The 141,556-nt window shown below is 37.4% G+C and overlaps 15 protein-coding genes, 2 long non-coding RNA genes, 4 other non-coding genes and 2 pseudogenes across 29 annotated transcripts in view; 14 read left to right on the top strand and 9 right to left on the bottom strand.

The window, feature by feature from the left end:
- Positions 1-2,675: 2,675 nt before the first annotated feature.
- LOC103933953 (protein JINGUBANG-like) lies at positions 2,676-4,311 on the bottom strand. The gene has a single exon (XM_009343653.3). It carries the CDS (start codon positions 4,280-4,282, stop codon positions 2,894-2,896), a length of 1,389 nt encoding a protein of 462 aa, XP_009341928.2. The 5' UTR covers positions 4,283-4,311; the 3' UTR covers positions 2,676-2,893.
- Positions 4,312-18,247: 13,936 nt separating this feature from the next.
- LOC103933936 lies at positions 18,248-20,229 on the bottom strand. Its single transcript, XM_009343637.3, has 5 exons — positions 20,069-20,229; positions 19,922-19,974; positions 18,949-19,137; positions 18,770-18,850; positions 18,248-18,675 (listed from the first exon to the last, which is right to left on the bottom strand). Exons 1-5 carry the CDS (start codon positions 20,123-20,125, stop codon positions 18,507-18,509), a joined length of 549 nt encoding a protein of 182 aa, XP_009341912.2. The 5' UTR covers positions 20,126-20,229; the 3' UTR covers positions 18,248-18,506.
- A 6,439-nt stretch (positions 20,230-26,668) lies between these two features.
- On the bottom strand, positions 26,669-34,461 carry LOC103965209 (methyl jasmonate esterase 1-like). The gene is made up of 3 exons (XM_009378228.2): positions 33,987-34,461; positions 33,731-33,859; positions 26,669-26,932 (listed from the first exon to the last, which is right to left on the bottom strand). Exons 1-3 carry the CDS (start codon positions 34,458-34,460, stop codon positions 26,669-26,671), a joined length of 867 nt encoding a protein of 288 aa, XP_009376503.2. The 5' UTR covers position 34,461.
- On the bottom strand, positions 27,918-31,449 carry LOC103961883. 3 transcript variants are annotated; one of them, XR_007260297.1, is made up of 7 exons: positions 31,286-31,449; positions 30,194-31,204; positions 29,959-30,096; positions 29,230-29,355; positions 28,929-29,120; positions 28,768-28,820; positions 27,918-28,398 (listed from the first exon to the last, which is right to left on the bottom strand). It is a non-coding gene; the product is annotated as an uncharacterized LOC103961883 (long non-coding RNA). The 3 variants fall into 3 exon arrangements; XR_007260296.1 differs by having other exon boundaries at positions 29,969-30,096; XR_007260298.1 differs by having other exon boundaries at positions 27,918-28,370; positions 29,969-30,096.
- A 3,521-nt stretch (positions 34,462-37,982) lies between the features above and the next one.
- Positions 37,983-54,292, bottom strand: LOC108866091 (annotated as a pseudogene).
- Positions 54,293-59,691: 5,399 nt separating this feature from the next.
- Positions 59,692-63,735, top strand: LOC103965179 (wall-associated receptor kinase-like 14). The gene is made up of 4 exons (XM_009378193.2): positions 59,692-59,988; positions 60,151-60,959; positions 61,970-62,044; positions 62,334-63,735. Exons 2-4 carry the CDS (start codon positions 60,200-60,202, stop codon positions 63,617-63,619), a joined length of 2,121 nt encoding a protein of 706 aa, XP_009376468.1. The 5' UTR covers positions 59,692-59,988; positions 60,151-60,199; the 3' UTR covers positions 63,620-63,735.
- A 1,758-nt stretch (positions 63,736-65,493) lies between these two features.
- On the bottom strand, positions 65,494-69,606 carry LOC103965180 (thioredoxin-like protein HCF164, chloroplastic). 4 transcript variants are annotated; one of them, XM_048589815.1, is made up of 6 exons: positions 69,397-69,606; positions 68,697-68,915; positions 68,177-68,280; positions 67,668-68,007; positions 67,194-67,280; positions 65,494-65,818 (listed from the first exon to the last, which is right to left on the bottom strand). In XM_048589815.1, exons 1-4 carry the CDS (start codon positions 69,565-69,567, stop codon positions 67,725-67,727), a joined length of 777 nt encoding a protein of 258 aa, XP_048445772.1. In that variant the 5' UTR covers positions 69,568-69,606; the 3' UTR covers positions 65,494-65,818; positions 67,194-67,280; positions 67,668-67,724. The 4 variants fall into 4 exon arrangements, with proteins under 4 accessions (XP_048445772.1, XP_009376471.1, XP_009376470.1 ...); XM_009378196.3 differs by having other exon boundaries at positions 67,194-67,246; XM_009378195.3 differs by lacking the exon at positions 65,494-65,818 and having other exon boundaries at positions 67,031-67,280.
- An 826-nt stretch (positions 69,607-70,432) lies between these two features.
- On the bottom strand, positions 70,433-71,237 carry LOC103933931. The gene has a single exon (XM_009343633.3). The coding sequence runs from the start codon at positions 71,174-71,176 to the stop codon at positions 70,682-70,684; it is 495 nt and encodes a 164-aa protein (XP_009341908.2). The 5' UTR covers positions 71,177-71,237; the 3' UTR covers positions 70,433-70,681.
- A 125-nt stretch (positions 71,238-71,362) lies between these two features.
- On the top strand, positions 71,363-74,859 carry LOC103965182 (protein HGV2). The gene is made up of 6 exons (XM_009378198.3): positions 71,363-71,715; positions 72,355-72,599; positions 73,394-73,597; positions 73,737-73,827; positions 73,975-74,248; positions 74,338-74,859. Exons 1-6 carry the CDS (start codon positions 71,429-71,431, stop codon positions 74,668-74,670), a joined length of 1,434 nt encoding a protein of 477 aa, XP_009376473.1. The 5' UTR covers positions 71,363-71,428; the 3' UTR covers positions 74,671-74,859.
- Positions 74,860-86,759: 11,900 nt separating this feature from the next.
- LOC103965178 (BTB/POZ domain-containing protein At5g66560) lies at positions 86,760-90,101 on the top strand. Of its 2 annotated transcripts, XM_009378192.3 has the most exons (4): positions 86,760-87,495; positions 87,618-87,687; positions 87,785-89,101; positions 89,231-90,101. In XM_009378192.3, exons 1-4 carry the CDS (start codon positions 87,431-87,433, stop codon positions 89,804-89,806), a joined length of 2,028 nt encoding a protein of 675 aa, XP_009376467.1. In that variant the 5' UTR covers positions 86,760-87,430; the 3' UTR covers positions 89,807-90,101. The 2 variants fall into 2 exon arrangements, with proteins under 2 accessions (XP_009376467.1, XP_048445753.1); XM_048589796.1 differs by lacking the exon at positions 87,618-87,687.
- Positions 90,102-93,539: 3,438 nt separating this feature from the next.
- Positions 93,540-96,583, top strand: LOC103933927 (cold-regulated 413 plasma membrane protein 2). The gene is made up of 4 exons (XM_009343631.3): positions 93,540-93,739; positions 95,447-95,554; positions 95,665-95,735; positions 96,176-96,583. The coding sequence occupies exons 1-4, from the start codon at positions 93,555-93,557 to the stop codon at positions 96,427-96,429; spliced, it is 618 nt and encodes a 205-aa protein (XP_009341906.2). The 5' UTR covers positions 93,540-93,554; the 3' UTR covers positions 96,430-96,583.
- A 977-nt stretch (positions 96,584-97,560) lies between these two features.
- Positions 97,561-97,646, top strand: LOC125480272. The gene has a single exon (XR_007260656.1). It is a non-coding gene; the product is annotated as a small nucleolar RNA SNOR75 (small nucleolar RNA).
- Positions 97,647-97,928: 282 nt separating this feature from the next.
- Positions 97,929-97,996, top strand: LOC125480221. Its single transcript, XR_007260610.1, has one exon. It is a non-coding gene; the product is annotated as a small nucleolar RNA Z105 (small nucleolar RNA).
- Positions 97,997-98,788: 792 nt separating this feature from the next.
- On the bottom strand, positions 98,789-98,862 carry TRNAV-AAC. Its single transcript has one exon. It is a non-coding gene; the product is annotated as a tRNA-Val (tRNA).
- A 97-nt stretch (positions 98,863-98,959) lies between these two features.
- On the top strand, positions 98,960-99,033 carry TRNAI-AAU. Its single transcript has one exon. It is a non-coding gene; the product is annotated as a tRNA-Ile (tRNA).
- An 857-nt stretch (positions 99,034-99,890) lies between these two features.
- On the top strand, positions 99,891-101,625 carry LOC103933926 (oxygen-evolving enhancer protein 1, chloroplastic). Its single transcript, XM_009343630.3, has 2 exons — positions 99,891-100,148; positions 100,682-101,625. Exons 1-2 carry the CDS (start codon positions 99,906-99,908, stop codon positions 101,435-101,437), a joined length of 999 nt encoding a protein of 332 aa, XP_009341905.2. The 5' UTR covers positions 99,891-99,905; the 3' UTR covers positions 101,438-101,625.
- Positions 101,626-108,588: 6,963 nt separating this feature from the next.
- LOC103965175 (CASP-like protein ARALYDRAFT_485429) lies at positions 108,589-110,207 on the top strand. The gene is made up of 3 exons (XM_009378189.3): positions 108,589-108,766; positions 109,601-109,733; positions 109,824-110,207. The coding sequence occupies exons 1-3, from the start codon at positions 108,636-108,638 to the stop codon at positions 110,016-110,018; spliced, it is 459 nt and encodes a 152-aa protein (XP_009376464.1). The 5' UTR covers positions 108,589-108,635; the 3' UTR covers positions 110,019-110,207.
- A 448-nt stretch (positions 110,208-110,655) lies between these two features.
- On the top strand, positions 110,656-117,598 carry LOC103965176 (annotated as a pseudogene).
- A 3,660-nt stretch (positions 117,599-121,258) lies between these two features.
- Positions 121,259-122,048, top strand: LOC103965172. The gene has a single exon (XM_009378187.3). The coding sequence runs from the start codon at positions 121,367-121,369 to the stop codon at positions 121,850-121,852; it is 486 nt and encodes a 161-aa protein (XP_009376462.1). The 5' UTR covers positions 121,259-121,366; the 3' UTR covers positions 121,853-122,048.
- Positions 122,049-124,936: 2,888 nt separating this feature from the next.
- On the top strand, positions 124,937-125,950 carry LOC125472434. The gene is made up of 2 exons (XR_007254398.1): positions 124,937-125,344; positions 125,525-125,950. It is a non-coding gene; the product is annotated as an uncharacterized LOC125472434 (long non-coding RNA).
- A 10,348-nt stretch (positions 125,951-136,298) lies between these two features.
- Positions 136,299-136,688, top strand: LOC103933956. The gene has a single exon (XM_009343656.2). It carries the CDS (start codon positions 136,299-136,301, stop codon positions 136,686-136,688), a length of 390 nt encoding a protein of 129 aa, XP_009341931.2.
- A 3,352-nt stretch (positions 136,689-140,040) lies between these two features.
- On the top strand, positions 140,041-140,922 carry LOC103965171 (STS14 protein). Its single transcript, XM_009378186.3, has one exon. It carries the CDS (start codon positions 140,116-140,118, stop codon positions 140,635-140,637), a length of 522 nt encoding a protein of 173 aa, XP_009376461.1. The 5' UTR covers positions 140,041-140,115; the 3' UTR covers positions 140,638-140,922.
- A 253-nt stretch (positions 140,923-141,175) lies between these two features.
- LOC103965170 overlaps positions 141,176-141,556 on the bottom strand; it is a 5,362-nt gene continuing 4,981 nt past the window's right edge. For 2 of the 3 annotated variants that reach the window (XM_048589751.1, XM_009378184.3), the window contains exon 12: positions 141,176-141,556. This exon is cut by the window's right edge and continues 205 nt beyond it. In XM_048589751.1, the coding sequence (XP_048445708.1) occupies positions 141,459-141,556 (98 nt within the window). In that variant the 3' untranslated portion in view covers positions 141,176-141,458. The other variant, XM_048589765.1, reaches the window with a different exon arrangement.

Below are 141,556 nucleotides of genomic sequence, written 5' to 3'. Positions count from 1 at the left end.
AACCTCACACTTATGCTCAGGCTGCCCTTCATTCCCATTGGCAAGCTGCCATGGACTCTGAACTGCGTGCTTTGGAAGCCACTAATACTTGGACACTCACTCCTCTCCCTGCCGGCAAGACTCCCATTGGTTGTCGTTGGGTGTATAAGATCAAACATCGTTCTGATGGTTCTATTGAACGTTATAAGGCTCGCCTCGTCGCCAAGGGTTACACTCAACTTGAAGGTGTTGATTATCACGATACCTTTTCCCCTACTGCTAAATGGTCACTGTTCGTTGTTTATTAGCCCTTGCTGCTGCCCGAGACTAGGTCCTCTCCACCAACTCGATGTCCATAACGCTTTTCTTCATGGTGATCTTCATGAAGAAATCTATATGACCCTTCCTCCTGGTCTTCGGCGACAGGGGGAGAATATCGTATGTCGCCTTAATAAATCCCTCTATGGCTTGAAGCAAGCTTCCCGGCAATGGTTTGCAAAGTTTTCAGAAGCAATCAAATCCGCTGGTTATATTCAATCAAAGGCAGATTATTCCTTATTTACGAGGCAGCAAGAGCAATCCTTTACAACCCTCCTGATCTATGTTGACGATATTTTGATCACTGGCAATGATCCTGAAGGAATTAATGCTCTTAAAAAATTTCTTCATGGTCACTTCAAAATCAAGGATCTTGGTAACTTGAAGTACTTTCTGGGAATAGAGGTTTCACAGTCAAAGAAAGGGATCTTTATTTCTCAGCGAAAATACGCTTTAGAAATTTTGAAAGATAGTGGTCTTTTGGGAGCTCGCCCAGTGGAGTTTCCTATGGAGCAGAATGTTAAACTTTCTAACACTGGTGTGTTGCTTAAAGATCAGGCAAAGTATAGAAGGTTGGTTGGTCGATTGATCTATTTAACTATTACAAGGCCGGACATCACTTATCCCGTGCATGTGTTAAGTCGATTCATGCATGAACCACGACAACCGCACATGGAAGCAGCCCTCCGAATTCTGAAATAATTGAAGAGTACGCCTGGACAAGGTTTGTTTTTCTCTTCTCAAAACAACTTAAACTTAAGCGCATATTGTGATTCAGACTGGGCGGGATGTCCTACGACACGAAGGTCAACTACAGGTTATTGCGTTTTTTTGGGCTATTCGTTGATCTCTTGGAGGTCAAAGAGACAAAAGACCGTTTCTTTATCATCAGCAGAGGCCGAATATAGAGCCATGACTAGAACTTGTTGTGAACTGTCATGGCTTCGATATCTTCTGAGGGATTTAGGTTTGCTTCACCCAAAACCGGCCTTGCTACATTGTGACAACAAAGCGGCGCTCCATATAGCTGCTAATCCAGTTTTTCATGAACGAACTAGACATATAGAGATTGATTGTCACTTTATTCGAGACAAGATACAAGATGGATCAGTTGTCACAAGATACATTCCCTCTTCAAACCAGCTTGCAGATGTATTCACAAAGGCATTAGGAAATGAGGCTTTCTCATCCATCATACGCAAGTTGGGAGTTCTCGACGTACACTCTCCAACTTGAGGGGAGTGTTGAGAAGTCAATGATATCAAGATGCCTGATATCTTGGCTTAGAATAGGAAACAAAGTCTGTAATTGATATGTACAAAATCTTCCTTTTTTGTATAGCTAGATTGTAGGCTAGGTTAATTCTCTTCCAAGAGAATGAGTCTGTATATAAAGCCTTTTGTATCTTTTTTTTGAATAATTCAAGATAGTCGAATATATTTTTACAGAAGTTGATTTATCAGAAGAGAGACCACAATGCTTGGTTTCTTGGGTTTTCTTTTTCCAAATTTAGGAGTTAATAGAGGAGTTAATGCAGTTAAAATGTGTAAGTGAGTGGACATATGTCGTGTTTTTAGAGACGCCACAACTATTTTTAGGTGCAAAAAAATGTGAACTCAGTTAGCATTCCCATATCAAAGAAGGTGTGAAGTCTCAATCATCATTATAAAGTAGACAGAAAATAATTAGGTTGGTTAAGTTTCTTCAAGCCATCGAAACTCTCTTTCTTGGTTCTTCCATGTTTTCCATTTATATAATATTTAACACAACAAAGGTATCTTCATAATTTGGTAAGATTTCACTTCCTAATTCGTTGACTTTAATAATTTTGTCGCGATTCTATTTTACAGGATGTATTAGCGTGTAAAACACGAAAGTTGAATCATATATGTGAAAGCACAAAAAATTTCAATAAGGATTAATGTAAAATAACTCCGCCTGTCAATTGAGTCAAGTAGAGTAAAAGAATGTTCAAGCTTGACTTGAATTTACTAAGCTCGAGCTATATTAGTTATGCTCAACCTTGTTGGCAAAAACTTGACGAGGCTTATATGTGTGGGACAAGTAAAATTCGAGCTTTAAACTCTTCTTGGTGTAATAATTTGTTGATTTGGATGGAGGAAAATTTGAGATTTATACTTGATAGAGCTTAATATTTCTTGCTACTTTTCATAAGTACGTTTATCCTCTTATGACAATAAATATGATAGAGATTAAAAAACTGTTTGTAATTCAGTTAGTTATCTAAAAGTATTCATGCAGATGCAGGTCCTAATAAGTTTGATTGATTTTCTCTTAATGTCGTTCGTAAAAATTAAAAGATGATAAAAGTTGAAGAACAAATACTGAACTATGCAAATAAACATTTCCCAAGCATATGTATGTAATTTGTGGTGAATATTTGGTATTCCACAATCCACATGTCCAAAACTTTAGCTTTACCAATGACATGATTCAAAATCCACTGGGTTCAATCTTATGCATGAACAATATTTGGATCAAGAAAAACTGATATAAACATGCATGCATGCATGCATAAATTCACAACTATTAATCACACAGCACAATCATATATTGATTATAATCATATCAAAACCTAGAATCTTCTTGAACCCTTTTTCCCTCCACGAGAAGCAAAGCTAGGCGCCGAGCTCAACATTGGCACACAATACCCATCGGAGGTGTAGTGCTGGTGCTTCTGGTTCGGCACCATAGGCTGCGCTTGCTCCGAAATCCTCCACATCTTCACCGACTTATCCAAACTCCCACTATAAACGATCCACCTCGTCTCTCCAGACGTCGACTGATCGTGATCTCTCTCCACAGCCAAGCACTTCACCGGCCCCGTGTGCCCTGTCAGCACCGACAAGCAAATGTGCTCCCCGTCAGGGCCTAATCTCCACACGCAAATCCCCATGTCGGCGGAGCCACTGAATACTAAGCACCCAGCCGTGGCCAAGCACAGAACCGCCAGCTTGTGGCCTCTCAAAACACCGCCGTGTTGGAGGTTCTTCTCCCGTTCCCAAAAGTTGACTAGTCCATCGGACGAGCCACAATAAATGATTGTGGCATCCGGGTTCACAGCTAAGGCTGTGACCGCGCATTCCTGCTTTAAAAGCGTTTGTGAGAAGAAGTGCTTAGTACCTTTTCCTTGTAACTCTTTCCGCCAAATTTTAACAGTTCCGTCGGCAGAACCGGTGAAGACCAACCCATCAAATCCAACAACCAACGCATTGACGGCGTCATCGTGAGCGCTAATCGACTCCAAGCACTTGAAATCGGAAACCCTCCAAACCTTAAACGTTTTGTCCCACGACGCGGAGTATAGTAACGTATGATCTTCGCTCAAGCTCAAGCATGAGATGGAATCAAAGTGTTTGATCCATAGGACTTTGCTCTTGCCTCTCACTTCAACGTAATTACTCGGCTTCATGGAACACTTTATGTAATTCTTCAACGTAGGTAAAGTTCCTATTCGCTTGTGAGTTGCGTTCTTGGTGGACACCTTCCACACCCTAATTTTCCCGTCTTGATGACCGGTGAAGATCTTCTCCTTCGCTATGATTATCGCTTTAACCAATCCGCTATTCGATTTGAACCCTGAATACTCGTTGTGCTTCTTCCAAATCCGAATGTTCTTGCTATCCGAACCCGTGTACAACAAGTCTCCAGAGGCGGCCAATGAGTATATGTGTCCTTCTTCACGAACCAACGCACCCATGAGAACGTTGGGGGAGAAGTTGTCGTTGGCTGTTTCTGAAGCATTATTATTATTGTCGTTGTTGTTCATATGGGCAGACCATGGAGACTTATTGAAAGGAGACAAAGCGGCGTCCTCCGCCACCATCGGGTCTGGCTCGTAGCTCTGGGGGGTCGTAAACCCCGATTCTTCGTGTTCCGGGGAGTTCTTTAACCTGTCAAACTTTTGGCCACGAGTGCTGTTCTCTTCGGAGAATATGCGGTTGCCTCTTGTCGAGCCTTTCATGGTTTACATATAATGGTGAACAAATAAATGGAATAAAAGAGGAAAAACCAGGTGTGAACGAAGCCGAAAGCTTTGAAAAGCAGTAACAGGCTGGGATTTTACCTTTTTTAACTTTTTAGTAAAAAATACAATAAAATTAGATTTTCTTTGGCAGCCATTGTGGATGATGGGCTGGCCAATCATGTGACGTCACGGTAGATTTACCCGCCAATATAAATGGATTTATTACGGGAAAGAGTGCGGTTACGATGAAAAAGGTGAAAGCTATAAGTTGGATTATGACTTAGTCAATTGGACCAAAATTGGTCCTTGGTGGTTGGATGATGATCGTGGTAAGGATGTGTGGATACAAATAGGAGAGCATATGTTGCAAGTAGGAAGTAAAACGATTTGTTTCAGAGGTAAATAAGTTGATTCAGACGTTAAATTTTAACTAAAAGTTTGAACTCATAAAAGGTAGGTTGTATTTCAATAGATCAAGTAGTGAACCTATGGATCGGATTCGTGCCATCACTATAACTTTATGGATTGGATTCATGACATCATTTTTTTTACACAATTTTGGCACACGTTTTTGTGCGGCTCACTTCATAATGTATTTTAACGATCTGAACAATCAATATTTTAGGTCTTTCCTAGAAGATCATGTCCACCAAAATTCAAATCAGAAATCATATGATCATTGGATTAATGGTTTAAGGTTTGTCTAATTTTTTTTGCAATGATGATATATAAATGATGTTCTAAATGATAGACGATTCAAATCATTAAAATACATCACAGAGTGAACTCCACAAAAATGTGCATTAAAAGTTGTGTTAAAAAATGATGTCATGCATCTGCCCCTATATATAGTAAAAACTTATTTTTAGGTTTTCCCTTGAAACTTTATTTTGATCTTATTTTGCTCACTGTAACTCAAAAATCAGCTTTTCACTTCTGAAACTCAAAATTTATTTCACTTTGACTAGTGGACTCTCTCTTCTCCCTAAAACTTATAGGTGGCCTCTAGAAACATATGTGAGACCCAACACCCAATAAGACTATGCCATATGTGCAATAAATTGATTATAAATTTTTATTATGCTTTAACGTTCAATAACAAGATAATATTAAGTTTAAAAGAATTTGAAGAGATTAAAAAATTAAAAAGAAATTGATTAGCTTGACGTACCCAAATCAAACTCACATAAGAAATTAACAGATCTAACTCAAAGAGTTAATTTTTATATATTGTTTAAAAAAAAAAATTGTATTACACTAGCTTCAAGATGTGTAGTACAGATGAATAGGAACATTTACATTATTCACTGAAACAATTGAATAACCAATAAGGAACTGTTTTAGCACTCTAAAAATCTCATTCTACACTTCTTATAAGTATATTTTTCTTTCTAATTATAAAAAGTTTGGAGTGAGAAATAAGATTTTTGGAGTCCCAATAACAATTCCCTAACCAATATTATCTTATGTTGTTACGTGGTATATGCTTTTGTTTGGACCAAAAATACTTGGTTTGAGTCGAATGTAACTATAGGCTTGACAAAGAGTGAAGATTTTCAGCCCATGTCTTATGTTTCTGAAACTTGAAGTCCAACCCAATATAGGATGGCTGAATCCTAATGGGTGAAGAACTCTCAGGGAGTCAAGTTGAAATGATTTGACTGAGTCATAATATGAGTAAAATTGTTAAAGGATCATAGTAAACATTGATATGATTCGTAATATTCCAGTATCAATGTTCATAACTGATCAAGACCAAAAGTGAATTGAATACATAAAAGGGATTGAGTTCAGAGTCCTAGATCCAGTAGTAGTGGCCTGGCTCTATGCGCAGATCAGGATGGCTTGATAAGAGTTTGGATCAGGGAATGCTGAGAAAAGTATAATCCAAGAGGGACTCTACTTCAGTATAAACTGATCAATACGAAAATCACTCTTATATATAGAAGAGATTCTGCAACATTCCAAGGACTTTCAACCCAACAAAGAAAATTACCTTGCGCAAATTCTCACTCTATGCGAAACCCTTTCAAACCTTTTGAGAAAAAACTAACCTTGTTAACTTTGGCAATGCATCTTCAAGTTGGATTAACAGCACTGTGTTGACAACCGGCGAGGTCTTCAATTTAGATTAACAACGCTAGATTCGTAAAATTAGGCAACCGATGAGCACTAAAGGTGGGCACGGGCCAGGCCTAAAATTGCAAGCACCGGACTCGAGCCGCTTGAAAATAACACAAGGCGGGTCGGATCAGGTAATAAAAATTTAAAGGTGGAACTAGACCTAACCCGACCCGTATGAAACGGGTCTATTCTTACGGGTCCACAAGTTCTTTTACAGAGAAATCCTCCTTATGTGCAGCAAACTCTTCTTCTACTGTGCCTGACTTCTGCAAAGTCTTGAGTTGTTATTTCAAGTCTCCAACCTTCTTCTCCTTGTTCCGAAACCACAAATCGTTCTACCATCGAAAAAATAAAAATAAAAACTAAGAATTTGAATCTCACCCTTCTACCATCAATAGGGTTCTTACACTGAAGAACCATATCGAGATCAACAAGATTTACAAAAACCACAAACCCTAAACCTCTGGGGCGGCCGAAGACCTTATCCCTCATGACCGCCTTCTGTAAAATGTTGTCATAGTTGTTGAAGTACTCATAAGCTTTTTCTCCGAGGTCTCCCATTAAATTCTACCAATAAAAAGCTTCCCAGATCTAAATCCATGTGGGTTTTCAATGTATTTCCTTCTTAGTGTCTGTGAGAGTGAAGGCTTCAACCTTTATTAAATTTTGAAAGTGGATTTTAGGGGTTTGGGCTTTGGGAGAGAAATGGTGGGTTTATGTTTATAATCGACAGGAGAGAGATAGATTTGGTTGGGTCAAGTATGATCCGAGAGATTTGCAGACTTGTTCCATCGCACGGTTTGAGCGGGGGGCCAGTTTCCTCAAACTTTTAGACTTGCCCTGCCCCGTTAATTTTGTGAACCCACCCTGTTTTGGCTTTAAAATTTTTGGACCTGCTCTTTACCCGTCCCGAACCAGCTGTACCCGTCCCGACCCATGGGACCAAGACCCGTTTACCCACCCCTAAGGAGCACTTCAGTTTGGAGTAATAGCACTGCTTCAAATTCGGTTGGTTATTTATCCAAGTCTCTATCAATAAGGTGTATTTCAATCAATGGAAGAGGTCATCTCATTAGCCTTTCAGTGAGTTGGGATGTCACCAGATTACAGTGTTCGATACGTTAAAAACCGAATCCATTTTATGATTGGATATTCTTAAGTGCATTTCAGAGTCCGCATTCTGATGGTCGAACATATCCATAATTTTAGTGTTCACAAGTATACAAATCGAATGATAGTATAACATTGAAGCACGGATATCGTCCCACAGAGATCGAATTGATTCTAAAAATTCTTAAAAACTAAATTGAAACAAATTGTAATGTGTAGCTTTAATGGAAAATACATGACATTTTGAATTAAACTGAAATAAAATAAAGCTTGAAAATAAAATGCATGTAAATTATAAATTGAAACATAAGAAAATAAGACCTAGGGCATTTGAATTCACCCTAACCAATTCTACTTAATTTCCTTAATATGTTATGCTCAAGTAGTTCTCTAATATTGATGATTGATTTTCCCTAAATTATTCAACGGCCATGGCATCTAGTTGCATCAAAAGTATCCTTACATGTTAATCCTCACATTTAGATGAATTTAAACAATTAAGCACCCATTAAGCTCTATGGAAACCATTGGAAAATCACATAAACCCTAATTGCATGGCATCTACAAATAGGTGTTTATGGTATCAAATGCAAGAAGCTAAACCCAAGTTAAGTATGGAATCTACTCTAACTTGTATCAAATCAACTCAATTAAAACCTAGATGGTGATCAAGCATCTAAATTAAAAATCAAGTGCATTACGAATAGCAAAAGATACTCAATATGGAATAAAAACTTGATACTAACAATACCACAAGGCAATTAAATATTCATGATCAGGCTACATCATAGCCCTAACAAAGAAAAACTCCAAAGTAGATCTTCCTCTTGTCCTTCCTTGCCGTAGCCTATGTGAATTTTGCATTGTGGTTTTTGGTGGCTTGCTCCTAATCAAATGGAGAATGAATCTCCTTAATATAACACTCAATAATCATAAATCCTGCAAAATTCTAATTAACAACCCACTAACATTCTAACTAATGGACTTTAAGTTCTTATTAAATAAAAGAAAAAATAACGGAAATAATAAAACTAGTAATTAAGTTCCCTCCTAAGGCCAGTGAATAGCATCCCCAAGTCTGTTTGATTTCTAAAACGGATGTCTCTTATTTTCATGTTGTAATGCATTTGTCTTGATACAGAAGTTGACTCTTGCTCCATTGGAATTACTCTAGACACCCAAAAACCTTGTTTTCCACTATTTTTTTGCATAACTCCGGTATTGATGCCTATAAAATAAAACAATAAAATTTAGTGCATTTAACCCATTCATATATATATACAAAATCCAAAGGAAATATATGATAATAATATATGAAAATATGACCACTTTAAAACCTTATCTCTCCCCTACCCAACTCATTGCACCAACAAGAGTCAATTTCTAGCGACTCTGAGAAACAATTATATTGTGTAACCAATGCAAATCTAAGATCACTATCACAGGGCTGAAGCTGAATCACTCGGTCAAAAACCCGACATTTGGCCGCGCCGCAAGAACCAATAAGGACAAGCTCGTTCTCTAGTCCACATTCAGCTAGCTAAGCCCCAGAACAAGGCTAGAATGAGTATTCGACAAATTGGGCTCTAAGTCAGCAGACCAACAGCTTCTAGTTTGAGGGCGGCTTAATTTCAATGAGCCGTTTTACAATGAGGAGTATTTTCCTCATAATTCTGGCAGTTTTAGTGCATCATCAACAACAAGGACTTGCCACCAAAGCCAAAGAATAGTCAATGACATGGATATAACTTGCCTATTGATCCTTCTATGGTTGAGTTAAAATCTCAAAAGCATAGGCGACAATGCAACGAATGTAACGTTCTGCATCGTGCTCAAGCTGCTAAAGCTCTTTAGAAAGTTTAAACTTGGCAGCCTAAAAAGTAGATATAAGAAAACTTGGTATAACAAGTCACTGTAATCCTGGTTGAGATCACCAAAGGGGAGAAACCGGAAGTGCCAACATCCAAAACTAAAATAGAAGAATCTGAAAAGAGGATCAAGTTGTTACTTCGGCTTGGAGAAATGAAGCCTCGAATAGAGCATTTTGCTAAAGAGGCCGAACAAGCTTTTCCTCCACTTACACTATAGGACCCATTAATCAAGGTTTGGCGTCACCAGTGTTCTAAAAAGCTGCATAGGCGGTCATCTACGCACTAGGCGTTGGGCTTCCAAGGCGATTTGGAACGAAATGTTAGGGAAAATCGGTGATGGCTTAGGTGAGCGCCTAGGCGGCCGTTAAGCGGTTTAGGCGCCTAGGTAGTGCTATGCGGCCCACTAAGCGGCTACCATACCTTCACTGGCATCAATGGTCCCGAAGAGGAAGGATATCCACCTCTTTTCTTTGAGCCCTAAACAAAAATTTAAGACAAAACCCTAACTTTATTAAAATAATTAAACAATCAACTGAGAAGGTAGTGGAATTTGGAGCTAACCTTGGCCCTTCTTTTGGCTTTCTTTGGGTTCTTGATGCATCTGACCATTTCTGATTCTTCGAGTTTTCCAGAAGCGGCGACTGATGAAGGAAAGAGGAGAAATGGAGAATGCAAAAGTAAATAAGGTTTTGGTGGGGCTAGGGAGCGTATTGGGCTCCAGTCGTTTGTGATTATAATAATAATATGCTGATTTTTTGGGCCTAAAATAATATATGATTATAGTTAATGTGTTTTTAAACTGTAAACTTGTTGGATACTTGTAATTTATATATTCTAATATATGTATTCTTTTACTTTTATTTTGTAATTTATTATTATTTTTTTTCTCAATACAAGTATATTTTTTTGAAGTGCAAATAGACACTTATTTATAAAATATATAATAAATTAACTTAAATTCGCCTAGACCACCTAAGCGCCCACCTAGCCCCCTCTAGTTGCCTAGGCGCTATGCTCCAACCCACTGCTCGACTATCCCTAAGCATTTTTAAGAACCTTGAGCGCAACAAGCATTCAAAATGATAAGATTGCTTTCCTGGGCCAAGCCTATAAAGAAGCTCATTCTGCAACGGTCAAACCTGTCCATAATTTGACAGGCAAACAGGTCATCCTTGATTCGCCCACCGATAATACAGGTGTTGAGCCTAAGGTTGATGCAACACTCAAAGATGATTCTCAGAGAGTTCGGCCATACCTAAAATCACAGATACTACGGCCATCTCTGTTGGCAATGGTGAATCCGATGAAGACAAAGGATCCGGTACTGAAGACGATTCATCGACGAAGAACGAAGTACCATGATGGGGCCCTTAGTCTTGGACAATATGGAGATTAATATGGTCTATGTCCGGTTGCAGAACTTGAGAAAATTAATCCAGAAGAGAAACTCAAAGATTCTCTATTTGAAATTTTGCCTCGAAGCTTGGCCACCAACTTGCACCATTTAAAGCCCCTATACGTCACCGCACATATTAAAGGTTTCCCAATTTCCAAGGAATATTATGCCAGTATCGGTTATGAAGGCCCTTACACACTTGAAAGGCGAACTCATACCATCCAGCATCACTATGAGCAATTTCATGGGATATAAGTCACAAACCAAAGGCATCTGCCTTTGGAAGTCATGATTACTAGTCGACCTCACATGACGGCATTCTTCATCGTCGATTCAAAGACTAAGTATATTGCCTTGCTCGGCCATGACTTTATTCATCAAACTATTTGCATCCCATCATCCCTCTATCAAGTTTTGATATTTTGGGACGACAAGTTGGTTGTAGTTCATTCAATCGATAACCAATCGTTCGAAACTAGCATGATTCAAGCCCATTATTATGATGAACACATCGGCTAGCAACCGAAAGCACGTCTAATGGAAAATCTAACATATTTTATTTTTTTTAAATTTAGGCCATGTTCATTGCTAGAAAATCTTATGATTGAGATTGTAACAGTTTTATGCGTGTGTTTAGGTTTACCTCAAAAACCTACCCCCAACAATTCCCTTATAAAGAAGATTATTGAATGGGTAAAGGGGTTTCTTGTGAGCATGGCATTGCTAAAAGTAGATCCTTCAGCAACATCTTGACCATTGAGGATTCGTTTGGATGTGCTTTTAAAATGACTGAAAGTGCTTTTGGAGAAAATGTTTTTGGGTTTCAAAAGCACTTGAAGTGTTTTTTACAAGAAGCACCAATTATGTGTTTCTTCCAGGAAGCACTTTATGTGCTTTTCCAAGATTTACTTGCATTTTTACTAAGGATTTTTTCCGAAAATATTTTTACCAAAAACGCTTTCAGTCATTTTAAAAACATATCCAAACTAACTCTGAGTCGTTTTTGAGGTGAAAATGTAAGTGGACCCCTTCCTCCACAACATTTATTTTTTGAATATGATTTTTGTAATTAGTCAGAAAATTAGTGCTTTTGATATTAAACGGACTAACTTTGTGCTCACACCTACCATAACACAAATGGCTCATAATCCTTCTTTCTTTTTTTTTTTTTTTTTTTTTTTTTTTTTTGTACTTTTTATCATTCCACAGGGATACTGAGATATGTAACTTCTTTAGTTCAAGTTAATCCATGTGGAACGATAGTATCTCGGCCTAAAACAAAAGATGTTCCGAATCTGTTGACGAAATTGCAGTTTTATTTCTTCCAGTGTTTTAAAAGACGAAGGCGTAGGCGAGGTGTTTTATGGATAAACCCGTCTAGGTGAAAGTTTTGAGGTGTGAGGCTAAGCCTCACGGGAAGGACCTGCTGGGGAAGAAGGGAAGAATTTGAATGGGAGAATCGGGTATTTGGATGGGGAAGAAGGGGGCTTGCTAGGTTTTTTTTTTAAATTAAAAAAAATTAGTTTTGGCCAAAACGACGTTATTTTGGGCCAAAATCTTTAAAACAAAATAAAACCCTAACTTTATTCTTACCGCAGCAAATACAGAGCCACCCAGCCTTTAACTTCGAGGGTTCTTGGAAATTTCAAGCAAGATTCGGATCGATAAAGGGTCCTGGGAACGCCCAGTCAAACACCTCAGGCACGGCTCGACCATGTGCCTTCTCCCACTAGGCAGAGACGTTTCCATCACCGCTTCGCCGCCAAAGCTGCCTAGGCGTGCCCGAGGCGCGTTTTTTAAAACACTTCCTGCCTTGACTTTTTTAGTCATGGAAGAAGCGTTAATAACCCGATATGAACTAAAATCTATTTTGCTCATTTGTGTTCTGCATGAATTTTCCCTTTGATGCCAATAGTTTTTTTGTAAGAGAAAATATGCATGCATTATTGTGATTACTGTCATGCAATACCTTCACCTTCTGCATTTCACCCGTCAACCATTACAAGTAACTAACGAGAAACTTTACAACAGGAATGGAGGCTCGGACCAACGGTGCTGATATTGTGTGAGCACGTGCTTGTGAGCTTCGCCATCCGGTTGCTGAGGAAGCAAGCAAGCAATTTCATCTCCAACTTCAAATGGAAATCCAAAGATGCCAATGCTACTGCAGTTGTCCTAGCAAGCCAACCGCCCAAGTTTGTCGCCGGCCTCAAATGGGGAGTGGGGAAGTTTGTTTTGTCAGGGATTGTAGCATATGTAGACGGTCGGTTTTGTCACTGTATTCCTAACCCTGTGGCTCGTCGCATCGTCACCGGCATTCTGTTGAATGAAATCTCCAATTTTTTTTTATTTGTTAGACTCTTTTAATTCCTTTGATTTTTGTGTATATCTTATTGAAGTTGATCTGAGTGAGCCTTTTAAATGCATAATAAAATGGGCCCTCGGACTATAATCCAAAACAACCGAAGTTGCCCATTGTTTTATTTGCCCACCATTTGAATTTAGAGGGATATGTTTGAGGAAGCTCCAAATCAACGTGCAAGTATTTGTATTGGGACTTGGATGAGAAATAATTTTTAAAGGATAATACAACAGTCGACTTAAAAGACCCAATCTTCACAATTACAACTTGTCAGATTCGGTACTCAACCTACTTACAAGGTTTGATGATCTATTATATCGTTGGCCACAAACGAAGGGAGATGATTTTCCCACATTTTTATATTCTATTCGGGTATATATTTTTGTTTATTTCTAATATTTTTGAACAAACAATATTATCTACACTAAGGAAGAGGGAGTGAGCTTAGTCTTGCAATGGATTAGCAATAATATGATTCAAACTCGCTTTTGACAAGAATCAAATCTAAAATCTCTCAGTTAAAACTTACAAGTGAAGATGAATATGATTATACCATAGTACTAAGTGACGTTTATTTATGAAATTTGATTGAAATAAATTAAACGGAAAATTAAGAGACAAGTGAATAAGGATAAGTATAATAATGTGGTGCCAACATGATTAGAATCAACAGTAACCTGATCTCAGGTAGCATTCAGATTCTCTGCCTTCTATTTCTCTGCTCTCCTATCCTCTTCTTTCTCACGGCCGCTCAAAGCGTTTCCAATCTGCAATTCACAACTTTTTGCAGCCTTAACCGGCATAATTAAACACTTGAGGGATTCAACCATGTTGACATGACATAATCTTGAGTGTTCAAATAGAAAAGTAAAGAAATATGAGGGGAGAGAATCTAAAATCGTGTATCAGTCCGTCGTTCTTCAGGTGGCTGATAAAATCAACCGCCATGACTCCCTTTGCAGAAACAACCCCATGTTATTTTTACAACAAGAAAATATCCCAAACAAAAAGGGGAGTTTTAAAATTTTTTTTTTTTGGTTTTTTTTGAAGCTCAAGGAGAATTTTAGTTTGGTGGTAAACCACAATTGGGTTTACGTATTTATCAACTTGTGACTCACGTAATGCCATCAATTTATGTATAAAATTTCATTTTTACTCATTTCCCTGACTTTAACTATTGACAGGATTGAGACTCGAAATTTAAAGTACAAGCTTCGAGTGTTGGTTTTAAAATCTAAACCCTAATAGACTAGGTTAATAAATATTGTTGAGTATTAGGTTTATTGTTTGGTTTTCCTTGCTAAAATTTGTAAATGTTACCACACTTGTTCATAATTTAGAGTTAGAGTACAATGCTAATCTAGTATTGAACTTGTCAAAACACTAGCCCTCTTCACTGCAAAAGGTTTGAACCATACATTTGCATATGCATATCAAGCTTTATTTTCCATATTCCTTTTGTTTAGTGTAGTTGTCTAGTTAGAAATTCCTTCTGTTGTCCAACTGTCTAGGCATGCAAATTAAGACAACCCACATGGGTCATCTGACACCCTTTCCCGTGTGTGGATTTCTCACCCTTGATCGGAAAAGGTTTCTTTGGCTTGTGACACATGTCCCCTAGTTCCTCTTGTCTGAAACATGCAACTCTTCCATTAAAGGAGGTTCCTAGGTTTCATTTGTAGTTGGCTAGGTTATTCACATTTCAAGAAAAAGAGTGCATTTAGCTTAGAGCTACCTCTTAAGCTTCCAAACCGAAACCTAGCCACAAAGCCATCTCATGCACAAACACGCAATCACTGCATATTAGGGTTGCATTATATTCATGGTTTTGTATTAAGTTATTGGTCTAAACCTAAGTTTCATATTCTTCATAGACCAATCTTTTGGATTCATGTTAGGTTCTTCTTCAACTATTTGACTAGAGAGAACCTGACTGGTCGTTTGAGTCCTTAATTCATAAGCATATTATAACATCATATATTTGATCGTGTTGATCTCGATGCCACAAGGTGAAAAGCTCAGGAGGACTTGCCATCTCGTGGACTGAAGGAGCTCATCTTGTGTAAAACAAGGTTATACAAAAGTATAGCTACTCCGCAGATAGGGATCTAGGAATTGAGCTAGTGTGGTATTTGTATGAACTTTGTTTACACTAGTGAATTGGACTCAGTGGAGAGTCCCTGGTTTTTTAACCAAGTGGTGGGTTTTTTCGGCCAAAAAGTTCCTTGTGTTCAATACTTTACAAAGCATCTTTTATGACCAAATAACCATTAGAGGTAAACATCGTAGGGTTTGCTAGTATTGACACTTTGTTAGCCAAGTAAACATAACTCAATAATTAAGTTTAAAACATAACTGAAGATCACACTGCATTGTTTTAGCATTATTAGTTTGCTTGGTTTATATACTTGTGAGCACCTAACAGTCTGTACTCACTTGACTAGTATGTCTAGCTAGTCAGTACAGTTGGTTTCAAAGTTTTTATTGTAAGGTAATCCACCTGGTACCAATTTCAAATACAACTAGAGTTAAAGTTAACAGAGTAAAAGTGAAGTTTTTTTAAGATGTCATGTCTTTCTACATGACGGAAAAAATGCTGTAATCTATTACTATTACAGATCAAACTTTAAAGTTAATAAAAGACCACATAAATGTCACTTAGTATTATAGTTTAGTGGTATTTCTCTTCACTTGTAAGTGAGAGATCTTAGGTTTGATTCTCGTTTTTCAAAAATAAAAAATAAAAAATAAAAAAACTAAAATACCACATAAATAAGGTTGTTGCTAAAGTGATACTCATTTCACTTTAAACAATAAACCATCACAAGGTGGCCCAATAGTTGGAGTCGAATTCGAAGCCCGAATTTCACACGGAGCTTTCTAAGTTCGATTCCTAACGCTGGTGAATCGCATGATGGTAGCCAGGAGGAGGCTGAAATGCTTATATGACTCTTCCTGGCCCCCAAAAAGATGGATTGCCCTAGAGATGCCATCAAGCATCAGCTAATTCCCTTTTGATAAAAAAAAAATATTGCTTTAAACAATAATAGTAAAGAGTATTTTCCCCAAACTTTTTTTTTTTTTTGGTCAAATGATAGATAGATTAGAAGTTAGATTATCCACTGACAGGATTTGAACTCACGTCCTTATGTAAGGGCTCAACACCTTTCCATCATTGTGGTAAAGGACTACTTGCATAAAAAAAAAAAAAAACTATACCTTCTTTAAATTATACTTCTAATAGTAAAGAGTATTTTCCCAAAACTAAATATTCTTTAAATTAGGGAAGTGTTATTGGCACTCAATAAGTTTCATTCTACACTTCTCACAAATGTATTTTTCTTTCATATTATAGAAAGTTTGGAGTCTAGAATAAGATTTTTGAAGTTCTAATAACAATTCCCTTAAATTATACTTCTTCTATTGTGGGGAGTAGAAGATCAATGCTGTATTCTCCACCTTTTGAAAACTAATACAAAAATGAAGAAAAAAAAGAAGAAAAATAAATCAAATGAAATTGCTGGCCGTTGGATCAAACGTACATGCTTTAAGAAAAACCGCAGGCCATAGCGAACCTTGAAACCCAAAACACCACTTACTAGCTAGAACAAAACAACAAAACTGCATTAATAAGTAACTCCAAAAGTCACCGATAACATTCTCCTATAAAACCAAGCCCCATAAGCCAGAAGCCAAAAGCCAAAAGCTCTGAATTCCTACATCTTTCACCAAACCCTTTTTACTCTCCCCCAAAGAAAATGGCTTTCAAAATTTCCAAAGCTCAACAGCATCAACCGTCATCTTTCTCAGAAGCTGCTTCTGGGAAGATCAAAGATGGCCATGAAGTTTCTCCCGAGTCACAGAGTTCCATCACAAGCCACGTGTACCTGAAATCACCCGCTGCAGCTTCCCTGGACAGAGATGTTGTTCTCAGACGCATTCGCCACCATAAGCACTTGAGCAAGGTCAAAAGTGCTTTTCAAGCTTTCATGGGAAGCAGCAGCAGCAGCTCTCCAGAACCAGCTACTAGCCCTAGGACTTCTACTTCTAACATCCATCATGAAACATGGCTGCACCAGGAGGACTCTTTCTCCTCCCCTTAGATGAGAAGCCTTCTGTATTAAGCAGCTTTTCTCATAATCTCGTGCTTGTACCATTTCATGCTTTCAACCCATCTCAAACTTTCAATTCTCTGATCAAAGCTTTACACATATTTTGATATGATGTTGAGGAAGCAAACAGATCACTGACTGACTCCATGGGACCTGAATGATGGTTTTACTTTGTGCATAAATCCAGGGCATAAAACAAAACGATCTAATCTGATGAAGGAAAAGTGGCGACAAAAGATTTTTCTTTTTGTTTTATTTTTGGTAAATGGGGCAACAGCTTTATGTTTTCACTTTGCAACCAGTTAATGGAAACAATACTACGATAAACGACATACGTGTTTAACGAAGTTGGCTGGACTAGTGGCTGGATTATATTTAAAACAAAAAGTATACATATCACTTAGTATTACGATCTAGTGGTATTCTTTTTCACTTGTAAGTGAGATGTCTTAGATTTGATTCTCGACAAAAGCGAATTTGAACCACATTATTACTAGCTCGTTATGAGGCCAACCCACCTACCTCTTTGGTAGTGTAGATAATATTGTTTATTCGAAAATAAAATAAAATAAATAAAAAGTACACTTATGAAGAGTGTGAATGCACAATGACTTTTTTAAATGAGAAATCCTAATAGGACTATCTTGAAGTGGAACTCACCATAGACTCTTTGGCACCTCAGAGTTTAACGTTAATCTTCATGTCAATATTGTAAAATATTGTGCCAAAAAACAATGAAGTGACAAACCGTCCATAAATAATCCCACTTTTAAGAAAGTCTTGTATCTCTTTTTAGAATGCTAAAACTTCTCCCAGTGCCAAAAGGAAAAACGAAAAAGCTTGTAGGATCATAATGTCAAAAAAATAGTGCTCAAACTACGTTTTTGTAAGAATGGTGATGTGATTCGAACTTCATACTTCTATCGATATTATGAAATTAAGGGACTAACTTTTCAAAAGATAAAAGAAGGACCAGGGCACAAGAGATCGAAAAACTCGTTCTTTTATCGATATAACAAAATTGTAAGAAAAATACTGTTAAATATGATGAAGAACAATGTGTGTTACAACACAACCGCAGAATCTATAAGTTCGACGGTCAAAAGCCACGGGACAGATCCCTCCCCATTTGTTCATCATTCGTAGGCAAGTCCTCCTCGGGGAGCCAAGTACGATGTATGGCAGCGTAGCATCATACAATATAATAGGATACATCAAGGGTGAAAATTGCTGACATTTTAGTTCGTCACTTTCTACTTAACAGGCCTGACGAAGAGAGGAGGCGTAATGTTTGGTTGGAGTTGTTCAACACTGCAGATGATCTAGGTACCTGCATTCTCCTTTTCTCCAAGAACACTAAGGAAATCTGTAAGCATTGAGGGGCAGGTGTCTCCTTCAATATAATAGCATCCACCCTGCAATTCACAATTTTCGCTTGTTAGAGATCACATTCATTCATAACGGATTGGCATTAAATGTATCTTTCGCTGTATAGAAGAGGTCACTCACCCTGAGCATTTTAGTTTTTTCTTTTTCTTAGTGGACTTTGAGTCGGTCTTCTCATCCTCAGAGTCGGAGAGGAACTTTTGCCTGCATATGGAATGTGGCCATTTGATTACAATCTCGTAACTAAAGATCAGCATCCACACACAAAGAGAACAGAGAAGAGAGAGAGAGAGGGTTCATACTTCTCACGAGATGCAAGCAGTTCAACAATGTTGCTTGGAAGCATCCCTCCATTACCCAAAGATTCTTGGTTTGCTTTAGGTTCAGAGGTATCTTGAACACTTTCAACTTCAGCAAATGGCCTTAGTGTTTTCTTGGGTGTTTTCTTTTGGGCCCATTGTCTGCGACGTTCTTTTGCTTCACGAACCACCCTATATAAAGTAATATCTTTTTCTTTTAAAATTTATTTCTTAGGCAAGTAAATGCAAAATGTAGATATCATAATCTACACCACCAAGTTTTTTCACAAATTGGTGCTTCACCCCAAAAAAAGAGAAGGAAGAAAATCCATAATCCAGTAATACTTCTTAAACGAACTTTTTAGGAACTCATATCAACAATATAAGGGCATAAAACTTGTCTACTCTGACATATATGTTAGAACATTTTCAGGCTGGCACCAATTCCGGAACAACGCAAACAGATTCCACAATGTTACTTCCAGTCAATCACAGCTGATCACATATAAACACAGTAATCATGTGATAATGCAACGAAGCAACCATTTTTGTTTTGGGTGCATAGTCATGTAATAGACCAGATAAGGCAAAGCATCAAACTTCTTATAGAAGAAAACTATCAGATACGGATTCAACCACACAACTTCAATGCGATCCCATGAATTCGTTTATTTATTCCCTTCACGAACAGGATTTCTGGCATAGAAAAAGAAACATAATTTCACATCGCAATCAACCAAAGCGAATAAAAAATCAAACAAAATTAGACGAACCGATTCTCCTATCCCCTCGCATATAAAGAATCCCAAACAGAATTTTCCGGAAATCAGCTCAAATCAGCATTTTCATAAGAACTCAGACCAGCCCATCTCAATCAACGAATTCAATTTCCAACATTTACAAAGCAACAAACCGAAACCTCAAAAAGTAAAACATTATTTAGCAAAAGAGAACAAGGTAAACAAGTAAAACCCACCTGGATTTATGCTCTTTCTGGAGCTTGCTAAGTTCTTGGTCTTGTTGAACTCCCTGCAACCATCAACAACGTACGAACAAAGTTCAGAACTTTACAGTCGGAAAAAAAAATATTGAACTTCGAATTCTCTTCAGAGACTTGGATTACCTGCTCGGCCGTGAGCTCCTCCGGCGCTTCCGAATCGTAATCTTCTCCGTTCAACATCGGATTCCAATCCGTTTTTGTGTTTGGACAGTTTCAGGCGCGCCTTGGGTTTATGGTTCAAGGCTTTAAACCTACTCCAAGAACGGGAGAGGACGATTTTAATTCTGAAATTGTCGGGTCATGGAAGACCTGTTGGTGATCCAAATAAAAGAAGGAATCCAATTTGAGTTAATATTGGGCCTTGAGCTTCGTTCTTATGGGCTAAGCGGTAACACTGCCCCATAAATCCATGGTGATGACAAAGGGGGTGCCCCATTATATTTATATCTCATTTTATTTTCAAGAGATATAACGGGAGAAATATGAGTTTGAGATATTTTTTAATTTTTAATCTTTGATTAGCTGGATCCACCGTCGACAGATGTAAGACATTTATAAATTTAGATTTTTATTTACATTTTCAAATCAAAATATTTTGCATCTCCCCATTGAAAAGTTTTCCAACCAACCAAAAATATAAAATACACATTTCAAGGCACTTTGCATCTCCCATTAAATATAGGAATTTTTTTTTTAAAATGTCATATGAACTTGTACACATTTTTCAATTTGTCATAACAACTTTTCAAAATCATCAACTTGTCATCTCACCCTAACTCCATTAAGTTTTACATCCAAAATAAGTCATGTGACTTGTGTTCAGGGTTATTTATGTCATTTTAAGATCTTTTTACAAGGTATTTACTTTTCTTTAGTAAAACCTTCAAATTTTGTGTTCAATGGTATTCAAGCGGATCGTTGTGCTCAAGCAATGGTATATGCATCTACAGCTCCATTTCTGGCACCAAACCTCAAGCCGTTTCTTATATTACAGAGCCCGTATAAAATTTGATTTCATGACATACTAACTAAACACACCCCCTTGTGTATCTTAGCATATTTTGAGCAACCATACGAGAATGCAATGCATGAAAATTTCATTGCTACCAAACCAAAAATATTGTTCCATTGCTTCATTATGTTCAAATCAAAAACACCAAATACTGAGGAAATATTGCTTAAAGCTCACAACATTGTCTTCATCCAAAAAAAAGGGTAAATTACACTTTCATATATCAGGTTTGGGATCTATTTCAATTCCTTACAACATCTTTAAAACATTTCACTTTCATACATTAAGTACTATTTTATTTCAAAATAATACATCCGTTACATTTTCCAATCATTGATAAGTTAAGTGCAGATGTGGCTGCCACATAGCTGCCACATAGCTGCCAAATGTATTACACATGGTAAAAAAAATATAAATTTTTTTTTTTTAAACCTTAATCTTCAAAAAAAAAAAAAAAATCAAAAGCTGCAACACATCCTTGCAACCCACCCCGCCCATTATTCCTTCCGCCCCCCCCCCCCCCTCCCGGGCGGGGGCGCGATAACGACCCATTCAAACCCACCTTCCTCCATGACCCACCTTACCCAGAAACCCACCCTCTTATACACATCCCACTCCTTAAATCCACACCTATTGGGAGGATTTGGGTGGCAGGAAAGGAGATGGCTTTTTTTTTTTTTTTTTTTTTTTTTTTCCTTTTCTTTTCTAGGTTGCAAGTAGTGGGTGCGGAAGAGGAGGTGGAGGATGGGTGCACAGTGGCTTTGGGGAAGATGGGAGGGAGAAGAGAGGGGTGGTTTTTTTTCTTTTTTTCTCTTCTTTTGGGTTGCGGGTTGGGCTCGGGTTGGGGGGATGGGAAGATGGGTGCGCGAAGGAGGATGTGGAGGATACCTGGGAGTGGTTTTGGATTTGGGTTGCAACGAGGGACAACGAATGGGGATGATGATGAAGGGGATAGGGTTTCGGCGGCGCCCCGGGGGGGGGCAAGGGGATTAATGGGTTTTGGTTTTGGGGGGGGGAAGGAATAATGGGCGGGGTGGGTCACAGGGATGTGTTGCAGCTTTTGATTTTTTTTTTTTTTTTTTTTTTTTTTTTTGAAGATTAAGGTTAAAAAATATTTTTAAAATATTTTTTTTGTGTTACATTTGGTAGCAACGTGGCAGTCACGTCAGCACTTAACGGATCAATGGATGAAAAATGTAATGAATGTATTATTTTGAAATAAAACAGTATTTAAGGTATGAAAGTGAAATGTTTTGAAGATGTTGTAAGGAATTAAAATAGACCACAAACCCCTAAGATATGAAAATGTAATTTACCCCAAAAAAAAAAAAACATTAACAAAAAGTCTAAATTTTCAAATGATTTCCTTCAAATTCTACGGTTTTCAGGTGGCTTTCTTGAATTGTGCACTGACTTGCCTCTTGCATTTTGTTTCACTCTAACCCTTTTAGAAACCTACAAACAATAGAGGAAAAAAAAAAAAAAAACCGAAAATTTAACAAATGGATTGGATAAAAGCACACACAAGAAAGGGACAATGACATAGGTCAAAACAACTTACATTGGATGTATTTCCTCCAGTGGCATGCTACAAAATGATCAATAAAAGAGTTACACATACATTTGCCTATGAATACAAGACTAAAAATTAAAATATCAAAGTTGTCAATGAGCACACCATTGCTTGTGTTTGCCCACTTTCAGTATTTGGTGAGTTATGGCCAATTTCATTTGTCAAACAAGTTTGTCCCCTCCCAGCTTCTTCATAGGCCTATGAAATTAAATTCCCCAATTTCATTTGTCAAACAAGTTTGGCAATGTGTAATAATACTTGGCAGTCTTAGTATACCCTAGCTTCTTTGCACAATCCTCTATCCCACCTGGACATTAGATCATGGTTCATATTGTCAAACCAAGCAACATGACCACCCACATAAGTCATTGTCCCATTACAGGCTCCTATAAAGTGACCACTATGGTGAATTTCCATTGTAAATAACTCAGATTTATCTGTACAAGATAAGTGGTCAAAGTTTAAGCAATGGGTAAAATGACAAATCAAATAAACATTCTCTACTTAGATACAAAGTAACCATCAATAAAAAAGCGCATGGACATGAAAATAGGTTTCGGTGCTTTAAATTTTGGGATGCAGAGTGCTCAAGTGTTACTTGCTGTGATAACCCGTCCCTAATTTTACAATTTTATTAATTTTAAAAGAGTGAATTGACGAAAATACCCCTAGTGGTGAGATTGTTGACTTTCGTTGACCTTCATTTCGTGACGTGTACGAGCTACTATTTTACCGTATTCTCAAAGTACTCGACAGTATGAACATGTAGTCCAAGCGGAATCAAATTCAGAACTACGATGAAGATTCTATGGAACTACAAATCCGAAAATACTTTTGTAAAATTACTCTTCTATATTTTATATATTTCTTTTAATTATTATATTAATATATTATTATTTTAATATTTTTTTTGTTGGGATATTTTAATTATTTTAACATTTTCTGACCCGTGGGGCCCACACCCACACCAAACTCTCCACTCATCTCTTGCCAAATGTCTCTTCTCCCACACACTCATCTCTCTCTCAGCACTTTCCCACTCAAACCCGCTTAGCCTTTCTCTACTTTTTCATCCCCTATCTATCCTCAGTGTGCACCAACACCATCGCACGCCGTTGAAGCTCCGACGAGCCTCACCACCCTCGCACCTCGCACTTCCCTTTTTCCTCCTGATCCTAAACTCTCGATGTTATTTCTCTCTCTGTGCTCGCTACACATGAATGCTGACGAGAATCCAATGAGTTCACGGCGTCTCCAACATTGGTAAGTTTTGAAAACCAACTAAATCTTCATGGATCGTGTTTTACTATACGTTTCTAGTGTCTTTTAAGGATTTTATGATGTTTGAACGTAGAACCACATCGGGGAAGTACTTCCCCTGTTTTCAGCAAGAAACCCGACAACTTTTGAGCCATTTTTCGACCAACTCCGGCCACGGCAGGACCTCGTACTAGTATATTTCTCTTCCTCTCTTAAGCTTCAATTTCATATATTGTATGCTAGTTTTAGTTGAGTTTTGAAGCTAAACGAAGTCAAGGAAGTTTCTCAGCCAAAATTCCCAGTTTCCGACTTTTTTCTTCATTTGGTCCAGACGACCTGCAAGCCCAACGGGTTAACCCGATCCAAGAAAAAATAGATAAATAAAACATCAGATCCACAACCCGAATCCGATTTCAAACCCGGGATCCAGCCCAGCCCAATTCCAATGCGGATCTAAAATATTCCTAGAATGTTCTCTGGAATATTCCTTGCTTCGACTTTTTTGAAATTTTCTCAGAAACTCTTTTAGGCTAATTTCGACATCTGGAGTCCATTTTTGACATCCATTTAGTGAAATTCCAAAGTTTAACATAGTTGGCAGCTTGGCGTCTCGGTTGACTTTTTAGGGTTGACCGTTGACTTTTTACGAAAATTACCTCGCTTAGGGTATTTCGATGCGCTGATTCTAAATCCGCCATCTGTTTCTCCAAATTCAAATGTTTTAATTAAGTTTTACTAATGGGTCTTTATTACGCTTAGGTACAATTAACATCGGCGATCCGTATTTACTCGTTGGAATGGCTGCGACCTCGCAAGCATATATGAGTGGGTCTCTTCTTTTATATAGTATATATATTTGTTAGTTTCCACATATATATTTATTAATCAATTTTATACGTGATTGCCATAATTAAATTAACAGTTATAAGGAAGTGTAATATTGTTGAAAAATTATGAACAATCCTATGGGATGCACAGGTAAAGGGCTTATGGGGGATACCTTAATTATATTTACGGCTAGGAATAGTATTATATTGATTAGAATTGTTGAATTATTGTGGCATGATCATATTTACATTATGTGCTCATCGTGTGCTACACTAGTGTTAGTACTCACCCGGGCTAGGGCCAATCTTCACGTGTATGTTCACATCGCACCGTACGCTCACTTTGGATCCATTGTATGTGCCAATCCTGTCCTAGATTGCTATAGGCAATTAGGACTCATATATGATGCGCATAGCACCAGTCTTCACATGATTGTAATGCTAGAGCGTAAATCATTATTACACTCAGTCCTATTCATGCTAGAATACCTCTGCATGAACTCATGTGTCAGCATATGTCGATGAGCACCCGTCTTGATATTCATTTATGTTAGTTATTGTGGTTGCCATACGCTATGGTTTATTTATAAATATTGTGAAGTTTTGCACTTTCAAGATGTTACTATTTACAGTAAGTATTATCATTCTATACGTAGTATGCTATGTTTTGTAAACTATACTTGTTTTACAACGAGGGGTTATTATGTTTTCAAAAAAGTTTTACAAAGATTTATTTTTAGGCTCACTCACCCTTGTTTTCCGCCTCTCCAGGTTTTAGTAGCTGAGCTTTCGTGTCAACGACGATTCTTGGCAAATCTTGGTATAGGCGACTACCTTCAATGGTATAATTCTCAATCTACTTCTACTGTACTTTACTTATGCTCTAACATCACGTGTGAATTGGGCTCAATCCCGCTCACATGGCACTCTTGCAATTAGGCACTTTTAGGTTTAAATTTACCCACATTTTCCACATCACTTCACTCTATGGTTTCGTCACCTTCCTGGTATCAAACAGTACAGCTCAATTCGGAATCCAAGTGGACATTCCGGGTCGGAATATGTTGGAGGTATGGGTGTGGTGGACGTTCGATACATAAAAAGTATTAAACAAAGCACATGAAGACATTAAAATGAAACAAGTAGTCGACATCAACACACAGACATTCAAGCTAAACAAAGAACCAAATTAAATAAAATTAAAAAAAACTATTCGAATCTCCTAGTAAAAGTCATTCCATCAAATAAGAAACCAAATAAACATACAAAACAGGACTACAAGTAGAAGAATCAAAATCTCTTATTGTCCCAGACAAAGCCATAATAAATAATTTCATCTAACTTTACCATAATTTATATGAAAATGAAAAATGTGTGCAAGTTCATAAGACATTTAAAAAATTTTCTCTTAAATATACTTTGAGATCAACACAATTGTCCAAATTCTCTAAATTCTCAGGTTTTAACCAAATAACTATTCATCTAGTTGTATTTTCTCTTTGAAGGAGGTTTCAAGTTAAATTCTCCTCTCCCAATTGAATTCTATTTCCTCTAGGGATTAGATAGGTTTACTTTCGTTACGAGTTTTGTATAGTTATATGTTACATAAATCATGTACATAAAAAAAGTCATTTACTTGTAGAAATATGTATCTGAAGAGATGAAAACAATCATCATCAACTACTATAAGTTTTGACCAACTTGTTATTCGCCTAGTGATATTCATTTTCAATAGTGTGGAAAGAGATCCTAAGTTTTTACCTTCAACTTTTGCACTTTTGTTAGTGCTATTGTGAAGGTAAATTACCCTTTACCCCCTCAAATTTGGGTAAAATGTTTTAAAGATGTTGTATGAGGTTGCAATTGCACCCAAACCTGATGGGTAAAATATAATTTACCCTATTGTGAATCATTCAGGACTTGGATAGATAGAAACTCCATGAAAGCTTATACAACATTATTTTTTCAATCAAACAAAAATACATAGTTGAGATTTATTAGTTTCATTTGTGCATTAGCATACACTTAAGCTCCTAGAGGTAGCTAGGGCATTATTTCTGAGCGATCTCTTGGAGGTGGAAGGCCAACTCCAGTGGTTTGGAAGACATGACCATATGATCAGAGCCATTTATCACTTTCACTTCATCTGGAGGATTTTTCGCGATCATCCACATCTGCTGATCCTCCTTTATTGTATTGTCTTGCCTGGACACGATAAATACTCTACGAACCGACCCATATTTCTCCTTTGTGAGCTTTATTTCCTCATTGATGATCGGAAAAAATCTCACCAAAGATATTGCTAGTGTTACATCCTGTGGATACACCCAACCAAATAAGAAATATAACAGATAAAAGAGTTCAAGTATTAGCTAATCAATTGAAAAATATAACCATGTGTGTACTTGAAATTGTGTATCACAATTATCTTTTATTCCTATTTTTTGGTATTTAAAAAAAAATCATGATAAGGGAACCGGAAAGCGGTAGGCATTGTTTAAAAATGAATGCATGGGATTATGGCTGGAATAATACTTGCGGGAAGGATGAGCTATTTCCCCATTTATGAATAACATATCTTGACCGTACAAATCTCATAATTAGAATCATTTGATTTTTTAATCTTAATCTTCATTTGAAGATCACCCGTCTAGATAATTATTTCGATCGGAGATCATTTAGTCATTCAAATGTATAAAATAAATTGATGGTGTAGGTATCAAGTAATATATTCATGATGAATCGTCTATTTATTTGTACGTTTGGATGATTAAATAATCTCCAATTCGAATGATTTTTTTATAAGATTGATCTTCAAATAAAGACTAATAGACACTACAAAAAAAATGAGCACTGCACACAAAAAATTATATGTGCCTTTTGAGGCCAAAAAGCACCAACATTTGTGCTCATAGACCAATAGCAACAGTGCAGCAACTAAGTTTGTATCTGTGCCCTCTATGGGCGTCACCATTACTTATAGCACACAATATGATGTTTTGTGCCCAAAGCTAAGCACAAATACAACCCTTATTGTGTCTTACCTCTAATAAAGGCTACTGAATGTATGGTGTAAGATGGGCACAATTGCTATTTTAAAGGCTTAGATTGCTGTATAAATGTTAAAGCAAGGGCACAACTTTAAAATTGTGCCACTATTATATTTTAATAAATACAATAAAACTCCAGCACAATTAAAAATTTGTGGCATAATTGGATATTTTTATTTAAACATGGAAATCATCAGGTTGCTCATAGAACCTAATTTCCACCTAAATTTAGAAACTTACAAATCATCCATTACAAACTAAACATAAATCAACATTAGCACTAAAATAGTGAAGTTAATATATTACATAACCCATGTTCTCGGCTAAGACCGATTCATGCAACCTAACAATACAACCCATCCAAATGTTAAACCAAAAAATACATGTTATCCTATGCTGGACATACCCAGGATTCTCTATATACAACAAAATATAACATATCCAAGCTTGTATCCCCAAGTCAAACGTACTAATGGTTAAACTAGCAATATATAAACAAAATACACATCTACAAGGGCTGCTTGATGACAACTAACCAGTATTCTCACTTTGGCAGTCCTCATGCATCATAGCACTAGAAATTGGAGGTCCACACTGCACATTCTTGTCATTTCCACCTTCGAAACGCGTTGAAATCTGAGCGTGTGAGCTTCCACACCCTTGCTGCTGATATATATATCTTAGAATGACATTCCACCCCCTCCTGCCAATATCCTTTTAGAATGACATTCCTACCCATTTGCAAAACAAATTACAAACAAATCATAAGAGTATCTTCATTCAGAAAACCTGACTTCTAAACATGTCAATGTCCAAAATTCTCCCATTTTCAACATGCATTTTTCAAGAAGAGACATACACTGGCACACATACAATGAAAATCATATGAAAAAAAGAGCCAAGAAATCACATAAAAGTATCAATCTTTGAAATTTTATTTTCCTTTCCCCCATCACAGCCAAAAAATAAAGGGTAAGTCTACAAATATCAATTTTCATGCCACAAATTTGTGATACATTACAATCTAAAATCACACACATACATCATGCATATACATACATCAGAGGAAAAAATTAGGATTAGAGTTTGATGGTTCTCACCCAAAATTGGTTGCTATCGAGCACACTCACACCAACGTCAATCAGACCATAGGCTGAAAATATCAACAACAAAAAAACTGAGCATTGTTATCCATCGTAACAAAATCAACTGTGGAGTATTAGACAGTGCAATTACAAAATCGGTATGTGTTCTCAACTACCTTCGTTGTCCTCAGGTCTAAAGACATGGTCAAACTTGAACAACTTTTTCGAGGAATCATAACAAATGACCTGCAGCTCGTTATCTAGGGAGGATTCGAATTCAAAAACGAAACCAGATCCGCTTGAAATTTCAGTTTGATTTAAAGGTATACATCTGCAGAAAACTCGGATGTTGCCCTTAAGCTCAATCACTTCATTGTAAAGTCAAAAAAGGAGAAGAAAAGCGTGAGAGAGAGAGAAAGCAGACCAGCGGACTGAGGAGGGAGGGATAGAGAGGGGGGCTAAACCACATTTAAATACCTGATTCTCTTTACTTAGGAATATGGCATTTTCCATGATCTTCAAACATTTCAAAAGCAGAACCAGGCTCCGCACCATGCCGTTTTCATTTTCCCAAATAGAATGTGAGCTATCTTTTAGCCAACCCTGCATATTAATTTATGGTGCTTAGTAAGCCAATTTCCCCAATAACAATTGAGTACCATATAGACCCCAGGATTCAAATGAAAAAGGTAAGTATATAAATGAAAAAGTTATATTATGTCTAAGAAATTTTGGTTATCATCACTCAATGCGTGTGATATGCACATAATAAGTAAAGAAAACAAATCAATGTGATATTGTTAGCATGCAAAACCACTCATGTTACTCCAAGAAGAAAATCAGGAACTACAACGAACAATAAGGAAGATGACGCTATCCAAAGGCAAATAGATAACTGCCCATTTGTTACCATAAAACAACCAAAGTGTAGTCAGTGTTGCTCATAAACTGAAGAAATATATAGGTTACAGAACAGAAGAACCTTGTGAATCTAGATACAACTAAGGCTGCACACCATCATTTTGGTTCTTTACCATCACATGCATTATTTTTTCACAGAAATTTATTATTTACAGAGTGAACCAAGAAATTATTGTTGAAGTAGCATAGTGAAGTAAATATCTTTCATAACTATTTAAAGCATTACGGTCCCTTGGTATTCTTTTAACATTTAATGAAACACAAAGTGAGATCAAACAAACATACAGGTTCACACCTCCATATTGGAATGGCAATCCATGGTCACCTCAAATACAGCATCAAGACCTCCAAGCTCCCGTAATTTTTCCTTAAAGTTGCCCCCCCCCCCCCCCCCCCCGACTTCCTTTACTGCACCAGTGGTTTCTGAAAGTACAGGCCAAAAGCTTGACATCCTGACTAAATAATGCATAAAAATATGTATCATGACCAGAAAATCATAAGCTTCAACACAGACTCAGACCTTCAAGAGAGATAGTAGATAAGCAAGCTTTCTCCGTAGTCAGCAAAGCTATCCATTTTGGGCATAACTCCGGATTCTCCATTTCTCCTTTATCTGCACAACTCAGTTCAGTAGCAACAATTCCTAAATTTATTACAAAAAGAATTGCAGAAATTACCCACCTTTGTCGCTCACATCACTGTCCACCTTGCTTGCAATCGTCTCTAGGGTTTTAACCGAAGAAAAAGAGGGATCAAATCAAATCAGAAAATCTCCAAATTCTACATTTTCTTGGACTGGAAAATAAAATTAAAACTATAAGAAGCAGTAATCTTCGAATCCGAACCTCAAATTCAAACTTTTCTTGTAATTCAAAAATTAAAAAAAAAGGGAAATGAAATTGTTTACCTTGAGCATAGAGGGCTTCCTACAACCAATTGTCAAGACTTGTGTTTGATCTACATACATGTCAAGAATAAAGTTTAAAACTTTATCACAGAAATACATAAGCAACCAAGAATTGCAAAAAAAAAATCCATCAACAGAGGAGCAAAACAATAAGTAAAACAACCTTCTAACTTCCTTATCACACAAATACAGAAGCAACAAAGCCATACAAAAAACCCCAAAAAAAAAAAAAAAAAAAAATTACGGACCTTAAGACTGAGAACAAACACGCAGACAGAGAGATCAATGTGCAAAATGAGAGAAAACAAAACTAATAAGGCAAATAAATATCTCTGATGATTCCCCCAAAATCTGACCTAACACACTAAAAAATTCGAAAATAATCCACAACAAAAAGGCAGATCTAAGCTGATAGAAAAAAAAAAAATTTTAAAAGCACTTAGCTTTCGAAATCCAGGCATGCAGCGGTAGATCCGGATAATCCGTATCCCCACTTCTGAAATCCATGACTGATAGCTTTCCCCTTCGCTCTCTTTCCATTGTCATCTCTCTCTCTCTCTTTCTTCCGCTCTCTGTCAGAGTCTCCATCCCCCCGAAACCCTCATTGAAGGACAGCAAATGACACTGCACACAACAACCCTCGAAATCAGTCAAAACCGAGAAGAGAAAATCGACTTTCCCACTTATGAAATCCATTAGCCATACCTCTCCCCTGCGCTGTCTTCCCCTTGGCATCTCTATCTCTCTCTGTGTCTCTCTCTCTCTCTTTCTCTCTCTGTCTGTCTCTCTCTCTTTCTCTCTTTGTCTGTCTCTCTGTCTCTCTGTCTCTCCGTTTCTTCCGCTCTCTGTGAGAGCTTCATTTCCCCGAAACTATGAGGGAAGGACACGACAACCCCTTAATTCACTCAAAACCGAGAGGACAAAATTGCCCTTCCAACCTAGTCCACAAATAATAGGTTTCTTGTAAATAAGGTGAAATGAAGGGGTAATTCGTCCAAAACCGTCCGGACAAAATCACCCTTATCAGTTCAAATAATATCCTTCAAACCCAGCCCAATTCTCATGGTTTTTTTGTAAATAAGATGAAATCGAAGGGCAAACAATTGACTGTAGCCCAATGAACAGTCAATTCCTCCTTAGTTTTAGAATAGATAATGTCTCATAACCTTTGTGTTGCCACGCTGTGAATTCACTGAATTCTGCGGTATGAAGCGGACGAGAAACATAATTATAACCTAAAAAAATATATACTAGGAGTAAATCTACAAGGGCTAATTAGAAAGAAAACATTATTATATTGGAATACGACATAAGTTGATAAAAGGACCCAAGAGGAGTCCAGCATAGCATAAGATAGTTATATTTTCATAGTACACCAGTGAAATATAACATAATACAAAATATATTAATTGTCCTCGTCATTGCTGCTTAAAATCTCAACGGTAACATTCTGCATATTTCGTGAGCTCAACTGTGGGACAGACAGACCTCTAGGACGAATTTGTGCTTGATAAGTGCGTGGTTCTTCAATAATAACGACAGAATTGGTAGACTGTTCAGTTGTTGTTTCAGCAGAAACCAAATTGACAGGATATTCTTCTGTCCTACCTGGGTTTGCTCATGCTGGCAATACACGTCCTTGAGGTGCGCGTACGCATTCGTTATTAAAGGGTAATGCGTAGCCAAGGCGACCATCAACAAAAGTAGTAAGAATGTACTGATTATTAAAAGGACGAGGCATGCGCCCGGCATTAACAGGTTGTCGTGGACGTTGAACTGGAGGATTCATTGTGGAATTTTCTGTTGTAATGTTGGAAGCAATATACGAATGTGATGCTGGAGATTCAGTTCCAATTCTAACTCCACGACGTCGCCTGTCCGCCATTGTCAATGATGTAGAACTTGCTCAAATTCAAAAGAAACATATGTGTATGAAGCAACCTTCTTAATTTCCATATACAAATTAGTAAGGGAGTGTGTGGACGTTTTATAGTAGAATAAAGGCACAAATCCATAATTGTGCCAACATATTCTTTTGCTATAGAGTATTTATTATTTATTAATATTTACTGGACACAATTTCTAACATTTGTGTCAGAAAAGAGGAATTTATAATTATTAAAATATATTCTCTATTTGAAGACCCAATGAGAAGTAGAGTGATTTATTATTTATTAATATTTAGTGGACACAATTTCTATCATTAGTGTCATAAAAAGGAATCTACAATTATTAACTCATTTGTCTATCTGAAGACCAACTAACTTTTGCACAGAGACCAACCCTAAGGGCACAATTGTTGGTTATGTGTCACTGCAGGTAGGACTTTAAAACCAAAAACCATATCACCAAGTATAAAAAACAAACCTGCAAGAAGATAACAATCCAAAAAGCAATTCAAAAAGATACGAATCTAACAAACATTCATTGCACCTGGAAATGATCCTTTGTAAATCTAAAACATGCCACTTAGTACTATGGTGTAGTGGTATTCTTCTTTACTTGTAAGTGAGAGATCTGAGGTTCAGCTTTCGGGAAAAACAAATTTGAACAACATTATTGCTAACTTATTTTGAGGCTAAAATATTGCACGATAATAAACAGCTTCATACCATTATTTACCACAATTTTATAAATTTTAATTATTGGTGTGCTAGTGGAGGTAAAGACAAACGAGAGAGAACATATAGTGCCTTTGACAAATAATTTTTATAGACACAAAATATTTTTTGTGCCCATTTTCAGTAAAAAAGTTGTCATGTGATCCCACTCGACACGATTTCCGTGCCCATTACTGTTTTGTGTCTGCTTTTTTTAACATTGGGCACAATAGATGGTGCCCTCTATGGAATGGGAATTGTTTAAGCTTTTTGGTGGTCAAACTGACACAAAATTCTCAATTGTGCCCTTTATTTTGTACCCAAAGCTCATTTTTCTTGTAGTGAGATTAAATGATTCTAATTGTTAATTTTGTTTGATCAAGATGAGTTATTCAAAAATGGGAAAATACGTGCATTCCCACATGGGGAGCCAAGTATTATCCTCATGGCCATAGAACATATATATTTGAAATAATTTCTCACCTGTGTATCATAATAGAAAATACAAAATTTATCCCGATGCCCAAACCCTCCACTAACTAAGACTTACTTCTGGTGGCGAGAGTTGGTAGAACATCGATGATACAAACTTAGGCCCAAAAAGTACCGAGGTTTGAGGATGTCCGGTCTCATTGTCTTGTCTAAATATAGAATCCAAAAAGTTCAATTTACCCGCAACCTATATGTTGTTATTTTCAAAGGTATAATTAGTGAATTCTGACAACAGAAATAAGAGATATGATTAGTGAATATTAACAAGCGTTCAATCTTATCGAACATGACTTCTGAAAAAACAAATTATATACCTCATTAAGTACTGTCGAATAATTGAGATCAGGACCAGGCATCAAAGCGGTGACAAATACAGCGACATAAATTTTCTGAGGGAACCTCTCCATGGCAATAGATATGGAAGCCCCGCCAAAGCTATGGCCGACCAGAATAACCCTCTCCTTCGGTGGGAGAGACTCCATGAATTCAATCAAGGGCTCAACGTAGTCTGAGAAGGAATTGACTTGTTGTACCTGCTTAGGATTTATCCCAGATGCTGCCATGTCTAGAGTTGTAACATTGTGCCCTGTAGAGTTCAGTAGTGTTGCCAATTTATACCAACACCATGCTCCAACACCAGCTCCGTGAACTAGCACAAAGTGCCTTTTGCAATCTGACCTTTGGCTCGGTTGGTTTTGGTTGGGTGGAATTCGAGTTGGGGTGCAGATTGTTGCTAAGCAAAGAAATAAAAGGAAAGGAACCAAATCCTTCACTCTAATACATTTCATCTTTCAATTCGTAGGCCTCACCTGGTTACCGCTTTTTGACAAAAATAGAAGATGAAATAAAACTAGTTAGCGATGAATCATTTCAACTTTATAACATGTGTATTTTTTTGTATAAGGTTCAAAAACTAGTCAAAAAGAAAACTTAATGCATATGCACTCTAGTACAAGTTCGATCTTTTTCGATCTATTTTTCTTAACAATTAATAATTTAATCAACTAATTAATACTTAACATTAATCAACGCAGTCTCTTTCTTGTTTTCCAGTATAACTCCCATCTTGCAATAAAATACAGAGCAAATTAAAAAATTAAAGCGTTTGTTTTGTTATTTTATAGTTTTACAAGTTTGACGGGAAATATAGGATCACCTTTTGTCGTCGGTGCATATTTGTCAACGTGTGAGGAGAGCAAGGGTATATATCTTTATAGACTCCAATAGCGTGCAATGAAATTTAAAAAAAAAAAATGAAATAAATAAAATAAATTTAATTGGACCCCAGTATTTACTTTTTTTTTTTTCGGTTGGAAACTTATAAGATCAAAATTAAGTTAAAATAAAGGAAAACTAATATCATGAAAAAAGCATAAATCTATTATAAACAAAGGCCATCTAACGTCCATATCCTTCTTAATTAATCAAGAATGTAATTTTGTAACTTAAAGCAAGATCTTAAGAGAATTTGGAGATCAAATTATCAAAGGCTTTTTTTTTTGGTACATCGATATTTTTACAATAGGAGAGGCGGAGTTTGCCAAAGTCACACAATGGGCGTAATTTGGTGTCGAATTCGCCATCCACTAGATGAACATAAGACTAGAAGATGAACATACAATTCTTATACATCTGAACCTTTCTCTCCCTATCTCTGTCGTCTCTTCTCTCTCTCTCTCTCTCTCACCCACTTTATAATTTGGTTTACAACAATTTCCTTATGAAAATATTGACTTCGAAGAGCATATCTACAAGAGGAGATTATTTTAGTTCTCGACCATTATCTTCAAGGACTCGTAGGGGGGATACATGAAATATTTGGGTCTTTATAGAATTCAATGAAATATTTGAGTCTTTATAGAAATATTGTCTCAAATGAGAGAGTATTGTAAAAACTTAAATTTGCGGCTTATATAGTTTTATGTAATAATTTGATTAGATGCTAAATTTTTTGCTCGTTTTAATTAATCTAACTTTACCTTATTGTAAATTGTGTTTGTTAACATTTTAGTCAAGAAATATTTATATTCCAACACCATAAAAAGCTAATACAACTAAAATGGAGAAAGTGGTGTTTTATTGCAGTGGCAGAAAGTAATTATGGTAATGTATTATGGGTGGGTTCGATTGCCACCGATTCTCTTCCCTTCTAACAACTAACAATTTAATCTACTAACACTTTCGTTTGTCAAAAAAAAAATATCAATTTAAGAAAATTAATTGTTTTAATAATCAAGACTTTGATTTATTTTGTGAACATTTTAACAAAAAATTTAAACTCTTATTAAGGTCTAGAGATATTCATTTTCATTTATAAGTTAGAAGTCTGAGACAAAAACAAATAAAGTTTTTTTTTTTTTTTTTTTAACAGAAGAGGTAGCAAATTGCTGACCCTAAGGCTAACTCCAATGGTTGGGGTTAGAACTTTAATTTTTAGTTTTTGGCTCACAAAATTTAGGTTCTGACCTAGAAGCCGTTTTTCTTGTATTATTTTTTTTTGGTAACTTTTTAACCTAAAAATATTTAAATTTGGATAAATAATGAAAAATTACTAAACCTATCTCATTCCTACACAAATGCACCATATGAAAGAACATGAAAACCACACAACCTACTCCATTCTTAAACACATATACATAGGTGGATAGAAAAAAAATATATATATTGTTTGACAAAAGAAACATGATATCCAACTTGATAATTGGCGTAAAAAGTGAAAAGTGAAAAATCATGGATCCTACTCTTTTGATATGTACGATCTTACAAAACAACTAAACTGAATTAATTACTTGAATAAAACAAAAAAGAGCAAAGCCAGTGAAACAAAGAGACTTACGCAAAATGGGAGGAAGCGGAAGAGGAAGAGGAAGAGGAAAAGAACAAATAATAAAGGAAGAGCTCCTTCCATAGATTATCCAGTGTGTGTGCCTATTTGTAGGAAAAAACAAATAATAAAGTGTGGCGCACTCTACTGTATAAATATGAGCACGCATTGAATGCCTGATATGTGGACAAAGGGAGATACACGAGGTTGACTGTGTATTGAGCTGGACGTAGATGTGCCACCAAACTCAACAAAATAGGGATTTTAGGTCACGTGTTAACTACCTTTTTATGTGTCCTTGAAATTGTGTATCACAATTATCATGATAAGGGAACCGGAAAAGGGTAGGCATTGTTTAAAAATGAATGCATGGGATAATAGCTGGGATAATACTTTCTCCATTTGTGAATAACATATCTTGATCGTACAAATCTCATAATTAGAATCATTTAATTTTTTTAATCTTAATCTTCATTTGAAGATCATCCATGCATATAATTATTTCAGTCAAAGATCATTTGGTCGTTCAAATGTATATAATAAATTGACGGTGTAAGTATCAAGTAATATATTCATGATGTATTATCTTGATGGCTATTGAACATATATATTTGAAATAATTTCTCACCTGTCCTATGCCCTAACCGTCCACTAACTAAGACTAACTTCTGGTGGCAAGAGTTGGTAGAACATCGATGACATAAACTTAGGTCATCTCCAACAGAATGATCCAAGAGGCTAAAGGGTCGAAAATAGCTTGAAAATCGTCTCCAACCGAGGGTCAGGCCAAAAGGCTCGTAGGCCCCATTGGACAAAAAAGGGCCAAAGGGCCAACCAACTGGTCCAAAGGAACCAACCAGCCAGCCACGGGTGGAGCTGGATTTGAATTCCAATGGTAACTAGCTAACGTTAGCAAGCCATTATATTTGTTTTTTTTTTTTTTTTACAAATTTTTTTTTGAAAAAAATTAAGAATTCTATTTTTTTTTCCTATAACTTCCTAAGCCATTAAACAACATTAAATAACATTTAAGTAACATGAAAAAACATTAAACAATATTAACTAACATTAAACAACGCAAAAATTATACAACATAAAAAAAACATTTAACAACATGAAACTTAAACAACATTTTTAAAAACATTTAACAACATAACACTTAAACACCTACTCCATGCTTATTTTGGCCCAAAGATGTGCAACAAGATCCTGATGTAGGTACTTATTTGTGGCACGGGAACGTATCATCCTATAGCGGCTCATGTACTCATTTAAAAAGATATGACCAGTTCTTGGATTAAAAGCCAAATTAGGCCCATCATATATTTTTGCACGAGCACTTCTTGACCTATTTGGATACTCTTGGTCGTCATCAGACTCTCCATCAATATACCCATCTCGCTTATCCTCCATAATCATGTTGTGTAATATGATGTAAGACATCATGATGGAGTCCAAATTTTCTCGACTCCACCCTCTTGCTGATTCATTGATGATCTTCCACCGTGCTTGTAGAATACCGAAAGCTCTCCTGTAAGGTAAACCACTTTTTGGCGTCATTTGCAGGGTTTGGAATTGCTTGGATAAGCATCGCCCACTTTGGGTAGATGTTATCTACCAAGTAATACCCTATATTGTACTGATGGTAGTTGAGGTGATTTACCTATCGTTAGGTTATTGAAGAGGGTGAACAGCCAAGAACTGCAATGTCATTTTGGAATCCAAAGACTCCAAAGAAAGCATGCTAGATCCATGTGTCAATTACCGTTGGATTTGAATTTTTTTTTTTTTTTTTGCCAAATTTTTTTTCAAAAAAATATTACAAAATTCTCATTTTTTCTATAAATTTAAGTTATTGTAGTTTTTAAATTTAAATTGTAGTTTTTAAATATAAGTTGTAGCTTTTAAATATAAGTTTTAGCTTTTAAATTTAAGTTGTTGTAGTTTTTAAATTTAAATAATAAATTATGTTTGGCCCTATGACCCTTTGGCCTTGGGTTGGAGATGGTAAAAAATATGGTCATGCACTGTTCATTAAAATATTAATTTCTTGAAGGACCAGAGTGTTAAAACGAGTTATCTGACCCTCCTTCGGTTGGAGTGACCTTAAGCCCAAAAAGTACCAAGGTTTGAGGGTGTTTGGTCCCGTTGTCCCGTCTAAATATAGAATCCATAAAGTTCAATCTACTCTCAACCTATATATTATTATTTTCAAAGATATAATTACTGAATTCTGACAAAAGAAATAAGAGATATGAATAGTGAATATTAACATAGGTTCAATCTTATTGAGCATAACTGTTGAAAAAACAAATTATATACCTCATTAAGTACTGTCGAATAACTGAGATCAGGGCCAGACATCAAAGTGGTGACAAATACAGCAACATAAATTTTCTGAGGGAACCTCGCCATGGCAATAAATATGGAAGCCCTGCCAAAGCTATGGCCGACCAAAATAACCTTCTCCTACGGTGGGAGAGACTCCATTAATTCAATCAAGGGCTCAATGTAGTCTGAGGAGGAATTGACTTGTTGTACCTAGTTCGGATTTATCTCAGATGCTGTTAAGAGTTGTCCCACATCGGTGAGGGACAAAGTTTGCTATGTGCTTATATGGTCTTGGGCTACTACTCCCCGTATTGTCAATTGGTTTTATGGTGGAACCCCAATTTCATCATGGTATCAGAGTCAGAGGATGGGCCCGTACTACCACGTGAACGGGTGGGTCCCTTTGACCCCGCGTGAATGGGTGAGCCTTGACTTGGCTCCACGTAAGCTAAGAGATGCCATATGAATGGGTGGGTCCCTATTGGACCCGCGCAAATGGGTGAACCCCAGCTTGGCTACACATGGTTACCGATGTGTGGAACTTCACATGTGACCCATAAAATGGGGTCTCACATGCGGGGGAGTGTTAGAATTCCTTTGTCCCACATCGGCCAAAAAGCTTGAAAACAAGTTTTTTAAATTGAATTACCCCACTCTAACTAACATCGAGGCCTTTTGTATTAAAACCCTACACCTGAAAGATTAAGCAGGTGGTCAAGTGGGGACAGTATCAGTGTTGTTAGAGTGGGCCCATGGCCCGTCTACCTGAAATTTAAGATGGTATCAGAGCCAAGGGACGGGCTTGTACTGCCACGTGAACGGGTGGGTCCCCTTTGACCCCGCACGAATATGTGAGCCCCAACTTGGCTCCACGTAGGCCAAGAGATGCCACGTGAATGGGTAGGTCCCCATTGGCCCCGCACGAATGGGTGAACCCCGACTTGGCTCCACATGGTTGCCGATGTGTGGAACTTCACATGTGACCCATAAAATGGGGTCTCACGTGCAGGGGAGTGTTAGAATTCCTCTATACCACATCGGCTAGAAGGCTTGAGAACAAGCCCTTTAAATAGAATTCCCCACTCTAACTAACATCGAGACCTTTTGTATTAAAACTCCACACTTGACGGATTGAGCAGGTGGCCAAGTAGGGACAGTATCGGTGTTGTTGGAGTGGGCCCTTGGCCTATCTACCTAAAATTTTAAGATGGTATTAGAGCGGGTTGTCCTCGTGTTAAGCCAAATGGCCATACGCGCTCTGTGTCATCCAGTTGTTGTCCACGTGTAGGCTTGAAAATCGACCACATGTGCGGGGACATGTTGAGAGTTATCCCACATCGGTGAGGGACAAAGTTTGCTATATACTTATATGGTCTTGGGCTACTCCCCATATTACTAATTGATTTTGTGGTGGAACCCTAATTTCATCAGATGCTGCCATGTCTAGAGTTGTAACATTGTGCCCTATAGAGTTCAATAGTGTTGCCAATTTATACCAACACCAGCTCCGTGAACTAGCACAAAGTGCCTTTTGCAATCTAACCTTTGGCTCGGTTGGTTTTGGTTGGGTGGAATTCGAGTTGGGGTGCAGATTGTTGCTAAGCAAAGAAATAAAAGGAAAGGAACCAAATCCTTCACTCTAATGCATTTCATCTTTCAATTCGTAGGCCTCACCTAGTTACCCTTTTTTGACAAAAAAATAAAAAATAAAATAAAACTAGTTAGCGCTGAAGTTTTTCAACTTTGTACCACGTGTATTTTTGTATGAGGTTCCAAAACAAGTCTATCAAGAAAGTTTGATGCCTGTTCACTCTAGTGCTAATTCGATCTTTTTCGATCTGTTTACCTTAACAAGTAATAATTTAATTTACTAAATAATGCTTAATATTAATCAATGCAGCCTCTTTCTTGTTTTCCATTTTAACTCCCATCTTGCAATAAAATACACAGGAAATATAGGATCACCTATTGTCGTCGGTGCATATTAGTCAACGTGCGTGGAGAGCAAGGGTTATATATAAACTCCGATAGCGTGCAACGAAATTTTAAAAGAAAATGAAATAAAATAAAACAAATGTAATTGGACCCAAGTAGTTCTGTGACATCCCACATCGTCCAAGGGAGTGGATCATCTAAGCCTTATATGTATATTCTCATCTTTACCTAGAACGAGGTCTTTTGGGAGCTCACTAGCTTCTGGTTTCATCGGAACTCCGAAGTTAAGTGGGTTCGCACGAGAGCATTCCCAGGATGGGTGACCCACTAAAAAGTTTTCGTGTGAGTTCCCAGAAAGAAAACCGTGAGGGCGTGGTCGGGGCCCAAAGCGGACAATATCATGCTACTGTGGAGTCGAGCCTGGGATGTAGTAGGGGCCCGGGTCAGGATGTGACAATTTCCATTTTTTTTCCGGTTGGAAACTTATAAGATCAAAATTAAGTTAAAATAATTATCATGAAAAAAGCATAAATCTATTATAAACAAAGGCCATCTAACGACCATATCCTTCTTAATTAATTAAGAATGTAATTTTGTAAACTTAAAGCAGAATCTTAAGAGAATTTGGAGATCAAATTATCATAGACTTTTATATTACTTGAAAGGTAAGAAAGCCCAACATGGTTAATATAAATAAAAAAAAGATTAGAAGATGAACATACAATTTTCATACATATGAGCCTTTCTCTCCCCACCTCCGTCGTTTCTTCCCTGGCAGAAAGCAATTATGCCGATGTATTCTGGGTGGGTTGGATCCCCACCAATTCCTTTCCTTTCTAACAACTAACAATTTATTCTACTAACACTTTCATTTGTCAAAAAAAAAAAATATATATATATATATATATCAATTTAAGAAAATTAATTGTTTTAATAACCAAGACTTTGATTTATTTTGTGAACATTTTAGTAAAAAATTTAAATTCTTATTAAGGTCTAGAGAAATTTATTTTCATTTATAAGTGAAAAGTCTGAGACAAAAACAAATAAAGTCTTTATTTTTATTTATTTATTTATTTATTTAACATAAGAGGTAGCAAATTGCTGACCCTAATACTAACTCCAATGGTTGGGGTTAGAACTTTAATTTTTAGCTTTTAGCCCACAAAATTTAGGTTCTAACCCAAAAATCGTATTTCTGCTCCAATGGTTTTGGCTTAAAATTTTAGCTTGAAATTATTACAAAATGCATTTAGCCTACAATTTTTTTGGGTAACTTTTTAAAAATAAAATTGATGTGAAATATTCTAATTTATTTTTATGAACATTTTAATTTTAAAATATTTAAATTCTGATAAATAATGAAAAATTACTAAGCTTATCTCATTGTTACACATATGCACCACACGTAAGAACATGAAAAACCATACAACCTACCCCATTCTTAAACATAAATACATAGGTGGGTAGACAGAATAAAAGAAGAATTGTTTGACGAAAGAAACATGATATCCAACTGGATAATTAGAGGAAAAGGTGAAAAGTGAAAAATCATTGATCCTCATATTTTGATATATACAATCTTACAAAACAACTAAACTGAATTAATTACTTGAATATAACAAAAAATGAATAAAACCAGTAAAATAAGGAGACTTACTCAAAATAGGAGAATGAGGAAGAGGAAGAGAAGAGAAGAGGGAGAGCTCCTTCCATACGCTATCCAGAGTGTGCGCCCATTTGTAGGCACAAACAATTAATAAAGTGTGGCGCGCTCTACTCTATAAATATGAGCACGCACTGAATGCCTGATACATGGACAATTGGAGATAAAAAAGGTTGACTTTGTATTGAGTTGGACGTAGTTCTGGCACCAAACTCAACAATTTAGGGGTTTTAGATCACGTGTTAACCCCGTTTTTAACTCTAAGCAGCATGATATTTTTTTTACTTATAAGTTAGAGGTTTTAGGTTCGAGTTTCGTCAAAAACAAATTTGAATCACATTATTACTAACTCATTGTGAGGTTAAACTCATCCCTCATCTTTAGTAAAGATATTATCGTTAGTTAAAAAATAAATATCAGTTTTTAAAAATTAAAAAAAAAATCAAACATAGCCAAAACTACAAATGAATGGACTCAAATACCCTCAAAATTAAAAACAATATAAACCTAAAATCCAAAGCCTATTAGATAAAAGTATGGAAATTTCATAAGCTTATGAATAATTCTGAATTGACTGCCAAGAAAAATTGTTGTATGCGATTATATCAACCTATCAATTATGTAACTTTTGTTAGCGAAAAAGCAAAGTTTCGTTTGATTCAACCCTACTGGTACCACATATAAAACAACTGAATTCTAGTGACTATCAGAAATTAAATTTGATGATGTTGATTCAAGGGGGTGGAAGAAAAAATTAGGAAAATCCATTTACAATTTCTACAATGAAATGAAATCATTAGTGAAAGCAAGCCAAAGAGCTCCTTGTAGACATCGAAATTTCAGTGAAATAAATGTTAACCAATACAACACTTATTTCACCTATATCATTCCCTCACTTCACCAACAACCTCCACTCATTTCACCTACATCATCCATTTACCTTACCTACAACCTCCACTCATTTCACCTACATCATCCACTTACTTCACCTACAACCTCCACTCACTTCACCTACAACCTCCATTCACTTCACTTACATCATCCACTCACTTCACCAAAAAAATGAATGGTGGTGATTCACTCTCAAAGCCTATAAATAGGCTTCTCCATCAAGAGGAATAGCACACCAATTCACAAATACATTTCTCTACTCCCAAAATGGAAGAGAATACTCCCCACACATCCAAAATCCTTGAAGTTTTGAAACTCTAAAGCTCTCAAGCATCCAACCCCCAAATTCCCAAGAATCCTGAAGAATGGAGAAAACACTCTTCATTCTTCGTCAAATCCTCCTTCAAGATCAAGCCCCGACGGCCCTTGAAGAACTTCCACCAACTCAAGATCAAGCCCCGACGGCCCTTGAAGAAAGTGTTCATCGTTCATCCTAAGATCAAGCCCCAACGGACCTTTGGATCAATAGCACAAACAAACCCACACACACACCAAAAACCTTGAAGCCTTAAAGTTCTAAAGCTCTCAAGAAAATCCCGAAGGATCAAGAAAGCACTCTTCGTTCTTCGTCAAATCCTCCTTCAAGATCAAGCCCCAATGGCCCTTGAAGAACTTCCACCAACTCAAGATCAAGCCCCGACGGCCCTTGAAGAAAGTGTTCATCATTCATCATCCATTCATCCTAAGATCAAGCCCCAACGGCCCTTTGGATCAACAACCTCAACAAATCCACACATCCAATCGTTCTTCAAGATTAAGCCCAAAAGCCCTTGAAGATCCGCTCATCCATCAACACTCAAGATCAAGCCCCGATGGCCCTTGAAGAAAGTGTTCATCGTTCATCATCCGTTCATCCTAATATCAAGCCCCAACGGCCCTTTGGATCAACAACCTCAACAAATCCACACATCCAATCGTTCTTCAAGATTAAGCCCAAAAGCCCTTGAAGATCCACACATCTATTATTCAAGATCAAGCCCAAAAGCCCTTGAAGAAAGTGTTCAACTGTTCATCCTTAGATCAAGCCCCGACGGCCCCTTGGATCAACAACTCATCCACAAAGACACACCAAAACCTTGAAGCCTTAAAGTTCTAAAGCTCTCAAGAAAATCCCGAAGGATCAAGAAAGCACTATTCCTTCTTCGTCAAATCCTCCTTCAAGATCAAGCCCCAACGGCCCTTGAAGAACTCTCATCAACCTTCAAGATCAAAGCCACGAAGGCCCTTGAAGAAAGTGTTCATCATTCATCATCCGTTCATCCTAAGATCAAGCCCCAACGGCCCTTTGGATCAACAACCTCAACAAACCCATACACCCATTCTTCAAGATCAAGCCCAACGCCCCTTGAAGATCCATTCATCAACTGTTCATCCTTAGATCAAGCCCCGACGGCCCCTTGGATCAACAAACAAATCCACACATCTATTCTTCAAGATCAAGCCTAAAAGCCCTTGAAGAAAACCAACTGTTCATTCAAGATCAAGCCTCGACGGCCCTTGAAGAAAACCAACCATTCTTCAAGATCAAGCCCAAAAGCCCTTGAAGATCCGCTCATCCATCAACATTCAAGATCAAGCCCTGAAGGCCCTTGAAGAAACTTCCATCAACCTTCAAGATCAAAGCCACGAAGGCCCTTGAAGAAACTTACAACTGTTCATCCAAGATCAAGCATCGATGGCCCTTGGATCAACAAATCTACATCTTACGGAGATCGAATCAGAGGACCAAATTTGAGAGATCGTAACCCCAAAATCATTAAACAAAAAAAATATTATTTTGTACACGTATTCCTGTCTCTTGTGTTTCAGGAATTTTTCGTGTTCACAACTGCATATGCTGAGTCATCCTCTAACCCTCTTCAATATGAATTGGAAAGATTGAACAAAGAAACAGGTCATCACCTCCACCTCGTGCTTGCCTGCCATGTGTCTGAATCCTGAAACCGCTTATGGTCCTATTTTCACTCAAGATCAAGCCTCGATGGCCCTTGAAGAAATCACAAGCCCGATTCAAAATCAAGTGTTCACCACCCTTGAATCAAATTCAACTCCAGATAAAAGGAGTAAGTTCAAACCTTCGGGGGAGACCAAAAGAATCCTCCAGCCCAGTTCAAGATTAAGCCTGTGGAAAATCAACGATGGGAGGAAACCAGAAAATCTTCCAGTCGAACTCAAGATCAAGCCTCGATGGCCCTTGAAGAAATTTCCAGCCCAATTCAAGATCAAGCCTCGACGGCCCTTGGGTTGACATCTACATTAAGGGACTTCAAAACGCATCTTCTACACGTGACAAGCACATGTCTACGACGCGCCTTGAAGTGGGGGCATTTGCAGACATCGAAATTTCAGTGAAATAAATGTTAACCAATACAACACTTATTTCACCTATATCACTCCCTCACTTCACCAACAACCTCCACTCATTTCACCTACATCATCCATTTACCTTACCTACAACCTCCACTCATTTCACCTACATCATCCACTTACTTCACCTACAACCTCTACACACTTCACCTACAACCTCCAGTCACTTCACCTACATCATCCACTTACTTCACCAAAAAAATGAATGGTGGTGATTCACTCTCAAAGCCTATAAATAGGCTTCTCCATCAAGAGGAATAGCACACCAATTCACAAATACATTTCTCCACACATCCAAAATCCTTGAAGCTTTGAAACTCTAAAGCTCTCAAGCATCTAACCCCCAAATTCCCAAGAATCCCGAAGAATGGAGAAAGCACTCTTCATTCTTCGTCAAATCCTCCTTCAAGATCAAGCCCCGACGGCCCTTGAAGAACTTCCACCAACTCAAGATCAAGCCCCCCCGACGGCCCTTGAAGAAAGTGTTCATCGTTCATCCTAAGATCAAGCCCCAACGGCCCTTTGGATCAACAGCACAAACAAACCTACACACACACCAAAAACCTTGAAGCCTTAAAGTTCTAAAGCTCTCAAGAAAATCCCAAAGGATCAAGAAAGCACTCTTCGTTCTTCGTCAAATCCTCCTTCAAGATCAAGCCCCAATGACCCTTGAAGAATTTCCATCAACTCAAGATCAAGCCCCGACGGCCCTTGAAGAAAGTGTTCATCATTCATCATCCGTTCATCCTAAGATCAAGCCCCAACGGCCCTTTGGATCAACAACCTCAACAAATCCATACATCCAATCGTTCTTCAAGATTAAGCCCAAAAGCCCTTGAAGATCCGCTCATCCATCAACACTCAAGATCAAGCCCCGATGGCCCTTGAAGAAAGTGTTCATCGTTCATCATCCGTTCATCCTAAGATCAAGCCCCAACGGCCCTTTGGATCAACAACCTCAACAAATCCACACATCCAATCGTTCTTCAAGATTAAGCCCAAAAGCCCTTGAAGATCCACACATCTATTATTCAAGATCAAGCCCAAAAGCCCTTGAAGAAAGTGTTCAACTGTTCATCCTTAGATCAAGCCCCGATGGCCTTTTGGATCAACAACTCATCCACAAAGACACACCAAAACCTTGAAGCCTTAAAGTTCTAAAGCTCTCAAGAAAATCCCGAAGGATCAAGAAAGCACTCTTCGTTCTTCGTCAAATCCTCCTTCAAGATCAAGCCCCAAGGGCCCTTGAAGAACTCTCATCAACCTTCAAGATCAAAGCCACGAAGGCCCTTGAAGAAAGTGTTCATCATTCATCATCCGTTCATCCTAAGATCAAGCCCCAACGGCCCTTTGGATCAACAACCTCAACAAACCCATACACCCATTCTTCAAGATCAAGCCCAACGCCCCTTGAAGATCCATTCATCAACTGTTCATCCTTAGATCAAGCCCCGACGGCCCCTTGGATCAACAAACAAATCCACACATCTATTCTTCAAGATCAAACCCAAAAGCCCTTGAAGAAAACCAATTGTTCATTCAAGATCAAACATCGACGGCCCTTGAAGAAAACCAACCATTCTTCAAGATCAAGCCCAAAAGCCCTTGAAGATCCGCTCATCCATCAACATTCAAGATCAAGCCCTGAAGGCCCTTGAAGAAACTTCCATCAACCTTCAAGATCAAAGCCACAAAGGCCCTTGAAGAAACTTACAACTGTTCATCCAAGATCAAGCCTCGACGGCCCTTGGATCAACAAATCTACATCTTACGGAGATCGAATCAGAGGACCAAATTTGAGAGATCGTAACCCCAAAATCATTAAACAAAAAAATATTATTTTGTACACGTATTCCTGTCTCTTGTGTTTCAGGAATTTTTCGTGTTCACACTCCTTTCAACTTCTATGACTGACATGTATAAGTTGAATATCAGAGTGCGACAAACAAGACTACAAACTAATAAGAATATTATTAAACAAACGAGAATGTCGAAATGGCTACAAAACCGCAAAAGACTACATCGTGACTAACTTAACTTCATACTAAACTAAAGCTATATTTATAGAGGCAAAACCTAGAAACCTTAATTCGGATGGGCTAAGCCCATATATTAAACTAACAAGCAAACTCAAATAATCAAATAATCATCAAAATAATATTTTCCAACACCCCCTGTCAAACTCATGATGATACATGACATGAGTTTGCAAACAAGTAGATGCATGGCACTGTTAGACGTAGTGGATTTGACTTGACTTGATTTGACTTGGAAAACTGGCAGCAAATGCCAATTATAGCAAACGATCTAATTCTAGAAAATGTTCTAATTTATAACTAGATACACAACGCTACTTAAGTGGTCAGAAGTCCAAACACTCGAGTGGTCATTGTAAAGAACAATGGCAGACACCTGAACTGTGTGGGCCTTTAAAACGAAGTCCACCATATTTTACTTCTTACCTGTGTGGGCCTCTCAAAACAAACAGCCAATATTTCTTTTTCTTTGAGAAGTATTATTGGAACTCCAAAAATCTCATTCTACACTCCTCACAAGTATATTTTTCTTTCCAAATATAAAAAGTTTGGAGTGTAGAATGAGATTTTTGAAGTGCCAATAACAATTCCCTTTCCTTTTTCCTTTTTTTTCTTCTCTTTCTTTGCCTATTTTTTCTCTTTTTCTCTTTTTCTCTTCCTTTTTTCTTACTTCCCTTTTTGGAGGTCTAGTATTCATACGATATTGGTGAGGGTTGCAACATCGAGTACGGTTTAGGTGTGGGGCGGCGAGGTGGTGCAACGGTCATTGGGGAAGCTACGGCAGAGCAAGGAGGGGCAGCCACCCCACCAGTCGTTGGAATTCAACACTGAGAATAACACTGAGAATGAGAATCTACTCCTCTACAGTCACTGTTTTTGTGTGTGAAGAGCACTGGGAAAGAATCAGAAAACCACAAATTATGAGGCGCAAGAATTCAAAGCCCTGAAAACAACGACTTACAGAGGAGATTTGGTTGCCTATCTTCTCCGATTAGGAGGAAAACCAGAAGATGAGGGTGTTAATATTGCAAGGGAAAACTTGATCGTCTTTTGCTTTTGATTTTTTGCCAAATTGGTACTGCATTTTTTGTGATATATCAAAACTACCACTGGGCCTAATGAGCTCGGCCCATTAGGTACCACTCTAATGCTCAATCATGAAAAATGATCCCGACCAAAGATTTGATGATGGCCTTTATGGGAAAATCATTTTCCCAGTTGCTTCTTACCTTGGAGATGTCACTTTTATGTTTCATGGTACATATTTTTTTGGGTCAACAATCCAAAGGCAATTGGCCTTCTCATCACGTATGGTTACCATATTAACTAGCTATCACAAATAAAAGATAATGGAAAGAGATCCTTTCCGGATCTCTTTCACCAAAGCTTACAAATCAAGAAATCCGAGCCTTTGAAATTTGATCCAACAGCTAAAATTATGATAACTTTTAAAAGGGTCTCAGTTTTTAGCCGTTGGATCACTTGATCCACGGACTTTGGTGAAGGAGATCCGGAGAGGATCTCTTTCCAAAGATAACATCATCAACAATTTTTACTACCTTTGTTTTTTCCTTTTATCTTCATTCTCTTGTTTATGTCACTTAATTTTTATTACTTTATTGAATGCAAACGCAAATGCAAATGCTAGAAAAAAAACAAACGATTGAAAGGTAGAAAGTGACACTGTGAATATTATTTCCCATATATTAGAGAAAAATAATTTGAAGATTGGGAGGTGCGAAAGCTACAAATTAGTATATAAGCTTCTTATATTGGTTTTAGTGTTACTGGTTACAACCGATTCGGCGAAAAGTGTTTTCGTCCCTCTGTCCGACAATTCCTTGCTTCGTCACTAACTACAGTGGTCTAGTTCATCGAACTTGAATGCGATGATTGCAACGGTTCGAGCGGGTAAGCAGACTGGGGGTCGGGCTACAAAGATCGCGGACGGCGAGGAAGGACGTCAGGACAAACTGAATTTTTTTTTTTTTTTTTTAAACAGACCTTTTCCCAGACTTTGTTCTTGCAAACAATAAATCACAACCAAACAACCAAAACATGAACGATGACAAAGACAAATTGATACCAACAAGAGCAGTTTAAATCTCAAATGATCGAACATGTTCTGATACTAAGTTGAATATCAGAATGCGATAAAAAAGACTACAAACTAATAAGAATATTATTAAACAAACGAGAATGCCGAATTGTCTACAAAACCGCAAGAAACTATATCGTAACTAACTTAACTTCATATCAAACTATAAACAATATTTATAGAGAACAAAACCTAAAAACTCTAATTCAAATGAGCTAAACCCATATACTAAACTAACAAGCAAACTCAAATAATCAAATAACCATCAAAACAAATATTTTCCAACAGTATTGATTTACCAAAATAGATTTTCTTTGTATTAAAACAAACCAAATAGAGTTATCTTTAGAATTGAAGATTTGGTACCCTAATTTTTTCATCCTCCATGAATAGAGTAATTTAGGCGCTGACTGATGTTGGTTAGTGTTTTTGACATTTCCATGGTGTTGAAACCTTCTTGGTGAAGTCCATCTTTTGATAGTCCAATCCAGTTTTTTTATGATGAGTTAGATTAAAAATACTATCTAACGGCCCGTTGGTATTCTATTTGAAAATTTTTATCATTTCTTAAAACATTTCTTAAGAATATTTCTTGAAAACAATTTTCTTTAAAACTTAAAAACTTGATTGGTTTTGCGATTTAAAATTTTTAAATCTTACGACTAGACAAATAAATCTAAAAAGAGGAAAGAGAAGGAAAGAAAGTAAGAGATGATTAAAGGAAAGAGAAAGAAGAGAGAGGATAAGATGAGATAGAGAGGAAGATGAGTGAGAGAAAGAACCAAGAGAATGGAGAGAGCGGATTAGAAGAGAGACGAAAAGGGTAAAAAAAAAAAAAAAAAAAAGAGGAGAGAGAACGAAGAAGAGAGAGAGAGAGAGATTTGAAGTGAGAGAGGTGGAGGGAGAAAAAAGAAAGGAGTAAGTTTATAAAAAAATAGCTTTAATGAAAAGGGCTTGAGCCAACAAATATTTAACCAAAAATCATCCCAAAATGTTATTTAACCAAAAGGGCTCAAAGTTTAATAAAAAAAATCATCTAAAACTATTGTCCACGGGCCAACAAATATTCTACCGGGTCCATGTACCACCATAAGGACCAAAACTATTGGCACTATCTTGGGAATGTCTCCACCTCCTCATCCTCTTTTTCTCTTTGTCTTTCCTTGAGCCACTTTCCTCATGCCTGCTCTTCTCTCGCCTTGAGCCATTTTCTTCATATATGATCTTCTTCCCCACCTCCCCATTCTCTTTTCCCTTTTAACTTGACTTCTCTTTAAACGAAGCTTTCTTCTTCTTTCCTGATGATTGCCCACTTTCACTTGCAGCAGAATCATGTACCCGTGGCAGGGGATCATCCTCATCATCTAACTGCCAATTGCCTAGTAATTCCCCAATTTCAAAAACAACCAAATCAAAATTTAAATCGAAGTTGAAAAATGAAGCATTCATCGGAACAAAGCAGCCGAAAGAAGTTCAAAGAAGTTTAATGGCAAAAACCAGCGAAAAAAAAAAAAAAAAAAAAAAAAAAAAACATAAAACTGTTTCTGGAGAACCCAAAATATAACACTGTTTCTAAAAAAAAAACTTATATACAGTGTTTGTTTTATCTGTGCACAAACAAATACCATATCTGGAAAGAAAAGAACCAAAATCCAGAAACAGTCTATGTTTTAACCTTTGATTGTTTCTTTTCTTTCATGCATCAGTTGATTATATTTGAGAAATATGGTGCTTTGCTTTGAATCCTAATATAGTGAATTTCATTATTTCTTTTCTAACTTACATTTAGGTATCGTTTGGTATGCAGACGGGACGGGACGGAACGGAATGGGACGGGACATGACGGAACGGAACGGAGCGAGAGCAAAGATGCCCTCGGATGGAAACAAGGAGGAAGAAGAAGGAGACGGAGAGGTTATAATTTTGTGTTCCACGGATGTGGAACGAGTCGTTCCAGGGGGGTGAGGTGGAACGAAAATTCACCCAAAATTCGTCCCGTGGAACAGCTCGTCCCACCCGTTTTAGGCGCACCAAACGTGGGACGGAACGCCTTGTCCCACTCTGTTCCGTCCCGTCCCACGTACCAAACGGTACCTTAAGAAACAGTTACTTAGATTCTAGAAATAGTAACTTAGATTTCCAAAAACAAGGCCTTAGATTCCAGAAACAGTGACATGTCGTTATTATTGAATAGCATGCAGATTTCAATTTTATTTTCTGGAGAAACAAACGATGAAAACTTATAGTTGGGCCATTTATCCATTAACGACAAAAATCTGGAATCAACCTAAAAAAGTTAGAGGTAAAATCGACAAATAATAATTTATTATAGTTGGGTCATTTTTAGTTGGACTACTTTAATATGGGCTTTGTACTAATCATTAAACAAAACTTATAACATGGTTTTTTTATTAAAACTAAAAGTTTTCAAGCCATTTTCATTAGTTTTCCTTTATAAAAACTCACTTTTTATGTTTTTAGAGAATAGACTATATTTGAGTTCAGTTTTTGAAATAGTTCTACCAAACCAGTTTTTAAGGCCTAAAATTTGACAATTGTTTTTGAGTTTAAGAAGTTGGATTCAAGTAGAGTACCAAACATGTCCTAAGGGTTTCAGACATATTGTAATTGGAGTTAATTATAAGGCATTTAAGTGCCGTACTAAAAAAAAAAAAAAAAGTCTATTCAAGTGTGTTTTTTACTACAATTGATAGTTTTTTAAAAAACTGACATTTGTAAATTTAAAAACTAGATTTTAGCTATATATGATAAATTCTCTTTTTCATAATTATTCTCTTAAAACCTCCAATAATATTAAACTAGCCCAATGGCCCTTTTTATACTAGTAATCGTCCCAAAGAAAATGAAATTATGAGAGAGAAAAGCGCCACTCACACAATTTGTAACTTAAATAAAGGTTGTAACTGTTGACAACGTATGAACAAACTTCTGAACGTTATTGTCTAAAATATATGGGGGTAGTGCTATTTACATGCTCAATTAATTTCTCAAACACCCTTTTCATTTTTTAGTCATGGGATTGAATAAATTTAAAAATAAATAAATAAAACAAATTAATAAGAATGTGCAAGATGTAAAAATGAATGCGTGAATAGCATTATCCTAAAAATATGTAAACTTTAACCACCACAAAGTGGCCAGTGGTTGGGATGAATTTCAAGCCCGTATTACACACGGTACGTCCTGTGTTCGATTTATAACGCTGGTGAATCACATTAAAAGGAGGCTAAAATCCTTATGTGAATCTTTCTGACATAGACTTATGTTACATGCTCGGCTGTGTGCTCCTCGTGCGCTTCCGAGTTGTAACCTTCTCCATTCAACATTGGAGTCCAACGCCTCTTTATGTTGGGAGAGTTTGGGGTGCAACCTAGGGTTTCTGGTTTAAGGCGTTAAGTTTTTAACCTGCTAGAAGAAGATATGCTGATTCGAAATGTTGTCGTCATTGCATTTTCCTTCTGAAATTTCCGGGTCATTGGAGACCTGCTGTTGGGCTTGACTCTAATGGGCATACTGGCCCATAAATCCATGTAATTAATTAATAAGGGGTTGGGTCATTTATATGTACATGTTAAAGAGCGACAATGCTATTGAACTTCATACTCAATGACACCCTGGACAAGGACATCCTGAACATCAAGATGAGTCTCACTCTACACTAACGCACCTTTAACATATAGTATAAAACGAGCTAAACAATGGGCAACCTCATTAGTTATTACAAGATTGATAACAAAACAAAGCTTTTATCAGACACTCGATAAACCAAGATTGGAACAATCCACATGTTGTAATAGATTGCAGCAACAGAAGGAGCATAATCACTCTGGCTTATCAACTTTGATGTTCAAGATTTATAACATGTTAATTTACATGTAATGGTAGGAGAATTATTCTCATTCCTAATTTTTCTTGCGTTTATTAGCAAATATAGAATTAGAGTATATGTGCCTTCTAAATTACAATCCGCAATCTAATACTTGAGAAACTTGGAGTTATATTAAAAAAGTATGACCTCATCTGACGCCTCCGAAAGGTTGATTCATATTCCATTCCTCAAAAATAACATTTTTTCATCAACGTATTTGTTTTTGAACAAAAAAAAAAATCTCTAAAATCCATAAGGCGACACATGGACTTTAACTCAAGAAAAGTTTTGCTTGCTTCTTGTCAAAAGACTTATTTTCTTGTGATTGAAACTTTGAATCTTTGGAAAAGTCTCTAGTCCTTTCGACATTTCTTCCTTTGTTCTTGAGTGTCCTTCTGAATTGTTTCACAAACAAAGTCAAATCCTCTTCAGGAGAGAGATCTTTTGATCTCACAATAGCTTTAGCTTTTTGAAGCCCTTGGAAAGCAACATCCTTCCCCTTTTTCCGGACTACATCTTCCATATCAAGAGTAAGAGAATCAAGGACAATCAAACCTTGAGCATACAAGAAGATTTGACACTACTCACTCCAAGCAATGTAATCCGTTACATCGAATAAGGGAGGAGAGTTAGAAAAACCAGCAAATTAGTCACGATCCAAGGTGAGATTCTACCTAATACCAGTAATACCCAAAGACCACTATATGTATATCTAAAGTAAGGCTCTAATACCAATTGAAATTGGGTACAAGGCAGAATATCCTAAAAATAAAATTTTAACTTTGCACAGTAGACTAGCCAAATAAGATGGTTAACTAGTTACAAGTTAGTCAATGATAGAAAGTATATTTGCAAGAACATATCCAAGTTGAGCAGTACGTCCAACTAATCAGAGTCTGCCCAAATTTTCACAACACAAAATCCTAAACTTGAACACAATTACATATCATTTCAAACAACAGTGATAAAGTAATTATGAATTAATAGAACATCAGTGACAAAGCACTTATGAATTAAAGTATACTGGATTGACTAGTCAAGCTTATCAGTCAACTAAGTACAGATTCGCCAATTAACCAAACGCAAATTATGAATCAAACTTAATTCACTACAAGTTATCCTAGTCAATAACAATTCAATTCATAGCACATAACATGCAGTGTAAACTTAATCACAAACACATATCAATTAACAACTCAAATGACGCATGAAACATATACTAGTAAATAAGATATATGAACAAGTTTAAGAGATAGAAGATGCAATAAGTTTTTGGCCAAAAAAACGCACATCTGGGTTAAAAAGTTGGGGACTTTCCACTGAGTCCAATCCATTAATGCAAATAAGGTTCATACAAAGATCCACACAAAGCTTAGTTCCTATATTTAATCTACGGAACGGCTTAACCTTTGTACAACCTTACTTTGCACAAGTTGAGGATTCCTTCAGTCTTCACAAAGTGGTAGCTCCTCCTGAGCTCATCACCTTATGGCACCGAAATGAAGTCGTCTCTAGTCTTCATGTAATATCCCATATTTAAAAAAAAAAAAAAAAAAAAGTGTATGTATACGTATTATTTTTGTATTACAAAAGTTTTGTATACCTATGTAATTGTATTTCCTTTATGGACAAATATACAATGAGAAACTGTTGATTTTCTATTGGATAATATCATAGGACAAATGATATACGACCTTAATAGTTGTTTAAATAATTTTTAACATACTCTAGATGAGAAAGAAAAATAGAACAAGAAATTACGAAAATTTCAAAAGTATCCTTCAAAATTAAAATTTATTTTTGAAATACTAAACATTGGTAAAACGCCAAAAGACATCTTTAGTAGCAACAAAACACCGTTTGAACTCACTTCGTCATTCATTTTTTTGAAAAGATATATTGGGCCCAAATTTGACACTGAAATCTGAAAAACTACCATTCATCGTAGAAATAGTATTTGAACTGGAAACAACTTACTTTGTTAATGGATACTTCATTCCTCCGTGAGTATCTCTCTATATAAAGCCCACACTTTAGTGAACAGTATTTTTTTGGGGCCACAAACTTCATAAAAAATAAATAGATAAAAATGCTCCTCAAACAAAAAAAGTTTAAAAGCAATTCAAAATAATGCACCAAATAATACATGAGTATTTTCATCATATAAACAGTATTTTTTTACATAATTAATTCTTTTTGTACATTTTTTTTCATTTTTTATTTTATTTTATAATTATTACCTCACAATTGGCTAGCTATAGTGTAATTCAATCAGTTGTTAATCAAATATTATTTTCTCTATTTTGAAACAAGTTCAAAACATCTTAAGAGACGTGTAGTGCAGGTTATAAAAAAAGTCTTTCGCACGCGCATAATAATGTGATTCAGTTAATTGTCAAATGATTGTTTTTTTTTTTCTTTCAAACAATCAATATTATCTACACTAAAGAGAAAGGAGGTGGGCTTAGCCTCACCATGGGCTAGCAATATTGTGATTCAATCAGTTTGTTTATTAATTATTATTTTCTCTATTTTTAAACATGTTCAAAATATATTAAGAGTCGCATAGCGCCGTTGATAAAAAGGTTTTTCATACGCGCACAATAATACGATTCAATTAGTTGTATTATTTTCTCTATTTTTAAACATTTAAAGGGCACGTAATGCCAATTAAAAATAATAATAATTTAAAAAAAACTTTTCATACGCGTATAATAATATGATTCAATCAGTTGGATTATTCTAAAGTGCTCTACCACTGTAAACACAAACTCGCACATTTGAAATAGACATCCCACATTCATTCAAAATACCTTGTGCTAGGCAAACCATTTAATCATTGTGATTCCTAAAGGACTTGCTCCTAATCAATTTGGCACACTTGGCTTGGATGGTACTGATATGGATAGAGACAAGACAATGTGTACAAACTTAATTAGACGATCAGATTTCAGTCAGGAGTTCCTCCATCCGATCACGCCTCACGATTGCCACTTGCCATGCAGATTAACACTTTTGCATCACATCATGTACCCATTATTTGAAGAATTATTTGGCGCTTGAGGATATCATATGGTGAATGAGAAGTAGTGTTTCGTTAACGTAAACAAAGGATTGGTAAGAAACTATGATAAAATATCTGGGAATGTGTTGATCCTAAAAATTACAAAGCCTACACGGCATGCAAGTCGAATAACTAATAAGCTAACTAAGTCCTTCGGTTGAATGCGGGACGTGCTAACTTGTCGGCCGAGCTCGGCCGAGGAGTAAAATTCGTTGTTGTCGCGTTAAGCGCGTTGCTGACTTCTTAATCTTGTGACTGCAACGGAACACTTTCATTCTTTGGGTTCTAGAGCCTGAAGACGAGGCTGCTAGTTCTGCGAAGTTCACAAGTCATCGGTGCCCGATTCGGTCACCGTGATAATATTCGTAAGAGTATAAGCACGTCGAATCAACACCAAACTATACGGACACAAATATTCAAAGGTGATGTATGTCTTGATGGTGAACATGGTTCGGCCATCAGAATATCGAACTTTAAAACTCACTTGTGAATATCCAATCATAAAATCATTCGGTGTCTGATACACCGAATATCGTAACTGGTAACACCTTACTTCGCCTAGAGGGCTGTTAAGATGATCCCTGCCAATAAGGATTCGAAAACCTTTCTCGGCCGAGATGTGGATAGGTAACCAGTCGGCCTCGACGCAGTGCTGTTTATCCAAACTGAAGGTGCTTCTTGGTCGGCTGATTCTACGGCAACAGCGCTGTTTATCCAAACTGAAGGTGTTCGTCGGTTGCCTCCATAGTGCTGTTTATCCAAACTGAAGGTATGTCGGCGGAAAAAGAAAAGGAAAAATCTCAAGGTGTTTGAGAGGTTTTGCCCAGGGCAATTGTGTGTTGAATTGAAGGTCCTTAATTGTTGCATGACTTCTTGTATTTATAGCACCAACTCCTTGAGTTCGAATTAAACCCCTATCTGGATTGGGAGTCCTTGCCCCGTTCCAGCTTTGCTTCAAACAACCCTACTCCCATTAGGACTTTGAACTCACCCCCCTTCGGGGCTTTATTCATTGCTGGTCGAGAATCCTAATTGTACCAGGACTTCCTCGACCCTCTTTGTTTATCTGGACTACTCCTTCTTGCGATAAGACTCGACCATCCCTGCTAAATGGCTCAGGATCATCAGACGGCCCATAGTATTTTGACCCAGCTTTGGACCGAGCACAAACCTACACTCGCCCCAACAATATTATTTTGGGCTCAAACAGAATGTAAGTCACAGCCAAAAATCCATAAATAAAAAAAAGGATGAAAACCTTGGGAAAATGTAGCCCTGTGGCTGTGTAGCCTGTGCTGAAGGAATGGAGATCCTCCTCCAAAACGTAAGCAAATCGACATCCATCCGTCCTAGTAGAGCCTAGATCATCTACATGCCTCTCTCATGATCGTTTTACACTATTGCACTATTTTCTTTCCTTGCTTTCTCGTGTTTTGGAGTGTGGGACTCGATGGTCGACAACTTGGGCCATCATGGGTGCCATTGTCAAATACTTTGACCTCTTTAATTATTCTTTCCTCACGCCAGACAGAGGGCAGGCGCCTGTGGAATCATGAATCTAGTCACGATAAACACTTGGTTTGACATTCTGCGTATTTTGCATTAACTTCGAAAACGGCCATTTGAATCGGTCAAACTCATCATCTCATGTGCAATTACAACATTGGTGAAGCATTTTGATTAGGTTCTATAGCACCGCTTTAAAATAAAGAGTTTTAACGAAAAAGTCACGGTGTTATTCACTTTAATGAAAAAACATATTTTTACATTAAAAATAACTAAAGAAAATTAAAATATATTACACATAAATCAAAGTTTTCAAGCTTTTATCGTTAAAACTTAAAATTTTCAAACCCTTTTCATTAATTTTTCTTTTGAAATATCACACATAAATCACATGTACTAATAAAAACGCAAATTAAAATATATTATAAGTTGAGCTTCGATGTACAACAATAATAATTGCATCATACCACTAATGCACACTCGTTTCGTATTGTTATGGGAGTACATGTTAAAAAAATGTTATTCTGACGCCTATTATAAAGAAATTTTCCTTAAAATGACTATTTAAATTTGTTTCTTAAAACTTCATCTTCCCTTTACACTTTCCACCGTCTTCGTTCTCTAAGCCTGATTTTGATCTCCTTCATCACCTATTCACCTTGCTTCATTATAAAATACATTAAACACATGTGTTCGCAAGCATATCATCTACGTAAACTTCTATACCATAAAACACTTTAAAGACTAACTTTTGGAAGGTTCGTATGCCTTTTTGGATGACGCATTCTCATGTGGCAGTATCAATCAAACACGTTATCCATATGATCCTACCACACTTGCGCAAAAAATGTGAAAACATGCTCATTCCAAAACCATATGTTTTTTTTTTTTTTTTTTGCAGTTGTTTGTTTATTTAAAAAGAAAAAAAAATCTAATGAAAAAAACTTGAAAACGTTTAATTTTAACGAAAAAGAGAAAAGGGTATTGTAAGTGAATAGTACCAGGATTGACTTTTTAATGTAAAAATATGATTTTTCGTTAAAATGAATAGAACCCAAAACTTTTCGTTAAAATTCTTCCAAAAAAAAAAGTATATGAAATAATATAATGGCAGATGAGGCTGTTAGAACAACATCATTTATGGTTGATTTGATATTACTGTATTTTTAAGTATTTACTAAATACTTTTTTGAGTTCGATTTCTTTTGAAGCACTTAACCCACCTTCCCATCACCCCACCTCCATCAAATCAAACAATTTTTTAATAAAAAATAAAATAACATCTGTGTGTGTTAATTTGCTGTCCACACACAACCTTTGCGTTAGTCAAACCCTTTGTAATTTGGCAACATTCCATAACCCCTTCAAGGTCATTTCTGTCAGAAACTTTTTATAATTTGCAGAAACACCAAGAGGCAGCGGTCATCTCGCCGAAAACAACACCACTTTGACAATTCGACACCCCAACATGTATTTTACGTTTTAGGAGTTGGAGTTGCAGACAGCTGCAAATTCAGAAATTCAGCATAGCTGAATTAAGAGGCAGATTAGCAGAGTCCATTAAATTTCATGCAATTTTCCATATCCAATCACAATCAGTTAATTGTAGCAATTAATCCAACCCCATCATTGAAGAAGCTCTCAGAGAGGTAAAGATTTTGCATTTACAAAAGCAGATGGCTTCCCAATTGCCATATTTAATCTCTCAAGTTTTAAGCTTGCTTCTCCTTTAATAAAACCCAGAATCTCAAAAATTTCTTTTTTTCCCTTTTTTTTCAAATTTTCACTCCGATTGATCTTCGAATTTGCAGAAAGTTTGATGACGGATGAAAACCCAGTTTAATCTTAACTTAATTGGATATGATTCTCCACATTCTCCACCAAAAGTCTCTGGCTTTCATCACTGTCGTCAGCGTCCTTACCCTTTCAATCTCCATAGCCGCCATAGCCAAAGCTCAAAACTCGAGCTCCTGCATACCCACATGCGGATCGGGAAAATCAGCCAAAATTGTTCGCTACCCATTTGGATTCTCACCCAGCTGCGAAATCCCATTGAACTGTTATGACAAAAACGAGATCACAATCGGCAATTTCAGAGTCCAAAAAGTCACCCCAAACGGCATCTTCGTCAACCTCCCTGCAAAATGCAACCGTCGGGTCGAATCCGTGACCATACTCTTCGGCTCAAACTTCAGCCCGACTTGGAACAACAGCCTCCTCCTCCAGAATTGCTCGGCGCCGCAAAACGGCTGCCTCATTCCGGCCAATTTCGTTCAGAAGCAGTTCAATTTAGAGAGCTGCAGGTCCAGCGCCGATAACATCAGCTGCCTGTCGCAGCCGCACAATCAGTCGGAGGTTATACGAATTAAGGACTTGACTCGGACTGGGTGCAAGAACTTGTTCGGGTCGTTTGCGGTTCAGTCGGGTGGGGAGTGGCCTCTCTCGCTGGAGTTCGAGACGGTGGAGTTGGGATGGTGGGTCAGGGGACCCTGCGACTGCGATGCGAATGCCACGTGTACTACGGTGAAGTTCGGCGATGGGATGCCGGAAGGGTACCGATGTAGATGCAATGATGGATTCGACGGCGACGGGTTCAATCTCGGGCGGGGTTGCCGGAGAGGTTAGTCATCCGGGCATTTTTATTCTTAGTAATTTTTTGGTAGTCATGGTCCTTGACGAGCGGTGGAAAAGTACACGATTCCGTTTGGGTGGGGATTTTGGACTTGGCCAATAACGTGCAACCACGTCACTATTCATGTTGTTCTATAGGATTGTTTTGTGAGATAACCAAGCAGTTAATTAATTAAGGAAAATGGGATTAAATTAAATGGTAGATTTTGGCTAGTCCTGATAAATTAAATTCTAAATTTTGGTCTAATTTACAATTAATTTTGGTAATGTGAAGAGACAAAAGGTCCATTTGTTGGATTGTGTTGCACTCAATTCTTCATAAGAGGACTCTGCAGGCAGCCACATCGGTTCTGATTTGAATCTGATCATAGCAAACAGCAATGTCGAAAGCTTAAATTGTTTATGAATCTTTGTGAGTATTTTGAGCATGATTTTAGGAAGAATTAAAAGTACGATGGATATATATCCCCTGCATCGTTGAAATGAAACAAATGTTTTGAGTCGAATGGTCGCTGTCCCGACGAAAGAATCCTCATTACTAGATATATTTAGGACCTTGGATCAGTACAAGTTAAGGGGTGCGAAGACTTGTAATAGACTCGTAAGTTTTTTGGTGTACTAAAGCTTGATAGTAGAAGTTGTCTATTTAGGTTGATAGTCTCTCAAACTCACCAGTTCTACTGTGTTCTTATTTCGCATCATAACGTTGAATAAATAATCGCTTGCAATGACCTGTACAAACTGTTGTCGTTGGATGATAACATGCATAAAAAGTGAGAATTTGTAATCATGGTGCATTTACTCAGCGATCTTGAACCTTGTCTTCTGCTTGTATTCCAATTATCCATATAAAAAATGCATCTGCAGTTTTTACCAAACAAATACATCCGTAATTGGATGATCTATTAATGTTCTGAAACTGAAATGTGCATGGCATCACAATTTCAATCTGGCTTACTTTGTTCTAATTGCTTTTTATACTGGTTGCCGTGTCTCTAGTTTCTGAGTGCAATCCTTCAAAGTACATGTCTGGTCGCTGTGGGGGAACAACTAGAGTTGGTGTTCTTATTGGAGGTAAACTTTCTGCTCCTTCTCTTTTTCAAATTTACATATGCTCAGCTATGTTACCTCTTTTTCCCTCTTCAAATTGTTTCCGCTTCTTCCTTCTCCGTATCTCATTTTTAGACATGATAAGTCTTAAAGACATGAGAGTGTGAACAGTAAATCCACTGACTGGTGTTACAATCCTTGTAGCTTAGCTGAGATATTGATCAAATATGAGAGGTAGTACTTGATAAAATTTCATATATTTGGTTATCTTGTGCTTTGTTTAAATACATGTGTGGCTTTGCTTTTGTCTTAGGGGTTATTGCTGGAGCTTTCTTAATGGCCGGTCTATTTCTTCTCTGTTACTTTTTTCAACGCCGTTCAACTTGCTTGAGAAACCAAACGAGCGCAAGGCGCCTTCTAAGCGAAGCGGCAGGCAACTCTAATGTTTCATTATTCCCCTATAAAGAAATAGAGAGAGGCACTAACTGCTTTGCTGAAGAACAAAGGCTGGGCACAGGGGCTTTTGGTACAGTTTATGCAGGAAAACTCCACAACGATGAATGGGTTGCCATAAAGAAGATCAACCGCCGAGACACCAATGGCATTGATCAAGTCATGAATGAGATCAAGCTCCTTTCCTCTGTGAGCCACCCAAATCTGGTGCGCCTCTTAGGTTGCTGCATAGAGGGAGGTGAACAGATCCTCGTCTATGAATATATGCCTAATGGAACTCTATCTGAACATCTTCAACAAGAGAGGGGCCAAGGATTTCCGTGGACCATAAGGCTCACCATCGCCTCTGAAACTGCTAATGCTATAGCTTATCTCCATTCTGAAATGAATCCACCAATCTATCATAGAGATATCAAATCCACCAATATACTCCTGGATTACAACTACAAGTCAAAGGTAGCAGATTTTGGTCTTTCTAGACTTGGGATGACAGAATCATCATACATATCAACGGCTCCACAAGGGACTCCGGGCTATGTGGATCCTCAATACCATCAAAACTTCCACCTTTCCGATAAAAGTGATGTTTATAGTTTTGGGGTAGTATTAGTAGAGATTATAACCGCGATGAAGGTGGTTGATTTTGCTCGACCTCAATGTGAAGTTAACTTGGCTGCACTAGCTATCGATAGGATTGGGAAGGGATGCGTGGACAAGATAGTTGATCCCTTTCTTGAGCAAGATAGGGATGCATGGACTCTTTATTCTATTAACAAGGCGGCTGAGCTTGCATTTCGATGCCTTGCTTTTCACAGTGACATGAGGCCTTCTATGACAGAGGTGGCAGAAGAACTACAGAATATCCAGCGCAGCGAGTGGGCAACAATGGAGGAAAACACATGCATGGGATCATCAGTGGCGTCGTCTTGTTCATCACCGTATAATGGAAGTGAGAAGTCATTGGGAGGTGCGACGGCCAAGAAGGCCGGTGTACGAAGCCAAAGATCAATAGTTTCACTGAGGGAAGATAGCTCTCTAGCTTCCATGGAAGAGAACAAGGATAGCTCTCCTGTTTCTGTACATGATCCTTGGTTAAGTGAACAGAGTTCACCTTCAACAAATAGCTTATTAGGCAATGTAATGTAGTTAAGTGACCCCTCATAAAACAGACAAATCATTTTGTGTGCAGACTGTCATGCATATATTAGATCTAATCTCAAGGCTAGCTGAGCTCCCTTGAGTTTTATGTTTTGATTCTCTCACACACCCTCTTAATTTTTGACCGTCGATCAAATGAATTGAAAAAGATCACAGGACAAAAATTAACAAGAAGTGTGAAAGGTAAAAAGGGGTGTGTGGATAGCACACCTCTAAAATCTATAATGTAGAGATTGAGTCCTCCCATACAAGTAAACAAACTTGTAATTCTTACTTCTTAAAGGAAATGTGTTTTGGTTTAGCAAATAAATTTATATTTTGACTCATCTTAGGTTTTCATAGATGTCCATCAAAACAATTCTCTTCTTTGACAATAGTTAACAAATTAATTTTTTGTGAAATTTAGTGTGAATGTCACATATGTGATTATATGATGAAGCAAACCAAAATAGATTTGGTGACATCCATTGAAAGCCTTGGGCGAAAAAGCAGGGAGGTAAAATTTTTCTTCATGCATGTAAGGTTGTGTCAGATGAAAACCTTTATATATAGAGGTATGGTTGTAACCTCATTACAACACATAAGATCAAGGTGAAAGTAATAATACCAATATTCCTCCCTTCTCTTTAACTGCATCCTTTGTGTGATATGGTTACGAAAATAAATAGTGTAATACATTGCACATATTCTATTTTTATCTCTAGCAAATGTTATCTCTATCTGACTTTTCCTTATTTTTACCAATTTCTTCTCTCCAACGAAAGTCATTACACTAGTTATTGTATCATCACTTAGTGCTACGGTGTACTCTTCTTCAATGGTAAGCAAGAGGTCTTACGTTTGAATGTCGGGAATGACAAGTTCAAAAATAATTTATTCATTTACCCCTTAGTATAAGTATATCGTTGTAGCACTTAACCGCTAACTACTTCATATTTTAATATGGCAATAACTACTCGATTGAGCCCGCTCTACAATGTAATTTCATGATTCAGTCCGTTCATATTTAGGTTATCAATACTAGATCATCCTTGCAAAATTTCATTCGAATTAAAATCATTTAATCATTTAATTATTATTGTATACATTTCATTGTTTGTTGACAACTGTATTTTCGTCTATTTGTCACGTCACAATTAGATAACTAAGTGGCTTCCGATTTTAGTGAATTTTGCAAGGAGATCTTTCAATATTAACCTAAAAAATTATTAGTTTAGATTATAAAAAATATTTTTAGTAAGTCCAAATGAGTGATTAATTTCGTGTTAAAATACCAACTGATTAGCCCTTTTGGCATGCCAAAGCGCTTTTAAATGCAATGAAATACAACTTGCATAGTTATTTTTTGGTTATATTAGGGTTTAAGTCAATTTTACAGTTGAATACAACTTTTTTTGCTAAATATGGGGGTTCCACTTATAATCCTAGAGTTATATCCAAAGTCGGATATGAATTTGATTATATATAGTACCAAAGTCATATATAACTCCCAACTTTTTTCGTTATATTGGAGAGTGAATGAGTCAAATTTAAAAAGCCTTTTAATGATAGATACGTTCGCAAAAATATATAGGTGGGGTGGTGACCATCCCATGCCAGAAGTGTCGTCCCTCTCGAGCTAACCTCAAGGACTAATGAGTAGTGTTGCACTTATCATCTATTTATACCATCTCTTTAATGGACGTAGGATCTACCAATACATGTGAGTCCCATCTTTATTATAGAAACTATACAAATGGTGGTACCAATAGATAGTAATAATAACATTTTTGAAGGATAAATGCGTACGTGCATGTATTCTTGAGATAATTATTGGTTGTTAATGTAGACTAAACCTAATTAAAGTAGAAGGAGAAACCTTAAAAAGGGCTCATCACAAGTTATTTATTGATCGTCTACAAAGTTGAGACAAAGTAATAAGCCCTAATAGTAATACAAGTCTCCATCTCTAAAAGTTGATGATGAAGAGATGGATTAGCTAGGGATGGCATTTTGCGTTACATTCTTGGAAAGTATCCCAACACATAGTGAAAAAAGCGCAACAAAAACATATTTTTGTACCCGATCCCGTGCCCGAGCTACATGTTTCTTGTGAACAAAACGTTAAATTCTCACCATCACCTTTCACTCTTAAATTCTCCACGACAATATTCTTCTTGTTGCTACTAATCCCAACGCCTTCATCGCCTGTTTAATTAAAACATAATATGTAAATTAAAAAAGATCGAAGAAGAAAGTGTAATTTTCTTTGACAAGCCTATATAGAGATGCATATAATGATTTCCGCACATTTACTTTTTATATGTGGCACCGTTCAGAATGAGTAAATCAAGGAACAAAAATAAAACAGAAATGTGCTGAAAGAAAAAGAGGGTGCGGGGAAGTCGTTTTACATTGGGCAAGAGCCAAGAGAGCTATGAAGACCATACAAAACAAAACCAACTGCAGTTTGATTGCCATTGATGTACTTGAAAGAGAGTCGGGATACAATTTGGTGGTGATGCAAGGTCAAAATATTGCAGGGTTTTTATAACAACAAAATGTTAGCCTCGATTTATTGTTAAAGATCCATGCTAATATACCTAGAATCCAAGAGCTCTAAATAAAAAGTAGTAATGTAACTAAAGAGATTTTAAACGTATTAATTGTGCATCCATTCCATGTAATGCAAACTCTATCTCCCACAAGTAATAGTTTAACCACTTTCCAATTTAATGGAATTAGATTTCGTATACATTTGTTGCATCACATCCATTTACTTTTAGAAAAGTATAATAAATAACTTTCATTTGACATTCTTCCGCCATTCAACTGGAGTCCCAGAAATTTTCAAATGTGAGATTGTCACTCGAGCTATTTTTATTCAAGTTTAACATTTCCCCCTTGACATTTATTCTTGGATATGTTAAAAAATCTACTCCTGAACTGGTTGAGAGTGAATCCCACATCTGAGAAAGGAGGAACTTTGCATGTGCGTGCTCAAGCCAACTAGGCAACTACCTAGCCCCCATGTCAATAGGGGTTTAAGGGTTTTTTAGAACTCAAGATTCCATTGTTAACCTGCAACTTGATTAGACTACATCCACAAGACCTTCCTATTCAAAAAGCTTCACCCAACTAAACGCCAGCACTTAAAGGTCGTTTCAAACCATTGAAACTTGCTTGCATTTGATTAAGGGTTCTCCAACTCAGTTGTGATCCACAATACTCAATCATACATTCATGGTAGATACCATTGATTTCTTAATCATCTAAACGATGGTTTAGTCGTCAACATATATAAAATAATTGTGGTTCATCATCATGATCTTAATTGTTATCAAAACCATCATCATGATCTTAATTGTTATCAAAACCATCAATTTCTATTAATTGTGTTTTATGGGGTGTCCAATATGGTAGAGGAAACTCGACTAAGAATTTATTCAAGTAAGGTATATATTATGAAAGATGTCTTAGCAAAGTATTAAATTTGCAATACAAGGATTCCCTTCCTCTACGGGGCTCTACAATTGAAGCGCAATTCGAAAACTGAGTCGCAAGGGTAAGCCAAGTAACTCACAAGAGGCATATGAACAGGACTGGCAGCAACTAGTATCATTTGCGATGTTTAACCTGCAGGTCAAATAGTATCGAGATTCCGTCTCCCCTGAAATACAAAGGCAAAACAAGCTAGAGTAGTGATACCGTATAAAGCTCTAAAAGCAATACATGCGGTTGCCAACAGCCTATCTAACCTTCTTCCAACACTCTGCTGGAGGTCGAATAAAATTACTTCTATCAAGTTGGTTATAACTCAGATTCGTTTGTTAAGAGCAATTTCATCAGATTACATATCTGGTGCAAGCCAATCAGATATTATGGGGTTCGTTAACATGGTTCCAAGAGCGGTATACTAATGAATGATGATATAACGGCTACGGTTCTCCAATTCAAAAAACTTCAGCTAACTAATCAATGCCACGAATAAAATGGTTTCTAACTTGTAACTTGATTGTAATAAAAAAAATTCGCAGCATTAGTGGACACTGATTACCTTTATATGTAATTCCTTTAACAACCTGATGGGTTCTTCTCCAAAATTACTGAGCACCTATCCGTGACTTCTTGGATCAGGAACTTGGTGAACCTTTCTGGCTTCAGCACTTGAAAACTGCCCCACTACACGAGCATGAGGTATGGAGGCTTCTCCACGGGCAAGAGCATCCACATTCTCAAGCAGATACTTTTCTGGAAGCCTGCCTACTACGTTCCCCTCTTCATTTCCGGCTTTATCTAGGAATGCAAAGTGTGGAATACCCTCAACACCAAACTCATCAAGCTCTTGTTCCCACTTCGTGTTGTCAACATTCAGCATAACAAAATTTACACGATCCCTGCGTACAAGAATCAGTGGATAATGAAGAATCTACTATTATTTCTCCGATATAGAGATTCACAAGTATTTCAGAAAAATAAATAACCAAAAATGGCACACACTATATTTAAGCGTTAATACAGAGATGCAATTATAAGCAATAACAAGTTATAACTTGAAGATCATACTTGTACTGCTGCTCAACTTTATAGACATCTGGAGCTAATTCCTTGCACACTTCACACCAATCAGCATAGAACTCGACAACAGTAGGCTTCCCATTCGAAAGAGCCTAATCAACCATAAATAACAGAAGATCGTAAGAAAAATAGAAAATAACAGCACAAATTTCACATTGAAGATTATGTCTAGATTCATTGACACACATATACACGCTGGAAAACACAAATTAGCTAACTGAAGACACGGGGATTAACAAACCAAGATGTGTCCTATATGTGACTCGTAAACTTCAGAAAATAAAAGGCAACAAATTACTACACTGTCCAAGTTCCAGGACATATATGATCTATTGAGGAATAATGTTTGAACCTCACCACTGAAATGATTTAAACTTAATGTCTAAGCTATTGTTTGAGGATATATGCTTGTCTAGGTTCTCAATCATGCTCATCACAACCACCTACCGACCCATCCACAACACCTCATGCTGGGCAAAGTAAAAACGGTATAACTAATAGGACGAACCTCTTCATAAGGTAATGCAGCAAGAGATAGGTCCTTCAAAGAAACACCAAAATCTAGTCTTCCTGATAAGAAAAGCGCGACCGCTGCAAGAGTGGAAACCACCGCTACTTGCCTGTTGGTATTCTTGTTTGGAAATTCTGGAGGGCCAGAGCTCGTAGAGGAAGTCGTAGCTTGACTACTGCCATCACTGACAGAGCCTGGCTCAGCAACCGACTTCTCCTGAATTAGAATAGTTGATGAACATAACACCAATCACATAGTAAATTCAACTCGAAAAACTATTCGAACAAGAAATTGAGCCAACGACGGTTCAGATACGCAACCATTAACCAAACAAGATACACGCAGCATAGTTTAGGGAAGTTTTTACTAAAAACACAGAAGCTTGTCAAATTATTAATAGTGGAAATGCTGCATATATTTACCAGATTATCAAACTTCCAATCCCATAGAGCAAAAATCAAGATAATAAACTACTTTCAAATTACCCAAATCCTAAATTTCATATCAATGTGAAAATCATGGAAATTCCATAATCCTAAAATGCAAACTTTCTCCATCAAAACAATAACTTTGTACTCCACGGTTGAAACCCAGTAAGGATAAATTGGGAAATATGCAAATTATTGAAAGGGAGCTCTTCAAATAGTGATTTATGCCAAAAAGATGGGAGATTTTAGAGGGACAGATAAAAGCGTACCGTTGAGGAGGGGTCAGGTGGATTGGGGGTTTGCTGGCAAGAAACGTTCGGAAATCGACGGTGGTGGTTTGGGAAGTGGGGAGTAGGCTTAACGTAGTGGTGAAGTCGAGGAGTTTGGAAACATGGCCGGAATCTATGGAGGCTAACCGGGTTTGAAGCCACGTGACCCATTTGTAATTTGCAGATAATCCTCCTGCGACTGCCCTTTCGAGTTTAATACTGTTCTAAACAGTAGGCCGAAAACTGACTTCTTTTGTGGATGAGAGAAAGGGCTGGGACTTCTTCAAGTCATTTCTCACTTTTCACTCTCCAAGCCTCCAAAGCGCGGTAAGTAAATTTAAGATCTTATGATTGTAAATATTTTCACCGGTATTAGAGCATGTGTCGATAAATACATTAATTTTGTATATTTAAATAGCAGCATTTTTTATTTTTATCAACTCAACTTTATTTATTTTATTTTTTTTGACGAATCTACGAAGACTTGTTTAGTTTAATAGTTTAATTGTCACAAGTGGAAGAGCCTAATTAATCAAGAAAAACTTGTCAATGAACGAATCATGTTTGCTTTCTCTTCTTCGACATTTCTTCTACATCCCTCACTCCCTCGCGGCTCACATCATGTCTTTTTTAATTTCACCAAATTTTACCTCAAATCGTCCTTCTTAAATTTTGATCTTTTTTACCTCTTAATTTGTGCCTAAACTTAAAGATCAAGTTTAGCATTGACCCTCCCTCGTCCAAAATACTTCTTTCAATAAGTGAACCAAATACTAACCACATCAATGCTATTTCAATCAAAATATTAATCATGATTTATGCATGATTAGTTTTTTGTTAGCGTGAAAAGAGTTGGATTTTAGCACGATCTTCAACTGAGTATAAGATTGTCAGTTTTTAATGACTTTTTTTTTAATAAACGATATATATTTTTTTTTTTGAATTAACAATACTATCCACACTAAGAAGTGATGAAGTGAGGTAAACCTCACAATAGGCTAGCAATAATGTGGTTCAAATTTATATTTGGCAAAAATGAAACTTAAAACCTCTTATTTACAAGTGAAAAAGAATATTACTAAGTTGCTAATTACGAAATTTACCATCATCATGTAATTACATGCATGATTAGCAATAATTCTCGTTAATTAGCTCATAATTAAATACTTGAAGTTTACAACTTACAGCACAATCCCAATAATCCAAATTTCACAAAGAAAAAAAAAAACAAAAAAACAACATAACCAACACAATCGAAATCGAGTTTTCACTTCTCGATTCCTAACTAACTATCCGGCCCCAAAATCCCATTCACAATCGAAGTCGCCACCAAAACCCCCACAACCTCCGCTCCCGCTACCGCTCCAGCCTGTGCCAAACCCCCGAAGCTCAACGCCGCTTCCACCCCTTCCTCCGCCGTTTCAATCCCTCGCTCCACCGATTCTATCCCCTTCTCCGCCGATTCTAGCCCCTTCTCCGCCGATTCCAGCCCCTTCTCCACCGTCTCGAACCCTTCCTTCACTATCACCTCCGCTTCCTTCTCCGCCTCTTTCACCTTCCTCCTCAGCCCAAACAGCCCAATGTCCTCCGCCTTCGCTTCCTTGGCAGCCGCAGCTGCCAGCGCCGCAGTCCACGTCAGCGACAGCGCCAACTGTCTCCGCCCGGGTAATGTGAGCCCACGAGGCGGCGCAGGCTTGGAACCGTGCGCCGGGGAGGAGGTGGAGGTGCGGTGCGCATTTCTTACTTGGTGGAGAGCTAGTACTGATGCTCTCGCTGCCATTTCTTCTCTCAGAAAATTTTGCGAATTTTGACACCACACGCAAACTAACTAATCCTCTAGCATTTTTATTTATTTATATTTAAAATTTTAAAGACGAATATGCCCTTGGATTTGTGTACCACAGCTGTACTCAACAAAACGCCGCGTTTCGATGTTGATAAAGACAAAATTTCCCTCTACAAAATTTTCGGTTTATTTTTTCTAATCGAGCGCTCTCCATTTTTGCGCCAAGAAAGAGAGGGTTTTTGAGCGATGGTCGAAGAAGCATCGGCGTCGGCCACGGCGAGCGAAACCCTAACCCAAAACACAGCCTTGGAGTCTCAGAGGTCCAACGAGGCCACCATCACGGAGGTAGCTCGGGGAGGCACCGAGTCCACTTGCAACAACGAAAGCGCGAAAGCTTCAGCTGTCAGCTCCAATGACGATCGCGAAAAGTCGCTCGAGTTTGCCGACGAGCTGATGGAGAAGGGGTCCAAGGCGGTCAAGGACTCTGATTTCAGCGAGGCCACCGAGTGCTTCAGCCGTGCCTTGGAAATCAGGTTAGGGTTTTTTATTTTCCTGATTGTTCTTGCTTGCCTTACTTCACATTCTGTTTGTTTGCTTATAAATTGAGTTTTTGGGCTCTCTGATGCTTTAAATTTTGTTGTTTTTCTTAATATTTCGTGGATTTTGCTTCTCTAGACATAAACCCTAATTGTTGTCTGTAGGTCAGTTTACCGTCGGTTAAGGTTTACACTATGAATTATGCTTTTTCAATTTTGATTTCTTTGTTAATCGAGCAAGCATGACGCCGGTATGCTCATTTTCATATTTCAAAATTTTTGTATTGTGCTGTTGAGCCCTGCTAATGCAACAATTTAGTTGCAGAATTGCGCATTTGATGGAGTCCAATTTCTTTGCCCTGTTACATCGTGTTGCATTTGTTTAACCATGGTTTCCAAAATTTACAAATTCGCAGGATGCGTTAATTATGGTATTAGACTCTGTTATATTGTATTGCATTTGTTTATCCATTGCATTTCTTCATATTCACTTTCTCATTTAATTTTTGCTATTATTTGTACTCTCATAGAATCTGCATTAGTTAATTTGCAGATGACCTGTGCGCTTTTCTTAGGTTCTTCTCTTTTTTAGGTATGCTAATTAGTAATTACTATTGATTATGTGAATAAATGCAGGGTTGCACATTTCGGAGAACTTGCTCCTCAGTGTGTCAATGCTTACTATAAATATGGATGTGCATTGCTTTACAAAGCTCAAGAGGACACCGATCCATTGGGTGCTGTACCCAAGAAGGAGGGTGAATCGCAGCAAGAATCTGCTAAGAATGTTGTAAATGGTAAATCTTCCACAGCTGCTGTTTCAAGTAATGCTGAACAGGATGCAAGTTTGAGTAATCAGGAGGGAGCAGATGCTGATGGTGGTATGTCATTTGTGATGGTTCTCGAGTATAATTGTCTAATAGAACATGTGAATTTCTGTTGGCAGTCAATCATGAACATCTGTGGAATGATAGAGCCGTGAATTCCAAACCCACTTAACTAGAAATAAAAGTCATTCAATCTAGCTCTTTGCTTTTTGCATAAATGTTGCACATGTATAAGGATATCTTCATCACATATAATGTAATGATATTGCAGTCATGTATTCCTGTAAAAATTGGCGTCGTTGATAGCTTTTGATGTGCATGAGACACTGTGTCTACCTCTCCTTGATGGTGCCATAGCTGCTCATACAGATTTACTCCACTATTACTCTTCGACCTCAAATCTATTGGAAAATCAAATGAGTCATGCCTTCTGTTTGGGAACATATCATGAGTCTCATATCCTATAAAAATTTCGAGATAATAAAATCGGCCAAGAGACACTGTTTTGCACAGTGATGAACTTGTAAAAGTCTAAACTTCTATCCTCTGTGTGTGTTTGTGCATGTCTTCTGGTTTAGATACTTGAGGAATCGTAGCATCATATCGTCAATGTTTTGGATTGTTGTTTAGTGTGTGCATTAAGCAACTCATTTGACAGTATATTCCATGTAAGATACGGAGAAATAGAGTCTAAATAGCTAAGAAGGATATAAAGGACATAAGATTAGGTATATACAGACCTGTCAGATGATACTTACTGTCCCAAAACGGATTTTTGAGAATAACTTATCATTATTTGTTATAATTACGTTATGAAGTTTAACAGTTCATTTTCTTTTCTGAGGCAGTTTCTGGTGGAAAAGACAAGGATGAAGATGATAATAGCGATGATGAAGACCTGGCTGAAGCAGATGCAGATGAAGATGAAACTGACCTTGATTTGGCATGGAAAATGCTTGATGTGGCAAGAGCTATTGTTGAAAAGCACCCGGCTGACACATTGGAGAAGGTCGACATATTATCGGCTTTGGCAGAAGTTGCACTGGAAAGAGGTCTGTTGTGTACTCAGTTTGGTTGAATTGAAATCTGTGTATAATTTTTGGTTGAAGAGGTTGTTGAACTTCACTATAATTTTTGGTTCATTTCTTCTGAAAACATCTTTATTTGGCTTTAAATTGTGTCTCCTTGTAGAGGACATTGAAACTTCTCTCAGTGACTACCAGAAAGCACTTTCCATTTTGGAGCAGTTGGTTGAGCCTGATAGTCGACGTATAGCTGAACTGTATCCTATTTGGGATTGACATATAGCCTTTTGAGTTCATAACTGTTACTAATAAGACATTCTTTTCTATATTTTTGTTTTATTTTATTCTGGTTTCCCCCTGTTCGCACTGGGTCAGGGACTCACAACCTTAACCGGAGAATTCAGAAATTTTCGGATATGTTTGTGTCTAGAGATTGGCTCGAAGCCTGAGGAAGCCATTCTGTATTGCCAGAAGGCTATATCAACCTGCAAGTCTCGTGTGCGGCGGCTCATGCTTGAATCAAGGAGTTTCACGGAATCCACAATGTCGTCGTCTGCTTCTGCATTGGAGCCAGGTGTCACCCTCTCCTCAAATATGACCAAATCTGATAATATTGTGACAGATGAACAGGCAGAGATTGAAACACTAACTGGACTCGCTGGAGATCTGGAAAAGAAGGTAGCTAATAATATTTCATCCCTTAATTTTAAAAATGGAAAACATTCACGTTTATGTTTTATCTGATTTTTGCATCATTGAGTTTGTAGCTTGAAGATCTGCAACAACTGGCGTCAAACCCAAAATCCATTCTCGCTGAGATTATGGGAATTGTGTCTGCCAAGGCAAAAGGCACTGAGAAAAGTGAATCTCCGTCAGTGATGAGCTCTTCAAGGTTGGGAACTGCTGACAACAATGGAGGTTTTGACTCCCCAACTGTTTCTACTGCTCATACGAATGGAGCTTCTGGAGTCACACATCTTGGTGTGGTAGGAAGAGGAGTCAAGCGAGTGTTGATGAACACAGGCTCGGGAGAATCAAGCGCATCGAAGAAACCTGCTTTGGATTCATCGGAAGACAAGGGTGAGGGAAATGCGTCATGAAGGTCATGGATTCCAGTATTATACGCGGAGTGATTCCTAGTTAAAATTCAAGCAGACTAGTAGTTTTAGTTGTATGTGATGTACCTTGCTATTTAATATTTAGAAATTGAGATCATGAACTCCTTGAAGGCCGTGGTTAGTGGGATATTTTCCATGCGATTAAAGATTAAAGTTGATGCTGGTTTGTAACGGATCATAATCTTGCCAGGTCCCTTTGCTTGGGGATTCATTTTCGAATTGCCATATGCTCAAGTGAAAAATTGTCCCAAGTCCAAGAAAATTGAATGCGAAATGAAACCCTAATAAATTTTTGTCTCTCTATTTTGAGCGCTTGCTCAGTCACTCTTAAATTTGATGTTAAAGGGGAAGAATGAATGTATGTGTTTTCGTGTTTTAATTTGTATCATTGATATTAAATTCAAAGGTAGATGACCGTGAATCCTTAAGTTACCACCGTGATCAACAAGATGAGACTATGAAACCCATATGATGATAACTCATCAACTTTTAATTTTCTCAAATGATTTTAAGTTTATGCTTACGTGTCGTATTTCGTTTCCATTTCCACCTCATTTTCAACATCGGGGTGGCCATTTAAGCCAGGGTTATCGCCACTCGACTGGACGGATCGGTTTGCCTCTGGTTTTCAATTTAGTCAAAATAAAAAAAAACTTGTGGACTGGAGCCAGATATATTGCTATGATTGACATTTCTTACGAACGCAGTAGAAGCTGATGAATATGAGACAAAGTTGTTCCTAGTTCCTACCATCTCAATGCTTCATGGGGTCCATTTCACATTTGAGGCACTATTGCCGTCCTCCATTGTCATCTAAAACACTAATGAGTCTTATGATATTACTGATTGGAATCGTTCAGTCATTTAAGTTCAACTGATATCAAATAAATAAACGAGAAACACAATATTATCACATTTGTTAATCAAATGATTAAACGATTTTCAATTTTGTTCATTCTTCGAAAACTAACGATTTTAATTATCATACAACGTTGCAAGATGATCAAAAATAAAAAATAAAACCATAGGAGAAGAAAAGCATTCGAAAACATGTGCCGAAATGATTCAAAATCCATTTGGTTGTTGCCAATAAAATATGTGAAATACTATGCGAAGAGTATAACAATAAGCTATAGCTTCAACACTAAGTAACGAGGGGCATTTGAGAGCATTGAGACAAATAAAGTCGATGATATCAAAGCGAAAGAGACCGCATATATACAACTGGAATTGGAAAAGATCCACCCGATCTCCACCGAAAGAAAGCAGAGAACTTGGAGTCAAAATCAAGGGTTGTTTGTTGTCGAAATCGAAAAAGGATGTGTTTCAGAGTGGAATGCAAGCAATGTGGGAAGACGTCGTGGGGAGGATGTGGGAAGCACTTGAAGGATCTGTACGATGGCATCGAGCAGGGAAAGCACTGCATGTGCCGCTCATGGCCTGGTGTTGTGGTACCAAACCAGCAGCAGGGTACGACAGCTACTCAGCAACAATCTCTGGCTTCTGCCTCAGGTATCTTTCTATATGTATATTATCCAACATCATTTCATGCTTTTTTTTCTTCATATGATATTGTGTAATACTGGTACTATATATATATATAGGCTTTTTAAGGGAAGGGGTCTCCATTTTTCAAAAAAAATGGGAACACCTTCTTGATCGTTAGATTTGGCTTTAATGAAATTATGTGATTGAGATTAAATCACAAACCACAGAATCACAACCACAGAATTTCATTAAAGCTAAATCTAAAGGTCAAGAGGATGTCCTCATTTTTTTTGAAAAATGGGGATCCCTTCCCTTAAAGGCTTCCTCTCTCTCTCTCTCTCTCTCTCTCTCTCTCTCTCTATATATATATATATATAGGGAAGTGTTATTGACACTTCAAATATCTCATTCTACACTCCTCACAAGTGTATTTTTCTTTCCAAATATAAAAAGTTTGGAGTGTAGCATGAGATTTTTGGAGTGCCAATAACAATTCCCTATATATATATAGATACATACATACATACATATAATATTTGGTATGTTTTGTATATTAGACCTTAAGCAGCATATTAATTAAACAAGACAGTGTTCTCTTGTTATAGTCTAGCAATTTAATACAATGACATAGTGTACGTGATTCTAAATCACAAGTTTCGACAATAATTAATCCAACTAATTGTTCAAATTTACAATCTAACACAATAGCATGTCATATACATTACTCGACAATTTGATAATATAACATGAATGTTATCGTTGTGCTACAATTGATTTGCCACCAACTCCATTGTTACTATACATAAATTTTTTCAATGTTACTTTGATATTCTCCTTGACTAAGGCTTCCTAGGACCATATGTTCGACAAAATGCCTCAAAGAGGTTAAGAGGTTAAGGCATGGTAAGGAGGCATAGGAAACTAGGCAAAGTGACACACGAGATTATTCTTTCCCCTCGTGAATAAAAATTTCTGTATCCGTCACACTTCGATATTCGTCAAGCAAATTATATCTTATACCATCCAACAATCTAATGTCTCTTTTGTTTGAATGGCTTAATGTCTATGTTTATTATAAATTAGGGTTTAGGGTTTAATCCATGGTAATTCCTATGTGCAGGTAAGTAAGTAGCTTGCAGGTGTCTCCTCCCTGCGGTAGCATAATAACAATAAAGATTTGGAATAATGGTGGCTAAAAAGCCGGTTTGGGATGAATATCATCGTGTTCATCTAGTGTTTTGCTTAATTTAAATTTGGAATAATGGTTGTGCAGGTTATGGTCAAGAGGCATTTCACCAACTACAACCTGCCTTTTTATTTTTCTCGTGTTTGGATTTGAATAATGTTAACAATAAGTAGAATTATATATTCCCTCTAATCTTGTGGCCGCTGCTCCTTAACGATTCAGCTTACCCTTTCATGGATTTTGATTAGCCTTAACAATTTCTTACACAATTCGTTAATCTGACATAAAATGATACGAAAATAACAGGTTTCAGATCAACCTGTTAACAAGTCGGGTCGTTATTGAGCCACCTATTAAGAATCCCTTAACAAGTCAGGTCATTATCGGATCACTCGTTAAAAACTCGATAAGATATCATTTGTTAGATCTATACATTAGGCATGATAATTTTTTGCATGATCTGTTAACCCGACACGACTCGCTAACTAATCGAGTCGTTATCGATCACATATTAAGAACCTATTAAGATAACGAGTTTAACAAAACACGACTTACTAAGACAACGAATATAACACTAAAAAAAAACACAAGCACAACAAACACAACATTTTTGCCAGGCTTAGTTTTGATGTCTTCCTTTCTTTGGATGGTTGGTTTCTCATGGTTTTTGTGCTCCCTTCGTTTAATCCCACTTGTAATTGTTTAATGAGCAATATTGATGTGAGAGAGAGAGAGAGAGAGAGAGAGAGATTTGAAATTATATGAAGATGACGAAGGATATTATGAATTTATAGTAGTGGGGCTTACTAATCTTCCCAAATCAACATTGTGACCCACATTAGACTTTTGAAAGATAGATTATGTCATGTAATCGAGTGTATATACTCATGATTATACATTACAAAAATTTTCCTACTTCCACGAATTTAATGTTTTATATGACCAATTTAAAAAATAAAAAAATAAAGAAAACAAACATAAAACCTTTGGATGCAGGGTAAACGCTTAAAACCACGTAAGCTCCAATCCATTTTCTTCATTTTTGGGTTTTTTTTTTTTTTTTTTATAGCTTGGCATCTTATTGTCTTTTCACTTAGAATGGATAGTGATTTGGTGTGTGCCCAAATGAACCTCCCAATCCTTCTTTTATGCATTTTATTTAGAAAACTTTAACGAAAAACTTCCAATAATGTTCACTTTAACGAAAAATCATATTTTTACACTAAAAATCAATTATGATATTTTTATTTTACTTTTTATATTGTCTTTATCGTTAAAATTCAAAGTTTGTTTTCAAACCATTTTTATTAATTTTCATTTTTATCTAATCATTAGTTACCAAACAACGTGAATACAAAGGGCTAATCAATCACAATTAGTCCACCCTTTGTATGATTGATTCATTTCTCTTTTCACTTAAAAATCATTAAAAAAGAAAAGCATCTAATTACTATTAAATCAAGAGAACTATTAAGAAGATTATCTCAAAAGTGAGATTTTTCATAGATTTTTTGCTACCTTATATTTTTGGCACAATTTTCATGCTAATATTATAAAATATTATGTCAAAAATATGAGGTGGCGGAAAGTACATAAAAAATCTCACGTTAAGAGAGTCTCCTTAATGTTTTTCTTAAGGGGTAATGCTAGGGAGACTAAATTTGTAAACTAAATTTTAAAAACTAAAAGACATGAAAGTTAATGATTGGTTTGTTATTTAAAAATTGATAAACATGCTCTATCATATTAATGACACATCATTTATCTTGTAAATTTATTCTCTTTAACCTTACATTTTTTTTCCTAAATCAATGACAAGATTGAGTCAGAAGGAAAGCGGAGAGGAAGGAAGAGTTTGTTTGTCTTCCCAGTAGCACTGGCCCCTATGGCTGACATCATCATCATCTCTCCATCCCTTCTAATCACAATAAAATAATTCAATATAATGACAAAAGATGAAGAAATCATGTTTAATTAAGTAGTTTGATTAACATTAAAAACAAAAGATTAGTACTTTTATAATATGATGTGACCAATTTCAAATTTGAACAGCGCTCAGTTTTGTCAATGGGTGCATGGAAACATTCAATGCTCGCTGCTTTCTCCGTCTGTTTCATTAATGTAAACCATAAATGCAAAGGGACCAAATAACGGTCCAACACTACTTCGAGTCGATATCTTGGTATAAATGCATGAGAGTTCCCGTTTTTTGGCCTTTCATGCATATTGTTCAAAAACTAAAGGAAGCTCCGTCACGTTCTTTCAAATTTTAATCATCAATAAACAAATAAAATATGCAATCAACTTGTAATTCAAGTAGGCAAGAGTGACAAGCATCGTTCCTTCGGTGTCATCCTCCAATTGGTTGGATTAAGATCAACATAGATGGTTCTTTTCTTGCTGCCTCAAACCTGGATGGTGTAGGTGCGGTATTTCGCGACAAAGTCGGTAGCTATGTTCGAGCTTTCGTTCGTCCAATATCCCCTGCTCTTAACCCCACCATGGTTGAACTATTAGCTGTCCGTGATGGTGTTTGTTGGGCTATGCAAAGGAATTTGCCACAAATTATTGTAGAAAGTGACTCTTTGCAGGTTGTTCAAGCTATTGGCAGCCTCAAGCAAGGTGCGTCTCACATGGACTTATTAGTGGAGGACATCCGAACTAGCTTGTGGGGATTTGAAGATTCACAGGTTTGTTATGTTCGTCGGTTTGCTAACGTCGCAGCACATTTTATGACTAAGTTGGCTCTTTCTTCTTTCTCTAATTTTTGTTGGTTTGAGGAGCCCCTGGATTTGATTGTGGGTGCCCTCTTTGATTTTGTATGATTTATTTGCTATCTCAATAAAACCACTACCGTTTCCATTAGAGCGGAAATATTTTTTCTCACCATCCTATTTATTATCTTTAAAGTAGTTTAAAATATGGGATATATGTAATAGATAAACATAACTCTTAAAATTTAAACTCATCTAACAGTGACAAACAGAGTGGTGAACATTACTACCACTTGAAAGAGGAGAGCAAAAACAAGAGCAATATCACTTGAAAAAGAAAAACTAATGAAAACATCTGCATGTTAATTGGAACCTAAATTTTAGGGTTTGTAATGTAAAAAAAAGGACTATTCATGTTGGTAAAGCTTCACTAGAGACCCAAATACTTTATATTTTTGGACAAAACAAAAATCCACGTACTAGAGTCATAATATTCTGGCTTTCACAAGCTCCGAAGTATGAACTAATGACATCCAAGATTACCTTACGAGGGGCGTCCGGCCAAATTACAAAGACGACTGTGGCTTTCTGTTAACTCATGCGGGCAGTTGAGAATTTGTATTGGTCTCACCAGAAGTAGTTTGTTCCTGACTCCCATGGATTTTCCCAACAATTTAAAAACTACTTACTCTAACGCTCTTGATTAAGAATTTAAGATGCGGATAAGTAACAATGACCCCTTATGTGTGAAGAGATTAAAGTACAGAGTTAAACTATATGCTTACATGTAATGCTATATTTTTTGCGTAAGAAGGAATTGTTCATTACATAAAATCATAGACAAAGTTTCGATTAAATAATAAGGTACTAATTAAAGAGTACAATTATCAAAATCAAAACATGCGAATCCAACCATTCAATGTAACAATACATTGTACTCATCAGTTCAGTGTAGAATTTTCGAGCAAGAAGTAGAAAGAGAGATGAAGGCGAAGAATCAGAGCTGCGGAAGACTTGGATCGAAGATCAAGCGTGAGCGTTCATGGCGATTGATACCATGTAAACTAATATAGACATAAATATAGAGAGAGAAAGTCGAGAGAATTTAGAGAGAGAGAAGTATAGAAACTGTAATCTTCAGTATATTTTCTTAACCTCCAAGCTAGTACATCTTTCTGTATTTATACATCTCAGCCTTCTTAACAAACTAACAACTTAACTAACTCTCTAATCTCCATACAAGTGTCAACATCCTAGCCTTTCATTATAATCCCTATCATCCCCCCACAAGCGCATGTTTGGAGGATACTAACATGAGATTGGTACAATGAAAGCGAAACAAAGGGGCACTGAGGCCTTTGGTTAAAACATCAGCAAACTGTTCTTTGGAGGATACAAACTGCACCAGTAGCTTGTGTTGGGCAACCCTCTCCCGCACAAAGTGCACATCAATTTCAATGTGTTTGGATCCGTTGATGTTGAACTGGGTTGAAAGACAAGGCAATAGCAGAAAGGTTGTCACAAAACAGCACAGGTGTCGCAGAAATGGGAATATGCAGGAAAGTAAGAATCTGTTGAATCCAGTCCAGTTCAGCTGCCGTGGTAGATAACGCACGATATTCCGCCTCAGTTGAGGATCGTGAAACTGTTTGTTGCTTCTTGGATGACCAGGAGATAGGGTTATTGCCTAAGAACACAGCCAGACCAGTTGTGGACCGGCGATCATTGGGATCCCCCGCCCAATCAGCATCGCTAAACGCATGTAAAGTCAAATCACCCTTAGAGTAGTTGATACCCAACTCCATTGTGCCTTTCAAATAGCGCAAAATCCTTTTGACAGTAGTGAAATGAGATACCATCGGATTCTGCATGAACTGGCAAACTTGGTGCACAGAAAAGGCAATATCCGGCCTGGTAAATGTAAGGTATTGAAGTGCGCCCACTACACTTCTATACATGGTAGGATTAGCATATGGTACCCCATCATCCGTGAGTAATCTGGTGTATGGAAGGCAGGGTGTATCACACGGCTTGGACTCAAGCATTTCTGTTTTAGCAAGCAAATCCTGCACATATTTCTGTTGTGACAGAAACAGACCGGTTGGGGTTTTAGAAATCTGAATGCCCAGAAAGAAGTGAAGGGGACCTAAGTCCTTGATATCAAATTCAGAAGTTAAATCCCGAATCACTTGTTGGATCTCAGGAAGATCACTGCCTGTGAGGATAATGTCATCAACATAGAGCAACAATATCACAGTATGGGCACCAACAGTCTTCACAAATAAGGAGGAATCAGAGTAAGTGTTATGAAATCCCAACCGAGGCAAGAAAGAAGTGAACCTTTCATTCCATGCCCTGGGTGCCTGCTTCAAGCCATAAAGAGATTTATGTAACTTGCAGACCAAAGACAGATTCTGAGGATCCTCAAATCCAGGTGGCTGTGCCATGTATACTTCTTCTTGCAGAATGCCATGAAGAAAGGCATTCTTGACATCGAGTTGATGGAGTGACCAATTGAAATGTGCAGCAAGAGCTAAAACAATCCTCACTGTGGTGGGTTTGACAACTGGGCTAAACGTTTCACTGTAATCAAGACCCGGTTCTTGACTAAAGCCTTTGGCAACTAATCGAGCTTTGTGCCTTGCTATGGACCCATCTGAATGCCTTTTGATTTTGAAGATCCATTTACAGCCCACTAAGTTTTTATTGGCTGGTAAAGAGACTAAACTCCATGTCCCTTGCTTATGTAGAGCACTGATCTCATCCTTCATTGCTGCAGATCACACTGAACTCTTAAGAGCAGATTTATATGAGGCCGGTTCACTTAGGGATAGATCAATATCATTAGAGGTCTCAAGAGTGGAAAGGAACACCTTCTTCTTTATAATACCACTCTTACTTCGAGTTTGCATCGGATGTAAGTTGAACTGCGGGATAGAGGAAACCATGTGTACAATATCTAGACTATGATCAGGAGCCACAGGGATGGGAGATGTGGCTGAAACGGCACCAGTAATGGATTGAGGTATCGAGGAAGACACAACAGATGGTGGACTGGGGGATGGTGCAGAGGGACTTGAAGGGCTGGAATTAATAAGTGGAGAAGGAGATGTGACTATATTTTGAGATGAAAAAAGACCATCAAATGAGGCAGAGGATTTGGTTTGTGTTTGTGCCAAAAGAGTTGTATAAGGAAATTCATACTCATTAAACATCACATGTCTAGACACAAAGAATTTATGTTGAGACACAAGATAACAAATGTACCCTTTGTATTTGGAAGCATAACCCAAGAAGACACACTTGGTAGTCTTGGCTTGAAGTTTAGTGGAGTTATATGGGCGTAATAAAGGATAACAAGCACACCCAAAAATTCTCAAGTGAGTAATGACTGGGACAGCACCATATAGGACTTCAAAGGGAGACTTGTTAGACAATATGGGAGTAGGCATCCTATTAATAAGATAGAGAGCTGTTTGACATGCAAAAGACCAAAACTAGGAGGGTATTTTGGCTGTTTGTAACAGTGTGACTGTGGTTTCAATGAGATGTCTATGCTTGCGTTCAGCCATGCCATTTTGTTCAGGGGTGTAAGGGCATGATTTCTGATGGGAAATGCCTTTTTGTAAAAGAAAGGATTGAAGAGATTTGCTAATGTATTCACCACCCCCATCACTTTGCAAAACTTTGATACTTGCAGAACATTGGGTGAGAACATAAGCATGAAACCCAACAAAAATGGCACAAAGATCAGATTTATTAACCAATGGGAAAATCCAGGAATACCTGGTACATTCATCAATGAAGACAACATAATACCTATACCCATCCACAGATTTACAAGGTGCAGGACCTTAAAGATCACTATGCACCACTTCAAATGGAATTACAGATTTATTGACACTGGAAGAAAAAGGTAGTTTGCAAAATTTTCCCTCTAAACAACTTTGACACATGACAGGACTAGAGTCTTTGGGAAAAACAATATTAGACTTATGCAACATGAGAGATACAACAGAATTGGATGGATGTCCTAATCGATTGTGCCAGACATTAGAGTTAACAAGCTGACCAATGAAAGCTTTAGAAGGGACAGAACTGTGAGAAGTTGCAGGACAGACAGTGGCAGGGGAAGAAATGGGATAGAGTCCATTACTGCACAGCCCTTTGTATAGAATCCTCCCTGTGGCCTTGTCCTGAATCCAAAAACAGAAGGCATCGAAAATAAGCCAACAGTTATTGTCCAAACATATCCTATGGACCGAAAGAAGATTCTGTGTTAATTTGGGAACATATAACACAGATTTCAAGTGGATAGGATAAGCAGAAGGTTTAAGAATAGTGCTACCAATGTGAGATACATGCAAACCTTCACCATTTGCAGTTTGGATGACTTCATTAGTAGGATAAGGAGATGCCAGTGATAAGTTGGAGAGATCAGCAGTCATATGATTCGTGGCGCCAGAATCAGTGATCCACATTTGGGAATTAGAGGTAGAAGCAGGTGAAGGAGTTGATTGTGAGACCATAGTATGATAAGCATGCAGGGGAGCCTGTGAGTGAGTCCTTTGTGACGGATAGGCAGCAACTGGAGAGTACTGATACCCTTGCTGTGAAGAGGACGCCATCGGGGAATAGGCAGGATGAGCAGCAGCACCAATATAGTTGGGACCCTTCTCATTATAAAAACAGAACCATGTAGTGTGATTGAATCGGCACAAATTTGACACCTTGACTTCTCAGGTGGAGCAGAAAGAATAGGCTGCTGTGTATTGGGAAATTGACCAAGAATACCAGGACTTGGAGTTTGAATGACATGTGTCTGAGTAGGCATATATTGTCGAGGTGAAAAAGTCCTGGTGTAGTGATTGAACCTGCCCTTGCCCTTGTTCTTATTAACAGTGAACGGCTTGAAACCACCAGGTACATAGCTTGGGTGAGAGGATCCTCTCGGAGGTGGAGTATTGGCAACCATGGCTGTCATAAATGGTGCATTGATAGTGGACTCGAGAATAGCTTCTTCAGCCAGTAATTGTGTCCGAAATTCCTTCAGAGAAATGACACTCTCACGTCCCCTTATCACAGTCCGAAAAGTATTGTACTCTGCGGGTAAACCATTGAGTGCAAGTATAGCAATGTCCTCATCCAGAAAATTAACCCCAGCAGCAGAAAGATAATCTCTGGCTTCCTTTATCTTCTGCAAATACTGAGTAATGGAATCAGAACCCTTCTTAATTGTTTGTAGATTCGATTTCATCTGAAAAATGCTAGTCTTCGAGACAGTGGAAAACTGCTCTTGTAATCGAATCCAGAGCTCTCGAGAACTGTTACTCCCAATCGCACAAGACATGGCTACAGGACTCAAGGATGCAGTAAGTAATTGCATCAAGGCTTTATCATGCATCATCCAAACCAAATACTCATCACTATCAGTGGAAGACAACAAATTATCACCAGAATCGCAAGATATTGCGCTAAATCGAGCAGGACAGGGATGAGATCCATCAACAAACCCTAGAATTCCATTACTTTCAAGTAGTAATTTCATTTGAAAGTGCCAATTCAGAAAATTCGAATCATCCAGTTTAACACTCACAGATGTGGAAATCGATGACACCAATGCAGTTATCGGAGATTGAAGAAGCTGTAATTGAGAGGCAGTTACCATTTTTACATTCGTGCAGGTCGAAGACTGCTGAATTTGGCAGAAATGTTGCTGAGACCAAACACCAAACACTTGGAGTGCACGAATTGAAGAAGACGAATCGCAACCAGTAGTACAGTTGCAGAACCCTAGGGATGAAGATAAACCCTAGATTGCAGAGTAAACACAAAGAATTCAACCAGAAATAACCAGCAAGAAGCAGAAAGAGAGATGAAGGCGAAGAATCAGAGCTGTGGAAGACTTGGATCGAAGATCAAGCGTGAGCGTTCATGGCGATTGATACCATGTAAACTAATATAGACAGAAATATAGAGAGAGAAAGTCGAGAGAATTTAGAGAGAGAGAAGTATAGAAACTGTAATCTTCAGTATATTTTCTTAACCTCCAAGCTAGTACATCTTTCTGTATTTATACATCTCAGCCTTCTTAACAAACTAACAACTTAACTAACTCTCTAATCTCCATACAAGTGTCAACATCCTAGCCTTTCATTATAATCCCTATCAGTTTGGACATCGTTTCAAGCCTCCCCAAGGAAATGAATCAAAGGAAAATTTGAAATAGGTCTAATTTTATAGACTACCTTTTAAAATAGATCCAATTTTTGGTGACTTTTGACTTTTGAAACAGGTCCAATTTTTAGTTACTTTGGACCCATGTCAAAAAACCTCATGAATCAAATACAATGGGGCATGCTATTGCTACATTGGATAATAATTATATTAAAGTGAGCCTAATACCAGATTACTAAATGATCAAAATTTAATTAAAATATATCATTCAATTCCATCATTTGCGCCAAAAAGTAAATACGACCCAGTTAGTTAGTTACAGTTGCCATGCAGTGCAATGTTGGGCTAATTTCTAAGCAGGCAGATTCTCTGCTCTCTTACTTTTCGTGCTCTTCTGTTTTATGTAATCACGTTTAAGTCATGTTAATATTTTATATTATTTTTTTATAAAAATAATAATAATATAAAATATTAACATGATTTAACTGTGACCACATAAATAAGAAACACGGAAAGGGAAAGGATATAGAATGTGCCTCCAATTTCTAATGTCTCATACACTGTTGGTGCTCTTTTTTAAATGTCTCAAAAATAAAAAGAGAGAATTTGCCTCAAAGACAACGAACCTTTTCCAGCACCACTCCCATCTCGCTGTCAGCTTTTGGAGGAGGAGGAGGAGGAGGTGAGAGAGAAAGGGAGAGATACGAGCTGAAATAGTGGGTGAGGAGAGAGAGAGAGGGAGAGAGTCAGCTGTGGCCTGTGAGTGAGAATCTTCTTCCGATTTGTGATGGGGTCTTTTGCAAAGTTGGATTGTGGGATCTCCTTTTTCGAAATTTGCTGAAGCTAGCTCTGTTTGTCCTCTCTCAGTTTTTTTGGATTCCATCTCTCTCTCTCTCTCTCTCCTGTCTCTATCATTGTCTCTGTACTCTCTCTCTCTCTCCCCTAATTGCTTTAGTGTTCCTCAGAGAATATCACACCAACCAAACAATTTCCACCCTTCCATTCCGTCAACCATCCTTTCATTCCTTCCTTCTCCCAGTCGCTCAACAGAACTCAAGTCAATCCCTTTCCCCCATTTGTCTCTTTCATGGATCTCGGTTTCTGATTCCCTAATCAAAAGGCTTTTCTTTCACTCAAGAGGCAGACTCCTATACAGGGGCATTACCAGGTGGAGATAATGGCTGCAGCAACGGCGGCGGCGGCGGCGGCAGCTGAGAAATCAAGCTCCAAGGGCCAAGCATGGTGAGTTCAATGTTCAAATTCAATTGAAAAAACCTCACCTTTTCGATTTTCCGCCGGATACCCACATCAAATCAATGCATCATTTCTTTAGAAAAACTCACTTCATAATCTCGTGTTTGCAGGTTCTGCACCACGGGATTGCCAAGCGACATTGTCGTCCAAGTCGACGACATGACCTTCCATCTCCATAAGGTCATTTCATCAAACACCTGGAGAGCACATTCCACATTTCTTCACCTTCCACCAAAAGTTTCAGCTAACAGTTTCCAATTTTTCTGATTTGTTACAGTTCCCTCTCATGTCGAAAAGTCGAAAGCTTCATAACCTAATCACAGAGCAAGAGACGAACCCATCAAAACCCCATCACCGAATGGACGACGACGACGACGAAATCGAACAAGTCCAGTGCCAAATATCCCTCTCTGACTTCCCCGGCGGCTCCGAGACCTTCGAGATCGCCGCCAAGTTCTGCTACGGAGTCAAGATCGACCTGAGCTCCTCCAACGTCGTGCCGTTGCGCTGCGCCGGGGAGTATTTGGATATGACGGAGGAGTACTCGGAGGACAACCTCATTTCCAAGACCGAGAGGTTTCTCTCTCAGTCGGCGTTGAAAAGCTTTAAGGAGTCGCTCAGAGCTCTCAAGTCCTGCGAGCGAGTCATGCCTCTGGCGGAGAATTTGGGGATTACGCAGAGGTGCATAGACTCCGTCGCCTCCCGCGCCACGTCTGCCGATCCCTCCCTGTTTGGCTGGCCAGTTAGCAACGGTGGACCCAATCGGAATGCAAATGCGGATGCGGTTTCGGCTTCTTCTGCTTCAAAACAGCAGGTTTTGTGGAATGCGATCGACGCCGGCGGCGGACGGAGAAGGAGTAAACACGCGGATTCCTGGCTTGAAGACTTGGTGGTTTTGAGCTTGCCACTCTTCAAGCGGTTAATTTCCGCCATGAAATCTGGAGATCTGAGCTTGGAGATGGTGGAGACGTGCTTGATGCAGTACGCTAAGAAGTACATTCCTGGAATTTCAAGAACGAATAGAAAGCCTTCGTCTTCTACCTCCGCCGCCGCCGCCACTACTGCCGCCGAATCATCGCGTTTAGCTTCGGAGAGTCAGCAGAGAGAGCTTTTGGAGACGATCATCTCCAATCTTCCATTGGAGAAGAGCTCCAGACCTTCGACGGCGACTCGATTCCTCTTCGGACTTTTGCGAACCGCCAACATACTTAACGCCTCCGAAGCCTGCAAGGCCGCCTTGGAGAAGAAGATTGCCTCGCAGCTCCACCAAGCCACCTTAGACGACCTCCTCTTCCCGAGCTACTCCTACCTGAACGAGACGCTCTACGACGTCGATTGCATCGAGAGAATCCTCGGTTACTTCTTGAACGGCTTGGATCAGGGAAATACCGCCAGCATCGAAGACGGTTCTGACGGCTCCGTCCGATCGCCGTCGCTGATGCTCGTCGGGAAATTGATGGATGAGTTCCTTTCCGAGATCGCCTCCGATGCGAATCTTAAACCGGATCGGTTATACAACCTCGCGATTTCTCTGCCTGATCAAGCTCGGCTCTTCGACGACGGCCTTTACAGAGCCGTCGATGTCTATCTCAAGGTCCGTATACTATCCGATACAAATTAGAATATCATTTCATAAATTAATCCTGTTTATTCATAATTAATTAGCATTTAAGCTTAAAACTATTTTAATTGCGGAATGTTAATCGATTTATGTTCTCTTCAGGCGCATCCATGGCTATCGGAACCTGAGCGCGAGAAGGTCTGCGGAATTCTGGACTGCCAGAAGCTGACGCTGGAGGCGTGCACGCATGCGGCGCAGAACGAGCGATTGCCGCTGCGAGCGGTGGTGCAGGTTCTGTTTTTCGAGCAGCTCCAGCTCCGCCACGCCATCGCCGGAACTCTTCTCGCCGCCGACGTCGTTCCACCGGAATCGTCCAGGCCATCGGTGCTGCGACACGAAAGGGATGACGAGGAGGAGGAGGAGGGCGACGCGGCGGAGGCACGCAGGGATGAAAGTGGAGGCACGCGGCAGGCGGCGGTGAGGCAGAATCAGGTGTTGCGATTGGACATGGATAGCATGAGGACGCGGGTGCGCCAGTTGGAGCGGGAATGCTCCAGCATGAAGAAAGTGATCGAGCAATTTGAGAAGCCGGGCCAACCCGGAAGAGACGAGTCGGGTCGGAAGGACTCGTTGATCCGGAGGTTCGGGTGCAAGTTCAAGACCCAGGTGTGCGATTCGCACGAACCGACGGTCGTTGATACGAGAAAAGGACGACGGCGACACCATCACCAACAGTAGACGCGACCGCACCAGATCACTATATTTCATTGCCACGTAGATAAATGAAAACGTGGATGGATTGGATTCGCTTATTTGGTACTGAGAACTCGACTTTTGAGACGACGTGCGTCTGAGACAATATGATATGTTGTTATATATATATATATATTACGGTGAAAGCAAAAGCTGAAAAGTGATTGTACAAATGGTGCAAATTCAAACTTTTGCAATTCTGGTTTTGCTTTTTTTTTTGTAAAAACAGTTTTTGGTATGACTTTTGGAAGCTGCAGATATGATACCGGTTTGTCTCTCATCTGGGTTTTTTGTTAAGTTGATTGGTATGACGACAGAGAGAGAGAGAGAGAGAGAGAGAGAGCATGCACATGATTTCTTGGATGTTCATGAATCATGATGATTAGTGTGAATAACTTGAGTTATGTCAAAGGAAACATTGAGAGATGGAAAGTTAAGTAGACTTTGAAGGTATGGGGACCATTTACTACTCAGTGATCATGAGCTCAAACTGTGGATTTTCAACCTTGAAAAAAAATAGAAAAAGGTGAAATGGGAGTTTTTATGATTATTAGATCTCGTTTGGCAGCTCGGATAGTACTGACTATTTTAGTCAGATGGGATAAATAGTTATCGAATAGTATTGACTAAATTAGTCGGACGTTTGGTGCAATATCGGACTAATAACCATATTATTTATACTGTGTTCTTGATAATGTGCTGGATTATAGAACTTGAAATTACAATTGATGATTAATGGAAACGCTGCTAAACATCACAGGTTAAAAAATCAACAAAATTAAAACTGTTAATTTAGTTTTTTTTCTCTCAATTATCAAACGCAAATTTCAATCCAACCCAACGAAACTCAATTGCGAGAGAATTGTTGAGGAAGTACACCAAGCCAGTGAGAACAGCAAACATAGATCGCAATTCCAGAAGTTCAGCTCCACTCCTAGGTCCCCTACTCGATTATAGTTGTCTAAATGTTGCAGAGGGAATTGGATTGGACAAATAGATAGGAATAAAGAAGTAAAATTTTAATATCATTCAAAGAAATTTGTAGGGGGTTGGATAGAGAAATTGGGGAAAACGAAGATGGGTTGGTTTTGGCAGGAGTAGGGAGGGGATGAGGAGAAGGAGAAGAAGACACAGGGCGCAATGTGAGACGGGAAGGAGAGAGCGGAGGAAGCGAAACTACCCAACTAATAAATACAGAGGATTTTGGGAGGATAATTTAGCAGGTGTACACTGTATAAAATGTGTGGGGCCAGTTTAATTAATCCGGGTACTATTTAGTACAAAATTGCACCAAACACCTTCATTCGTACTATTTATCCTATCCGGTGTGTTATACGGGCTGCCAAACGAGGCCTTAGGGTTTGGACTCTATAAAAAAAAACCTTAGGATTTTGCTAGAGTTAGTCGTGCACACTTGATAGCCTTAGTGGGTGATGTCTCATATCAACGGCTGAGAATTGCCTGCATTTGAGTTGGTGACTTAAACAAGTTATTATTGGGCCTTGGACTTGAAAGAAAAAAAACTAGGATTTTGTCATAATCAGTTGCATACAATTGCATCGGTTACTCTCGAATCAATGCTTGTAAATGCTTGCGCCTGAATGAGAGACTTAAACAAGGATACATACCCATTAGCCAAACAGTAGGTTGAGGCATATACCTACACAAATCTATTTCGTCTGCTACAATGCATATCCATTAGGCATTAGCAAACAGTGGTTCTTCGAATTCTACCTGGATAGCTTACATGTCACTTTAAAAAGTAATGCTACCTTGACAGAGAATATGACGAAAAACCGTTTGGTTTGATGTTTTCTTGGGCGGATGGGCCTGACCACTGATTAGTAACTTGGGCAATCACCCAACATGAGGAGTTATCTGGATGGGCTTGAGATTGTAATCAAAATCCAGGTGGATCTAGCCCAGCAAAATATATAAAAGTGAATTCTATTAGCCCAGCAAAATAACTCCTCATGTTGTTAGATGTTTGGAACACGAGATGGTACATATAAATGGAATGACACTTAATATATAAAAATTCTATTCGATATAATAACATGTGATGTATTATTCCGTGTTGTGGACATAATGAAAAATTTTCCTACTACTTCAATGGTTCAATAATAGCCTCCGAAATAAAAGCCTATGACAGGAAGCCACGTGGATCCCAACCGGATCCAACAGTCAAAACTAGGGCTGGAAAAAAATCCCAAAAATCCCAAACCAAACCGAAAAAATTCCGATCCCAAACCAAAAAAATCCCAAACCAAAATTCCCGAAATTTTTGGTATGTCATCCCGAACCAAACCGAAATTTTCGGTATGGGATTCGGTATTGCATCTCCATTTTTTCGGTATTCCCATACCGAATTGAAATAAATATTATATATATATATATATATATATTATTTTTTCATTATAAGAGAATTATTTCAACCGTTCATTTGTTTTTAGGTTAGATCACCATTTCAATTTTGACTTCCGTTCGATTTCCTTACTTTCATCAGCCTTCCTTCACGGCTTCACCAGACACTTATATGCAGCTTCAATATAGAAGAAATGCGATGTGGGACTTGTGCTGTGATATACCTTCTTTTAATTTGAGGAAAGCCAAATCAGTTATGATGTTGATGTTCGGTCCTTTGATCTACCTTTTCTGCCATCTATTGAGTGGATTATCCAGCCCCTTTGCCTGCTTAGACAGTCTAGTTTGAGATGATATAGTAGCTGTGAGTGCCTTTCGCACCGCGATCAGTCATTCAATGTCCACCAGGATTGCAGTTGTGGTGTAGCTTTGTATACTCGTCATACCATATGATGCATTACCATTGTCATTGCGTAAGTTTCATCTGGTGCCATAGGGTCACAGGGTTAACTTAGTTGTTTGGTTCATGTCTGCGAGAAATTGTGTTATCCTCGTTGTTTAGAAATAATTTATCAGTTATCTGTTATCCTTCATTGTAATCAATAATATTCTCAATGTTACATATCTGTAATGTTTTGCAGGTACGACTATTCGGGGTATGGGCAATCAACTGGAAAGGTCTGTTGGATATTTGAACAGTTTTTGTATTAACTAGTTGTTTGAGCACAGTGCATCACGTAAGTCCCATATTTTCATTGTTCCAGGCAAGTGAGCAGAATACATATGCAGATATTGAAGCTGCATATAAGTGTCTTGAAGAAAGCTATGGTACTAAGCAGGAAGATGTCAAATTAGTATAAAATTAAATAACAAATTGGCAGTTTGGGCCTAAAAGCATAATATGTCAAATTTTAGCCCAAAAACATAATATGTCAAATTTTAGTCCAAAAGCCCAAAAGCATTTCGGGATTCCCGATTTGTCCCGAAATCCCGAAATTATTTCGGGATTCCCGAAAATTGGGATTCCTGAAAATTTGGTTTGGGATTGGTATTGAATTTGGGATTCCCAAAAATTTCGGTTTGGGAATCGGGACAAGGGTTTCGGTATGGGATCCCATACCGAACCACCCCTAGTCAAAACCTAGAAGCCGAAAAAACAGTTAGGATCCGAAACCCCCCCAGTCTCCACCGATTTACATTCTCTGACACGTAAAACCTCAAACCAAGGGGACCCCACACAGTAGATATAGTGTGACATATCCTAAATCCAAAGCGCCAACACTGCCTTTGCTGTACCTCTGTAATCTACAGGACTTGCATTTTCTCAGATCTGAAGCAAGAAATTAAGCAGAAAACTAAATAATAAAAGATGGGGAGGAAGGGGATGGGGTATCTGGCTCTGAGAAGTGATGACCCCGAAACTAGTGAGTTGATAGATTCAGATATCAAAGAGCTCAAGATTGCAGCCAAGAGACTCATCAGTGATGCCACCAAGCTTGGTGGTTTGGGTTTTGGGACTGCTTTTCTCAAATGGGTTGCCTCCCTTGCCGCCATGTGAGTCGATTTTGTAATTCCCTCTCTCAAATTTTGTGTTTTTATATGTTATCTTATGTTCTGTTCTCAAATGACAATTTTTCTTCAATGGCCCGATACTATGGAATAGTTGGGGAAATGAACAGAGATAATTGTGGGTCAGAAATTGAACGATGACGATTATTAAAAAATCAGACTACTTGGTACGCTGAATTACACCAACACTCAAAGAGTTTGATAAAATGTCTTGTTATTTGTATCATTGGGGATCAAGTTGCTTTGATGAGTTTTTGTTAATGAGTTGAATTGGGGAAGTGGGAATTAAGATTTGATTTTCTTTGTTGCAATTGGAAATTGGTGTGCAATCCAAAGTGTGATCTTTCAGAAGAACAATATAAAATTGCGTCAGTGATGTGCGCCTCTCTTGATTTTTCAATTATTAAATTAGAATCTAATACTTTAATTTTTGGGATATATATATATATATATATAAATAAAGTACAACACTTACCTGCATATTTAACTATTTCTTATCCTTCCAGATATAAGCCTTTTTATAAAATTGTAATATCCCTTATCATTTTGTCTTTTAGATGTGGCCTAAGTCACGAGAGATTATGGCTTGCAGCCAATACATAGTTTTAATGGCGTGACTGATGACAGAGATGATTGTAGTGTGTTTAAATAGTACATTACATATCCGTTAGATACTTATTATGTGCATGGTGTCACCTCAATACTTAATAGTCCAGAAAGACATTGACACTACCAAGCATCCATTGATTAGTTTTACTTGGTCTTTTTGCTATGTTGAATTTCTTCTGTCCAGGTTTATGGTAAATGGTTACCATTCTTCTTGTATATTTGAAATAAGTTCAAATAGGTTAATTAGGCTTGTAGCTGAGTAGGGTTCAACAGATACATTCATCGTACATACCTCAACCTACTGTTTGCCTTGGGTGGTGTAGGCTACTAGTACATCAATTCTGACGTCGATTTCTATACGTGTTCACTTAACACTTAGACCATAACTTCTGGTTGGACATCAATGGATTGAAATTGGAGAGAGTTGTTATCGTAATTCATAGGCTTTGGAGTTATTTTACCATACCAACGAACTTATGCCTTAGTACGTGGTTCATTGTAGGCTTCTATTCGTTACACTGGCTTGGCCATGTTTGCTCTCATCCCGCCAAATTTCTTTCTAAAATTTGCGGGAGGTGAGTGTGGTTTCTTGGCCAACTTCACGTGAAATTTGCATCCCATGTTGTACCCTCAAATGGTGTTTTCTTCATTTCTAGCATGTGGTTATGATGGATATGACTCCTAGCACTGTAAAAAACAGGAATGCTTAATTTCTAGTTTTTTATATGCTCGGATAGACGGATGCCAAAAGGATCGGATGAGAAACCATAAGAACAACAACTGCTTTAGACATTCTTGCAATTTCGTGGTGTAATTTTCACTTAAGAGTTAGTTTGATTTCCGTAGCTTGAATTCCATTTATTTTCTCCTAATAATTAGCTCTTTTATTCTAACCATATGATGGATGTGCTTCAATTCTTTACCATTAACCACTGAAACCGATCTGAGATGCCATGTTAGGGCATGTTTTCCTTGATGACATCCTCACACTCTCTTGATGGCAGCTTCAGCCCCATAAATTTCCAGGTTTCATTTTCTTGACAAGTACAAATTTCGTCTCACAAAGTATTTCCAATGCTGCAGATATTTGTTGATACTGGACCGGACAAACTGGAGAACAAACATGCTGACTTCGCTTTTAATCCCTTACATTTTCTTCAGTCTTCCTTCAGTGCTGTTCAACCTCCTAAGGTGACGAATTCGGTTATTGGTGCACGATAATCTCAACTTATTTAGTTTTATAAATCCCTCTTTGATTCTCACTAATCTCAACTTATTGACATTGTTTCAATATAATTCAGAGGAGAGGTTGGAAGATGGATTGCTTTTGTTGCCGTTGTACTGAGGCTTTTCTTCCCAAGGCATTTCCCAGGTATATGCTCAAGTTGCTAGTTAACTGAGACGTCTACAATCGCTGTGCTAATCTAATTCACCTTTCAACCCTTCTAATAAACCCACCAGATATCAACATTGTACCGTACCTCCAAGTCCTTGTAGGTCGGTACTGGTGTCCGTTTACCATTATCCGCGAAACCTGAAACTGTTAACGTGAGGAAAATCTTCAAGGACTTATAACAGTTGGAAATACATGCAACATCGCAAGCGAAAGTGATACCTTGTCCTTCAAGCTTAAAACTCTTTTGCGCAACACAATTTCGCAGCTATATCTGAAAAGTTAGAACTCAATATCTGCCTTGCTTGAAAGAGTTCGCCCATCATCCTTTCCCTTGCGGTGACATGTTATACATAAGAAAAAATGAAGAGAATAAACGCCTTTTTCTGCGTCCATTTAACCGTGATACTTCATTGCAGATTGGCTAGAGATGCCGGGATCGTTGATCCTTCTTCTGGTTGTGGCTCCAAACTTGTTTGCGCACACGTTGAAGGACAGCTGGGTTGGCGTCTTGATCTGTCTTCTCATCGGTTGCTACCTGCTGCAAGAGCACATCCGGGCATCAGGTGGATTCCGAAATTCTTTTACACAGAGCCATGGTATATCGAACACGCTCGGAATCATCCTTCTCCTGGTCTACCCTGTCTGGGCATTGGTTCTCCATTTCATCTAAGCATTCTAGTTAACAGCAGTTTCTACCATTTCTTTGTGTCTCCAACATTGAAACAATTTCGATTTTGTTGTCAATTGTATCCGTTGATCAGGTTTCTGCTTATTTGTATACAACACTTTCCTTTTCTTCCAATAGATAAAGAAGTTTCTGGAAAGTATCTCATTGTTAACACGACATTTGATTACTCCAAGTAATTGATTTAGGCTTTCGTGCCCCCAAAGCATTTCAAAGTCTCCATTACGAGTGTCCGTGGGACTGCAAACCTTCGTAACCTTTCACACCTCAGCCTCTCTACTAAGCCTTGTGAAAGCACTTGTTGCATGTGAGCTTGGTGGGTGTCAGATTAAAAGAAATGAGTATGGCATGAGAAGTATTTTACTGATTGGCACAACTGAAGTATCACATAAAATTTGTATAAAATTTTGCTTAACTATTAATATGCTACTTTTGTCATTGCCAATAAATTTCACGCTAAAAAATATATGCTCGTTTGAAAGTGTTTCTTTAAAAAACACTTATGCCCAGAAACCTTTTTAATAAAAGCACATTAAATTTGTAATAAACATGTAAGTGCCACACAATAGTCATTTTGGTGTTTTGAAAACGTTTTAAGTTATTTTAAAAGAGCTTTTAAACAGGCCTTTAATGTCCGCGTATACTTTTCTAGAAATAAAAAAAAAATACAAACACACCAGGTGTGTGGGCCACTCGTCCATTTTTAGGCCGAACCACATCACGTTAGTAAAGACCAAAGTTCAAAATTCTCATGTTCAGACAGAGCCAAGCCCAAAACTCATCATATCAAAACCTAGGCCCATGGCTGCACTCCGTTCAGCCGAATAATGGCGGATTCGTAAATTCGCCCAACACCGAAAACCCTAACCCTAATCAGCCCCACTGAGCCCTATAAAAGCAGCACAATATCTGGTCGACGGAGAAGCAGTCGAAGTAGCTGTCCCGTTTTCTTCTTTCTTCTCCGCCTCCCCATAGTAATTAGCTTAATCATTCTGGTTTTGATTTTCCCGTCAATTATTGCTCTGTTTTTACCAATAAAAATCCTCCTTTCTTTTAGTTTTTGTTTATTCGTTCTGAAATCATGATTTTTATTTTCAATTTGCTATTTGGGGTTTTTCTCGGTGATGATCAACCATGATGACGAGTCCGATCCATTCATATATAAAATCGTGACGACAAAACGAGGCATTTGTCTGAGAGAAAATCTATCCAATTTCCACAATTTTTTCTTTTCTTTTTATTTGTTTTCAAAAAATTTCTAGGGTTTTATTTATTTGGGGTTTTGAGGGTACCCATGATGATGATACAGGAGATAAGATCTTATTGGATCGTCTTGGCCGAAGGAAACGGAACGGGCGGCTCTGCTGAACAGATGCTGAGCCTCCCGTTTTCGTCTGCCTAGCAGTTCCAGGCGGCGTTCGCTTCTTAATTTATCTGGGTTTCGGTTAATTTCTCGTTTTTTTATTTTTATTTTTTTTGAAAAACGGGCATAGTGATGATGCGTATTTTCTGATTTATTCTTGATGAATTAATTACCTCCTACTCATACTGAATGCCGCCTAATCAGATTTTAATTAAAGTTTTGTTCTGTTAGAAAATTGGGTAAAAGTCATTTAATTTTTAATTATTTTGTAAGTGTGATTTGTTGTTCGTCAAGTCTTAGAGAGAGAGAAGGATGATGAGGTAGCAATGATGATAAAACTCAATGTAGTGTTCATTGAGGGAGCACCCGTGATTTTGTTTCAAGCACTTTTGAGCTTCTCTCGCCTCTCTCAAATTTTACCATTTTTCTGTTTTTTGGTTTAATTTCGTAATTATAAAATAAAATGGCATTAAAACATGCTAATTCGCATTAGCGGCGGTTAATTGCTACAAAATACAAAATCAATTCTGTAATTAGGTTTGGTATTGCCATGGATTATGAAAATAAAGGGATTTGAAGTTGCTGGTCAATCAACACATTGAAGCCAATCTTGACGTTAGAGATTAGGCTATCCCAAAATTTTGGAATTTAAGCCGTTGGGCGAGAATTGTCAGGTGACCTTGTGAAGGCCGGAAAATGGATGGGAGGAAAAGCCCCTTGCTCGTTTAGTTTGGGACTCTTTTTGCCCATCATTTTTTGACGAAATGCTTAAATGAAACTTAGGCATATCTCGGCACACATTAAACTGAGAATTTGCACGAACACAAGTTGAATTGGAATGAATGGATGATCTCAATGACAAGTTGGACCAAAAGGATATCATGAAAATTTTCCAAGATTTAAAAAAATTACTTGCATATTATCAGGAGGAGGGGATCACATCATCTCAAAGAACAGAACTCAAAAAATGTCAAAATATGATGGCTTCGCCCGGGTTCGAACCGGAGACCTTCAGTGTGTTAGACTGACGTGATAACCAACTACACCACGAAACCTGATGGTGATTCCACTCTAACAATATCTAAATAACAATGCTCTGTATCTCGGGATCTGTTTTAACTTATACTTGTAACTCTAAATGCTGAACGCAAAGGCCTATTAGCTCAGCTGGTTAGAGCGTCGTGCTAATAACGCGAAGGTCGCAGGTTCGAGACCTGCATGGGCCAATTAGTTTTTTACGATTTTCCTTTTTTAAGCCTGAAATTTGAGCAAGCGAGTTTGAAATTTTAGGCCTTTTTTTCCTTTTCTTATGGTGGTTTTGAATGGATTAATCATTAATGACATAAATGATATCTTCTTTTCGGAACAAGCTCAAGTTAGAGCGATGATCTTTTACACATTATAGTTTTATCTATTGTTTAATATAGTCACTGTATCAACTACTATATCGGCTTCTTAGAAGACATGTGTCAACGACAATTGTGAAAATTTCACCTTGAGCTAATTGATATCTTGGATGAGGAAGTTATGCTTTGCCAATAATTATGTGAACGAGAACTTGTATATTTCCTTCCACTTGAACATGATCGAGGCCCTAGATAAGTGATGTCTAATTGTTTAGGCACGGGATAAATATTCAATAATGATACCTTGTTGAAACGAGAATGAGACACAAATTTTTAAACGTAGAATTTTCTTACTTTTTCACCTATCCTATGTTAGTAAACGTAGAATATGCCAAAAATTAAAGTGACACTCCTACTTTATACATTTTCGTTTCGGATAAGTAACCATCTATTAAGCCTAATGTAGACAAGTAAAATGTTATAGTTTATAACCTGAAACATTTGGAGCAGGAGGCCAAGGATCTATGAACTATCCTGTCCGGCCACTAGTATCTTTATCCCAAATGAGAACTTGCCACTTGGCATCCAACTCATCTATATCTTTACCTTCTTTCCACCAATCACAGCAAGCCTTATCCTATCCGTTTTATCTCACTCCCACCAAATAACTCTCCATTTGCCACACAAAACCCGCTTCCAAATACTCGAATTATTGTGTGAGATATCACAAAAAACATAGTGAACCAACGACCATGGCAGCCTCCCTCCAAGCAGCTGCTACGCTCATGCAGCCGACCAAGGTCGGCGTGTCGGCGAGGACCAGTGTGCAGCTGAGGTCCTCTCAGAGTGTCTCCAAGGCCTTTGGCTTGGAGCCATCTGCCTCTGCTAGGCTCACTTGCTCTTTGCAATCTGATCTCAAGGACTTGGCTCACAAGTGCCTTGATGCTTCTAAGATTGCTGGATTTGCTCTTGCTACTTCCGCCCTCGTCGTCTCGGTATGTTGTGCTAATTACATTTCATTCCTCAGTTTTTTGCTTCATGTGATTGGAATTTCGGTGCAGAAGATGAAAAATGATTAAGTTGTTTGCATTTGACCTTTTGTGAATGTATGTTAAGTAGTACTTGCTAGTTACTTATGGCCTATAGTTAGGGGGTAAACATTAGATTGGACTAGTTGTATATGCAATTATATAGCAATATCCACATGTTCTCCATTAATTTGTAGAACTGGATCGTCCCAATAGACGAGAGTAATGTTCTCTATTTCGGATATTTGATATGTTATGTTGTTAGGATAACAATTATAATCGCATATCATATAGACGTACGCTCATTTGATAATTGGGAGTGAGAATCTAACAATATAATGTAGCATCATTTGATTTCATATAGTATGGATATAAATCTCATTAGTTCATTTTGGATTGACAGTCTGACAACAACATACATCAGTGATCATTGGACTTCATTTTTGGGGATGAATTGCGATTGACATTTGGTCATTGTTGGCCACCACTTGTGTTTTCAGGGAGCAGGTGCAGAGGGATCTCCAAAGAGGCTGACCTTCGACGAAATCCAGAGCAAGACCTACTTGGAAGTGAAGGGAACCGGAACTGCCAACCAGTGCCCAACCATCGATGGAGGATCCGAAGCATTCGCGTTCAAGCCTGGCAAGTACACTGCCAAGAAGTTCTGCCTAGAGCCAACATCCTTCACAGTCAAGGCAGAGAGTGTGAGCAAGAATGCTCCACCAGATTTCCAAAACACCAAGCTCATGACCCGCCTAACCTACACTCTGGATGAGATCGAAGGACCTTTCGAAGTTGCCCCAGATGGCACCGTCAAGTTTGAAGAGAAAGACGGAATTGACTACGCTGCAGTGACAGTCCAGCTCCCAGGAGGTGAGCGGGTGCCCTTCCTCTTTACCATCAAGCAGCTCGTAGCCTCTGGCAAGCCTGAAAACTTCACAGGAGAGTTTCTAGTACCATCATACCGCGGATCCTCTTTCTTGGACCCCAAGGGAAGAGGAGGATCCACCGGTTACGACAATGCGGTTGCGTTGCCGGCAGGTGGCAGAGGAGACGAGGAGGAGTTGGCAAAGGAGAACACCAAGAATACAGCAGCATCATCAGGGAAGATCACACTGAGTGTGACAAAGAGCAAGCCTGAGACTGGTGAGTTGATTGGGGTGTTTGAGAGCATTCAGCCGTCTGACACTGACTTGGGAGCCAAGACTCCAAAGGATGTCAAAATCCAGGGAGTTTGGTATGCTCAGCTTGATTAATTTCATTTTTCTTCTTATGTATTAAATTAATGTGATTCCGGGTTTCAGATTTTGCTATAAATTAAAAAGGTGTTGCTGAACTTTCTTTGTAACCTAATCTTGGACAACAAGCGCTGAGATCACTGAGATCATTGTCTTTCTTGTATATTATCATGCCTATTAATGTGATAAATTTCGAATTATTTTCATTCCAGACCTCCCTTACTTCAAAACGTGTCTTACAAATAAGTTATATGTTATTCTTTGAAGAGTCACTTATCCTAAACTGCAGTTCTTTTTTTTGTTTTTTTAATGGTAAATGTATCAGATGATAATTTGCAATAAAAAAGTAACGTTACAATATTTGAGAGTGACATAAAAAGGTAACTTGGTGTAAAGGTTGGATGGCCCATTCAGGTCCTAAATTTAAAGAAGGCAAAAATCTTATTATTCATCGGAAGAAAAATTGGATTATTCACCATTCATTCATAGGAAAGTCACTATTCATTTTGAAGACTGTAAAATAAATAGTTTGCTACACTTCTCTGTCAAACTTCTTATAAAGAAGCGTTTGTACCATTCTTATACGCCAGAATTGATTTTGAAATTCAACTTTTTCTACTTCTCAGTTCTCTCTTCTATTTCTATACAATTTTTAGTACGTTTCACAACACTTACAATTTTTAATATGTTTCATGTTTGAAGCATGATAGATGTATAGGTTCCAGTGACTCAAACCCTAGAAGTGGAGATTAAAAATTCAAGCTCTATAACATTCAAAAAGGGGTTATGATCCGCATTCTCTAAACTATAGAAGAAACAGTGTAATGCCCCTTAAGAGGCAATAGATATCCAAAGAAATGAAAAGCTTTGAAACTATGTATGTGTATGCACATGAGAATTATGAGATCACAAATTGATGATAATCAATGAAAAATTTGGTTTTACAATAGCTACTATATATTGAGTCGCGTTCTTTTGTTCGTCAACGAAAGGAAACATTATTGGCCAAAATGGAGAGCCAATTACATTACAATTAAGTAAGATTTTGGAAAAATGGACCCATATATAGTACAAATAGCCAAAGGATGTTGAACCCAAAGAGTTACACATAAGCATTTGTAATACAGTGAAATACACTTACATAATATGACAAAAGGTTCCTAGTTGAAACCTGAAATTGTGATATACTTCTGCAAACATGATTTTCCAACGTGAAACATGTTCATTTCGTAAGAATGGAGAATTATATATTATACAAAACTTATGAAATTCCTGAAGCATATCTCCATAAGCAATAACAGGGATAATATAAATTGCCTTAATGAATACTATCATTATGATATTGTTGCAACATACTAAATCTTTTACAAGAGTTAATGATATTAGATTGGAAATCCTGAAGAGTCTAGAAAGATTATAAAGTATTGAAGACATATTGTCTCGAGTTGCAGATCGAACAATATGCCAATACGATATTTATCCACCAATAGTACTATGGTATTAAAAAACCATGTGGATTGAAGATTATGAGTTAAACACCCAAAGGGTTAACCAATATTTAGACGCTAAGAAAGATCATTCATCATCGTGAGGGAAATGATGAATTGATACTTGGTTCAGAAGTACCATATTTTAGTGAAATATGTGTTTTATTGTACTTTACACAATGTATAGCTTTTAGTCAATTTGTTAGCAGCATAGATAGCTCTGGTCCAACAATTCGACATTGAAAGAGAATCAAAGATGCTATGTGGGACTATAGACATGAGCCTACTCTATTTCGAGAATCCCACAGATAGTTGAAATCTTGTTGGATATGCAAATGCTAATTTTCTCTTTGATTTGCATAAAGCCCTTTCACAAACTGGATATGTGTTCACTTATGAAAATGTAGTAATCTCATGGTTCTCAAACCGAAGCATACACAAGTTGCTACATCTTCTAATCATTCAGAATACTTGCTCTTCGTGAATCCAGTTTTGAATGTTTTTGGTTAAGATTAGTGATCCATCACATCCCAAACTCATGTAGTTTACCTTAAACAAACAAATACTCTAGCTATCATTAATGAAGATAATACATGTATTGCTCAAGTGAAGCAAGGATTCATCAAAGGACAATAAGACTGAACTCATATCTCCAAAGTTTTTCTTTACACATGAGCTCAGAAGACCAAAGTTATTGAAGTAAGAAAAATTTGTTCCAGCGATAACGTGGCGTACCGATTCATCAAATCTCTGCCGAAGTATACATTTTAGAAGTTGATGATGGTATCGGATTACGTTGACTTAGTAATTAGCCAAATTGAAGAATGCATGAATCAGGAGGAAATGCTCATCAGGGGGAGCATCCAAGACACGTGCTTGTTGTAATCGTCTTCCTTCGTCTAGGATTTTTCCTAGCAAGACTTCAATGAGGCAACAAAAATGCATTCAACACTATATTAATGATCCAAGAAACGTTGTACACTTTTTCTTACGCTATGATTGTTTCCCATTGAATTTTTTTAAGCAATATTTTAATAAGGCAATCGACATTAGTATATGGTCATCTAAAGAGGAGTGTTGTGAAGGTTGGATGGCCCATATAGGTCCCAAATTCAAAAATAAAAAGACAAAAACCTCATCGGAAGAATAATTGGATGATTTACTGTTCATTCACGGGAAAGTCACTATTCATTCGAAGACTGTAAAATAAATAGTTTGCTACAAATTACTATTGGATGAAAAACCTCTTATAAAAGAGCGTTTGTATTAGGGCCGGGCACGGGCCGGGCCGGGCCGGGCCGGGCCCAATTTTGAAGGGACCGGACCGGACCTAGGTTCAAAGAGAACGGGGCGGGCCGGGCCGAGGATTACATTTTCTAATATAAGAACCGGACATTACCCGGCCCGGTTGAAACGGGCCGGTTCGAGCCGGGTCCACGGGTCCTTTATTTTTTTTTAATTTTTTTTTTTTTGGTTGTTTGAAAAAAAAAAAATTTGTACGGACTGCAGATTGCAATCTGCACAAAAACTGCACAGAATCACAGATTGCAATCAATAAACTATGGTAATCAAATACTCTTAAATTTCTGCAAATTTAAATACCAAACAACTTAAAATCTACAATCTATAAGCAGATCCATAAAATTCAAAACCAATAAACAGTATTGGAAAAATCAACATTTAGAGTCCTCCAGGAATTAGAGGCAGGGGAAAGGGATACAAATTCGCACAAAAACCCTAAATCGCATGTGAATCCAATTTCACAGGGAGATTAATTAACCCTTAATCTCAACCCTTAATCCGCCATGAATTTACACTAACAGCCCAGAAATTCTAATCCTAATTTCTCATTTTTTCCAGTCTCTGCAAATCTCCCAATTTTTCCAGTTTCCAGTCTCTGCAAATCTGAGCTTGGCGTAGGAGTGGGGACAGCGGGTTCTGGTTGTTTTTGAGTGACGGCGCCTCCTTCTTCAAGTTCCCACCACCCTCAACACCTAATCGGATCTCTTCCCTATGATCCTTTCCCTCTTCTCCCGCTTCAAACCCAAACCAACAAAAAACAATAGATTTACCAAAATCACAAGAACAGAGTGAGAGAAAGTAAAGAGCGAACCTTGCTTGTTCTTCTTGAAGGGGCCTTTAGAGTGAAAGCCAAAACCTTCAAGCCGCTCTCTTTTACGAGTATCCATAATTCCAGAATCCAGATCGAGATCCGAAACGCATCCAACCCACTTCAAAACGACAACGGAAAAAGCACTGACGATCCTGCGATGGTGATGGTGGCTACATGAGGTCCTGATGTAATGTCGACAGTCACTAACTCACTATGAGTCTCAGGGAGTCGAGTCAGTAGGGGTCTGAGACGAGAGAGGAGGGGAGATTTGGGGAGTGGGGTCTGAGACGATCGAGCGAGGTCTGAGACGAGAGAGGAGAGGAGATTTGGGGAGTAGGGTGTCGACTGTGGGAGTCTGGCAGGCAGAGTCTGAGACTCTTACTTGAGGGCGATCAGATTAAACCAACGGATCAGATTAAATCTCAAATTTTTGGAAGGTGGAAACGGTTCGGGTCGGGGACCCGTTTCCTCAGCAATTAAGACCCGTCCCCCCCCGCAAATGACATGGACCCGTCCCGCCCTGCCCCGTTTCAGGATTTTAAAAACAGGACCCGCCCCGTACCCGTCCCGAATCGCTCGGACCCGCCCCTACCCGCGGGTCCAGGCCCCGTTTGCCCAGCCCTAGTTTGTATCATTCTTATACACTAGAATTGAGTATGAAATTCAACTCTTTTCTTCTTCTCAATTCTCTCTTCTATTTGTATATGAATTTCTCAACAATTTTTAATAATTTTCACAACAAACCTAAATATGTAAGTGGGTTGTCATTTGGTAGTGGAACAAAGCACATGGCCATTCAAATTTTGTTCATCCTGTCCATGATCTCTGAACTGTAGCTAAATCCTTTCTCATATCCCTTTCTTTTGTGTGGTTGGTAAGCCACACAAATTGGACTAGGTATGATTGATCCAAACTATACTAGAGTTACTGTATGCTATTATTCTCTTCAAAATTGTCAAACTTTTTTTTTAATGCGTGATGATTTTCTGTGTGCTTTGGTGTGGCAAAACTCGAAAGTAATTATAATATTCATATATCAAATAATATTTAAATCTTTGATTGCATGAAAGAGTTTTTAATGTGTTCGAAATAAGAAGCAGTACACCATATGTTATCATATAATTAGAGATAATTTGTTTTAAGTGTCCATAAACTTATATAATGTCATCTAACATATGTATCTTTGTTATGCGCACATTGAAAAATTTCTCATGATGTGTTGCATGAATTCGGAGTCCTAGTGTGAAAGAGACCATTGAACATGACATTTGGGAAATTATTGTATATTAGATAGATTAAACGAAAAGCAACACGCATTTAATTAAATATTAATTTGTCAATAGACAGTTTTCATCGATACATGTTGACAAAGCTAAATCCGTATAAACTTTAAGAGTAACGTTAGATTTGTAAATCAAATGATGTGGTTATAGATAATTAAATTACTAATTAAGTATTGATTAACATGATTATTTTTTTTATTAGTGACATATCATTGAGTTTAAAATTTTGATTTCCTTAACCTTATCCAAACTTTAAAAACAACAAAGAACAAAAACTTGTAGTACGGTTTCGTAATATACTACTTTGTTATTCATTATTATTATATCTATTTTTTTTTTGTTTTAGTCAATATTTTATTGTTAGTTGGGTTACAGGTACTTTGAATATGATAACAATTAGTTCGTTTATTTATTTTCAAAAATAATCTGCCACTTTAAGCTAATATAAACCATAAGCGAAAAAATTCGAATTAAAGTGTATAAGAAGAATCTCATCCCACGTTTATATTAGTTTATTCGTTTTAACTCAAGTAACATATATATGATATCAGTCAAAACGTCCATTTACAGTTGAGGACCTGCCCCGATCAGTTTCCTTTTTATTGACAAATTTTTGTCCGACATGTATTAAAATACACTGGGCAATTAATCACGAAAAAGAAAAACAATGACATATAATATAATAGCAAATTTAAGGCCAATTCCCTTATTTTATACACTTTGATTCAAAGAACCTTAATGAGGAAAAAGAAAAGGAGGAAAAGAAACTTATTATTTTTACCCACTTAATAATTTTTTGGAATCACCCACATGGTGGGGAGTACGGTTATTGGTTTTTCGTGCTAACAAAATAGGAATATAGAGACAAAAATTTACATATGTTCTTATTCTCTTAGCGCGTAGCGCGAGTGTACATGTGCCATATAAATATTTCTCGATGGTTAAGATTTTCTTCTTAACTTACAATGTTCGGAGTAGTACCCCCCTTTAATATAGATATGGTAGTAATATTGCTTATAAAAAAACTTAATAATATAAAAAAGATTAAGTATTTCAGGGTCTGTTTAATATCTTACTTGAGAACTGAACTCAAAATTTTTACTTTTTCTAAAAACTCATGTTTTTATTTAAAAATTTTAAATCCAAACCTTGTTTGGTATGCAATTTCTGAGTCTCAAACTAATCAAAATTTCTACCATGCTCTTTCAAAAAAGAAACAAATTTGAACACCCAGGCCCAACATTGATGAACTCATTGTTATCATCTCTCTCACTCCAACCTTTGTGCATATATGAAATTTTGATCTAAAAGCTGGGTTATTTCGTACTGAAATTGATTGAATGAGAAGAAAAAAGTGGGACTTGCTGCTTTCGAGCGAAAGCTTCCAAGTGAGTTCGGAAAGTGGTAAGATGCTCCTTCATGAGATCGGTTCTGATATTGGCAACAATCTCACCCAACGGATGACATTGGTCCTGCAAATAAAGGATGGCTTTGGGTTGGATTCCAAGACTTGGTCGTCAAAATCAACGACAGAGATTGTCAGTGTAGGTTCCGGCGTTCGATGTGGCTGCGCCACTGGTGGTTGGTATGGGGTAATCGAATTGAGACGAGAGATCAGAGAGAGGATCTAAGAGGCAAGAGGGAAGAGAGGGAATTGGGAGAGAGACGTGAGAGAAGATCCAAAAAGTCTAAAAACACACTTTTTGTGTTTTCAACAAAAAGGCTTTGTTTTGAAAAAATTTTGAGTTGTGGTTTTGAGAATTGGATGCAAATCAAATACCAAACAAGAAATTTAAATTTGTGACTCAAAATTTGTTTTTGATTTAAAAAATTAGATTCAAATCAAATATCAAACAGACTCTAAAGTTCCCAACCTTTTAGTATCATTTTAAATTGATCACAACTTTTTTAAACATCCAAAACATTTAGACAAATTATTAAAAATGTCACATCCGTTAAGTGTGGCATAAAATGTTTGGCATTTTGTTACCACCACACATCGCTACCTAACATTAAACCATTTATGCCCTCATGAACGAGGAGATGCCAAAGCCAAAGCCAAAAACCCACCAAAATTTGCGTACCCCTTACGTCCCCTTCACTTTTCTTTTCTTTTGTCCCCAAACACTCCTTTTCCTTCACAATTCACCACAACGATTCGCATTCCCATTACCATTCTTCCCACCACAGCAAGTCCTCCTCCCCATATTTCCCCACAATTATTTAGTAACTCCATTTTTCTCATAATTACTTGGTCATGTGGCTGAGAAGAATTGTTCTTGAATTTCGTTTGCCATGAGGAGTTCTTGCTGCTGCTGCATGCAATTGCAAGCATGGATGAACTGCCGGGGTCGTTGGGAACCAGTGCCAGCTTGGCTCTGCGATTCGGGCAGACCATCTTCTCCACTGCCGCTCTTCTCTTCATGTGCTTGGACGTCGAGTTCTACAGCTACACCGCTTTCTGGTACTTTTGTGATTTCGACTTGTTCTTCAATACCCATGTCTCTGTTTTTGAATTTGATGGCAATTCTGTTTTGATTTCATGAGCTGGATATTGCCTTATGGTTTTCTCAAGAACTGGAAACTGTATTTGTGTAAAGATCGTATAGAGATTGTACTGGTTTAAATTTAACTATATTTTATACATGCAAAATATTATATGCTTGGACTTGATGGAAGATTTTTAGTGCATGCTTTTTGTTTCTAAGTTTCTCCTAATTGAGCAAGTAAATATATTGAACTTTTTGTTGAGAAGGAACTGTTCAAGACTCTGTAATTCACTATCGAATTTCGGGTATCTTGACTAGAAATTATGTCGATGGGAAGGTTTACTTTGTATGTTTCAATCAAAGCCAGGGATTGTGATAGTTTTAGTTTTTAGAAGCTTTGAAGTCTAATTCGAACATCGTAGAGCATCAAAAAACCGCTTGATAGAATTTACCGGTTTTATGGCCTGTATGATATGAATCTGAATTGCAAAAAAAATAAAAAAATAAAAAAAAAATCTCCGGCATAGGGAATTGGAAGCCAAATCTTTCAGCCTCCAAACATTAAACATTAGAGCTCTGAAAAAGGAGTACCAGTTGCCATATTGGAAATCATGCTGTTTCAGCTGCTCTTAGTTGAATTTTGCACGTCTGTTCGTGTCAATGTTTCTGTAGTCGTTGACTTAGTCTTTGAGAACTTATGTTCTAATGATATGTCCAAAGAAGTCTAGCCCTGTTCACCTTGCCTTTCTCCCATGTACTTCTAATGTATAGCCTCACCCTGTTCACCTTGTCTTTGAGAACTTATGCAGCTATTTGGTGACGGTAATGGGTTTGGTAGTTCCGTGGAGCATGACTCTGGTGATCGTTGATGCCTACTCTGTCTTCGTTAGATGTTTGCATCATCAACCAAGAATAATTACAATAATTATTTTAGGAGACTTGGTATGTGTTTTTGTCTATAAACTTATTTATCTCATTAACAACTTCTTCCTTTTCCCAACTTAAGACTATATTATGTTCTTTTCATCACAGGCATTGTCGTATCTCTCACTCGCTGCAGCTTGCACGACAGCTAGTACCGCAAATCTCCTACTGTATCTCGACGGATCCTACTGCCCCGCCAAGTTATGTACAAGATATCAGTTATCTGCTGCAATGGCTTTCCTTTCTTGGTTTCTTTCACTAGGTTCCTCTCTGTTCAATCTCTGGCTTCTTCCTTCTTTGTAAAGGTCCTGCTGGTTGTTGTCATATACAAAAATTGAGCTCCACCGAGATTAGAACAATCGCGTCCATATACAGAAATTTTTGGGAGATATAGATAGGGTCGTTCTGAGACGAAGCTTAAAGAAATGTATACCTACAAAGTTATTCTGTTGAATTGTATTTATGAAGAAAAAGAAATAGTTCGCATTTTAATCACTTGGTAATAGTAAAATTTAGGTTTGAAACCATTTGTGTTGATGTTGTTGATTTCTGATGTGAATTCGGCTGGTCGTCCCCCTCATCATAAGAGAAGCAAGGTCTACAGAAGGTTAGGAAGTAGTACATCCGGTTCACTAGGTTCTACCGCTGCGAGGCCCAATCATATTCAAAAGAAGAGTTCGATCCTAGCTTAGAAGGAATGCTAGCTATATGCTAAACACATGCAAGTCGAACGTTGTTTTCGGGGCTTGGTCCTTAACTCTTAAGAACTGCAAGTGACACCTTCTGTAACCATATTTGCATGAGGTTGTACATTTAGTCATTTTGTTTAGCTAAACTTACACAGACTTTATGAATGACATGATTGTGAACTACTGTTTCGTTATATCTGACACGTTAGACTCTCATTCTGAACCATACATTCAAATAAGAATTCATATTGTCAAGGATTCATATTCACTAGGGATATATTATTTAATTCATGTGAGTTTCGAGACCCTCCGTACAAGTGAAGGACTAGTTGTCGTTGCAACATGATATTTTCAACTGAACAAAAAATACTTGGTATTTATAATTCATAAAACTGTTACATTTACCCCCAAACCAAAAGCCCAACGGCCATGTTAATCAAAGCCAAAAATCCGACCGTTGCTTCCCGCCTCTTTCACTCTCTGCAAACAACCACTCTCCCTCCAAATCCCACCAAGTTCACCCACAAATTCAAGACCTCCACACACCAAACCCTGCATCATCTCCTAGAGCAATGCTCCTCCATGAGAGAACTCAAACAGCTCCTCGCCCAAATCATCCTCCACAGCCTCACAAACGAAAACGTCACCGTCAAGGAAACTCATATCCTTCTGCTTCGTCTCTTATTCCGGAAATCTCCTTTACGCACAGCTCGTGTTCCACAAAATTCCTAAACTAAACAAGTTTATGTACAATAGTCTGATAAGGGGTTACTCAAATAGTGACGACCCATTTAAGGCTTTTTCACTCCACTGCCAAATGGTTGGTTCAGGACTCTCGCCGAACGAGTTCACGCTGCCCCTTGTGCTCAACGTTTGCGCGGGGCAGTCTGCATATTGGGAAGCCGTGGTTGTCCACAGTCAGGGTATTAAGCTAGGAACTGGTCTCAAGTTTGCGTGCAAAATGCCCTTATTACTGTCTACAGATTTTGTGGGTTGTTCAGTTGCGCTCGGAATGTGTTTGATGATATGTCTGAGAGGACTCTGGTTTTGTGGAATTCGATGATCAGTGGATATGCTAGAACGAGTTCATGGGAGGAAGCTTTTTTATTGTTTAAGGAGATGAGAGATTTGGGGGTTGAGCCTGATAAGTGCACCTTGGTTACTTTACTCTCTGTTTGTTCACAAGCTTGTGATTTAGAACTGGGAAGATATGTCCATCTTTTTATTGAGGTTAGTGGGATTGAAGTTGATCAAATTATGAGAAATGCTCTTTTGGATATGTATGCCAAGTGTGGGCAGTTGCACTTGGCACGAACGATTTTTGATCAAATGACTCCCAAAAATGTGGTTTCCTGGATGTCAATGGTTAGAGCATATGCTAAACACGGGCTCATTGAATTTTCTAAGGAGTTTTTCAACCAGATGCCACAGAAAAATGTAGTTTCTTGGAATTCAATGATTTCAAATTATTTCCGAGAAGGCCAGTGCAGGGTGGCTTTGGATCTTTTCCAGAAAATGCTTAATTCCAGTGTGGTGCCCGATAAGGCTACCTTGGTCCGTCCTTTCAGCCTGCAGTCAAATTGGCAATTTGGTTATTGGAAGGAAAACCCATAATTACATTTGCATCTGCAATATTGCAGCCAGTGTAACTCTTTATAATTCCCTGATAGACATGTATGCAAAATGCCGTGCTGTTGGAATTGCCTTGTATATTCGTTTTCAGATACCAGAAAAGAATGTCATATCATGGAACATCATTATCCGGGCCCTTGCATTGCACGGTCATGGATTAGAACCAATCGTGATATTCAAACATATGCAAGCAGGTGGAATCTGGCCCGATGAGACCTTCATCGCACTGCTTTCTGCTTGTAGTCAAAGTGGTCTTCTTGACTTAGGGAGATGTTATTTTGAAAAAATGAAGTCTATTTACAGAATATCACCTGAAATTGAGCACTATGCTTGCATGGTTGATCTGCTGGGGCGAGTGGGACTTTTAGAAGAAGTATTGAGGCTGGTAAGAGGAATGCCTATGAAGCCTGATGTTGTCACTTGGGGTGCTTTGCTTGGTGCTTGTAGGATCCATGGAAATGTGGATTTGGGAAAGCTAATTCTGAAGCAGCTGTTGGAGTTGGAACCGCATGGTTCTGGGCTTTATGTACTTCTAGCAAACATATTTGGTGAAGTGCACAGACGGGAAGATGTTAAGATCATCGGGAAACTAATAAAAGACGGTGGATCCATAAAGAGTAGAGCAATGAGCTTGATCGAAATTGATGGCCGTGTTTATGAATTTATGGTTGACAACAAGAGACGTAAAACTTCAAGCAGTATATACTGCATTCTTGATCAATTACTGATCATCTGAGGTCTATTTGGTATGCTCCAAATGCATTTTTGGGTATAGAAGAATTGTCGTGCTGCTGTACCAGTAAGTTAGAATGCTTTAAAACCCTGATAATTGTTCACACTTTTTATTGCCTTTACATGTAATGACTTGCAAGCAGGCACTGATTGCCCGTTCTTTTCATACCAAACCCTGTTTGAGGGAAAATCAAATTAATTTCTGAAAAAAAATAACCACTTTTTTTTGGAGTTCAAGAAGATTATTTCGTTGAAATGTGAAGTCATTAACTACTCTAGAGTCCAGTCCGACATGAAAAATGTAGGTCTTATTTTTTGGTTACCGACTATCGAAATTCGCAGCATTTTAAAACTTTGGCTTTCTCAGCTTCTCCAAACTTGAGTAGATTAATCCTAACAGAGAATACAGTACTGCCTTTACGCAATCCATTATGAAATTCCAACAAGAAGCGGGCCAGTGCCATGGATATAGCAATCGGAAGAACAGGCTTATAAGATGCTGAGAGTTATCTGCTAACAGGAAAGGGCAAATCTAATTCATCCCATGCCGCATGATGAACAGCTCTTGTGGGGTACATTGGACCTCCGGGAGAAGTGAAGCTATGACAATCCTTTAACCTTGTGCTTGTGGCCATTCTCAGCTCCTTGGGGTTCGTAAGTTTAGTAGGGTATGCAACATATGATTATGTAACAAGTAGAAATGTGTTCTACAAACAGGTTTCTTCCTTTCAGGGGCGTTGATTAAGTGTAGAAATTGGAGCTTGAGCACCCGAATTGCTACGGCTTTCTTGTTAGAGCGCATGTCAACCATGCAGAAAGAACCTAATACCAACTGATACATCATGGTCGTTGCCAATGAAGTTAGATGGCGAGTTCAAAATATGTGAAAAGCGCATTGTGATGCACACAACATACAGGTCAGGAAGTTCTCTAGTTAAGTTTTTAACCAGCTATAGCCACTTCCCTGTTAAGTTTTTAACCAGCTATAGCCACTTCCCTCTCTGTACTTTTTTTTCTTGAGAATAATAATCTGTTCTATTCTCATGTGTTCAGAGATTCACGTCAAACTGCAGCTGATGGTAATATAATATATATACGGATGGGAACAACTAAAACTTCCATACAAGTTTGATTGAATTGATGCAAAGTAAGTATACTATGAAGTATTAACAAGAACATTATGCTCCTTTTTCTTCGACCGGATTATATATTCAGATTTACTAAGAGAGATTTTTGGATTGTAGGGCATTATCCAATCCTTTTGCTGCAGTTCAACACAAAAAACAAAACCCAAGATCACAATCTTGCAAGGAAAGAAGAAGGAAAGCCACATCCAATCCAAGGTATCTCATTTCTGCTATATTTTTAGTGATCTCAATCATCTTGTCGAATTCATAGGACGAGTAGGGGACAAAAATTCTTTGTATTTGTTGAAAATCTGTTCAATTATTTACTATTTAGTACCGCATTCTTTGTATTCTTTGATAATGCAGATTTCAGAACCAATTGACCAAAGCTCAAGTCTTTTCAAATCTTAAGGGGCTAACGAGAGGTGGGGCCCAAACAGCTATGCATGGATAAGGTGCTCTGGATCAAGAACTTGCATGGTAATGACGTTGCCCTACCTTTAAAAATAATGTTAAAGCGATATGTTGTCCAACCTTTAAAAGTTTATTTCAAATCTTCCAACTAGGGTTTAAGTATTAGTTAGATCGGATTCTTTTCCAGGGTTTTGTCTGAATTCATAATACACACATAATTGAGTAGGATTTGCTTTTATCCGGTTGGTGGGGTTCATTGTTTGTGTTGCCAACATGTCTGCTTCAAAATTCAATTGATTTACCAAACAAAAGAAAGAAAAATGTCCAACCAAAATTAAGGGGATGTATTTAATTGAGATTTTGAGGGATTTTAATTCTTTTAAAGAATTCAAGTATATTCAATCAGAATTTTAAGTGATTTTCTGAAATTCAATGTGTATTCAATCAGGATTTTGAGATAATTTATTAAAATTCTTAGAAATCCGGGTGTATTCAATTAGAATTTTAAAGAAGTTTATAACATTCCAGGTGTATTTAATTAGAATTTGAATTTAAAGAATTTGAAAAAGTTGAGGAATTAGAGGGAAATGGAAAGGTTTTGCAGTGTATTTTAAGTATCCACAAATCTCACATCTCCCTATGAGATTTTGAGGAAATTGAATTAAAATTTTACATGAAATCTCTACAAATCAGTTAAACTCTATAAAAATCCGTGGATTTATAAATCCATTGAAATTTCTCAATTTTCAATTGAATACACCTTCTAAAAGAATGCAAGTCCCATAATTCATACAGAGATAGTTTCTTATGAAAAAATTGATATTGAATCCGAATATATTCTTTTTATATATAAATAGTCCAGACATGGAACGAAGAGTGAATATAATCTTTTTTTTCTTTTCATATACACCAATTATGAAACACATATTAAAGAACGGATGAGCAGTAATGTGTCGATGCCATTGTGGCACGTCCTCTCTTCAACAAAAAACGTATGTCTTACGCAATGAATACTTGCTTTTTATATAATATGGGTCTAGATCTAGTGAAATTAGAGCCCAACATATACAGCCTCTTGCTTGTTATGCATGGGCTCATGAAGACCAAAAGTCCAGCCAGATTTGTGAGGGAGAGGGAGAGGGTGGTGAGAAAGGAACAGAAAAGGTCATTTTTCAAAATAATAAGAGCTTTTTGCTGCAAAAATGATTAAAGGCATAATGTTTGCATGATTAAAAGCACAAAAGGCATCGGGTGTTAGACATTTTTTTTGGTAAAAAAGCGCATGATTGAAGCACTTATTTTTTTTTTTTGGAGGGATACATGCATGACTGTTTTGGAGATTTTGGTGGGGGAATTGGAGAGTTTAACAACACAAAGAAGCTTCAAGGAAAGAAGGGTTAGGGAATTGATGTGGGGACATTAATAATTGAACCCATAAAGTAAGGTTCATAATTATAATTATTATAATCAAAACCAGAACAATTATTTAGTAATCATTCTGACAAAGTATGGGGTTTAGCGGTTTAGGGTGTATTAACTATTAAATTTAATTAAGCATACAAGGGAAACCCGTTATTGGTGTGGAAACTAGACTTGTGGTCAAGAGGAGGCTGAAATGCTTCTGTGAGTCTTCCTGGCCCTCGGAAGGGATGGATAACCGTAGCTTGCCATCAGTTGTCCCCCTTTAAAAAAAATAAAAAATTAAGGGGCAATTAGCCAGCCCTTTGTTCTAAAATGTAAGACATATTAACATATGTAAAAAACAATTAAGAAAGAACAATCACATTCCACGAACTCCATTGTCTGCGTGGTATTGTCGGGAGTTACAACCCTTTGCAGACAGGTTTATACTAAATATATTATTTCAATTATTTGTTACTCTTTGCTCTCTCTCTCTCTCTCTCTCTCTCTCTCTCTCTCCCCCCCACCCCAAGAGAACATGAGCATGCATGGCAAAATGGAAAAAATCCAGCTTGGATTTCCTGTTTAGTTTTCTGTTGTTTAAGATTGTGTTGAAATTAAGTGTGATTTGGATGTGTTTTATGTAGGATTACTGTGAGATGAATTATTTGTAATATTAGTAATTAAGAAACTCAACCTTCTCCTCCAAGTTCCAACCACTTTCACTTCAAGTTTTACCCTCTAAAAATCCAGATTGTGAAAAATTTTATAATTACACCTTTAGTCAAAGTATTGATGTAACAATGTCTTTGAAATTCAATGCCAATGGATTTATATAACATGCTTCATTGATGCAAGATTTGACATGTTCTGTTGTTAAATTATGTATGTAAATCTGAATTTTTTGCTTCCATGCACACCATTTAATTAACTTCTAACTTACGAACAATTTAGTTTCACATGTGATGAATGATAATGTTATATTGTCGTAGTATTTGACATATTATGGTACATTACACTAATGAATCTAGATTATTTATATGGATATAGGCATTAAATTAAAAGTCCACTCGATCAATATTTTAGGTTCAATGCGAGGGATGCGAAGAGATATTATAGTTGAATTTAACATGTTATGTTGTTAAATTGTCTAACTTTAATATGATGAATAGTATAGATTCATAATCCCACAACATAAACGATAGAACAACGCTTGGCTACTCAAGGATGAGTAGGAGCTTCTACTCAAAATTCTTCGTATTCGAATTACAAAGCTTTGTGCTTATGATCAAAATGTTCATATTATGAATCACTTTGGAAAGATCATCTTTTGCAAAAAATAAATTAAAACTAAGGTTGTTTAGTCAATCTAGTGTAGCAAATACATAGACGGTCTATAATTCTTTTACCTATTCCGTTCATCTATTTTTTGTACAATTTGATGACTAAACGAACCTAGTTTTAATTGATTTTTTTGCAGAGGCGATTTTTACAGAGTGATTTATAACATGAACGGTTCCGATCATAAACACAAAGTTTTGTAAATTGACATTGGACAATTTTGAGTAAAAACTCCTACTCAGTCTTTAAGCAGCCAAATATATTTCATGAATATATATACAAGATTTGTGGTTAAAAGAGAGGAGGTTTGTGTATTGCAGGATGATAAGAGTGGCCGGGGAAGTAGAAGCGCAGAAGCAGTAAAGGGCGGCGGACTTTGGAAGCTTATTGAATAAGTTAAAAGAGAGGAGGTTGCACCGGTATACATGCATGAGAGCATGCAGATTGCAGGCACAGTCGGGGAGCAAACCAGCACACCCAGATCACCTTACGCCACCCCTTGTCGCACACTTGATTCAATAACTCGCAATAATATCTATATTATTTACACTAAAGAAGTCAATATTGGGTTAAGCTACATAATAAGACTTGCTATAATACGCTATAAAGAAGTCAAATTTAAGAAATTTATAGGTGAAGAGAAATAAGCACACTTGAAAGTACTTTTAAAATAAATTAAACGGCTTTAGATTATCAAAAGTGATTCTTACTTTGTTTAACCGAAAAGTTAGAAGTGCTTTTGTCTTCAAAGTACTTTTCTAGTGAACACTTTTATTTTTACTAAAAACTTCAATGTGCTTCTAATAGAAGAGTTTCATTGAAAGTGAAGTGTCTTTTAAAATGAAAATTCTAAACGAATTTCTGCTAAACTGTGATACAACCAAATGAATAAAGTGATTAAATTTATTATTTTTAGCTAACTTGATGCAGTTTTCAAGGTTATTCTTTTCCACGTGCCTTGCCTCATGCTTTGCAGCGATGCACCACCTCCTCCCTCACCACGCACGTTTCCATTTTTCTTATTCATTCGTTCCAACTTTATATATATTTTTTTGTCTTTTATTTTTTTATTTTTTGATGTAGTGGAATTTATTCTGTGCCCTTGGAGTTGGGCAAAAATATCAATAATGTGCCTGCAAAGTGCAAAAGCAAGCGTTGCAAATTCATGAGCCACTCAATCTCCAATTATTCACTCCCTCCGCTGTTGTCCCTGTTAAAATACCCCATTCCCATCGAAGAATACAATTCACCTGCAATCTGCATGCACTCTTTGTCTGGGGAGTGGAGAGGAGATGATGAGTGACACGAGTCCTCTCATACATGTGAATTATTGGAGTTTTAGCAATGTGAATTGTATGTCACAATTTCGATTTGTCATTGGGATTCGCAATTTGAATCAAAATTTTGGACCTTTCTTACTTTTGGTCTTATGTACAATGTTGCCAGGATTAATCGAGGATTTACTGTTGGATAATCGTTTAGTTTTCAATTTCATACAAAATTCATTTGGTGACTTTAAGTTTTCAAAAAGATTATCTTACACTGGTTGAAAAAATTCTAACTGTTTTCGATTTTCAATTTTGTGTAAATTTTAGATTACTAAACAAAGCGTAATCGTGATTATATCTAAAACTGGTAACGAAGTGTAACTTTATCATACTATAGTGTAGATAAGTCTCTCCCCTTCTTGAGGCCCTTGGTTGTTCTTTAACCCCACTTAAAAATGTTCGACCACTCTAAAGTTAAATTATAAAAATCTTTAAAGTAGAGGTAAGATTACCTAGACTGTCTTTGAAAATTTTCACATTATGGTGGAGGGACATGAGACCTACTTATGTTTTTATTTCTTATATGTTAGTAAACGCAGAATACGTAAAAATAAGCATAGTACAAACCACTCGTATACTTATATCTCCACAAAATATCTGCACGGTTTTTCGTCTTTCCTCTGTTATTTGCAGGACTAACTTTGCGAGGAGAAGCCTTTTGTGACTTTATCTTCCATTTGAAAAAAAATACTCGAAAGTTCATTTCACCTAGTGGAATCCAAAGGTTACAAAAAGTAGAATTAGGAAACTAGCACAGTAGCATATGGCCATATACCTCTAATCTACAGAAGTGTTATTGGTACTTCAAAAATCTCATTCTACACTCCTCGCAAGTGTATTTTTCTTCCCAAATATAGAAAATTTGGAATGTAGAATGAGATTTTTGGAGTGTCAATAACAATTCCCCTAATCTAACATAACATCTAAGGATCCCCAAAAGTTTTAGCATAAGTGACCAAAACCTTCAAGGCTAAGGAAGGTTAAAATTCCACTTCTAAGTTTCTAACATCTTTTGTGAGTCCAAATTATTTGAGGATTTGCCTTTAAACATTCTTTTTTTGGTATGCCTTTCAATGGTCTTTACATTTCTGTTTTCTAGTTTTAATTTTAGAATAATACTTGCATCCCTTCTTGAAGGATGAATTCATTCCACACTTGTAAATAATGTGTCTTTACCGTAGAAGCTTTATAATTAGAACTATTCAATATCTTAATCCTTATTTGAAGTAATCCTTACAAAAATCATTCAAAATGGAGATCGTTTAGTCCATTAAATGTATCAAGTAAATGGATGGTTCACCATTAATTTATCATTTGGTACCTACACTGTTGGTTTATTTGATACAATTTGAATGACTAAACGATATCCGATTTAAATGAATTTTTGTAGGAATGATCTTCAAATGAAAGGTAAGACACTGCATAGCTTGGATATTAAACTTCTACAGTGAAGATAATTATTTGCAAATGGAGAAATGAGCTCATTATCAAAGGAAGAATGCAAGTATTATCCTTACCTTCATAACAAATAGAATCGATGATTACAATACTTTTAAAATTTATGCTTTAAAAAGAAAATTTCTCTCGCTTCCATGGTTAATTCTATCCATTCCCCTTAGTGCAGACAATATTATTTGTTTTTTTTTAAATAATTATTATTAGAATTTTGAGAGTAAATACTATAATGAGTTGCAAAACAAAGAATTTATTTACAAAATAAATAAATAAATTTCCCACAAAATACAAGAGGAAAAGTGGGAAATATAATTGGAACCATACTAATAAGTACCCAAAAGAAAAAAGTTGGTATATAATGGTAGTACCATCATGGTTATGGATCCATGAAATGCCTTGCCAAGTTTAGCGAACGATTCTTTCCCTTTTTACAAGCATCCTTTGACATCACTCCCTACTTATAGAAACTGCACTATTGTGCATTCAACCTTGTGAAACAGTGTGTAGTGGGCACTAAATTGATATGTGCAGGCAATCATTCCCTCCCAATACCAACCAACCTAAGTGGTCCAATAGTACGCAAAAATAGTATGAAATAAGCAGTAAATTCAAACGTTCCTGAATTTAAATCTTTACATACGTACAAGTATCTAAATTTACTTAAAGATTGTTTGCCATATGGACACAATCTGAAGTATTAGATAGCAAAACATATCTTTTGTTGGTATGAGCATGAAAACTCCGACTATATGTTTATAGGTCGCAAGTGTTTACGGAAACAAAGTCAAAGCCAGACCTGAAGTGGTCTTGCATCCTCATGCCTCCCCACCCCCAATACATTTTCCAACCCGCTCTAACAAGCGGGTATAAAACATAGAAAACATTCAAAATTAAGTTAATCTCGGCCTCTCCTGTTAAGACGACTTCGATCTTGAATATTTGTATGATAAAATTTTCAGTCACCCATCATCACATGTGTTGAATTCACTTGATAAGTTTGGTTCAGGAAGATTGTACGTATCAGAGTTTTCGTGGATTTTGAGATCTCCATCCTAAACCCAAAAGCAATCCCATTAATCTCATGACTCCCTCTCATCCTTTATCACTGAAAAGATGCACATACCAATTAGCATAGTCACTGCTACGGTGCTACCGTGCTAGTGCCACCACAGGCTACAACCCTAGTCCCTATCCTCGTAATTTTATACAACCAGGAGGGCAACTTATGTAAAGGATCCTAATTCAGAGCTCGTAAAATATCTATTACAGCCTGGCTTTGGCCAAAAAGCCCTGCCCACTGATCGATAAAACATTGCTTAACTAAACGACAAGTCCTACGTGGCATCATGCTTCAAATTACGAGCCCCCACCCCCCATTTCTCTGTGTATATATATTCACTCTGTCTTCCCAACATCATTCGTGCTTCTCCCTCCTTTCTACAAACTCTCTCTCTCTCGCTCTCTCTCTACTTTCTGTCTCTAAGACACATCTCAAATCCTCCGCCATTTACAACGATCCGATTTCGATCCAAATGGGTATTTGCAGCTCGTCCGGGTCGACCCAAGTGGCCACCGCCAAGCTGATTCTACAGGACGGAAAATTGCAAGAATACCCGTATCCGGTAAAGGTCTCCTACGTGCTCCAAAAGAACCCCACCTGCTTCATTTGCAACTCCGACGATATGGACTTCGACGACATCCTTCAGGCCGTCAGCGGTAACGAGGTGCTGCAGCCGGGCCAGCTGTACTTTGCCTTGCCGCTCAGCTGGCTCAAGCACCCGCTGCAGGCGGAGGAGATGGCCGCATTGGCCGTTAAAGCCAGCTCCGCGCTTATGAAGAGTGGCGGCGAGAAATGTGGGTGCCGCCGGAGTTCGGTGTCGTCGCTGATATTTTCCGGCGAGGACGTGAAGGATCGTCGGAGAGTGGTGGCAGCTGGTGCCGGTGGGGGGTCGAGGAGGGGGAGGGGAAATGGGGGTAAAAGGCGGTATGCGGCGGACTTGAGTGCGATTCCGGAGTAGGGTAGTTTGGGAAATAAGACGGAGTAATTGTGTAAATACATTGTAATGATCTGGATGTGATTAGCGGGTCGGTAGATTTACTTGATTTTGTTTTGGAGTTTAATTTGTTTGTCCCCTAACCATTTTGGGGTCGTGTTACAATTTTACCCTGGATGGTTTTGAGAAAACGAAAAACAAAGAGAAAAAGAAGTCACTATACAGATGAGCATTTTGGCGTCCTAGATTTAAAGTTGACAGAGCAGATACAGTGATGCATTTACTCAATTTTGGAAATCTTATCTTTAGCTTGCGTTTTTTAGAACTCAATTTTAATCTCATTTTGACTTTCGAAATTCAAAAGTCGATACTTCAATTTTTCACAATTTGCTCCACTATAACTTGTTTTCATTAAATTCATCGAACATCCATTAAATTTGTTGATCTGGCTCATATAGTGATATATGTAAGGACTAGGATCATCTCAGGACAATGCACTCCGTATCCTAGAAATCCACTAATTTCAGCCGTTCGGAATAGATCTTGCTGTCAAGAATAAATGCTATGTCTATCAATTCACTCTTTTACAAATAAATTTTTTATTGCTTGCATTGCTTTTAAGCAAGAAGGGAAAAAAAAAAACAAGATGGAAATGGATTCGAGAAAAATTTCAAGGACAACTGTTAACGCTCAAAACTGGTGAGGTCAATAAAGACTAAGATAGTCGCGTGTCGGCCCCTGGTGGGCTTCGAGTTTTGCGAACAAAAGGAAATGGACACCATAATTTAAGTGGTTCACTCCTAAAAATTGGACTACAATTGCTAAGTCTCTTGAAAAGATAGATTACAAGGTTACAAATACCGTATAATATCTCTCTCAATTCGTTTGACCATTTCTAAGGAGTACTTGTCTTCTTTTTTATAGGTTCTATGAATCTTCAGCCTCTGGGCTCAAATCTATCACTTCCCTTGCATTTAGTGCACCAAGTGCACATATTTGACCTACTAGTTGTCCCTCCACTTTTTGGGCGACACGTGGCATTGAGGTGACATTTGTGTAGGTTAAATTGCGTGCTTTCTTAGGATGACACGGCAGAGTGCCTTGCTAGACCCTGGGGTTGGTAAAACCCGTACCCAAGCACCTTATTTGTCAGTCATTACGTCCCTTCGTAAACCTTTGTTCCCTTGAGTAGCCACTACGTGGCTTGGAGTTGATGCTTGAGTAAGCATGCCCTTATGTCCTTGGACCTCTTGCCACAAAGCTATCAGTGCACCAACTTGCTCCAAAGTGGTAAAAAAGTACTTTATGGGGAAGAGCTCGGTTTACTTGCTAATGGGACATCTAGAGGCTATGGGCTCTTAAAGCACTCGACTTCATTCTTCAGAGTTCATTAGGCTTTAACCTTTCTTTGGGCCGGTATTGCTTTCAGCCTGCGTTCCTTTGGGCTTGTGTTCCTTTACGTCTGTCGGGGTCAGAAAGGACCTTGTGTTAACAATTCCTTTAACTCCTTTACAAAGGGTTTTTTCTCAGGAATGGAGTTACAAGGTCGATTGGGACCTAGGGGTGACACTTCGGTGTTATGTAATATATGTAGAATATGGTGCCATGGCAGTCAACTTATTCCTCTGCGAGAGCTTGGCTCAGAATTCCATCAGTCATCATACTCTTGAGTTGGGGGTTAGTGTTGTCAGAAATATGTGTTTGTCAAGACGCCTCAGTATTGAAGATGTAGGTTGGTGGCACAATCGAGGCACCTCAGTATTGAAGACGTAGCTAACATACATGACCTCATGGCTCATGAAGTTGTTTCACTTCTCTTCCGCTTCAGAGATTGAGCAAGTGGGCCGCCACGTATCACGATTTGGTCGTTTTGGTTCTCATTCATCAACGGTTAAGATCGAGTGCTTCAAACTATATAATTTTGCCCTCATATTGGAACCCTCACTTCATTCTGCTTCTTCAATCGAAACTCTAACGAATTCACTATGCGATTATCTTCAACAACCTAAGCTTTACCATGCACAAGTCTTATACTTTTCCTTCTAAATTCTCTCAGATTGGTTTCTCGTGTTAGCATTTCTTTTCGTCTTCCTTTAGTACATTTTGAGTAGGTTATATTTTACTCTGAATCTCCTGCTATAGGTTGTCATCAATGTGAAAAGACGTTGACAGGGACCAAATTTAACTAGTTCAGTTTGCATAATGGAGTAAGGCATCTTTTCCGATTTGAATCTATAACGTTAAATTTCCTTAGTAATTAAGGCCTAAATGTGAAAGTAGTTTACTTCACATTTCTAAGACCCCCCAAAATATGTGTAGATACCGAGCACAATCAATGTTAAGTGCTTTTGATTTTGAAAATGACTGCTAAGAGGCTCAAGACTACAAGTAGTCGATCGAGAAAGAGATGCCGAACACGATGACTTTGAGGATCTCTCTGGTAGATCGAGTAGCATTCCTATTCGTCGACATCAGTTATATACTTAAGGGACTTTTATTTGATAGAGCATGGACACAAGCCCACTTTCCTTTTTTGCAGAGGGATAACTTGGAACAGGCCATGGATCGAGCCGCTACCATCAAGATAACCAATGAAGAATTGCTTGATTTCACTGAATGCCTGATGTTGTGCAAATATAGCATTCTTGGATGATAAGGGAAATATTTTCCTTGTGAGTTCCGATAGAGGGTATGCGATCATTCGTTCCCTTACAAGGTTGGGATGCCAATTGACCCTTATTATTATGTAGACTCGAAATCATACCGATGATCACATTGTTAGCGTTATGACCACGTCAAGGTTGAAGGTGTTGAGAAATAGGTACCAAATCCCGATCGATGTTATCTTTCGAGTGCCAATTGAAAGATAAATGCTGAGTTGACCGTCACACGGCTAGGTGCATTTTTCTGCTGAACTCTTCAAGTCAGGCGTTCCACTGTCCCTTCACCTTTTCCTCCAGAGGGTTGTGGCCCATATAGGTCTAGCTCTTAACCAGCTCAACTCGAATGCCATTCACTTCTTTCTTAGCATGTACGTGCTTTGGATAGAGCACCGCCAGACATAACCCAGTTTTAGCGTAATTAAGCACTGTTACAAATTGAGAACAGTCCTGGCCATGTGGGGTTCCATCACGTGCTTGGCTTGTTCTTGCTATTTGTCGATAACGCTTCTAACTAAAGGCCCTTTAAGGAGAATTGGTTCCTTGTTGGCAGCAATTGGGAGAGCTTAGCGAGGTTGAGGTGATAGACGCTCGTGTTGCCAGGTGCTTGCATTGCCAAATGTTGAGGGCGAAGGGTAAGAAACGACATAAGTGATAGTTTTATGATTCTTGTTTTCCACCAGCCTTCTAATTATGGTTTTGTTTTGTTTGTATTGATTGGATGAGAATGATCCCTTTTCCGTGAAAAAAAAAAAGAGCTTCAATCAGTGGGTATGTCCTCTTTGCGTTCACAAAAACTCTCAACCACCATTATACTTACTGACCGTCGTTTACGAGCCATTGGTTTTTCTAAGAGGTAAGCTATGTTGGACTTCAATTTTGTTGTTATTCTTTTTTTCCTTTATTCATTCTCATAACTTATACTAATGCCGAGCCTTAATATCTTCGTCATTTCATCCTTGGTAGAGTTTCGTACATCATTTCATCCTTGGTAAAGTTCCGTACAATGTACTCACAGTTGATCTTTGTCCCACAGAGGGAGAAATGGCCGAAATGGATGTTGGATGGAGTGGGTCGCTCGCTGAGTGATGGGGAAGAAGAGTGCCCCTATTAACGCTCGGAAGAAGTATGTTGGACGGGGGATCGATCGGGAAGGCGATCGCGACCCTTATACGGTGGTAGTGTCGCAAAGTTCCTCTGGTATCAGCCAAGAAAGATCTGCTGGAAAACACCCGTTGGTCGGCTGCTCAAGCCACCAAGAAACAAGTGCTCTGGTCTTCTGCTCCAGCCGCCAAAAGACCAAGGTTGCGTTTGAGGACGAGTGGGTTGGGCAATATTGCAATCCTTCTACCTCGATAGGGTGATTAAACTTTAGCCTACTTATCTAGTTTGTAATAAGCATGTTCAGACTTTTGATTGTATGCACAATACACATTATTTATGATAATTGTTTTATGTACTATTGCTATACTCTTAGCATTATGTGATAATAATATGGTTGAACTTTAATATGTCCCTAAGTTAGGAAGTTGTTTTTAGGATTTGCAGGATAATTTTTTAGTATTCAATAAAATTGAGCTTTTAAGTTCAAATTCTTTCACATTTTTAATTTATTGCCTATGGCTTCGTCATCATTTTGGTGATTGCTAGTACATTTCTACCCTTGGTTCAATGCTATCGGGCTTGAGTTGTGTGATGTTAGCCACAGTGTTCGCATGCTTGGTGAAGACGGAAGAGGATCCTCTCCGGATCCACTTTGTAGAGATCCTTAGTCGTTCATCGTACATCGTGCATTCAGTTTTCTTCAGGTACTATTTGTGTTTAATTTTAAATAAAAAAAGTCAAATGATTTCTGACTGCACGATGCACGATAAATGGCTAAGATGTGAGAATCCCTAGGACCCCCACAATTTGGATTCGAATGGGATCCAAATCCAGGGAGGAAGATTCTCTCCCCTCCTAATCTCTCCCCCCTTCCCTCCCCTCCCCTCATACTTGAACAGTGACGGTTAAGTCACGTTAACATGTTATATTGATATTATTTATAGAGACAATAAGGAAAAAAAAAAAAATATGTGAGAGGAGGGGAGAGAAAAAGACGATAGTAGGAGATGAGAGAATCCTACTCCCAAATCCGATGGGGACAACTTCAATCTGCCAATGCAGCAGCATTGGGTTCCGTGAATTCAATGATACTTGTCTCACTAGAAGGAAATATATATAGTTGCACAAACCCTAAATAAATAATCTAGAAAACCAATTAAGGAAAGGAATCTTCAATGCAATCAAATTACAATTTACCTTTCTACTCTAATTGTCACAATATGTTTATAAAGAATGGATTTGGACTAATGTATAACAATTCTTTTTATCCTTGTGTGTTCAAAAAGATTAAATTTTAAATTAAATTAGTTTTTAACAATGTCAAAACTACAATCTAATATTCACAGTCGTATTTATAACATTGGCTTGTGTACAACGTCCAAAAACCATGCATGCGTCATGATGAATAGTGCAATCAGACAATGATATGTCATGGGTCTCATCTCTTGGCCTGGTTCGTGGGAAGTGTTTTTGTTTGCCATATTGTTTGGATGTATAATAACACCACGATATATATAAAATTGTTTAGGTTTTTGGTGAGTAGCGTATCAGAAGAGTAAACCACGACAGTGAGCGTTGTGTCTGCGTGTGAGTAATAACGGCAGAGAAGCTAGCAGAAGTAGATCGAGAGAGGGAGCTGCCATTTTTTGCATGGGATGCTTTGTACGTTAGTACAGGGATACAGCTGTTACGATATGTTTAGTTCATTTGGATCCAGTAGGGTTTCATCGAACGCGTAAGTCTAGTAAAGAAAGGAATGGGTTGAAATTTTCAATTATTTGAAAGTAACTTTCCTGGCATCCTCTGGTGCAGGTAAGTACCAACGTAGCTGGTTAGGGTTAACAATTACAAGTTGCAAGCTTTGTAATATTTTATTTTGTTTCATTAATTTAAGGATGTGACTTCAATGTTACATAGTACTCAGTACTACAAATGATTTAGTCATTAGATTTTATTTTCGTAATTGTCATATCGCCTATTTTCAACCTTAATAATTCATTTGATTATCACTTACTGCTATGTACCAGTAGAAAAATTTATTAATTTACAACCAATTATAATTTTAGACATTTATTAACTTTTTTTTCAGTCGAAAGACATTTAGTTACTAATTCTTGTAATTCAAGGACAATTTGACTTAAGTTTTAACGAAATTAGCATGTTGGGTACTTGTCATGGGAGTTTTACACCTCGATCTAAAAAGTATAATTTATCTCACTTAAAAGCTACTCAGGTTGTGATTCCATCAAAATTAATTATTGATGAAATGCTGTCCTGAAATAACTAAAAATTTAGATTATATGCCTAAAGCAGAGTAAGAGTTTATAATAATTAATTTAACCTAATTAATACCTATATATAATTATGTGAATGTGTGTGACAGCCTTGTCAACACTGTACTTAAATTAAAAAATAGAGTGGGAATTTATGATTTATGTTAAATATGCAAATGTAAATTGTAAGGGAAATAAGTTCACCTACAATTGACAGTAGAAAATTAATCCTGATATGTTATTTAATTAAAATACATGTACAAACTATACAAGTGGAAAAGCAAAACCCCAATACGGGGAACAACTTGAAATTTCATCATCATTCTAACAAGCTTGGCTAATTGGCAGGCGACCATTGACCAATCCCAACAAATTATAATAATTATCCAAAACCTAACTCAGTGGTCCTCAAGCAAATCAAATAAATAAAACTAATAATAATCAAAGTTTTAATTTGTGGTCCTGATCTGGTTCTCGTGAGTTGGTCGATCCAAGGTGACATATACTGATATGTATACTGTAACTATGGAAATAAATCTCGGAACGATTAACATATTGTCTATAGATTATATATATGCGTATGGGTGCCATGTTCCTCGATTTGCCCACTGAGAATCTTTCTATTTCTACCAAAAGAACAAGTTGGTAATCGATGATGAGCGGTACTCGTTTTACTTAGGTGTAGTTGATGTGGCAAGATATGATTTATCGACTTTGTATTTGACATCAAAATCTAGATTTTCACATCAAGCACCAAAAGATCGATTCAAGGCAATTATTTGAATTTGTTTAAGTTTAATAGTTGACAACGTTAATATTAATTTGTTATCCATATATATGAGTTTTTTTTTCTCTGTTCATAAAAGATAATTAATTTCTAGGGATTAAAACTTCAGATATCATGTTTAGAGATAAACTGTCTTGATCACTTGAATTAAAAGTGTTGACATATATGTTCGACTTTTAACCACCATAGTTTAAAGACCAGGACATAAATATTGGCCAAAAGCTAAATAAATATTTTCTGCCTCGAAAATTAGGGGCCCGTTTGATTTAGAGGAGAAAGACATGGGAGAAATGAGTGAAATAAAGGAGTGAAGGATGAATATGGTAAGAGACATGATAAGAAAGACAAAAAAAAAAAAAAAAAAGTAATTAAAAACAAAAATCCTTTTAAATTGTTTTCACTTTCAAAAATATATTTTCTTTCTTTCTTCTGCATTTGTTCTCCTACCCCTCACCACCCTTCACTCCTTTCTTGTCTATAAGCTTCCCATATCAACATTAAAAAAGAAAACTAAAGATCAAATGATTATCGTCATAAAATACTCATCATGTCACCTTTCATTCTATTGAGTTTGTTGAGATAATGGCAGGAGAACAACATTACTTATATATCTTTCATTTGTAGGTATACAATTTTCATTTACAATCATCATATATAGCAGCTCTATTGCAAGTGTGGGACATAATGTACTCCACATCTAACAAGTTGGTGGTTGCAACTGGACGAATTGATAAGTACACTTAGCCATATTCGTGAACATAATGTACCCCATTTCCCACAAGTTATAGGCCTCCTAAACTACACAGTGACAAGTGCATGGGACTACATGTCTGCAAAAACTCGTACTGAAAACTATTGGTTTGGTTGAAATTTATCATAGTGTATTTACTTCTGTTTCAAGAACAAGAAACAGAACGATTTGAATTATATAGTAGGGTTTCAAATCGCTGTCCTCCACTAAAAGCTTGTATTTTATGTGTTTGTTTGAGAGTGAGAAGATTCCGAGCCACTTACTTTGGTTGCAAGTTGAGGAGTCCTAAAGTACTCCCATAAAGCATATGCATGCATGATTTGAAAATTTATAGCTTTGCGAAGCTACTTATTTTGGCTCAACTCCATTCCCGACTTCAAAACTTCAACATTTGGCCCCCACTTTCTTTTTCCCTTTTGATTCAAATGGTTTACATTACTTTGATCGTTAAGTTTTTGGATCCAGCTGTTGATCACAATATTCATATGCCTAGATGACTAGGGAACCCTAAATATGATTTTACATGTACACAAAATTGATATACTTGTTAGGTGAAGTGTCGGTTTAGTTCTTGAACTATCACCTCAGTGAAAATTAGGTCTCTAAATTATTTCTTCGGTAAGATAAGTCCCTAAATTCATTAAAAATTGTCAATTTCATCCCTACTATTATATTCAAAACTATTTTATCCAATTTTCCGTCAACTTAAGTCACTTGACACACTTTAGAATGAAATGTCATTATTTTCTCACCTGTAAGCTCTTAACATTTGATATAGGTTGTGGATCTAGCACGTAATTTACCCTCCAAAGTTAACTTACACTATTTCTTATGAAAAAACTATCAATTTACCCTCCAAAGTTAATTCCATACATTATTTCTTTATGAAAAACTACCAATCTACCCTCCAATGTGTATCATATGCAATTAACGTAACTTAAATTGACAGAAAATTAAATATAGTAGCTTTGAATATAACATTAGGAATGTAATTTGCAGATTTTTATAATTCAAGGACTAATTTTCTGAAAAAAAAATAGTTTAAGGATCTAATTTTCATTAAGGTGATAATTCATATACTAAATTGGCAGTTCACAACAATAATATAACTTACTTCTTGTTAGAATGTATGTCATCAAATTTTGAATTTTTTATGTCCAAATAATTTTATTGTTTCGTGAAATTTGTAATATGTAGGTTTCTTGTCTCATTTATTTTTTTTTTTTTGGGTCGAGTAGGTTTCTTGTCTCTACGTGCATTATTTTGTCTCTCATTACAATTTCACCAACGAATGTGAGGCGAAAGACAATGATATAAGTGATGTTATCTGTACTTGGAGCAAGCATACAACTTGGAAATTGCTCACATGCTTTGGAATTGAAATAATAATGGTAGTGGACTTTTAAATACTTAGAATTTTGTTAAGTCCATTTAGAATGTAGTGAGAGTCTTAGAAGTTGTAATTCATTTATGCTTCCTTTTATCTTTTCCTTGGTCTTACTTTCCTCCTCGCTACTATCCTCATCAACTTCATTCACAAAATGATTATTGATTTCATCATTGTCAACATACTCATCTTAAATTGGTAGGGAGTTCAAATCAACCAAGCTGTATCTCTTCAACCAGATTCAAACGGATGAAAAATCTCACCCATGATCGCAGCGGAAAACTTGCTTTGATGCCACTTGAAGTAGGAAGAGCGAAGGGGTCTTGGGAGATAGATACCTGGGATGTGCTCAATAACAAATCTCGCTTGACGTTGTGAATCATGGATTCACTCATACGACCAAGCCAAACGCTTGACTTTAGAAGGAGAAACAACTCACTGCAATTGCCCAAATGATTGTATTACATCATAATTTAAAGGAAGCAAAGAGAGAGGAAGCATAAATGAATTACAACTTCCTAAAAGACTCTCACCATATTCTAAATGGACTTAACAAATTTCTAAGTAATTAAAAGTGCACTGCCATTATTATTCCAATTCCAATGCATGTGAGCAATTTCCAAGTTGTATGCTTCCTCTCGCATCAGTACTACATTTGTGTCATATATGTTTTCATTGACTAAGGAGAAAAACTTGCACACCTCACTACCTTATTAGTCACACAATCAAATAGTTTAATTTAAAGGTTTGAATCTAAAATGTTCGAGTTTATACTAGCTTCATGCCTACTCAAATTTTTCTTTGTTACAATTAGATTGAATTGAATATTTGCCAATCTGAAAAAATACACATCTTCCCAATCTAAACTAAGAAAAGTATTGGAGAGCTAACTGGAATACAGGATCAGTGAATCTCTAAGATAGACTAAAATCAAAATTTAAACAAAGGGTTGTAACAAAACTATTAAAAGTAAAGGAAAAGTTCATATTTACAAATTTAAAAAGGGGAAAAAGTTTAAGAAGTGCGTAGTGTTGCTTTTTCATTTCATACATTTGTTTTTCCTCTGTCGCTTTTCCTTTCCTTCTTCCTTTTGGTTTGAGAAAGTTCTCAAGTGAAATTTATTATTCTTTGCAATCATCGTTAGGCCTTATTCCAGTCAATATAAATATATAATTAACACCGTACCATAATGCAGATTGCATTATATATGAATGCAGTTTATGTGACCCATTAGTTGGGGAACTGCTAATAGTTTATACATAATTTAACATCAAATTAATATTTATTCATTCATAATATAATCTTTAAAAGTTTGATTGAAATCGCAGGCAATAATCGTATAAGTCGTTCTTTAGGTTGCATTATATTTGTGGCTTCTTTACCTTTATGAGGATCCTATTGAAATAAATAACTCATTACTTTTATGGTATATTGCTGACAAAAGTGAATGCTTTATTACTTTGAAAGGAGGTATCACTTCTAATCTTCTCAGTCTTCGATGGATTGTTATTTAATAAAAAATATTCATCTTCTACCTTCATATTGTACATAGCTTTTTTCATTTGTTTTTCTTTGAATACCATAGAGCTACTATTTTCAATATAGTTCTAGAGACCAAACCAGACTTTAGTGCTGAACAAAGTGGGCTCATTAAATAACACCTTAAGCTTAAAAAATGCGGTTCCCATTCACATAGAAAAGATGAGTCCCATGTTAATAGATGAAGGATGACCTAATTATTAATTTTCATTAGTTAAAAAAATTATTGAATTAGTTAAAAAAGAATTTTTCATGATACTCTTTCGAATCTTGATTGTATTTATAATGTAATTCGGTTCTTTTATCCTTCATATTCCGAATAAGATTTATGTGATACATCCCCAACTGAAGTTGTTCTTACAAACATAGCTTGATAATCAAGTACTTTGCGCAATGATTTTTGATATGGAACTTGGTTTTAATGGATATCTCCTTTCATTGAACAATTATCAGAAGGTGGTAGATTCCTTATTACACATTCATGTATCTTTAGACTCAAAAATATGAACCCATTTATCACACTATCGAGCCTTGTGAAGAAGTGAGGCCTTTGACATGAAACCAAATTTCATATCTATAAGCATAAGATACCTATGATGCCTTAGGTCCTAGAATTATTTGCATACTACAAGCAGAAACATTGTAACGTTTGACATATGGTAAGCGTTAATACGTTTAAGCTTCTTGGACGGTCAGTGTTCAGTGAACTTGTCCAACATACAAGCACATGTATATTCACCACGTGTCCAACACGCGTAGCAAGAGACCATGTTGGCCTTAATGCGATATACACCGGCCTTTCCAATATCAAGTTGACTTTCCAAATGGCTAGAAACTTTTTTTAAGGACTAACTGATTATAAAAATACAAGTACCCTTGCCCTAACCGCATTTGGGACATTGCTTCCGTACCTTAAATCCTACAAACTCATTCATAGCGTATTATCTCTATAATATAAAGCTCAAACTCATGTACGAATAATACTCGCTCTTTTATTAATTAATTAATATAGAATTGTTACATAAGACAATTCACTGATTACAGAGTTGATTTTGAATTAAGTTACAATAATTAAGCAGTAAGTAATCTAAAAAAAGAAAAGAAAAAAAAAAGGAATAGTATTTTATCCAGAAAGTACACATGGGAGGTGAAAGTGAGGGTATTGGAGTATAAAACGGGAAAAAGAATCATTATATAGGAAGAGGAGAGAGTAAATTGGATGGAGATAAAAGAATTACATTCCTGCAATTGGGATGACTGATGCATAATAACAACTGACTCGAACTTTAAATAAAAAGTTCGTGTTTGGATAAGCATCGAGGGATCATTTCCCTTTACATTTGCATGGCTAAAAAGCTAATTTATATGCATTTTAATCCTTCCAAAGGATGTTATAGCTAGAGGTGATAAATTAACCTATTGAATTGTTAATGGGTACTCATTACGACTCATTTAATTTAATAACATCATAATATAGAGGTGAGATTGAAATTGGTGATGGTGGTGTAAGGTGAAATCAAACTAAAATAGGTCTCATTTAAGCACAAATTAGTGTGATACAACTATCTTATCCTTCAGTTATGCTTAGTTGTTTAGCATCTACTTATCATGATCACTGGCGAATTTATGATCCAAATTTTGGAGCATTTCAGTGTTAAAGTATAAGTTTTTTAGATAGAAACAGAGTAGCGCATCAAAAAATTTCAGTTTATCATTGAGAAATTTTGTCGAACCCTTGGTGAGCTTATTGTCGTCAACTAAACCATCTTGCACTCATATTAACAGATATCAACGTATGTCGAAGTAATATGCTGAGTGATATCAAGAGAATTTATCGAGTGTTGTTGACGCAACTTATCCAGATATGTCTAACAAACATTACATGAGCAACTTGATAGGCACAAAATGAATCTGTACCAAATATTAAGGGGGTCTTATGAAGACTTTCAATGTATTTTTTTTCAAACTTTGGATAATCCTGAGACTACCTTAGTCCCAATGTACATCTGTCATTGACCACGATATATATGACTATTGATTTATTTGAGACTGTTCTTAGAGAACTAAAGCGCTTTATGATAGGCAAAAACTCTTTTAAACGAGTTTGAATAAAAATTTTAAAGCGTTTATAAGTTTCAAAAACTTTGTCTTGAAAAGCGGAGGGCATATGCTTCTTTAGAAGGTCATGAACTACTTCCAGGTGCTTCTATACGAGTCTCTAACTCTCTAGCAACTTCCGGGGTACTTCTGTATGAGTCTCTAACTCTATGTCAAAAATGGATTAAGTTCACTTTAAGTCTTCCGAACACGTATTGTATTGACAGTTACAGAAATTATTAATTTGACCAATCAACATTTACTAAACCGGCTTTCACATCCATAAAATGCTCCCTTTCATATATGCTTTGATAACGCTCATGTAAAATGTCTATTTAAGAAAATCCCGTATCAATGTCATGCGACCAATACTTTGTTTATTTCCCACTTATTCCACACTAACACCGGACTAGCTCCCTCCCATTTTTTTTTTCCTTTCGAAAGATAAGTATTATTAAACTCGAATCACAATGTTTATATCAAAAGTCAGAGTATTGAACAATCACTTTGGTTAGAAGAATCTCATGCATGAACACCACCTATACAAGAGACAAACGAAGTCAAGCTGTGCTGCTTTATTACAACTTCGGGGAGCAAATATAAACTCTACTGACCTCAATTGCATTTGCACACACTTAATGTCAAAGAGAAGATTTTCGATAACAACGTTTGGTTCTATTGTTCCGTTGATCATATTCACAAGCCCCTTAGAGTCCGTTTCCACTTGAATCACATCAATCCCATTCGTTCGAGTTTGATTTTCTCTCTCTCTTTCTAATTCAAAATAGCTTATCGCTTGCCTTTTAATTTTTTTTTTTTTAAAAAAAAATCCCTAATTCGGAACTGTCAGAAAATTATCATAGCAGTTGCCAAAGAAAATATTATTGTGTAATGAAATAAACTTAAAGCCTTTTGGTCTACAATGGTGATTGGAGATGTGCACTTTATAGCATTAAACAATTAATATGAATATTAATAGAATCATATAAAGATCTTTGTGATATATATATATAGAGACAAATGATAACATTAGTAAGCTAACTTGTTAAATGTTAAGAGACAGATTATCAATAAGGATTGAACCCGCATCAGAGTGCAAATAGAATATGTTCATCACAATGCTAATTCTTCTTCTAACTTTGTATTACAGAAATACAAACAAAACAAATGTTAGATCCATATATAAGTTATTTGATGGAACACAATACGTGTGCAAGATGATAGTCTATTACGTAAGATTGTATTTCATTAGACTCCTTAGGCCTTGTTTGATCTCTAGATACTCACAGGAATAGATAATTTATAAAATTCAAGGTCTGTTGAAAATAGATGTGGATGAATTTTCATTTCAAGGGTATTAAACGTAAAGGAAATTTTGCTCTTTTAATCATCTCATTATGTCAGAAATTGGAACAGATAAGTTTCCTTAATAACTAATTCAGTTTCAATTTTTAAGTTGAAATGTATAAACCTACCTTAAAATATAGTTTGGTATTCATTCCAGTCTAATCTTGTACATTAGCAGTATATAAAGTCACGTTGTCCCGTACATTAGCGTTGTACAAAGTCACTTAGTAAGAGATCTTAAGTTCAATTCTTATGCGTTGTTAATTTGTAACTAAGTTACTATGACAGAAATATTATATGATGGTAGCTCAATCTTTTACCTCTTAATATAAATATATTGTTGTAAAAATTACAGAAATTCCTTAATTCTTAATTCATCTTGGCCTAATGGTCATACAAACAAACACATTAATCAGTCCATGCTAAAAAGTAAAGTAAAACCAACGAACCAAGTTAAAAAGAAGAAGCCCTTCTTTCCCTGCCACTCCGTCTCTCCCCCCATATCCCAGTGAAAATCCCAAAATTATGGGCGTCTGTGCTTCCACTCCGACCTGCACAAAAAGCAGAGGAGGAGGAGCACCGCGACCAGATGCGATCGGACGGCCGACAAGCAGCATAGTGATCGACGCGGACGGTCGGATGCAAGAGTTGAAGCGACCAACCCAATCAAAGCACATCACTTCCCAGAATCCGAATCATTTCCTCTGCAACTCCGAAACCATGTCCATCGGCACGTGCTTGACCCACGTGCCCGACGAGGAGGAGCTCCAGGCGGGCCAAATTTACTTCCTGCTGCCACTGCGTCAGACCCAGAAGCCCCTCTCTCTGCCGGACCTCTGCGATCTGGCCATCAAGGCCAGCTCTGCGCTGGCCAGAGACGGTGGTCGCCTAACTTCAGAGCTCAAATTTCCCTGAATTTTTATTTTTTGGATATTAAGTTTTTTTTAATTTTTGTGATCGAATTCAGTGATGTAGTGAAACACATTTTGACATCTTGCGATGAGAAAATTGGTGACCATTTTTCTATTTTTCCCGCATCAAAAGCCGGCTGTGTATGCAAGAATGAGGCAGGCATTATTTGGCAAGGGGGAGGCTTGCATGTGGGCACAGGCCCAACACAGTTGAGTTATTTGGGCCTGAGCCATACTAAACTAGGCCCGAACTTACATTGATAGATAAGTTGTGCAAAAATAATGTTCTCTAGTTCGGAAATATTTTTGTACATAGCAATTAAGTGGTAGTGATGCTTCTAATTCTATTGATAATTATTAGATGAATTTAAATTTGAAATTTGTGTAATAGTAGATTAAATCAAACTCGTTCTAAATCAAATTAATCTAATATTAATCGAAGGGGTGGTGAGCAAAAATGTATTATACAAGACTTTTATTTTTTGAGTACATTCGATATGCTACACTAAGAATAGGAAGAAGAGTTTGAACTCGAGGCGCAGTTAGAGGAAAGCCCAAACCACTAGATCAATAAAAAACAGATTGTGCAAGACTTTCATTTTTTCTTAAAGACATGACGCGTTTTAAATAACATGTCATAATTCAATAAGAGTGCGGCGTATTTTCTACGTCATTTATTGATCTCTTATGCATCAATACAAATTCATGCATCTGCGGAGGTTTTAAAAGCGACCACCATCACAAGGTGGTTGTAGTGTAGGTTATAACGCCGAAGCTATAAATTCAGGTCACGTTTCCACGAGGCGGATGACTTCCATAGCCATTAGCCACAGATAGAAGTCAACGTGCACACGTGCATTGACGTGGGAAATTTATGTAAGTTTGGTGAATTAGGGTACGAACATGCTACACCGACTCTTGAATCAATTTACTATTCAATCTTTAACCTACTCCATCGCTGGGATTTTCTTGGATGAACAATCAATACTCCTTTTGAATTTTGATTAAAAGGAATATACCATGACTTATTCGGCGGCGAGACTCGATAAGATTTTTTATTTTTTATTTTTTATTTTTTTGAACGAACAATATTATTTGTACATTAACGGAGATGAGGTGGGTTAAGCATCAGGGCTAGCAATAATGTGGTCAAATTCTCATTTGGCGAGAATTGAACTTAAGACCTCTCACTTATAAGTGGATGAATATCACTAGACCGTATTACTAAATGGCGAGACTGGATAAGATTGAAGTTGAGTACAAGTTTAGTCCTATGGAGTCTCACCGCTCTGGATGAGACTTGTAAATCACTTAAGTTGGATTGTTGTCCAACTCAACTAGTTTAGAATCAACAATTATAAGTTAACAAAACAACAAACATGACATTAATTTTAGGGGTGTGATATCCACACACCCCATTTTACTTCTTACACATCCCTTTAATTTTTGGCCGTCGGATCGGATGAATTGAAGAAGATCAACGAACATAAATTATCAAAGAGTGTGTGAGAAGTACAATGGGGTGTGTGGATAGCACACCCCTAATTTTAATCCAATTGAATTGAAATAATTTAGTGCTGCCCGAGCACCAAACCCTAATCTTAAAGGGATTAATATACAAATGAGAAGAACATCACATTTCAGGAAATTAATTTGACAGAAATGCATAAGGCCGTTTGAAGGTGATTGTGGAGTGTCAAAATCATCACCCTTATCATATTCGTGTTTGCCATGTGGTCGCATTTTATGAAAAGGGCAAACCAAACATCACTTGATTCACTTGTTCCTTCCACCAATTCAAAAAAATGTTACTATATAAGTAACAAAGATTGATATCAAATAATCATAGCACATCAAATAATCATTAAGAAAAAAAAAAGGCCCAATATACATTGGTTATAGTAGTAGCGCTAGTGACTCTAGTCAGAGGGGGTGTTAAGGAGGAGCGAAATGTGCAGTCGCACAGGACTTCAGATTTGAATGACCCCTAAATTTTTGCCATTTAACATTACGTAATAATGTTCTATATTTTAAAAAATTGCTTTTGTTAGCATTTTAAAATCAAATTGTGCATTCCGTATTAGAGATTTTTTTTCTCTTTCTAAATATAAAAACTTGAGTGGCTCCGAGTCCAAGTACAACTCCAACCAGCTATGGTCGGCTGCGCGGTCACGGCCGATGATGACACCTCGCTTGGCTGTGGAATCCTGGGTGGCGGAGAAGTAGTACTATAACCACGACAACAACTCCTGTGCGCCGAATCATGAGTCGTTCGTATACGCAGGTTGTGTGGAGAAATTCTTCGGAGTTGGGGTGTGCTGAGGCCACGTGCGTCAAGGAGTAAACTAGTTTAACTCTTTTTGTTTTTATAATCCTCCAGCGAACTTAACAAGGGCAAATCCCCTGTTAGCAGGGGCCAGGAGGGGTTAGGTTAGGTGTCACAGATAGTCTGATATTAGGGCCTCATGTGCCACTAATTAAATAAAGTAAAAAGTTGGATGCCAAATCTTCTGATTCTAGCCTCTGATGCGATAATTAATATGTACTCATTCCTATAAGCTTGATTTATATTATTTGGCCCCTCGCCTCACACTTTAGGACTTTAGGGTTAATGATTTTTTAACATGAGATCAGAATCTTTTTGCAAGTCGTCTTAAGTCCAATCCTGAGTTCTTTGTTGGTTGCCTATGTTTGTCTCATTAATTTGACAAGTTCAATTCTCGTTCTCCATGTTGGTTTATTTGTAAAATTCAGTGTGAAAGTTGAGTAGCATCCTCTCTACGCAGTGGCATACCCAACATTTTCAACTTTCAAGTAATGAGGTCATAATATGAACCAAAAAGTTTTATTGGATCATTACGTTGAGCACCTAGTAGGCACCTGCCAATTTCTGTCAACATGTGCCGAAAGTTTATGTCAACATATGTCGTCAACCACTATTATTTGTAAAGGCTTGTCATGGGCAGATGCAAGATATACAGTGGAGTAATGTTGAAGACTGTCAAGACTTTTCAACTACAGTATTTCATACAAGAGAGAGAAAAGGAAGTCAAATATGATAAGAAAAATAGAAGAAATAGGAGGATGAGGTTGTGATTTAGTTTGTCTTAGTTGTTTGTAGGGTCAAATACAACCAATGATCTCATGCTGACTCCACCACTGTCTCCACGTACAAAATACTCCAACTTGGTTAATGATTGTCCAACAATTACTACCAATTATTATGATGACCTACCAATTAGCATGTCAATAAGAAGTTATGTGTTCAATTAATACAGTTATATACTTTCAACAGTACTCTCACAAAGAAGGGCAAACTAGTAAGTTAGTAGCTCCACTCCATATCCTTTCACCAACACAGTCTCTCTCTATAAATAACTATACACAACAACTAAATATTTGATCACTTCAAACACCAGATCAAAGATCAAATGGCTCATCATCATCCCTTGCTAGTCCTAGCAGCCCTGGCTATAGCCATCAGCTCTGTCCATGTTGCAGCGGCTCAGGCGCCAAGCTCCAACCCTTCAGCCAGAGAGTACCTCCAAGCTCACAACCAAGCCAGAGCCGCAGTGGGTGTAGAGCCGCTCAAGTGGAGTGAGTCATTGGCCAATGCAACAAGCAGGCTAGTGAGGTACCAAAGAAACAACCAAGCCTGCAACTTTGCTAACCTCACCAGTGGCAGCAAGTATGGAGCCAATCAGCTGTGGGCAAGTGGGCAGTCAGTGAGTCCAACCATGGTTGTGGACACTTGGGTCAAAGAGAAGGACTTCTACAACCACAGTGGAAACTCTTGCGTGCCAAATCACAGGTGTGGTGTGTACACCCAGGTGGTGTGGAGGAAGTCTTTGGAGCTTGGGTGTGCTCAGGCTACATGCGTCAAAGAACAGAGCAGCTTGAGTATTTGTTTTTATAATCCTCCTGGGAATGTTGTAGGGGAGAGCCCGTACTAAAGGAAAAAAAGAACTTCCCTGCACTGGGATGTTATTGTGGCGGAATCATAAGCCAATCACGCTACCTGTCAAGGTGGCATTCCAGGTGTAGGTAAGTTTTTTCGAACTTATTGAAGTTGAAGTTGAAGCTAATTTGGGTGTAGTTTTTGCAAGTGTTGGGATCTATGATGTTGAGGGATTAATTAGCAATAATATGTTGCACTTAGGGTGTTTGAAGTAAATTAGGCAAATGTATAAGGGTCTTTTGCTGCTAAATATGTAATGTAATCACTATGGTTCTTCAGATCTCCTTTCTGTGTGTTTGTGATTTGTTTTGTGTTTTTTGGGTTGCAGAATACAGCTGCATTTCTGTGATTATACTATAAGAAAATGGATTTGGGAGATCCAAGAAATATATGATGCAAAAACCAAAATTTGGAATTTGGATGATTCTTGTGATCCAAAAAATGGGCACACTGTACATTACATAAGAAAGAATTCAATTTCCACCGACACAGAAAACTGCTAATAAACACGTGACTCTCACGTGCAGAGTTCATTGACACATGAAATTGCAATCGATTTTACTATTAATAATGATGGTTTCAGGGAAACAAAAGATATATTTACAGTGCTAAAATGCACAATCTGAATTCCTTCACGACATCGCAGATACAAAATGCTGCAGGGTTACGCCCTTCTATTCTCTAGCCATCACTTCTTTCTACTTTGATTTTTCGGGGCTCATATTCTACTTTGTACAGAAGAGAGATGAATTCTTTACCATAAAAACCTTGACAACAATGCAGATTACATGAATGTATGGGACCCTATGCAACCGTTCACTTCACCAGCTCTTTAGAAATTAAATACCGAAATGTGAAGTTGTGAGGAATATACTCGATGCTCTTGCGGGGTTTCCCAAGCTGGCATTTCTTGA

Source organism: the organism of the source record quoted next, unplaced genomic scaffold (assembly GCF_019419815.1).
Source record: "Pyrus x bretschneideri cultivar Hongxiangsu unplaced genomic scaffold, Pyrus_bretschneideri_v1 Contig1, whole genome shotgun sequence".
In the NCBI taxonomy this organism is placed as follows: domain Eukaryota; kingdom Viridiplantae; phylum Streptophyta; class Magnoliopsida; order Rosales; family Rosaceae; genus Pyrus; species Pyrus x bretschneideri.
This window is presented reverse-complemented; position numbering and strand designations above follow the sequence as displayed.

Bases quoted from the DNA above. Each gene is read 5' to 3' on its own strand.
- LOC103933953 (XM_009343653.3), bottom strand. From the start codon at position 4,282: ATGAAAGGCTCGACAAGAGGCAACCGCATATTCTCCGAAGAGAACAGC.
- LOC103933936 (XM_009343637.3), bottom strand. From the start codon at position 20,125: ATGTTGAACGGAGAAGATTACGATTCGGAAGCGCCGGAGGAGCTCACG. The intron at 19,975-20,068 runs GTAATCCAAGTC...TGATGGTTGCAG, and splicing joins AGGAGCTCACGGCCGAGCAG to GGAGTTCAACAAGACCAAGA. The intron at 18,676-18,769 runs GTGAGTGACCTC...TGTGAATTGCAG, and splicing joins AAAAAACTAAAATGCTCAGG to GGTGGATGCTATTATATTGA.
- LOC103965209 (XM_009378228.2), bottom strand. From the start codon at position 34,460: ATGAAATGTATTAGAGTGAAGGATTTGGTTCCTTTCCTTTTATTTCTT. The intron at 33,860-33,986 runs GTATATAATTTG...AACAACATATAG, and splicing joins ATTCGACAGTACTTAATGAG to GTTGCGGGTAAATTGAACTT. The intron at 26,933-33,730 runs GTAAGTCTTAGT...GTGTATCCACAG, and splicing joins ACCAACTCTCGCCACCAGAA to GATGTAACACTAGCAATATC.
- LOC103965179 (XM_009378193.2), top strand. From the start codon at position 60,200: ATGATTCTCCACATTCTCCACCAAAAGTCTCTGGCTTTCATCACTGTC. The intron at 60,960-61,969 runs GTTAGTCATCCG...CCGTGTCTCTAG, and splicing joins CGGGCGGGGTTGCCGGAGAG to TTTCTGAGTGCAATCCTTCA. The intron at 62,045-62,333 runs GTAAACTTTCTG...CTTTTGTCTTAG, and splicing joins AGTTGGTGTTCTTATTGGAG to GGGTTATTGCTGGAGCTTTC.
- LOC103965180 (XM_048589815.1), bottom strand. From the start codon at position 69,567: ATGGGTCACGTGGCTTCAAACCCGGTTAGCCTCCATAGATTCCGGCCA. The intron at 68,281-68,696 runs GTTCGTCCTATT...ATGGTTGATTAG, and splicing joins CTGCATTACCTTATGAAGAG to GCTCTTTCGAATGGGAAGCC. The intron at 68,008-68,176 runs GTATGATCTTCA...TCTTGTACGCAG, and splicing joins AAAGTTGAGCAGCAGTACAA to GGATCGTGTAAATTTTGTTA.
- LOC103933931 (XM_009343633.3), bottom strand. From the start codon at position 71,176: ATGGCAGCGAGAGCATCAGTACTAGCTCTCCACCAAGTAAGAAATGCG.
- LOC103965182 (XM_009378198.3), top strand. From the start codon at position 71,429: ATGGTCGAAGAAGCATCGGCGTCGGCCACGGCGAGCGAAACCCTAACC. The intron at 71,716-72,354 runs GTTAGGGTTTTT...GAATAAATGCAG, and splicing joins AGCCGTGCCTTGGAAATCAG to GGTTGCACATTTCGGAGAAC. The intron at 72,600-73,393 runs GTATGTCATTTG...TTTCTGAGGCAG, and splicing joins GGGAGCAGATGCTGATGGTG to TTTCTGGTGGAAAAGACAAG.
- LOC103965178 (XM_009378192.3), top strand. From the start codon at position 87,431: ATGGCTGCAGCAACGGCGGCGGCGGCGGCGGCAGCTGAGAAATCAAGC. The intron at 87,496-87,617 runs GTGAGTTCAATG...TCGTGTTTGCAG, and splicing joins AGCTCCAAGGGCCAAGCATG to GTTCTGCACCACGGGATTGC. The intron at 89,102-89,230 runs GTCCGTATACTA...TGTTCTCTTCAG, and splicing joins CCGTCGATGTCTATCTCAAG to GCGCATCCATGGCTATCGGA.
- LOC103933927 (XM_009343631.3), top strand. From the start codon at position 93,555: ATGGGGAGGAAGGGGATGGGGTATCTGGCTCTGAGAAGTGATGACCCC. The intron at 93,740-95,446 runs GTGAGTCGATTT...CCAATGCTGCAG, and splicing joins GTTGCCTCCCTTGCCGCCAT to ATATTTGTTGATACTGGACC. The intron at 95,736-96,175 runs GTATATGCTCAA...ACTTCATTGCAG, and splicing joins CTTCCCAAGGCATTTCCCAG to ATTGGCTAGAGATGCCGGGA.
- LOC103933926 (XM_009343630.3), top strand. From the start codon at position 99,906: ATGGCAGCCTCCCTCCAAGCAGCTGCTACGCTCATGCAGCCGACCAAG. The intron at 100,149-100,681 runs GTATGTTGTGCT...TTGTGTTTTCAG, and splicing joins CTTCCGCCCTCGTCGTCTCG to GGAGCAGGTGCAGAGGGATC.
- LOC103965175 (XM_009378189.3), top strand. From the start codon at position 108,636: ATGGATGAACTGCCGGGGTCGTTGGGAACCAGTGCCAGCTTGGCTCTG. The intron at 108,767-109,600 runs GTACTTTTGTGA...GAACTTATGCAG, and splicing joins TACAGCTACACCGCTTTCTG to CTATTTGGTGACGGTAATGG. The intron at 109,734-109,823 runs GTATGTGTTTTT...TTTTCATCACAG, and splicing joins TAATTATTTTAGGAGACTTG to GCATTGTCGTATCTCTCACT.
- LOC103965172 (XM_009378187.3), top strand. From the start codon at position 121,367: ATGGGTATTTGCAGCTCGTCCGGGTCGACCCAAGTGGCCACCGCCAAG.
- LOC103933956 (XM_009343656.2), top strand. From the start codon at position 136,299: ATGGGCGTCTGTGCTTCCACTCCGACCTGCACAAAAAGCAGAGGAGGA.
- LOC103965171 (XM_009378186.3), top strand. From the start codon at position 140,116: ATGGCTCATCATCATCCCTTGCTAGTCCTAGCAGCCCTGGCTATAGCC.